Genomic DNA, 121896 nt, shown 5'->3' on the forward strand with positions numbered 1-121896 from the left:
CACGTGTAGAAGTTAATGGAGGGACATCAATCAGTGTATATAGTTACACAAGTTTAAGATGTAATATGTTGGCACAATGTTCTCCTAATTAGAGACTAAACATGAAATTTTTAACACTCATATATAACTATGCCAAATCGGAGCAAGGGAGTAAAGTTTTTCTTTACCCTTAATTTTCTAGATTAGAGAGAAGTATGATAGTGAATCATGTAGGGCGTTTCCTTGCCTCATTTGTCTGACCTTGTATTTCTTCTTTCCTTATGGATGGTCTTAGATTGCATCCACTGACCCATTTCTAATTCTAATTTTTGGGCTCTTTCCAAAATTCTATTTATTCCTGAAAGCTAATTTTGGTGATCATGAGGTCATCCGAATGAAGAATTTTATTCGTGAGTCTTTCTGTAGTCGATGCATTCGACTGGTTTCGTATGTCAATTTGACAATAATGAAAAAGAGAGAGAATCCCTAATTGTTGAGAAAAAGAGTTTTGGTTATACTTTTTCTATTCAGCATTTAGTGCTTGTAGCCAGCTATCTTCCAATAAAAATCAGAACAAGTTGGAATATGATGTTATTTTTCCTCATCTTAGAATAGGATGCACTGTGTTCCACTTAATCTGAGCGTGAAACAATACTTCTTTTCCTGTGGCTTTGCTGCTTGCCTGTTCTTCTGTTTGCTTCATGTCTGTAAAAGAATATGTATTCTGATATTTGTACTTAGGATGGCACTTTTGTAATGTTTCTTCTGGATCCTGACAGCCAATGAGCATGGTGTTGCCTGGAGTTGTCGGGTTCAAGCTATCAGGGAATTTGCGAAATGGTGTAACTGCCACTGACTTGGTTCTGACTGTCACTCAAATGCTGAGGAAGCATGGTGTTGTTGGAAAGTTTGTTGAATTCTATGGTAGATATATAAACATCGACTACTTTTCCATGCAAATAGTTTAACCATTTTTAATAGGTCCACCAGACAAGGACTTGACTACTTGTCTGTTTTCATGTAGGTGAGGGAATGAGTGGTCTTTCATTGGCTGACAGGGCCACCATTGCAAACATGGCTCCTGAATATGGTGCAACAATGGGTTTCTTCCCTGTAGATCATGTTACTTTGCAATACCTCAAGTTAACAGGGAGAAGTGATGAAACAGTAAGTGTTCAGACATTTACTATTAACTAAGTGAAGATAGAGTGTGACAGTTCTTCTTTATATGTGGCTAATCCTCTGTGCAAAAATTAGGTTGGAATGGTAGAGTCATATCTCCGTGCAAATAATATGTTTGTCGATTATAAAGAGGTATTTCCTGTCCTACCTCATTGCTCTAGTTTCAGTTTTCCAATTGAATCACTGTTACTTTCCCTTACACTTTGTTAAAAAATTGTTTCAGCCTCAACAAGAAAAGGTGTACTCTTCTTATTTGAACTTAGACCTTGCCGATGTTGAACCATGTCTGTCAGGGCCAAAGAGGTATTTTCCCGGATTGGACAAATTCTGATATAAGATGCAAAATGTGCTTAAGGTTGGTCTATATAAATGGTTTTTAATCCTCTACAGACCTCATGACCGTGTGCCTTTGAAAGAAATGAAGTCTGACTGGCATGCTTGCCTAGATAACAAAGTTGGATTCAAGGTGAGCGAGCTATTCATTTTGATATTTACCATTAGTTCTCTTGGTTGATCAACTTGTAACATAAATTGTTGTGAGACTAAATTACCCAACCCCAGATTCTGACTTCTGGAAATGCTAATCCAACTTGCTTTACATCGATTTAGGGATTTGCTGTGCCAAAAGAGGTGCAAGATAAAGTGGCCAAGTTTTCCTTCCATGGGCAACCTGCAGAGCTCAAACATGGCAGTGTTGTGATTGCTGCTATCACAAGTTGCACAAATACATCCAATCCCAGTGTTATGCTAGGAGCAGCTCTGGTTGCCAAAAAGGCATCTGAGCTGGGTCTACATGTTAGTGCTACTCCATATACTTGCCTTATCATTTGATTGTAATTCAGGCATGCCATCTTAATCCTTGTTCCTGATTATTTTTCAGGTTAAGCCATGGGTTAAAACTAGCCTTGCCCCAGGCTCTGGTGTTGTTACAAAATATTTACTCAAGAGGTATTGATTGGAAGTTTGTTAAAGAGCAAAGTTCTACTAACCCAGACCATTGTTACTTGAAAACATTGTGATATGTCATTTTCTGCATGTAACAGTGGTCTACAGAAGTATTTAAATCAGCAAGGTTTCAACATTGTTGGCTATGGCTGCACCACTTGTATAGGGAACTCTGGGGACTTGGATGAATCTGTTGCTTCTGCCATATCAGAGAACGGTAAGTCCATACAATTGATTATAAATTAAAATATTACTGTCTGGACTCTATCTAGGTCATGATCATTTTGCTATATTGTTTGACTAATTCAAAATGTATGTATTTTGCAGACATTGTTGCTGCTGCTGTACTCTCCGGAAATCGGAACTTTGAGGGGCGTGTTCATGCCCTGACAAGAGCAAACTATCTTGCTTCACCTCCCTTGGTGGTTGCCTATGCTCTTGCTGGCACTGTAAGTGAATGCACTTAAGAGATTTATGATTAATTTATCTGGAGAATTACTTGTTCTGTAAGGAAAATGTTGACCATGGAAAATGTTTTCTTGAAAAGTAAGTGGTTTTCTTTCTTGTTTATCTTGTATATAATCTAGATAAGTACTATGGGAGGTAGTGGTGGTGTTGGTAATGGGGGCTACCTGGAGTGGGGGTGAAGATGAGGTGTTTGGAAGGTTGGGAGTATGCAATTAATGTGCAATGTTACTTGTAGAACTTGTTTTCCTCATTTCCAAGGAACTTATTTTCCTAGAGAAAATGTTTTCCAAAAGTTTTGACCAACCGAACATGGGATAATCAGAAAACATTTTCTGGAGAATGTTTTCCTCCATACCATCCACAGCCTTAATGTTGTCCTTTATAGTAAGTGAAAGGAGGAAAAACATATTACAAGTTAAAAAAAGGATTATGCTTTTAAGTAAGTGAAAGGCATCGTGCTTTAGGCAGGGTCATAAATGAGTTACATGGAATGCCTTTAGACATTACTCAGCCTGGTGCAAGCTGCATTGCTCTCAGGAGCACAAATACAATAACGGAAAACAGGGCTCCAATGCTAGATTCCCCCATTGATTTTTCATGCACGCTCTGATATAGGTCTTGGTCTTGAACTCTTGGTCTCTGATATTGTGGAAAAGATTCATGGATGTCTAACTTGTCAATATTAATTGTTCATATCATGTTTATTTATGTTGCTGATGAGAATTATCAATGCTTTGCAGGTTGATATAGACTTTGAGAAAGATCCAATTGGAGTGGGGAAGGATGGTAAGGATGTGTACTTCAGGGATATATGGCCATCAACTGAAGAAATTGCTGAGGTATGTATTCTATTATGTGCTTATGTACCCATGATCAATCATGCAAAAAGTAAATTTACCACGGATTTTCCATGTTAGGTTGTTCAATCAAGTGTATTGCCAGACATGTTCAAGAGTACATATGAAGCTATCACAAAGGGAAATACCATGTGGAATGAATTATCTGTGCCAACAACAAAGCTGTACCAATGGGATCCTAAATCTACATACATCCATGAGCCACCATATTTCAAGGGTATGACCATGGATCCTCCTGGACCTCATGGAGTGAAGGATGCTTACTGCTTGCTGAACTTTGGCGACAGTATTACTACTGATCACATTTCACCTGCTGGAAGCATTCATAAAGATAGCCCTGCTGCTAGGTACCTTATGGAGCGGGGTGTCGATCGCAGGGACTTCAACTCATATGGTAGCCGTCGTGGTAATGATGAGATTATGGCTAGGGGTACTTTCGCCAATATCCGCCTTGTAAACAAGCTGTTAAACGGGGAGGTTGGTCCAAAGACGGTCCACATTCCTTCTGGAGAAAAGCTATCTGTGTTTGATGCTGCTATGGTACTTTCCTTTCTCTGTTTCTTAATGGTTCAAATCCTGTTTTCATTAAAGATAAGAGTTTGCATTGCGCATTTCACTTTTGCTGTTTTATGTTGACACTTGTTAAACACGTGATGCCTTCAGAAATACAAATCCGCTGGACAAAGCACTATTATCTTGGCTGGAGCTGAATATGGAAGTGGAAGCTCCCGAGATTGGGCTGCCAAGGGACCAATGTTGTTGGTGGGTTTTCTTGTGCATTTATTCTTAATTTGGTTGATCCTGTCCTTTTCTTTTTTACCAGAGGATTCCCTAACTACTAAAGAACAATTTAACAGGGAGTTAAAGCTGTAATTGCTAAGAGCTTCGAGAGGATTCATCGCAGTAACTTGGTAGGAATGGGTATTGTGCCTCTATGTTTTAAGGCTGGGGAGGATGCAGATACACTTGGATTGACAGGTCAAGAGCGCTATACCATTGATCTTCCTGAAAATATTAGTGAGATCCGCCCTGGGCAAGACGTTACTGTACAAACAGATACTGGAAAATCCTTCACCTGCGTAGTGCGGTTCGACACTGAGGTACTCCTAGCTCTCTTCTGTTTTCAGTTACTGATCTTATTTCCTGGTGTTTTATTGTGTGAAAGATGTTGATATGACAATTGTTTTCCATGATAAAAATGCTGCCTCTCTTTGATTTTCTTTTACATTTATAAAGTATTTTGCCTATAGTGCTGAAGGAAATGAGAACAAACAAAAGGGAAAATAAAAGAAATTTATTCTTAAAGCCTTTTTTCTGTATTTATGCTGAAGGAAAGGAGAAGATCTAAAGGGAAAATAACAGAAATTTATTCTTAAAGCTATTTTTGTGTATTTAAATTAGGGCCCTTAATGAACTGGGGCACTTATTTTGTGGGTCTTTTACTGAACTTTCAACGAAGGATGTCAATAATTAATATATATATATATATATATATATATTTTTTTTTTTGTTATGACATTATTTAGTAGTAGTAGAATGCAATGTGCCCAACTGGGTATAGAGGTTACATGTAGCCACCCCTAACTAGTTTGAGATTGAAGCATCATCATAAAAATAACAGGATGTCAAGATCTAGAAATACTTGACTAAAAGGGAAGTGTTGGAAAAATCAGACTTCATCTGGGAGCAGTAAATTATGGTTACTGGGTTGTGACTTGTCGCACAGCGACATGACTAGTGAGGATTCATAGAGCTAACCTAACTAGTTTTGGGATTGGGGTGTAATAGTAGTGATTATTATTTCTTAAACAGTAAATCATGGTGCATCCTTGGTAGGAATCAATGTTTACATTTACGATGATTGGAAGATAACATATGTTGTGAAGGTACAAAATAAATAATAGTTTTCATCACCGTCAAAAAAGGAGAAAAATCCTTATCTCTTCTTAGAGTAGCTTCAATGCTCAAACAAGAAATAGAAGATCCTAACCTGTCACTTTTTCATATAACTTTTAAATCACATTATTTCGCATGCATTGTCCACGGTCCACCAATTCGTGTTGCATATTGTCACAACAGCAGTAAATATCCCACATAGTTTCACCTTCACCATTCATTAGTTCTTGGTAGGCATCAACATTTGAAAGCTTCTTTTTATCTTGTGCAGGTGGAGTTGGCTTATTTCAACCATGGAGGTATTCTTCAATATGTCATTCGTCAATTGACAAAGCAATGAGGATCGCTATGATTATTTGGCCACGTTTACAAAGCTGCCCGCTTAATTGTGGGAAGATGACAGAGCGTAAAGAGAGAGATCTTCTTCTCAATAGAGCAACTTGAGAAGGGAATAAATGATTTTAAAACTTTTTTATGTCCCTTTTGTTGGACAAAGTGTTGTTTATTTACTTCTAAAGGCACTGTCAAGCTAGTCTTTTTCCTGCGGATAGCATTATACCATTTTTTTTGGTAATAAAATTTAAATTGAGATTCTCTTCAGCAAGTTCTCGTTGAAGTGAAACTTGCAAGTTCTTTTTGTTAGTTTTCTTGTTGTCATCATACCAGCGTTATGAACTCTGAAGTTGATTGTGTTTAGTCGTAGTACTAGGATAGACGATACTTTGGAAGTCCTCATGTTTCATTTCTTTTTTTTATCGACTCTACTTGTAAAATTATATTGAATATCTTGTTGTTTATCCTATTGAAAGTCCTATAAGAAAAAGAAAATCTGTCGAGGGTCATCATAATAACACGACTTAATTAAATCGTATGCTTTTTGGATTTTGTTCAACAGTTGGGTACTCGTTGAGTCCAAGAAAACCAACGTACACACATGATAAAACGTTTAGTATATTTTTTAACAGCTTTTGTTATAAATAGGAGCCGTTGAGGCAGAACGTATGGGCAAGTGGAAAAAGATTAAAGTAAGTTAATTTAGTCTTTTGCCGGATTCTTCATCAGAGCTACGGTTTTGGTAGAGCGATAAGTATTTCTTCATCCTTAATTAGATGGGTTTAAGTTTTGAGTACGGAGTCATCTTTGTTAAGAAGCATTTTATCCTCAATGTGAGACATCTCGGCGCGAGTTTAAATTTAATTGCGCTCCAATGTGGACACCGAGAAAAAAGAAACATTTACTAATATTTTGTGTTTGACCAATATTTGGAATTTTGCTAATTTAATAATCTTTCCATTGTTTCTTCCGGAAAATACTCTAATAAATCGTAAATATACAAGTATTGCCATTCTGTAAAGTCACATATATAGAGTCACTTTTGTAGTTTTGTTTAGTTTCTTTTTCTTATCTGTTAGATTTAATAATTATTCCCTCCATGGAAAGAGCTTTCCAAGGTGCCACCAAGTAAGCACAAGGAAAACTATCTACTAAACACTAAATCAAAGTTTTTGTTTCAAAATATAAGGTCCATTTTATCAATGAATAAAATAATATTCACAAGAGAAGTTTGGATTTATAGTTATTAATTCAAAATGAATCTAATCAATATATATATACAGACTAAAAATACTGAGTTTAGTGCAAATCACTTTATATTCATAACATTCAAATAACATAACACCAAAAAAAAAAAAAAATTCTGACTAACTAGAGGTACATCAATAAATGTTAAAATGACTCTATTGTCTATTTTTCAATAATCGTGATTAACCCAATTCTTGATATATTGGAAAAACCCCTCCTAATCACACACACAAAAGAAAAACAAAAAAAAAAAAAACTAACCTTATACTACGGTATAACAACGTCTAAAAAGTGTTGCTCATGCAAAATAAAGAGAGAAAAAAAGGAAGAGAGAGTAGATATAATGTTCCTATAATTAATTCAAATTCGCGCATTGCAAGACTCATTTTTACGTGCGCTCTTCCAAAAAAATAGAAAAATTCAACCATTAATCGCGACCACGACTCATGTAGATAATGAACATTAATATTAATGTTCTTCTTGAATGCTCTCAAGAACAGGCCTCCAACTTGTGCTTCTACTACTACTATTACTACTAATTTTTCCATAAGAAAAATTAGATCCATCTTCATATAATCTCCTTTTGTTGTTGCTGCTACTATTTCTACTTGCTGATTTTATTTTCCTTAAAAATTCATCTTTTGATGAAAAATCCAATTTCCCATTCAAGATTTGCTTCAATTCTTCTTGTGTCACCACTACCCTAATCCTCACCACATGACCTTTCTTCATCATCATTTCTTTACCCTCTTCTTCCTTTTTCTCTTCATCATCTACAACTTTAAATCTAACACTCTTTCTTCTCTTATTAATAACATTGCTTTGTTCCTTTGCTTTTAGTGCTAACTCTTCAACTCTTTTCTCTTCATCATCATGAACTACAACATGTGCTCTACTAATTCTCATGCAATTTCCCATTTGTGTATTTAGAGATTATTTTCAAAGAGAATAGAAAAGAAAAAAAAGATTGACAAAATATGATGATTGGAGTTTTTGGTGAATAAGGAGTAGTGGGAGGTTAGAATCTTGAAATATAAAGAGGAGAAGTGCACATGGAGTTGCCACTTTTTTCGCCTTCTTTTTTTGAATTAAACTATGTATGTTTGTTAAAAAGTACACACTTATTTTTGCACTCTCCCGGATTCAAAATTTGAAATTTATGAGTTTCTCTCGAATGTAAAATAATAACCAGATTCATAGTTAAATATTTTATTCTCTTCATTCCTTTTTAGTTATCAAGTTACATTTTTCGAAAGTCAATTTGACTAATTTTCAAAATTAAATTAGATTAGATTCATTCGTTATATTAAAATATTTTAAATATATAAAAAATTTACGAAAAAAATCTTATAAAAATTATAATTTTTTTCATTCAATACAATAAAAAATACGTCTTAAAATATTAATCAAAATTACCGTAAAAAAGTACACTATATATGGCAATTAAAAAGAAATGTAGTGCGCAAAAGCTAGATGAAGTTTCTATAACCTCCACATGCACATTACACTCTAGATCTACAAAATAGCAAATGAAGTAATTTAATTATAACGGTTAAAAATTATCCTGAGAATATATAAATCAATTTAACCATTGTTATTAAATAACAAATAACTTTACGAAAGACATATTATATATTTATTTAATGATTTGATATATACACTCAGACGTTACAATATGTTCTTAGAAACCACCAAATAATACTCTTAGGATTAAATAATTGTATATATAAATATATATTAAGTGAGCGAATATTCAGTTGATTTGGAGAAAGAAATAATGTTTTGTTAGGCATCATATAACAAACACATGTTAAAAGGTTGGTCACAAAAATCAATAAATAATATTATATATATATATATATATATATATATATATATATATATATATATATATGGTCCTGTGGATGGATGTTGCAGTTGATCAAAATCACCACCTGTGTAAAGATCTCTTTATTATATTTAATTATAATTTCTAAAATTGGATTATTAATTTTTTATGTCTGTCCAAGGTACAATATATATTTTTTTCATCTTCCAATTTCTATTTGGCTGCTTTAATTTGACAATCTTTAATTTTATGTATGAACCATAGCTAGGTTTTGTTAGAAACAAAAGGAGTTGTTCTCCAAAACATTCTAATTGAGTTGGCCACATTTTCCATTCAAGCCTTTGGTTTTAATTACTTCCACATGGCAACGTGATATTTTGTTGTGTTAGGTTTGAATAAAGTTGCGTGAAAACATAAAATTAAATGAAAAGTCGAGCTAGAATTAGAATTTGAAATTTATGAATTGTGAATTTGAGGTGGAGTTAGCGTGTATATTATGGTTGGATTTAGTTGAACTTAGTAACTTTGGTTGAGGCATTATATTTGTCATACAAAAGAAATTTATTAAATATGTACAAATTATTAATTAGTTTAGAACTTAAAAATAAAACTTAAATTTCTAATTCATAAATTTAAAATTCTAACTTTGACGGCGATATAAACGTTACCTGTTACTCATGAATCGATAGCTTATTTTAGTTATTATGTTCACAATTGTGTGTGTGTATATATATATATATATATATATATATATATATCTTTATTCATATATTATATAAATATAAGTTACAAAATGTATCGTGATTATAATTGAAAAAATAACGTAAATTAATACATTTTAAAAAATAATTACTGATTTTAGCGATACTTTTTGTTTATTACCATTTGTAGTAATACTGTGATAAATCTGTAATATATATTAAAAGTGAATTATGTATACCATATATTTGAATTATAATTGTTTTTGAAATATCTTATGTTTGTTTGATAAACAATTGTCACATTGTATTATAAGTGTATTAAAATGTGTGATAAATGCATTATCCATCATTAAAACTTGTATTATATGTGAATAATAAATTGTTCTTTATAATATGTATTAAACTTGTATTATAAATAAATTGAAAGTAATCAAGTGAAAAAAATATTATTGCTATAAATAGTAAATATTTTTTTATTATAATATATTTATGTAATTTTCCCATTATAATTTCTCAAAAACTAAGGGAAGCTACAAGATTATATTGATCTCAAAATTAAGTCATCTCATTTAGTGGTCCCAAATTCCATTTAATCAGGTTTAGGGTACCAATAACCACCCACACAATTTCTTCCTTTTTTGTTTTCTGTCTTTAATTAATTTAACTTAAGTTAGATTATAGTTTGCCTTAATATGCCACCATAGAGGAAAAAGACAAAAAGGGCATCTAACCAACCTCTTCATTATGGTCTTCCAATTATTAATTACCATTAAAATCTCAATCAATCTGCGCATATATAGCATTTAAAATTGAAAGACTCAAATCTTCGAACATATATATTATAAATCTTGGGAGAAATAATTAATTAATACACTGTTCGGATTTTATATTTATTGTTTTAATGAATGTAATGTTGAGATATATTGTATCGTTCATCGTCGTTACCTAATGTCACATGCACGTTCATAATGAAACCTACAAGAAAAATAGGGTACAATGTAAATCTATTATGAAAAAGTAGAGTAAATGGTAAAATATAATTATCAAATAACAAGTAAGACAAACTAAAATTTTCTAATGACGCGATCAACTGTTACACAAAATGAGTCTTTCTGTCTTTACCTAACAATAGATTTAGACTATGTTGTAACAACACAGCCCGCAATGATATTGTCCTTTCTGGGCCTATTAAGGACATTTAAGTAAATTTATAAATTATCATACAGTACGATACAATCAAATCAAACAATTAAAATGTTACTAAACAACAACAAACAATACAATTTAACCAAACATTGTATATAAAATAATGAATAACAATGATCTAAACAAAGTGTAAAATGTCACTAATAGATAAGACATGCTAATCTAAATTAACAACTAAATAAACATTATATCTAAATTAAACTAACAATACAATATAAAACAACGCTAACATATAACAACAAAATCCAAAGATAATTAGGCTAGATCTGGGCTCATGAGTCATGACATTATATTCAAAATAGGGGCATTACATTACATGTGAGTGAAGTAAATTTAACGAGAAATTAATTAAAAAGGGATTCCCGTGACTGTAGGGCTGTTGAATATATTTGAGATGAAGTTCATTAAAAGCTAACTTCACATGGGGATTAGGTATATTACTATTATTTCTCTTTTCCAATTATGAATTTAATTACTCACTATAATGCTTTCTTGCAAAATCAATCTTGGAAGCTTCTTCTTGCATGTGAATTTAGTCATAATAATACTCCCCCGTCTCATATTACTCGTCAATTTATAAAATCAAAAATTAAATAATATTTTCGTATCCAAAAAAAAAAAATATTACTAATAAAGTAAAAGTTCAGATGATCAAATCAACTAAGCTACAGAATTTTCTAATTAATAATTACGATGATAATAATAAGGGAAAATGCACAAGTATCCCCTCAACCTAAACCCAAAATCTCAGAAACACACTTATACTATACTAAGGTCCTTTTACCCCCTGAACTTATTTTATAAGTAATTTTCTACCCCTTTTCGACCTGTGTGACTAGCTTGGAAAAAAAATCAACCAGCGTTGACCCACAAAATAGTGTCACATAAGCCAAAAAGGAGTAGAAAATTATTAATAAATAAGTTGAGGAAGGTAATAGGACCTTAGTATTGTCTCTCTGATATTTCGAACATAGGTTAAGGAGATACTTGTGCATTATCCCTAATGATAATAATAATTAATGTTGGTGGCACCATAAGCTTTTTCTAGATGCATGACGTTTATATACGTTTAGTTTTATAAATTTATTAAGCTTTAGAACTTCATGTATAACCAGCAATTACGTATATTCTATATTAATTTCTAGCTTTATGCTTCAAGTGTTAACAGACAAATCAAGTTAATTTCCTTTTCAGCCAGCCGTCCATGACAATATATATATTATTGTACAATAATTCGTACCAATACAGAGTATTAATTATTATTGTGTGTATTGCTTTATTTTTAAACACGTTAATTAACGGATAAATCCTTTTCATTTGTTATAACATATGGTTCTGGATAGTTAAATTTCGTGCATGCTTGTTATCTTCTTTGAGAAAAAAAAAATCATGATATGCATGCCTAGCAATTTTTATAGTTCCACCGAGGTGTGTATATGGATTCAATTGGTTTGAATATTCAAAATATCAAATCAAACTATTTGTATCAATTTTTAAATCTACAAATCAATCGAACCAATAAAATTCAAGTTTTTACCTTCAAAGGGTATTTTTTTAAAGTTCAATGCAAATCATCTTTAAGCGCCTGCAGTATGATCAAATTCAATTATCTCAAGACTTGTTTAAGTTTTTAACAACCAAATAATAACGACATGTCTCACAAAACGAAAAAAAATAAATATCAATAATACTATTATCAAAATTCAGACCACTTCAATCACTACAAATAAATCATCAAACATTTACACTATTATAGAATGAAAAGAGAAAATCCAACTTATACTATTCTTATCACTAGACATAAATGCAACAAATGAGATCAAGTTGATATATTTCTACTTGCCATCAATTTAATTTGGCTTACATCTTTTCTTTTACTATTTAGAAGTGAAAGAAACATTGATATTAGGGACTTATGGTGTAAATTAGTATGACTTGGGCTTTATCTATCTTCATATATATGGTTGGTGGGCTTAAATGGTAAGCCCAAATCTGATGTTAAAAATAAATAAATAAATTAAAGATCAAATATATAAACAGATTCTAAACTTATTGAGTTTTTTCCCTCTAGTACTTTAACTGTGTTATTTTTCCTATTAAATCATTGATCCATCCATAATTTGTTTCTTTTAAACACCGTTGGCTGGTGTGAAATAAGATTTTGTGAGGGGTATTGATAGAGAATACATATGTTGTTCCAGAACTCATTAATCCAATTGATGGTGAAACTGTTCGAGAATAATTGTGTTTTACTTCAAGTTATTTGAACACATCAGAAAACAAATGAGACTAACACACTATTTATCTTCATTCCTTCAATCAAAATCATTATAATACAAATACAGTTGAAAGCATTTACAATAAAATAACCGATCAAAATTAGCCATCAGTGTTTAAAAGGAACAAATTCTGACTGGTTCAATGATTCAATAGAAAAATAACATAGACAAGGTACCTGGAGGAAAAAAACCAACAAGTTTAGAAATCTGTTTATGAGTTCATCCATAAATAAATAAAGTTTTAAAAAATACATAAAATTACCCGTACAAGTAAACATATACTAGTTATTTAGTTAACAAACTATAGTTTGCTTTAATCACAACTTGCGATATATTTTTAGCTATAATTACGCTGGTCAACTTTTTTGTTTCGTACAATTCACAAGTTTTTATAGTTCGAAATAGTATAACTTTTGTATAATTTGAAATTTGTATAATTATTTATATTTCTGATGTTTGTGATGGTATAATTTCATTATTTCAATTTTATAAAAAATCATTAAATTATATTAAATGTATCGGCGAATTATATAAATGAGGTAGTTTAAACTACAGTTACAACCCATAAATATAATTAAATTTATTTTAGTGCCTATTAGCGAAAGTTCCCCTAAGAGAGTATCATTATATATATATATATATGTAAATGTTGGATCATTTGATCATGAGTTGATTTGTTTTAATTGATACCAAATCAATTCATTTATAATCGAGTAATATTTTTGTTTTTAATAAAATAAAAGTGATATTTGAAAACAATTTATTCAGTAACATTCAGGAAATTAACTTCAATAATTAGAACAGTTTGTTTACAATGTGTATTTTTATCCAATTTTTAATCAAGTATATTCTTAGATCAAACACCAAGTGCATACTCTTTTCCTCTTTCCATTTCAATATTTTATATAAAGTGTTTTGATTGAATATGAAATTTAAAAAAAAAAAGATGAGAATATTTATGAAAATCGGATTTCATTTGAATAAAATAATATCAATTGTATCACATAAATTAAAACGAAGAATATTGATTTGTCCGGGATATTTGGGTGAAAACAAAAGAGATTAAAATATTGATTTATAGGATAGTTTGCGTCTCCTCTCCCGCGCGCAGGAGACGGAATCAAAATTCCAATGGAGGAAACACCGCTTCTTTTCTTCAAGCAATCGAATCAATTTAAGCTAAAGCTATGGCACGTGAGGATTCTTCATTCGAAAGCGAGAGCACGGCCTCTTCTTCTCCACACTTTTACTTATAGCTGTATGCAGGAATTACGATGTTTGACAAACACCTTATGCTTAATCAATTTACACACAAAATATATCTTTCGGTTATACACGTAAACAAAATTTGAAGAAATGAGTCTCATGATTCAAGTCTCAATAGTGTTGCTTCTCTGTACGTGATTTTCAATTTCAATTGATTCGTAATTGTCTTGATGAAATGCACTCATAGCCTTTTTCCAGTTTCAGGAATTCATAAATCTCAAGAGAGTGATTTATTAAGTACAACTCATAATCATGCCTCTCCAGACATCACTCCTAGCAAAGCTATGCTGCCTTTGCAAGCACCTTCACCATTCATGCCATTTACGTACACTAAGATGCCTAAATTATCAGGTAATCACATTACCAACATTTTGAAGAAAAATAATTTAGGCCTTTTCTCACTTGTTCACCTTTAGGCTTATAGTCAGAATGAGATCATAGGGGTTGATCTATTAAGTATGAATAAATTTAAACGAGTTGATATAATCAGGTTACTGATGAATCCTTGATAACTTTTCAGGACATTGTGCATTCAACTTTTCAGCTGCAGATAGTATTTTGAGAACAACAGCAACAGATTGCTGGTCTACGCTTGCTCCATATCTTGCTAATGTAGTGTGTTGTCCTCAATTTGATGCCAGCCTAGTGGTTCTTGTAGGGCAGGCCAGTAGTCAGTCACAAAGTCTTGCACTCAATGTCACTCATGCTAGGCACTGCCTTTCGGATGTCAAACAGATTCTAGAAAGTCAAGGTGCCAGTGAGGAACTTCTTGAGATTTGTTCTGTGGATCCCTCCAATCTTACAGAATCATCTTGTCCTGTTATAGAGGTTAATGAAATCGAAAACAGTTTAGATACATCGTCTTTGCTGGCTTCTTGTGGAAAAATAGATCCTACTATTGAGTGCTGCAACCAAGTTTGCCAGAATGCTATATCTGCTGCAGCTGAAGTTTTAGCTTTCAGGCATAAAAATGTGACAACCTCCAATGGTGCCCCTAACTTGTCGGAAAAATCTATAAATGACTGTAAAAGCATTATATTACGATGGATGGCCAGCAAGTTCGATCCTTCTTCAGCTAATAGAATCATCAGAGTACTTTCAAGCTGTGATATAAACAAATGTAAGTGCTGGAAGTTTGGAAGGAAAAACATTTATAATCTAACTTTGAAGCCAGATGGTACTAAATTCGATGAAGCTGTTTTAAAGCTAGGGCTCTTTCGGAAACTAAAAGCTACAAGTTGAATCTTACAAGTCTGCATATTGTTTTCGGCCTCTGACATGAGAAAATGTGATATTTAAACAATTTAACTTTGCCCTCTAACAGTTGTGACTGATGCCAAGCATAATGTGTCGTGTTTAATTTGGAATATGATATTTTGAGATGATTAATTTAGGTTCATTCTTCTTTCTGAACTATTAGCATGTCCATTGGTGTTTCCGGACATAAAGAACATTTCCAAAGAATGTGGAGAGGAAACAAGTAATCAGACATCCTGCTGCAACACACTGAATAGTTACTTGTCGCGCTTGCAACAGCAAAGCTTCATCACTAATCTCCAAGCTTTAAATTGTGCTACATTGCTTGGCAAGAAGTTGCAAGAAGCAAATATCACCAGTAATATTTTTGACATTTGCCATGTAAACCTCAAGGATTTTTCTCTTCAGGGTCAGTTCCTTTGCAGCATATTTTCATTCTGCAATTATTTTCTTTTGTACTTGTTGGTTATTGACATTGTTTGGGTGTTCAATTTGTTCTTACTGCGGGAACCCTGGATTCATTTGCGACATACTGATGCATCAGTGGATGAAAAAGGTAATCAATAACTCTAAATTATAGGAAAATCTTTATAATCATATGTTGCCACATAAAGTAGAAGACAGATGAAAGTAAATTGAGTCGGAAATATCTGATTCCATTTAGTTTACTTGTTGAATCTTGATCTTTCAGAAGTACGGTACTATAACTTCACCAGTTTGGAGTTGGTTTATCGACATGTAGACCTTTATCACGGAAATTTGTTTTTTTTTTTCCCTTTCTGGTATATAACATATCATTTGTTGCTTATATACACATCCTTCCCGAGGCATATAATATAGTCTTGCTTTATTAGGTACAACATTGTTTGACATATTGAATGCATGACATGACACTCTTAGCTAGGAAAACGACACAAATGAATGATACTTCACTAATTTCTGTAGTATTTCTTTCTGCTCAACAATTGAATGATATTTATCTCTTTAGAGAATTGCAATCGTCATATGGAAACTTTTCACCTCACTGTCGTTTGTTCTCATGTTCGACTGATTCTTTTTTAATCTTCTGTAGAATCGGGATGCCTCTTTCCCAGCTTACCAACGGATTTAACATATGACCAGACTTCAGGAATTGGCTTCATTTGTGATCTTAATGACAATGTGGCCGCTCCTTGGTCCTCATCATATTCTAATTCTGCTTCTACCTGCAACAAGAGTATGTTTCCTTTACAATCACACACATCTTACAACTTTCATTTTCCTCTCCTTCTGATTATCCCTTCGTTAAACGATTGTCATTTACTTTGATAACAACAAATTGCTTCTACCTGCAACAAGAGTATGTTTCCTTTACAATCACAAACATCTTACAACTTTCATTTTCCTCTCCTTCTGATTATCCCTTCGTTAAACGATTGTCATTTATTTTGATAACAACAAATGACTTTGCAGCAGCTGCACTTCCAGAACTTCCCAAAGCAACATCCTCTCAGCTCAGCAAAGGTATGGGCACAATAGCTACAGCCTTGTTTCTCTGGCTAAAAACTCGACTCCAGTGATTCACTTTATTTAGAACGCGTTTCTGATTGTTTGATAAGTTGTTGGATTACTCGTTTAATCTTGTAATCACAATTCACATACATCAGCTTAATATGTTGGTACTACTACAAAAAATTGGCCTCCCTACACAATAATGAATATGATTAATGAAAGCTGATTTAACAGTAAAAACTGATTAAGTTAGGCGGTTTCCTTTATGGAATTTCGACATATCACAACTAGAGACTAGAGGTTACCTTTTTTCCCCACTATTTGGGTAAATGTATCCAATACTAAAACTGACTCAACTAATTTGAATTCGTGCCGGAGTAAATTAGATGGTACAATTCTATTCCAGTTTTTCTGGTGTCATAGATTTTCTTATGAAGAAAGTTACTTTTTCTCCAAATTTGTACCTGACTATTATAGAATGGCAATAATTTGAGGGCCAATAATCTGTTTACGACACATAATTTAAACTAATTATGTAAAATTTTCTTGCATTTCAGGAATCTACATGAAAGATTTAGTGTATGTCCTGCTTTTTGCTTCATCAATGACCATCCAGTTGCTAATTTAAGTCTTCTGGATCACTTGAATTTTCATCAAAGAAATATGATATATTGTAAGTAACATTTATATATAGTCAATAGACAACTTTTTTATTTTGTTTTGAGGAGTTGGGAAATACAGTGAGATTCGAACCCTCACTCGAGTGAAGTTGTGGACAGCTCTCCAACTGAGTTGTAGTTATTGACGACTCTATATGTATGTCCCAAAAGAAAAATGTTAGCAAAGTAGCTTAAATTTGTGTCATTCTCTCTTCTTTTGTTGCAATAAAATTATTGGCAGTTATTGTATATACGTGGTTTATTCAAAGTTTAATCCATTAATTTTGATGATTAGTACGTAAAACTCTTCTTTTGGGAACTATTTTATGATTCATATATGTGTGTGAATCATAGTCCTGTGTTGGGCTACAAATCATTGATTCACACTTTCTGATCAAGATGAATAGTCATACTTTTGATATAATCAGAGGTGAATTTACAATTTTTCTTTCGTGAATTCAATTTTAAAATTTTTTTAGCATTAAATATATTATATTCTTAACGTAATAATGAGTCCATGTCTATTAATCTAGTAATTAATTACAATTTTTGTGATTTTTTACATGTAAAAATTGTTATGACTCTATAACAAAATAACTTTAGCGGCTATAAATATGCACGTTGACAGAGTGATAGAACCTTTATCAATAGTATTAGTTAACTGTCATTGAATTCAATTTCAGTATGCGCTTTAGGAATATTTGCAAAAACTGTTCTAAATAAACGAATTTAATGACAATTTAAGTTATTGACGTTAACTAATTACCATTAAAAATTATTTTTGGATAATATTATATTATGCTGAAAAATTCTAGTAAGGAACTTGGAAAAACTCCATTGAAGCTCCTAAGATAAAGCTGAATTGAAGAAGAAGAAAAAGGAAGTTCTTATTTCTTATTACTCACAGACCTTGCACCTGTTCCTTTTATATACAAAATACAGATTCTGTTTTCAATATAGAATTCCTAACTAACTCTAATCTTCCACTCACAATTACAGCTCATTTACTAACAGAATTTATTCCTAACTAACCATGTGCAAAGTAACAGAATTAACAGAAAATGTGACACTTAGCAGAATAACAGAAAACGTGAAGGTTAACACTCCCCCTCAAGCTGAAGGGTGCAATATGTTAAGCACTCCTAGCTTGCCTAACAGATGAAGATGTTGAGCTTGACTCAATCCCTTGGTTAATAGATCAGCAACTTGTTGATGAGTGTGTACATACTCTGTTTGAATTAGTCCAGCCTTAACTTTATCTCTAATAAAATGACAATCTATCTCGATATGCTTGGTTCTTTCATGAAACACAGGATTTGCAGCTAATTGAATAGCAAATTTGCTATCACTCCAAATTTTGATTGGCCTTTGAATGAACACATTGAGCTCATTGAACAACCCTGTCAACCATGTCACTTCTGCTACTGCTGAAGCCATACTTCTGTATTCAGCTTCAGCTGAACTTCTAGACACTGTCTGTTGTTTCTTGGACTTCCAAGACACTAAGGAATCTCCAAATTTTACTATATAGCCTGTTACTGACCTCCTAGTATTAGGACAAGCAGCCCAGTCTGAATCACACCAACATGTTAATGTTGTGGCTGGCTGAGCCTTTAGCCATATGCCCTGACCAACTGTTCCTTTCAAGTATCTTACCACTTTGATAGCTGCTTCCCAATGAGACCTTTTTGGATGTTGCATAAATTGACTTAATGTTTGCACTGCATAGCTAATGTCAGGTCTTGTAATGGTAGCATACATTAATTTTCCCACTAATCTTTGATAAACTGAATTATCTGTTAGTACCTCATCTCCTTGTAGTCCAGTAATCTGATCCAATTCTATTGATGTCAACCTCAAGTTGGTTTCTAATGGTGTGTTTACAGGTTTTGCACCACTCAATCCTGTGTCAGAAATAAGCTCTAATATGTATTTCCTTTGATTCAAGATAACACCTGTTTTTGACCTTAACACCTCAATTCCCAAGAAATATTTGAGTTCTCCTAAATCTTTGAGCTTAAACTTCTGATGCAATACTTCTTTTGCTTCTCTGATTAACAACTCATTATCACCAGTAATGAGTAAATCATCAACATAAATCAAGACAACAACCATCCCCTTTGGCTTCTTCAAGGTGAACAATGAATAATCATGGGAACTTTGGATGAAGCCTGCAGATACTAAGGTGTTTGTCAACTTGATATTCCATTGTCTAGAAGCTTGCTTGAGTCCATACAAGGATTTCAGCAATTTACAAACTTTGGTTGACCCCTGAGATCTGAAACCTTCAGGCATTACCATATACACTTCCTCATCTAAATCTCCTTGTAAAAATGCATTGTACACATCCATTTGGTAAAGAAACCATCCTTTAGAAACAGCTACTGCAATAACACTTCTAACAGTTACCATTTTTGCAACTGGTGAGAATGTATCATGATAATCCAAACCTTCTTGTTGACTATAACCTTTGGCTACAAGTCTAGCTTTGAACCTCTCTATGTTTCCATCAGCCTTGTATTTGATTTTGTAAATCCATTTAGAACCAACAACATGTTTACCTAGAGGTAAGTCAACCACTAACCATGTCTTGTTATCTTCAAGAGCTTTAATTTCTAATTTCATGGCCTCAATCCATCTTGAATCTTTGCTAGCTTGACCAAATGTTTGAGGTTCCACTGATTTTGAAAATTTTGCCAAGTAGCTATGATATTTTGATGACACATGATCATAGCTAAGATGGTTTGCCAGAGGGTACTTACTGTTATGTCCAACATCAAGAGCCATATAATCTTTCATCCATATGGGAGGTTTGGTATGTCTGGATGATTTTCTAGTAGAAACTAGAGGTAGTGGTTCTACTGTATCAATAGCTGAGTCTTGACTTAACATCTCTTCATTGTAAACATGCAACATTTCACTAGAAACATCATTCAAGCTAGTGGAACTCTGTGTGTCTGTATGTACATAATCCTCAGTGGCTGTACTTTCTGAATCATTCGCTTCTTCAAAGCTGTTAGGTAATAAGTCACTAACAGGTGCCTGTGAAAGTTTTGTAGTGGCAAAGGGAAAGATGTGTTCTTGAAAGACAACATCTCTATTGATTTGAAACTTCTTAGTCTGTAAATCCAGCAACAAATAACCCTTCTGAGTTTCTGAATATCCCATCATGATCACAGGTTTTGCTCTTTCTAAGAACTTGTCATTTCTAGGAATAACAGAAGCATACCCAAGACAGCCTATGACTCTCAAATGGCTGATATTAGGAGGCTTAGAGAATAATATTTCATATGGACTTTTGTTATGAAGAACTGATGATGGCAGTCTGTTAATCAAATAAACAGCTGCTTGAACACAAATTCCCCAAAATTTAAGTGGCATACTAGATTGAAATCTGATGGATCTAGCTACATTCAATATGTGTCTATGCTTCCTCTCCACTATACCATTTTGCTGTGGTGTGTGAGGACAGCTGCTTTGATGTATAATGCCAAGGCTTATAAACAACTCTTTGCACTGAGAGTTGAAAAACTCTGTTCCATTGTCTGACCTTATTGTCTTGATGATGTGCCCAAACTGATTCTTTATCAATACAAAGAAATTCTTTATAGCTACTATGGTTTCAGATTTAAGCTGTAACAAATGAACCCAAGTATATCTGCTGTAATCATCAACAATAGTAAGGAAATAGTATTTCTTATCAAATGTGGGAACTTTGTATGGTCCCCAAAGATCCATGTGTACAAGTTCAAAACACTTAGAGGTCTTTGATGCACTGATTGGAAATGACAATCTAGTTTGCTTAGCTAGTGGACAGACTGAGCAGCTAGTAAGTGAATCAGTGTCTTTATTGTTATGCAATAGTTCTAGGCTATGCAATACTTGATTTGAAGGATGACCAAGCCTTCTATGCCACAATTCACAATCTTGTAATGATACCTCTGCAACAATTCTCTGAGGCTTTTGAGTTTCATATTTGTCTTTCATGCCAGAACCATTCCTGAATATGTACAGGCTTCCTTCTTCCCTACCAATCCCCTTCACCCTGCCACTGTAAAGATCCTGAAATATACAGAATTCAGGGTAAAAGGAAACAAAACAAGATAGTTCCCTGGTTAACTGTGATACAGATAATAGGTTGAACTTAAAGTCAGGTACACACAACACATTTTTGATCACTTCATTGTTAAACAAACATGTTTCTCCTATGTGTGTTATAGAGGCCTTATCACCTGTAGGTAAGTTCACCTTGTCTTGATGAGCACCAGCTGTACATTTACTGTTTCTTAGCAAATGTTCATTTGTTGTAATATGATGAGAGGCACCAGAGTCTACTATCCAACAATGAGAGGCAACATTAGTTGAAAAACAATTTGCCATACCTGTCATGTTGGCATGCTTTATTTCCTTCTTATCTTTCCCTAACATGTCCATTATTTGTTTATATTCCCCATCAGTAAATGCATGTCCTCTGGCAACAAAAGCATTGTTTACTTCATGATGATTAGAAGAAGTTTCTCCAGAATTCTCTTTGGATATGTTGTTAGCCTCTCCAGCATAATTGTAGCTATTTCCTCCAGATGAAGATTGCATTTGACCTGACCTTGAATTACTGAAACCAAATTTCTTTCTATGTTTCCAATCAGCTGGATAGCCAATTAATCTGTAACAATTCTCCTTAGTGTGCCCAGTGTACTGACAATGTTCACATCTTCTTCCCTTATGATTCTGGTTCCCTTGATTGTAATTGTTTCCTCTATTAACATTCATAGCTAATACATCAGGTACCTTATTAGCAATAGCTACACAAGCAGTTTGTTGTTGTAGCTCATCCTCTATAATCATGGCATATGCTTGATTAATAGTAGGAGTGACACCTTTTAATAGAATCTGTCTCTTAGCCTGTTCATATGACTCATTCAAACCACCAAGAAACTGAATTAGTCTAAGCTGATACAAATGATCTGCATATTCTTTGGACTTTGGACATGCACAGCTAGGAGATGGTACAAGTGCATCAAATTCCCCCCACAAGTTCTTCAACTTAGTATAATAAGATGAAACAGAATCACTACCTTGTGAGATTGTGTTGATTTCTCTGTGTAGCTGATAGATTCTCATTCGATTGACTTTGTCGAACCTCTCTTTCAAGTCTTGCCAAACTGTATAAGCACTGGTAGCATACACTATTCCACTTAGAAGGTCTTCACTAACTGAATTCATCAACCATGACAATACAATCGCATTGCATGTTTCTCATTGCTCATGTAACTCATCTCGATACAAAGATCTACTGCAAGCTCCTGTAACAAATCCAATTTTCCTCTTCCCTGTCAAAGCAATTCTCATTGATCTGCTCCATATTCCATAGTTTTCAGGTCCTGTGAGTTTGACAGGAATCAGAACTGCATTTGAAGCATCCGATGGACCTATATAAAGAGGATCATTTGGATCAATTCTTCCTACCACCATTGCTATCTTCTTCACAACTTTACACTATTCTGATCTACTTCTTCTTTGTCTAACTAGATTACTAGTATAACCTGCTCTGATACCATGAAAAATTCTAGTAAGGAACTTGGAAAAACTCCATTGAAGCTCCTAAGATAAAGCTGAATTGAGGAAGAAGAAAAAGGAAGTTCTTATTTCTTATTACTCACAGATCTTGCACCTGTTCCTTTTATATACAAAATACAGATTCTGTTTTCAATATAGAATTCCTAACTAACTCTAATCTTCCACTCACAATTACAGCTCATTTACTAACAGATTTATTCCTAACTAACCATGTGCAAAGTAACAGAATTAACAGAAAATGTGACACTTAGCAGAATAACAGAAAACGTGAAGGTTAACATATGCAACATATATTCAATGAGAAATATGAATAAACATGATAATCAACGAACACTATAAAAATAAAAATAAAAATAAAAAGCAATATCAATTTTTTTCATATCATTGTAATTTTTTTTATTTTTTTTTGTTATTTACGATATTATGCTTATGTTATTTTGATTATCTTATGAGACAAGTTTGTACCTACCGTCAGGACTAATTTTACCCTTTAGTATAAATTCAATCCACTTCAAAAGAAAATTATATCGTTGAAACTTGCAACTTACAAGCTGCAACTTCTTTAAAAGTCTTTTTAAATTTTTAAATAGATAAATAAAATTGAACTAAAAGAAAAGCCACCAGCAAGAAAATGTTATATTTAAAATTTCAAAATGAACAAAAATAATAATTTACTCTTTTATGTGTTCAAATTCCTCTGATATCATTTGATAATGCAAAGCACCCAAAAACGAATTTTTGTTAAAATCATTAGTAAAAATAATCAAATAATTTTATTGATACATTCGATCCGATTAATAAAATTCGTTGGCTATGTGAGGATTTATAATTATTAAGGGTCTAAAGTCTAGACGAGTCAATAAAAGATTTGAGGGTATACGTCACAATAAATTTAAATATAGGAGTTTTAGTCAACGTGTTGTATGATATAAAATATTTTTGCATGAGCAAATTATTCTTTTAAATTAGATGCAATCATTTTCATAATTTAGTTACATAGACTATCTATGTAATATTTGCACTTGTATTAAACTAGTTGAATATGGCTTGTTTACCATGAAGTTTCTTTTGGTATAATGTAGTGTACGTAACAGTTCTTGAAAACATCATATTTGCTAATTAAATTGAAGTATCTTTCAACCACATATTATTAGTCTCACTTAGACACATTTTAAAAATAAAATTTACCTCCTTGGAAGTCATTTCGTTTAGCACAAAAAAGGGGAAAAATGCATCAATTTCACCGTAAAAAGTGATTCGTTCTACATAATAATAAAATTAATAAAAAGAAGATCTTTGAAGGTTGATTTTTTATATCGACCTGTATAATTTATTTTGAGATTGATCGATATTGCTTTAAGTCGATCTTGGGAGTCGATTTTAACCTTTTGATTAAATAGTAATATCCCTATAACCAATATCATAGGATAAATGAGTATATATATATATATATATATATATATATATATATATATATATATATATATATAGCACTTGTTGTAACTCATTCCATTTAGATGGCTTATAGCAAGGTGGCTATTTAATTGTCCAACGTCTTATTTTAGTCAAACCTGGACACTAGATTTGATGACCAATAACTTTACTCCTCTATATAACGAAGTAATAATAACCATCTCCATATTGAAAATCACATCAAGTTGAATTAATTTCCATTAAGATGGATTTTCAACACTTGGTTTCCTTCTTTTTATTCATATCCTTCCTATTTCTTCTCATTCAAAAATGGAGGAAGCCGAAAAATCGGCTTCCTCCAGGCCCATGGAGGCTACCTATTATTGGAAGTGTTCATCACTTGACAAGTGGATTACCACATCAAGTTCTCAAAAAGTTGTCCTTTAAATATGGTCCTATCATGTACTTACAGCTCGGAGAAGTTCCTACTGTAGTTGTATCCTCCTCACACATGGCCAAACAAATCCTAAAAACACATGACCTCGCCTTTGCATCTAGGCCAGAAACCATGATGGGAAAGATTATTTGTTACAACTGTAAAGACATTGCCTTTTCACCATATGGTGATTATTGGAGACATATGCGTAAATTGACTGTCCTTGAGCTACTTAGTGCCAAGATGGTCAAGTCATTCAGCCCTATTCGACAAGATGAGCTTTCAAATCTTCTATCATCCATTAGATCAATGAACTTAGATTCGCCAATCAACTTAGTTGAAAAGCTTCTATGGTTTATGAATGCCGCGACATGTAGGTCAGCATTTGGGAACGTGTGTAAAGATCAACGTGAGTTGATAACATTGATTCATCAAGCACAATCATTATCTGGTGGATTTGAGCTTGCTGATTTGTTTCCTTCGAAAAAATATCTACATGGGATTAGTGGCATGGAATCTAAACTAATGAATGCTCGTTATAAGATTGATCAAGTCTTGGACAACATTATCAATGTTCATAGAGAGAATCGTGCTAATGGAAAAAGTTGCAATGGTGAGTCTGGAGCTGAAGATTTGATCGATGTTTTCTTAAGAGTCATGGAGAGCGGTCAATTTCCAGTTCCCCTAACAAATGACAACATAAAAGCAGTCATTCTTGTAAGTGTGTATCCCTTTTCCTCATGGTCGATCTTTCTAATATCTTATTTTTACTAAGGAAAAAAATCTGAAATATATCTTAACACTGACTTGTAACAATCCCATATTTTGGAAGTGACCTTTTGCCTCTTGCACTGTTTAATAGATCTTGTCCATGTGAACATATATATACCTTTAACTTACACTATTAAATAGTGATGAGAAAGTTTGAAATTGCTACAGCAACTTCGGTCAAAGTTCAGATATATCTCAAACCTTTTTTCCTGAAAGTTGATTGTTTTATAGTTACTTACTCATTTGACCATACTTCTTGTAGGATATGTTCGTAGCAGGATCTGACACATCATCTTCAACGGTTATTTGGGCATTATCAGAATTGATGAGAAATCCAAATATCATGGCAAAAGCACAAGCTGAAGTGAGAGAAGTCATGGGAAAGAAAACATGTGATGACGATATCGATACTGACCTTGAAAATGTTAGTTACCTAATGTTAGTGATCAAAGAGACGCTCAGGTTACATCCTCCAACTCCTTTGTTGGTCCCGCGAGAATGCAGGGAGGAAACTAAGATAGATGAATTTACTATACCGTTGAAAAGCAAAGTCATGGTTAACGTATGGGCAATTGGAAGAGATCCCGAGAATTGGGAAAATCCTGAATGTTTCGTACCAGAGAGATTTGAGAATAGTTCTATTGAGTTTACTGGAAATCACTTTGAGTTTCTCCCGTTTGGTGCTGGAAGACGGATTTGTCCAGGAATACAATTTGGTTTAGCTCTTGTTACTCTTCCATTAGCCCATTTGCTTTACAATTTTGATTGGAAACTTCCACAAGGAATTAGTGCAAGTGATTTGGACATGACTGAGGCAAATGGAATATCTGCTAGAAGAGAGAAAGATCTTTATTTAATTGCTACACCCTATGTATCTCCTCTCCATTAAATATGAAATTTTGTTTTAATACATGTTTGTAATAGTTTCTTTTGTTGTAATGTTGATCAAATAACCAAAGGTCCAATGTATTTCTTGTCTCTTAGAATTTGTCATTTAGACACTTGAATTATAATTTTTTTTTAATCAAATACGGTGATTAAGTGCTTTTCATATATTTGGTTCTAAAATTTTGAAAAAGCTTTTGTGTCTTTGTATTTTCAAGCGTCTTTTACGTGAATAATATAAGTTAATCAATTAAAATATATTAGTTTATTTAATTCTCACGCAAACTTTAAAAAGTTATAAGACTTTAATTTTTTATTTTCCAAATAAAACATGTCATAATTCAGAGTATTGAAATGAAATATATTGACAAATTAAAGAAAGTGATAAATTTCATCATCCTTAAAAAAAGATATTTGCATGTTGATCAGCAGCTCGAATTTTATGTTTAATGTCTTAATTAATTTCGTTATTAGCTTTATAGTCATGTGTGACTAGCGTGTGTATTTGAAATTGTGATGCATTAATTAGGACTATGAATGAGTTTTGTCGATGAATGAGTTTACATTTTAGGTGACTGATTATTTAATTATAATAGACAAGTTCTCAGTATTAGAATATCAATTTTTTTTATATTATATTATATATTTTATAACATTATCTCATTGTAACATTTAAAAAATATTCATTATTTAAAAAAAAAAATTGATGTGAGTGTTGGCATTTCAAGTGATGATTTGAAAATGGACTTAGTTGAAAAAAGCTACGCACCTTGGTAAGCTACCTATTTACATTGTTTATTTTCTTTACTTATATTTACAATGACGATATTTTAAAATTCAAAACTTTATTATAATAGCTACTTTCCAATTATAAAAATTCAGATTAAGTTATTTATTAATTTTAGCTAGTTTTTTTACCTAATACTTACTAGGATATGGCTAATTAAACCCTAACATTTTCACCATATGTATCAGGATAATTAACGGGCCAACTCATAGATTGAAATAATTAGCGGGTTAACTCACACTTATATTCACTCTATTATAACCATATATATCGGGATAATTAACGGGTCAATTCATAGATTGGAATAATTAGCGGGTTAACTCACACTTATATTGACTATATATATATATATATATATATATATATATATATAACTCATAGATTGGAATAATTAGCGGGTCAACTCACACTTATATTGACTATATATATATATATATATATATTTATTATAGGCTGAAATTTGTTGCAAATCAACAAATTGACAAGTAAAAAAATGATTAAAAGAAAAAAGAGAGCAACTGAGCAAGTTGCCTCGTTTTTTTTTTTTTTTTTTTTTTTTTGAAAAAAAAAGAAGTGTTGTCTGCGGGACAAACACAGATTTCTTTTTTTATTTATTATTATTTTACAAACACAGAGAAAACCTATTATTTTATGCTTATTATGTTAGATAAGATGACAAGTTCAATTAAATTTTATGCCTACATATGTTTTTAGTTCATTGTTAATGTTTGGTTCATTTGGTACTTTAGGGTTTGTTTGATTAATTTATCTTTTAAAGTGTCCATCCTTAATGAATAAAATTATATATAGTTAGTTTTGAATCTTAAATTGATTACATTTGTCAATTTTTAAGCTTGAACTGGAACTTACGGAAATCTCAGTTAATTATTTTCAAAACGTTATATGCCTAGATATGTCTAGATACATGTATGTTGAGATACATAGGGTCGAAATTAGATGTAATTTGTTTTAGATCATTTTATACAAGTGAATTTGCATGTATCTGGGATACATGAACAAAACTCGCTCGCCTACCTCCCATCTTGCTCACCACTTTCCTACGTATCATGTATCCCATACGCATGTGAATCATACCATATACATATATATACATGTATCAAGGATAAACGACCATCTCGTGTGCCTCTCTCCCTATTTTAGTATATCTTGTATCTACATGTATAATCTTCTTGAATATATGATAAAAAAATTGTGCGATATAGTTTTTTTTTTATATATATATATACGCACACATCAGAAGGTTATTAAGCTTCATCTGTTTTAAAAAGAGTTTAACAAATTATGATGTGTGGAGTTCATGGAGAAAATGATAGCAATGTTGATATATTTCAGAACTTTGTTGTTGGTAAAAGTAGCAACCAATTTTAGAAAGCATAATATGATATGGAGATTCAAAATTTATACTTTTGGGATGCATTCCCATTTTGAATGTGAAGTAAATGTTAGGACCGAAAATAAGCAGGTGTAAACGCGGAAGCTAGCAAAGCAAACCTCGAAAGACCACGAGTAAGAAGACAACGAGAAATATACCAAAAGACACAAAGATTTAACGTGGTTCGGTCAATCGACCTACGTCCACAAAGGAGATGAGCAATCCACTATAAATATGAGAGTACAAAATACAGAGGGAAACAACCTCAACCAATTCACTCGGAATACATGAGAGGTTCACAAATTCTCCCTCTAACCAAAACTCTCAAAACCCTTAAAACTACATTGTGAATGCTAATTAAGTCAGAAGGAACATGTCTCTATTTATAGAGTCCTAAACCTTTTCCTACCAAAAAAAGAATAGTCAATTCAAAACCTTTTCCTAAAAGGAAAACCTATTTATGGTAAGAAATCAGGGCAAATAAAATCCAACAAATCTCCCCCTTGGCCTGAATTTCTGACAAAATAAATTTGTCCACCTTCTTTACTTAATCTTCAACAACTTGCTTCTCCTCTCCATAATCTCCTTTACAAAATTTATGTCTCAACACAGAGAACCTCTCTGAAACAATTTCTCCAACAAAATCTTCATTACTGTCAAAAAGGTTGCGGCTAGAACTACACCCGCCAAGATGAACACCTCTTTCTAACTTGGTTCAATCATCGATTATCGAACCATTGAACCTGACTCCATCGTTGAATCTGGCTCTGATACCAATTGTGAGGGGAGTCACAAAACAACACAAGTAGGATACAACACCTACAAGGATCGACTTCAAGACAATCAACCAAATAAACTTCACCAATTTACCAAAAGAAATTCACCACTATATTAACCAAGCTCAAATCAGCAACACATCAATTGAATCACAAGCAAATATGAATTATAAATACGCAAGTGACACACAAGATTTATACGTGGAAAACCCCTTCGGTATGAAGGATAAAAACCACAGGACTTGAAGGAGTCCACCCTTCTTCTTCTCTTATAATGCAAATTGAGGGTAAAAACACCCAAATCAGTCTACAAGGATGTCACAGTCCACCAACAACAACATACATAAGAGCCAACACAAAAGAGAAGAGAAATTGAGAAATATCACCAAAAAAAAATGCAGGTTACGCCAGATCCGATAACAGACGATCAAGAACTCCGATTGACGATCTGAACGATCAAGATGTAGTGCTATGTGTTGTGAACCAGATGTAAAAATTTTAGAACGATCCAACGGTCGGATCTCTTGCAATCTGAAATTTTGTCTCGCTGTCCAGAAAAACCAGCAACCCTTTTCTCTCTCAAACCCTCTCTCTATTTCTTTTTTTCTCTTCCAAAACCAAAAAACCCCAGCCCCAACATCAGCTGCCCAAGACTTCTAGAAGAAGTCAACAAAGCCCAAAATATATGGTCCACCCATCAATGGGCTGGACCCTTAACAATCTCCCCCTCCAGCCCAGTTCGGGGAGACCAAACATAAAAGGTCATCAAGAAGACATACCTGCAAGCTTGGAACAAAATTCAAGCTTGCTTCGAGGGACCACCTTTGTCAACATATCAGCACCATTCTTGTTAGTGTGAATCTTCTTTAACTTCATTAGTTGCTCTTCAATGACAACACGCAACCAATGATATCTCACATCAATATGCTTTGTGCGAGCATGGTACATGCTGTTTTTGCTCAAGTCCATAGCACTTTGACTATCACAAAACACAACATACTCGCTTTGCTTCAAACCTAACTCTTGAAGGAAACGCTTTAACCAAAGCATTTCTTTGCTTGCTTCCACTGCTGCTATATATTCTGCCTCGGTTGTAGACAACGCTACACACTTCTGTAGCTTGGATTGCCATGAAATGGCTCCCCCTGCAAATTTGAACAAGTAACCCGAGGTAGACTTCCGGTTATCAAGATCTCCAACCATGTCAGCATCCATAAATCCCTCAAGAATAGGCTCACCACCTCCAAAACACAAACTCAGATTTGATGTGCCTCGCAAATATCTTAAGATCCACTTTACAGCTTCCCAATGAACCTTGCTCGGATTTGCCAAGTATCTGCTAACCAATCCAACAGCATGTGCTATATCCGGTCTTGTACACACCATGGCATACATCAATGAACCAACAGCAGAGGAGTAAGGAATATGAGACATACTTTCCTTTTCTTTCTCGGTTGTAGGACAACAACGCTTGCTCAACTTGAAATGGGCTGCAAGTGGTGTATTAACTGGCTTGGCATTCTTCATATTGAACCTTTCAAGCACCCGTTCAATATACTTTTCTTGTGACAACCAAAGCTTACCAGCTTTTCTATCACGAGCAATTTCCATACCAAGAATTTGTTTCGCAGGACCCAAATCTTTCATATCAAAGGACTTTGACAAATCCTCTTTTAACCTGCAAATCATCTCAACATCTTGTCCCACAATCAACATATCATCAACATACAAGCAAAGGATAATGAAGTTACCTTCAGAGAATTTTCTAAAATACACACAAGGATCTGCAGTAGTCCGCTTGTACTCATTACTACTCATGAAGGAATCAAACTTGTGATACCATTGCCTTGGTGCTTGCTTGAGTCCATAGAGACTCTTTTTCAACTTGCAAACAAAATTCTCTTTTCCCTTAACTTCAAATCCTTCCGGCTGCTCTATGTAAATCTCCTCATGCAAATCACCATGTAAGAAAGCAGTTTTAACATCAAGTTGTTCAAGTTCAAGATTCAAACAGGCAGCTAGTCCCAAAATCATACGAATGGAAGTCATCTTCACCACCGGTGCAAAAATCTCATCGAAGTCGATGCCTTTTTTCTGATGGCATCCCTTCACCACTAATCTTGCCTTCCGCTTCACTAGCTTGTTGTCAAATTTCTTGTTCTTAAACAACCACCTGTTCAAGACTTTCTTCCCTTTTGGAGGCTTCACCAAGTCATAGGTTTCATTCTTCTTCAAAGAATCCATCTCCTCTTGCATAGCCTTGAGCCAATGGTCTTTGTCTGAGTGTGACAAGACCTCTTGAAGGCTTTCAGGCTCCCCCTCATCAGTGATTAGGATGTATTCTGAACTTGGATAAAGTCTTGAAGGTTGACGAACTCTGCTCGATTTTCTAAGTGTTGGCTCTTCTACCTGTGGGCTGGATTTCTCCCCCTGATTGGAAGACTCTCCATGTTGAACATCTACAGCTTCATCATCAGGTTGTGGTACAACAACATCAGGCTGTACCTCTTCAATATGGTCATGTTCATGAGCAATTTCATGACCATCCTCTGGAGCATCACCTGTTAATTGATCATCTGAAGCAGAAACATGAGGCATGGGCATATCAATAACATCATGAGAGAAATTAGAATAATAAGTCTTATCAGCACCCAAGAGATGATAACCCATCTCGTGCTCATAAAAGACAACATCTCTACTTCTCACAACTTTTTGCTTTGCTGGATCATAAAGTCTGTAACCAAACTCTTCATCACCATATCCAACAAACACACAAGGAGAAGTCTTGAAATCAAGCTTCAATCTATGTTCCTTCGGCACATGCATAAAAGCCTTGCATCCAAACACCCTCAAGTGAGAATAAGAGGGGTCTTTCCCAAACCAAACTCTCTCGGGAATATCAAACTCCAAAGGAACTGATGGTGCTATATTTATCAAATACACAGCAGTTCCAACTGTTTCACCCCAAAATGACTTAGGAAGATTGGACATTCTAAGCATGCATCTCACTTTCTCAATAATGGTTCTGTTCATCCTCTCGGCAACCCCATTGTGTTGTGGGGTACTCGATTCTGTTCTCTCATGTCGAATGCCATATCTTGAGCAATATGCTTTAAACTCATTTGAAGTGTATTCACCTCCATTATCAGTTCGAAGACGCTTCAGTTTGCAATCTGTCTCCCTTTCAACCATTGCATGAAACTTCTTGAAGATACCGAACACCTCACTTTTGTGCTTCATCATATAAACCCAAGTTCTCCGAGTAGCATCATCAATAAAAGTAACAAAGTATTTGTTACCACCAAGTGATTCCACCTCTATGGGACCACACACATCAGAGTAAACCAACTCTAACTTCACTTTCTTTCTTGTAGATGTCCTCGGAAAAGAAACTCTGTGTTGCTTTCCTGCTAAACAATGATCACAAGGGTCAAGTGAAATAGTAACATCAGCAGGAATAAGAGACTTACCGGCCAACAACTTTATACCCTTCTCACTAACATGCCCCAATCTTCGGTGCCATAAGTTAGGAGATGTTTTCTCCTCAATAGCATTCAACTCACCACTACACACTTTCAAATGTGTCTTATACAAGGTGCAACAAAGCTTGCCACGAGCAACAGTCAAGGAACCCTTAGACAATTTCCATTTACCCTCACCAAAAGTGTGCTTGTAACCCTCTTCATCAAGTACGTTAGCAGACAATAAATTGAGGCGTAAATCTGGAATGTGGCGAACATCTCTCAACGTCAAATAGCACCCTACATTGGTTTGGACTCGAATATCTCTAATGCCAACAATACTTGCTGAGCTCTGGTTCCCCATCTTCACACTACCAAAATCTCCAGCTCGGTAGTCAATAAAGTACTCCTTATTAGGAACACAATGATAGGAAGCTCCTGTATCAATAAGCCATTCAGTTTCAGAACTATCAACATGACAACATTCTCCAGTAGCACATATCAAAGAAACACGATCATCAGAACTAGAAGTTGTAGCAGCTGTATTCTTGTCATCACCCTCTTTATGATGGTCATTTTTCTTATTTTGCTGGTCTCTTTTCAACTTGTAGCAAAACTTTTGAATGTGGCCAGGCTTGCTACAATAGTGGCATATCGTAGGTTCTCTCCCATCGTTGGACTTTGACCTATACTTTGACTTGCCACGCCCTTTGGGACCTCTACTCTTGCTTCTTCCTCTATTCTCTACCACAAGTGCCTGCGAAATATCAACACCCATCTCCTTTCTTCTAAGCTCTTCATTGAACATGCTCTCTTTGATGACATCCAATGAAAGCGTACCATCTGGAGCTGAGTTGCTGATGGACACTACCAAAGTTTCCCAACTGTCTGGCAAAGAACTCAATAGGAATAAAGCCTGCAACTCATCATCAAGGACAATTTTCATAACAGTCAACTTGTTAATAATATCTTGAAAGTCGCTAAGATGCTCAGAAACAGACTTCCCTGGCTTCAACTTGAGATTAACAAGCCTCTTAATCAACGAGGCCTTGTTATGAGCGGTCTTCCTCTCATAAAGACCCTCCAATTTTCTCCATAGCTCAAGCGGCTCAGTCTCCTGGGATACATGATTGAATATGCTAATATCAATCCACTGTCTGATTGTCCCCAAGGTCTTTCTCTTCAGCTTTTCCCATTCTTTTTCTGTCATCTTCTCTGGCTTAGTGGGCTGGTCATCTTTCTTTGTTTTATCCACATCAATTGGATCAAACAAATCCTTGCAATATAGCAAATCTTCCATCATCGGACGCCAAATGGAATAATTGGTTGATGTCAGTTTAACCATAGAGTTATTTCCATGCTCCATGTCTATGGTTTAACACTCAGCTCTGATACCACTTGTTAGGATCGAAAATAAGCAGGTGTAAACGCGGAAGCTAGCAAAGCAAACCTCGAAAGACCACGAGTAAGAAGACAACGAGAAATATACCAAAAGACACAAAGATTTAACGTGGTTCGGTCAATCGACCTACGTCCACAAAGGAGATGAGCAATCCACTATAAATATGAGAGTACAAAATACAGAGGGAAACAACCTCAACCAATTCACTCGGAATACATGAGAGGTTCACAAATTCTCCCTCTAACCAAAACTCTCAAAGCCCTTAAAACTACATTGTGAATGCTAATTAAGTTAGAAGGAACATGTCTCTATTTATAGAGTCCTAAACCTTTTCCTACCAAAAAAGAATAGTCAATTCAAAACCTTTTCCTAAAAGGAAAACCTATTTATGGTAAGAAATCAGGGCAAATAAAACCCAACAGTAAATACTGAAGAAGTTTACAATGTAGAAGCAAAATATTTTTATGAACAATTACATATTTTATAAATAAAATATAAAATATTCACATTATACAACTAAATTTTTATTTCTTAATAATAAAAATGTTTATAGTACAGAAAAATCTTGTATGACCAATTTGTTCGTTTTCTTTTTCTTTTTTTTTTGTTTATAATACAACAAATTCTCTCTATTTTGCACTGATCCAAGGTTTTCATTGGTTTCTAAAAAAAAAAGAAAAATAATGGTGATTGGTGTGTCACCTACGAAAACAACATGAAAAAATGGTGCATAAGATTTTGTGTGAAAAATGAGAGTTGTCCCATATGCTTGTTACAAAAACATTATGAAGAATCTTCATGGAGTATTTTTGAAAAGATATAATTTGAGACGGCTGGTAAGGTGTATAAGAATAATATTCAATAGTTTAGATTAGTTATGTAGATCAGAGTCTATTTTTCATGTTGTGTATAGTTTATTGTATATTAAAAATAAAATACATTGCATCACTTCTATAAGAAAAATTATTTACAAAAATACTCTCCACAAATATGATGAAAATGAGATAGAAAAAGTTTTGAGGGGCAATTGTGTCCTTAATTAACCATGTTATGATGCTAATACATGCATTATAACTATTTGCATTACTAATATCACATATTTCCATGTATATAGTAATATACACCTCAACATATCTATATGTTAAAAAATATACTAAACAAAATATTTTTAATATATATATATTATATTTTTAATACAATCTACCAAATGATTCGAAAATAATTAATAAATAGAACCAACAAATGCGTATGATCCAAGGTTTTCAGAAAAACAATAAAAGAATAGTGATTAGTGTGTCACCTATGGAAAAAAAAACAAGAAAAATGGTGCAGAATGCATGAGTTTTTGTGTGAAAAATGAGAGTCTTTTCTTTTCCCAAATTTGTTTTCTACTAAAAGTTAAAATCTATGATAATAATCACTATTTTGAAAGCACGAGGAAAGACATACGTTTTTAATTGAGTTTTGACTATGAAAATTAATATTATTTTATTGGGAAAAGGGTCAAATATGCCCCTAAATTATTTGAAAAGGTTTAGGTATATCCTCCGTTTAAAGTTTGGTCCATTTATACCTTCGCCGTCCAACTTTTGGTCTACATATGCCCTTTTGGACGTTAGTTGGCCAACTCGGAATATCCAACTCATTTTACTTTTATTTAAATGTCAAATGGATATTCCACGTCATTTTTATGTATCATCCCTTGACATTTATATTCAAGGGAAAAGTGTCAAATATGACCCTAAACTATTCGAAAGGTCTAGATATACCCCCGTTTAAAGTTTTGTCCATTTATACCCTCGCGTCCAACTTTTGGTCTACATATGCCCTTATGGGTGTTTAGTTGGTCAACTCAAAATATCCAACTCAATTTACTTTTCTTTAAATGCCAAATGGGATTTCACATCATTTATATATATTATTACTTGACATTTATATTAAAAGAGAAAGGGGTCACTTATGCCCTAACTATCCGACCCAATTTTAAAACACATATACGATCGTCTTTTAAATGGTTCAATTATGCCCCTAATCCGACTCATATATGTGTGAATTATTTTTTTATTTACATCATCATCGCCTGCTGCAGCTTGCAGTTGTGTTTGTAACGTTGTTGCGGTGAATTCCTCTGCTCTAGCCCTTGCCTTCCAGATTTGCGCCTCCAGCTCTGCGTTGCGCCTAAACGCTTTTCAAACCTCGACTTCCTTTTCCTTTAGTTGTCGTGCCATTGATTCCTCGGCAGTTCTAATCAGAGCACGATAGTGTTCGCCATTTAAATGGTTCAATTATGCCCTAATCCGGCCCATATAGGGTATTTAAAAAAAAGGGTCAGGTTGTATAGATTACTTAAAAGACGGGTCATATATGTGTTTTAAAATTAGGTCGGATAGTTAGGGGCATAATAGGCCCCTTTCTCTTTTAATATAAATGTCAAGTAATAATATATAAAAATGATGTGGAAAATCCATTTGACATTTAAAGAAAAGTAAAATGAGTTGGATATCTCGAATTGACCAACTAACATCCATAAGGGCATATGTAGACCAAAAGTTTGGACGCGAGGGTATAAATTGACCAAACTTTAAACGGGGTATATCTAGACCTTTTGAATAGTTTAGGGGCATATTTGACCCTTTTCCCTTGAATATAAATGTCAAGTGATAATAATAAAAATGACGTGGAAAATCCATTTGGCATTTAAATAAAAGTAAAATGAGTGGATATTCCGAGTTGGCCAACTAACGCTCAAAAGGGCATATCTAAACCTTTTCAAATAGTTTAGGGGCATATTTGTCCCTTCTCCCTATTTTATTTTATTTATAATATATTAATATTAAACTTAGAAAACGCTTTAAAATTTAAGAAAAATCATTTTTAAAAATAGCATATTTTTAAAGTACAAATAATTTAATACTGTTAAAGTTATTCATAAGATACAAATGAATTATATTTTTTTAACTTCCACACAATTGAAAATTTCACAATTTCTTAAACTATATTATTAAACTATTCATATTACCTTTCTAAAACCAAAACAACAAATATCATCAGTACTACGTATAATTTAAAATATTCATCTTTTATGAAAAATACAAAATTGTTTTCAAACTCATATAAGTATATGATAATTTTGAGTGATAAACCAAGACAATAGAAATAAATGAATATATAAATTTCAATTGTTTTGGTATTTTCAGACTAATGTTCAATCCATCCTCAATTGGTTATTATGCAATAATTGGCTTAATATCATGGCTAGTTATTTTAGATACACTCAGTGATCTTATTTATTATAGGTAATTGAAAGTTTACGTTGATTTGTTAAAAGAATTTGAAGGTCACACTGATTAGGGAAGAAATAATTGAACGAACCCTAATTTTTTAGCGTTACGCATATTTAGAGCGCGTACAATCAAAATGTTTAAAATATAAATTTTGCTTAAATTTTATGCGCGCGTCTTAAAATATTTTACAAATGTTCCGCCCTAGACAAGTCCCAATGACTTTTTAGACATGGATAATAACATTAGCTAAGTCTTTCTAGACTAATAATTAAAATATCACTAATATAATACAAATTTATTTACTTAAATTTAATTAACAGAGAGAGAGATTTTTCGTGTGTGAATTTTCCCTTTTCTTTTTGAAAATGAAATAAAATCTGTATCCCAAAATATGTCCTTTTATTTTTAATTTTTCAATCAAAATCTATCAAAAATATCAAAGATTAACCTTTTAAAAAACATTTAACCTAAACAAAGTAAGCTCAAAGAGGATCAATGATCAAATATCTATAATAAGCAATCTTAATAGCTAAGTTATAAGTTTGATTGTTTTAATTTTACTTTTATTGATGAGAGCTTATTACCTCGTAATCACCTCCCCGAAAAATATGGCTTTTAGTAAAAAAAAATAAATAAATATCTATCCTTATTATATATAGACATTTATATTAATAAGCCTAGATTTTCTATTCATGTTTTTTCATATATATACAAACCATACATTCACCATTCTATAACCAAATTCCCATAACTTCACTTTTTTTTTTTTTGCACTCTCAAATTCTCCATCGTCAACCATGGCATCCTCTGAAAATGATGTTAACCAGCCATTTATAGAAAAAAGCAGAGCTTCAGATTCTGAATCCAGCATTGAATTGGAGAGTGTTCTATTGGATCATTCGTTACCTCGATGGAATCGTCTGCGTCAGGCGACGTGGATCGAAATGAAACTCCTTTTCTCCCTTGCTGCTCCTGCCGTTATGGTTTACATGATCAATTATCTCATGTCGATGTCTACACAGATCTTCTCTGGACACATTGGTAACCTTGAGCTTGCTGCTGCTTCACTTGGAAATACTGGAATTCAAATTTTTGTGTATGGACTTATGGTATGCTAATGTATATATAAAAACACCTTGATTTCTCCGATGATTATAACAATTGATTGATTATGTGAAAAATTATACATAATTTTAAATTTTTTTTTAATAGTTGGGCATGGGAAGTGCAGTGGAGACACTTTGTGGTCAGGCATATGGAGCGAGGAAATACGATATGTTAGGAGTTTATCTTCAGAGATCGACGATTCTTCTCGTTCTAACAGGGGTATTGCTCACATTTGTTTATGTTTTCAGTAAGCCAATTTTGCTATTTCTAGGGCAATCACCGGAAATTGCATCAGCAGCTGCGATATTTGTGTATGGTCTGATACCACAAATTTTCGCGTATGCTGTGAATTTTCCGATCCAGAAATTCCTTCAAGCGCAGAGCATTGTGGCACCGAGTGCTTACATTTCTGCAGCGACATTGGTGTTGCATCTAGTGATGAGTTGGGTGGCTACTTATAAACTTGGGCTGGGTTTGCTAGGGGTGTCACTCGTATTGAGTTTGTCGTGGTGGATGATAGTGATAGGTCAATTTGTCTATATTTTGAAGAGTGAGAACTGTAATACAACATGGAATGGGTTTAGTTGGAAGGCGTTTTCGGGTTTGCCAGAGTTCTTTAAGTTATCAGCAGCATCAGCTGTGATGCTATGCTTGGAGTCATGGTATTTTCAGATAATCGTTCTGCTTGCTGGCTTGCTTGAAAATCCAGAATTGACTTTGGATTCGCTTTCTATTTGGTAAGAGACTAATCCTTCAGTAAAGTTTCACAAATGATCACATCATTATAGTTTATTTCGTGTATCAAAGTTTCACGACTCTATTTTGTAACATAAAAGCCTAAAATGTGCCTTCTTAAAGACCTTTTAGAACATAGTACAGTTGTTAGTAGTAGTAAAAAGCAGCCTCATGTAACGGCTATCTTTGCGTCTTGTTAAAGAAGTCCACAAACCTTTTTAGCTTTGTTTTAATGGTCTTCAATCGAAATAATTTGATCATCATAAATCATAATAATAGAATATGCTTTGTGATGGTTAAAAGAAGTAACTAACTAATTTCCAACTTGTTTCATCATTACATTAAGCACATTGAGTATCTTTATATCTGTTTTTGTTGCTGCTTTGGATAAAGTCAGTTGATTATTTTCAATAACCTAACCTTATTGTTTATCCCCTTTTTATTCTGTCATGTCAAAACGACAAATTAAAAGCATGACGATTTGTGGTTTGGTGTTCATGATATCAGTTGGATTCAATGCAGCCGCAAGGTCAGGCTTCCTTTCTCCACATTATCGATGTAAAAAGCATAGTACATTTATCGACTTACATTTAATGTTAAATCATTGATAATTTAACAGTGTACGAGTTAGCAATGAATTGGGAGCAGGGCATCCAAAATCAGCATCATTTTCAGTGAGAGTTGTCACAACATGCTCTTTCATCACCTCAGTGATTGCTGCAATCCTTGTTCTCACATTTCGTGACGTCCTTAGCTATGCCTTCACTGGAGGAGAAGTTGTGGCTGAAGCTGTCTCTGATCTCTGTCCGTTGCTCGCGCTTACCCTTGCACTTAATGGAATTCAGCCTGTCTTATCTGGTAATTACATATTAGGCATCTTAATTACTCTCTAGTTTCTGCATATTCAATCAAATTAGTATAACATGATTGAGATTATTTGTTTTGGCAGAACATCTAAAGTTCTTCCTAAACTTGGCGCGTTTTATTCACTTAGGTGGGATCTGAATAAAACGCGTCTAGTTCTGGTGCCACACATTGAATAAGGATTTATAAATTTGAATCTTATATAGGTGTGGCTGTTGGCTGTGGATGGCAAACTTTTGTGGCTTATGTCAATGTAGGCTGCTATTACATTGTGGGAGTCCCATTGGGTGCTCTTCTTGGGTTCTACTTCAAACTTGGTGCTAAGGTATGATTTCACTATATAATACAAAGTAGAGTTAATAGTAAGAAAACATACCTAAAGGTGTCAAGCGGGTCCAACCCAACCCAACCCTAACGGGTAGAGAGTTAAATGGGTTGGGGCGGGTTGACCCTTTTAATTAAAGGGTCAATAAAATAGCGGCCCAACCCAGCCCTAAGCGAGCTACGGGTTGGGACAGGGTTACCCTTCAACCAAAAACCGAACAATATTATTCTCTTAGAAAGAGTATCGAATGTTGATGGCTATGAACACGATATCAATTCATACAAAAGTTCATTTATAAATCCACCATCGATCACATTTGAATCAACATGTCCTTAAGAAGTTCATCTTTATCTACAATTCACAATGCAATATGATACTGCAAAATACTTGATTTTTTATTTTTCAAAATGTTTATTCATAAAATTTTTACAAATAAAACACTATTAAAAATATATATAAAAATATTTTAAAAAATTAATAGCCTACGAGCTCGCCTCAGAGGCTTCAACGGGCCAAATGGAACGGGCTTAAAAGTCTCGTTCATAAATGGGACAAAAATATTAAGCCCAACTCCACTTATTTCAAGAATTGAGTTGGGCCGGCCTTGCGGCCAATCACGAGTTTCATCCCTTAACTATCTATTATTTTCGTAGCATAACACTATCACTCTCTTTATATTAAAACTCGTCTCAAATGTACTAATTTTTTTGGTTGGGTGCATATGTACAGGGTATATGGTTAGGAATGATGGGTGGTACAGTTATGCAAACAGTAATTTTAATATGGATCACAATTCGAACTGATTGGAACAAAGAGGTAAAATATATTAAACTTCTTTTACCCATCTTTTTTTATGGGAACTTGAGTACTTGACCATAAGAATTATTTTCACAGAGCTAAATGCAATTATTTCAAAAAAAATTTATGACTTTGCAGGTTGAAGCAGCTCAAGGCAGGTTAAATAAATGGGGAGACAAGAAAGAGCCAGAGCTGAAGGAGTAGCACAATTTTCTTATTTGCTCACAAATTAGTATGTCTTGCTAGATATGTTGGCAAGACTAACTGGTCTAAGAAATGAAATAATATGAAAAAACTTAGAAACTTGAACATCTCTTATCAATATCGTCGCGAACGTGTTTCTGTTTAAGAATATAATTAACTATTAAAAGTGTTTTTTCTCTAATAGTTTAAGCTTTTTGACGAGATAGTCACACACTTCAATATGATATCAGAGCAAACATACGTCTCGTAATTGAATCATTGTCACCAAAATTAAAAAGAATTTTCACGTGTTTGACCCATGAAAAATAATCAGGCCTGTATGTGAGGGGGCTTAACTATAAAAGTGGGTGACATCTTATCAAAAATTTTAAAAAGTATATTTTCTCTAACAACTTAACCTTTTAAATGAGATGGTCACCGACTACGAATAGTTATAGTTGAATTTGTACACATGGTTTAAAGTGTGGTCTGAATTGACCAAATAATAAGATTATAATGAACTAACTTGTAATAAATTGTAAGCAGTAAGCAAATAACAATTGTAAAATGTGAAATGAAATATTATAACATAGAATCGCCTTAAATTCTGAGGAAGTTTGGTTGGCAACGCCACCAAAGAACGTAATGAACGATGTTGAACTTACAGGCTTACAAGACCCATAATTTAACATTTTTTCTACAAAAGACTCATGTTCAACGTGAAGAGACGCCACCAAAGAACGTAATGAACGATGTTGAACTTACAGGCTTACAAGACCCATAATTTAACATTTTTTCTACAAAAGACTCATGTTCAACGTGAAGAGATTGTTCGTACAATATGAAAGGATTTTATCTAAGAATAGCTAATTATCATTATCGTTGATTTATTGAACCACCAAATCTTTGTAATTATATGTATTTGAAAGTTAATAATTGCAAATAGTATCTATAAAACGAACATAGAGGGAGATACGTATTTGGTGCCTGAGAATATTCTAATATCTTGTTTTGAAACTATAATTTGCTCATTTGTTAAAAATTGTATAAGAATTGGAGAAGTTTTAATAATCGTCACAAATGATCAGATTTTTATGTTTATGAAATAGAAATACAACTATAAAAATCTAAATTATATCCAAATAAAACTCCAACTTTAATTCAACCTAATTAAAGTTCTTCTTTTACAAGATTTCTTTTTGAAGGTATCCTTCAAAAAAAAAAAAGGACCAAGTTGTTGCATGGGAACATATAACAAATAAAATAAATGTATAAACTTAAAAGAGTCCTTTGAAGTATTTGGACTTGGAAGTGTTGTGGGTTTATAATATAGTTGTCTAGATTCCTTAAGCACAATCAAGACTAGAAGAAACTTTTTCTTTTTAATTAATTTAAACTTTTCTTCTTCATCTTTGGGAAACGAAAGTAGAAAATAGATGCTCAATAATAATCAACTTTAATTAAATTAAAGATTATATTCTTCCACTTGTTTATATTACTTTTAAGCATATGTGATATAAAAACCATCCATGTGAGAACAGTTACCTAATATATATGGATTTAAACACTAAAATATTCCAAAAAAATAAGGAAATAAGTTAAAAGATAATGTAAAAAGGTGAGATCGAATATACTTTTAAAAGTACAATCTTAAACTTCTAACGAATCGATAACATATAAATATATTTCCTTCGTTCACAATTATTTATCAGAGTAAAATGATTGTTTTTTTGATTTTATAATATATTTATAAATCTTAAAATATTCTTGTAACTTTAAAATAGTTATTTTTTTAAACTAATTGTTAAGATAGAATTGAATAAAAGTGATTAATTATTTTTTAATTAACTATTAGTTTTCAATAACTATTTTTACTATACTGAGAGTTGAGACGGGTTGTAGATCTGTGATTAACTGTTTGAGACAGCATCCTCTTTATTAGCAAATGGGTACATTTGAAATGAAAATGTCAAAAGAATAAAAAATCTAAATAAAATTGCAACTGGATCATTATTAGAGTACATGTTTGTCAGTTCATACAATTAATTAATATCTTTACTCTTCCAATAGAGCATTAGATTCTCTCTTAAATCTTTTTTCTTCTCCTAAAACCTTTTCCATCGTGGGAACATGATCCTTATTTTACACACAATTGTCAAAAATTTACCTAGTTTTCTGTTTTAATTAGTTTATTATCTTTGTGTTAATTTGATATGAAATTTTAAAAAGTAAAAGAGTTTTTGGTAAAGGTATAGTTTTAAACTAAAGAAACTAAAACATGGAGTACTTTTTTTTTAATAATAATAACCCTTCGGTCCTTTCTACTTATCTTATTTTAAATTTTACTTGTCCCTTTTTATTAGTTATTTTTGATAAATTAAGAAAAAAATATTTTTTACGATACCGATTATATCTTCAAGAGAATAGATATTTTTGAAAAAGTTTAAGTCCTTCGACATGACTTAGCTAGTATGGTGGATGGTTATCCCCGTGCAGGATTTGGTATTAATCTCTCCTCAATATCTTTTGAATCGAGCTTATCACGTAGGACGCTTTATATTTCTGTTACATAATGAGAAATTTACGGAGTGTGTGAGTGCTCATTAAATATGAACAAAGGGAGTAATAGTAAAAAAGGACAGGAAGAAAAGTCGTGGTTTTTGAACCGACAAAGAAAATAAGATAAATAAATTAAAACGGAGAATTACCAATCTCATAAATCATTGTGGGACCTTCGTGTTCTCTCAATTTCTAGCTTCAGACTCATTTATAATAAAGCACCAATCTCTTTCCAAATTACTCAAAGGCTGCTTCACTAGTTTGATGTTTCAAGTATTTATTACTCCATAATATCATCATGTTTTTCTCAATTTCAGACTGTTCAGAGAAATGGGCTCCTCCAATTTACCACATGGAACTTAATTTTGTATCTGCAATTACTTCTTTGACGAACTCTCTTCTTTTTTTCACCATCATTTCTTCTGCCATTTAAAGGGTCTGGTTTTCTTGATTTGATTGACTTGAAATTAGTCAACCCCATATGGTTTCTTGAGTAAAGTTTCAAACTTTATTCATTTTCTGAGTTTTTTTTTGAAGTGGTGGGATGCGGATGAGGTTTCTTTGGGGAGTGTTGCCACTGTTTGTTTTCATTTGGCTGTTGCAGAATAAACATGGGAACTGTGAAAAACCCGATGTTGTGAATGTTGGTGCAGTTTTTGCTTTTGATTCAGTCATGGGTAGGGCAGTTAAGAAAGCTATGGAGTTAGCAGTTTCTGATATCAATGGGGATCCTAGCATACTGAATGGGACTAGTCTTAATTTGATTATGGAGGATTCTGAATGCAGTGTGTTTAAGGGGTCTATTGGAGGTAAATATTTTAACTCTTCCCACTTTGGTTATTTTAAAGTTGTCACTTGTTCTGATGTTAGTGGAAAATTCTTGTTGTAATTACTTTACTACTTATGAAACTTGACTGAGACTCTATCGGAAACAGGTAGGGTATGCATACACTTCATCATCTCTAGACCCTACTTGTAGGATTACATTGGTTTTGGTGCTTGTTGTTGTTTTTATTAAGCTTGAATTAGAGTAGTGTTCATACCTGTTTGTGCCCACCTCCGCTAATTCCACAAGAAGCTTGTAGTAGTACTTAGGTCACCAAAATCTCTTGACTAGCCTATGGTGGACATCTTTGAGACATTCCACTAGTGATACTTCATTAGCTATTTTCATAATGGAGTACTAGTTTAAAACGACTAATTCTTAATGGTCATTGTTGTTGTTTTTGGTTATTTTGAGTTGTTTATTTCTCTAATTTGTTTATGAAGGAGGTGAAAATCAACTTTATGCACTTTCAGTTTCCATACCCCGGTGACCAGTCATTATTAAGATTTTTTTGCCCTTTTTAATCCTTAAGAGAACAAGAGGGGGCACTTACTGTAGGAGTATTATGAATCATTTCTTGGGTCTAGTGGTGATGTTGTCTCTTGGATGAAAAGAAACTTGCTAAGCTACTTCAGTGCAAACATAATGTATCATCTTTTTTGGTAGATGTAAGGCAGAAGTATTACATTTCTTCAATAAAATTATACTCTGAATATATACTATATAAGCATAAGAAAGCTCATATTAAAGGATGAGGGTGTAGGCATCATAAGCATCTGTAATTTTCTTTCCAATCAGCAACTAGAAAAAAAGATAAAGGAATGTTTTCTAGGTATAGACGATATATCATCTGGAGGCACAGAGATTATGTTCTTAAGTTGATAGTCATGTTCAAGATTCCATCCAGCTTAGTTTATGATTAGAGTTATTTTTGTCAGCTTTACAGGTAACTGAGAAGCAAGTGGTAGCAATAATTGGTCCACAGTCTTCTGCAATAGCTCATATGATTTCTTTCATTTCAAATGGTCTTCATGTTCCTCTTATCTCGTATGCTGCCACTGATCCAACACTGTCTTCCCTCCAGTTTCCATTTTTCCTTCGAACAACACAGAGTGATCAATCCCAAATGGAAGCAGTTGCTGACATTGTCTACTTTTATGAATGGAAAGAAGTCATTGCTATATTTCTGGATGACGACTATGGGAGAAATGGCATAGCTGCTTTAAATGATGCACTTACTAATAAAATGTTAAAGATCTCATATAAGCTTCCCTTACCTATCAATTATGACATCACTGACATTATGTATGTGCTAAATCAATCGAAATCATTAGGACCTCGTGTTTTTGTTGTGCATATCAATCCTGACTCCCAGTTGAGATTCTTCAATGCGGTCCATAAGCTGAAAATGAATGGGAGCAATTATGTGTGGCTTATGACTGATTGGTTTTCTACTACTTTAGATTCTTTCTCCCCGAAAAACAGATCTCTTCTAAGCACTCTTGAAGGTGTAGTCAGTCTTCGTCCCTATATTCCACAAAGTGCCCAGAAAAGAGCTTTTTTGTCTCGCTGGAGAAAGTTGCTGCAGAATGAGCTGGTTCACTCAGGATTGACTGCATATGGTCTTTATGCTTATGATACTGTGTGGGTAGTAGCACGTTCAATTGATAACCTACTTCAACAGGGAGGGAACATAAGTTTTTCTCTCAGCAATATGTTAAATGGTACAACAAGTGATAAATTACAGCTTGGGAAACTTAAAGAATTTGATGGTGGAGGACTTCTAATGAATATCTTATCACTAACAAACTTCACTGGCTTGACAGGAAAGATTCATTTCAGTCAAGATAGAAATCTTATTGGTAGTGGTTATGAAGTCATTAACATTGTCAAACAGGAGATTCACATAGTTGGCTACTGGTCAAATTTTTCTGGTCTCTCGGTTTTACCTCCAAAACCACTACAAAACAAAGAAACAGCTGTTACCAACTTAAATCAGAATCTCAAGAGTGTAAGTTGGCCTGGTGGGAAGAGCGAAACACCACGTGGTTGGGTTATTGCTAATGATGAAAGACCTTTGAGAATTGGATTTCCAAGAAGAGCTAGTTTTACTGAGTTTGTGACACTGAATGCCAGCCACAATGTACAAGGTTATTGCATAGATCTCTTTTATGAAGCACGAAAGCTTGTACCTTATGATATTCCTTTCACATTTGTGCCATTTGGTTCTGGTCTTGCCAATCCAGATTATAATGCATTTGTGAATATGGTCGCAACTGATGTGAGTATATTTTGTTAATCGCTCTTTACGAGTACCAAATGCCATCTAAAATTGACTCTTGTTTCTTACTATTCTTCCCTTCCATATAAAAAATACTTAGCACTGCCATTTCACTTATACAGCCTAGCTGATGTAATTTACAAGAATAAGTTTCCACACTACTGCCTATATCTTTTTTAAGCCATGGAAGTGCTGCTCATTCTTTTGAAGATTGTTTATAGGTCTTTGATGCAGCCATTGGAGACATTGCTATTGTCACAAATAGGACAAGGATGGTTGATTTCACTCAGCCTTATGTTTCTACAGGCCTTGTCATAGTAGCCCCCATTGATACTTCAGAATCAAGTGCTTGGGTTTTCCTTAAACCTTTTACACTGGAAATGTGGGGTGTTACAGCTCTTTCATTTCTTATAATAGCAGTGGTCATTTGGATACTTGAGCATCGCGTCAATGAGGACTTTCGTGGTCCTCCTAAGAGACAGATAACAACAATGTTCCTGTGAGTCCCTATGTTCAGTATTACTACTTGTATGTATTTTATCCTTCTATATTCACTTGTAACAGGTATACTAATAAGACTGCACACACCCCTTCCAACCATCTCTAATTAACTCTTTCCAAATATTATGCAGGTTCAGCTTCTCAACACTATTCAAAACAAACCGTAAGCATTTATTTGGGTTTTCATTTCTAGTTTTTATGGCTTGATCTTAGTATATGAAAAGAATCAAGCTCAAATTTATGCTGTCTGTGATTGGCCATCCTTCTAGCAGGCTAGTAACTTTACTTTGTAATTTCCAGAAGAGAATACCGTAAGCACTCTTGGTCGAATGGTAATGGTGGTTTGGCTATTCTTACTCCTGGTGATCACATCAAGCTATACAGCAAGTTTGACATCCATCCTTACAGTACAGCAACTTTCATCACCGATCACAGGAATTGATAGTTTGATTGCAAGCAACTCATTGATTGGATATCAAGTTGGGTCATTTGCCTATAGCTATTTGAAAGACATTCTTAACATAGCTCCATCAAGATTAAAATCTCTGCGATCTCCAGAAGAATTTGAAGCTGCACTGCGGCAAGGTTTAGGAAATGGAGGAGTGATGGCAATTGTTGATGAACTTCCGTACATGGAGTTGTTCCTTCAAAACCGTACTGATTTTGGGATCATTGGTCGACCATTTACTAAGAGCGGATGGGGTTTTGTAAGTGGTCTATACATATGCACCTTTTGTTCAGTTTAAAACTTTCTGCTGATTAACACACCTCCAATAATAATCATAACTTGAACTAGTGCAAATGAGTGAAGTCACCTCGTATAGATAACTTTGGACTTGGTCATGACTAATTCCACTAGTAGTAGGATGTTCGAGAAAGTCATTCAATTTAGAGACCCCTTAGCTTCAAAATAACTTGGCCTAAATGTCTTAAATTCATAGATGATAATGTGAATCACTACTCATTGCATGGTTATGCTCAATTTACACTTCTAAGTGAATGTTTCTTTGCATGTAGGCTTTCAAAAAGGATTCTCCTCTGGCTAACGATATGTCAACAGCAATCCTGAAACTGGCGGAGAGTGGGAAACTTCAAGAGATACACGAAAAGTGGTTTTGCCAATTAGGTTGTCCAACAGATAGGAGAAAAGACTCGGTGCCTGACCAGCTCCACTTGAGCAGCTTTTGGGCACTCTACCTTTTATCTGGTGCTGTCACTGTCCTTGCTCTGTTAATCTTTCTACTCAAAAGTATTCGCCAATATATACGATACAAAAGGAATCATACGGACCTTTCTTCTCCCTCGAACACCAGATGTTCACATGTGATCTACAGTTTCTTTGACTTCATTGATGAGAAGGAAGAAGCTATCAAAAGAATTTTTGCTCAACAAGATAATGCTCAACCTCAAACAAATGGATCCTAATCTTTGCTCATCTAGTTTCTTATTCAATTAGAGTATACATGTTACTGAGATTTAGGGATACTTACTAGATAGAGATGCTTATATATTACTCACCAACTGTATATGTCTTGTACAAATGGCTATACCAAATGCAGGATTTAGTGTAAAAAAACTCTCAATTCCCCCAGAGTTCCTTACATATTCTCTCTGTTTCGATTTTTGTAGAATAGTTTGACGGAATATAAATACTTTTTTTAAAACTTGTGGTATAAAACATGCCACGAGATTTATGTGGCTATAAAAGTACGTCATTAGGAGTACAATAGAAATAATTACTTGAATCATTTTCAAATGGAGCTAATGCCATGATGGAAGATCATGACATTTAATGTCCACCACTTTGGTTCAATAGGCATCACTGATTTGTCTTTTGAGATAAAGCCTAAAAGCACGCACACCATGTGAGCTTGTATTATGCCTTGTAATTAAAACTTTCCACTTTCCTCTCGTTCGTTCCAATATGGATTCAGTTAAGGGATCATGTGCTTCTTAATTAGAAGCTTGCCAGTCCTATTTGTGATTCGTCCTCATCGGTCTGCCCTTCGCCATGGATGTCACATATACGCCCAAGGAACTCAACATCCTCGTGGTTTGTTCATCGTTTTGAGGAAGTATCTAGCTTTGATATCATAATTGTCACAACCCAAGCTCATATTGTAACACGTATTGTCCATTTTGGCTCGACATGCCTCACTAATTTGTCACTTCATGTGCTATGCTATTTGAGGCCAAAAGTTGGTACATGTGAATTTGTGATGTTTTATAAAGTTCTTTCCTCTCTCGTTTCAATATAGAATTCACATATGGTATCATTTGCACCCTTTCTTCAAAAGTTAGTTAGCCTAGAAACCTATTTGTCCATCTTTATGTCCGTCCTCGTTAGCCCTCCCTTAATCATGGGCACTACACTCCATACACACCATTCCTTAGGGACTTGGTGTCCTCGTTTAGTAGAGAGTGTCAAGTTTGATACCATATTTGTCACAACCTAAGCTCATGGTACGTATTGTCTGATTCTGCCCAATAAGCTTAAAAAATTTGTTCTTATGCTATCAAACACTTCTAAAAGTGTTGGTATAATGTGAACTTGTATCGTGTCTTCATTTTTACCAGTGAGATTCACCTAATGCATTATTTGTACTTCTGTCAACCTAAAGTCTGCCCCTCCTTCCTCGCGTCATAGCTAATACATAGTATTTTAATATTTAAAAACATTCACTTTTCCTTGTATGATTGATCCTAATTATTTGTCTATTTTGTGAAATTAGGTCTTAGGTCTATCTCACACCTCAAAAGCTAACTCAAAGAGAGGAGGATTGTCCAAGCCTTATAAGGAGTCCACCCATCTCATTAACCACCGATGTGGGACTTTTGTCATTCTTTAACACCCCATCTCACGCCCAGTGCTTAGCATTTGATGCGTGGGGAGGAGAATTGTCCAAACCTTACAAGGAATCCACTCATCTCATTAACCATTGATGTGGAACTTTTGTTATTCTTTAACATATTTTGACAAATCAAGAAATGACAATTTTTTTCTCTATTAGACCCTCAATTAATTACTTTGAATACGATAGAACTTTTTGGAAATATTAAATTTTTAATTCATCGACTTCATAATTAATAGAAATAAAATGATCAACTCACTATGTCAATAATTGTTTCTTAGTAGGTAACTCAATTAAAAGTGAACAAGTAATTACAATCAGAGAATAATTAATTATCTTGAATTAGCTTAATTAAAGTTTGTTAGACTATTATCACTATAGCATATAAGATTTTTAATATGTATCATGTGTATAAAATAAATGATCAATTAATATGAAACGGGGAGAGTACCTAGGCATGTGTAATTTTAAATGTCTTACTTTTGGTCAACTCGTTTACATACGATTGTAGTAATTAATGCATTCACAACTGATCCCAACAAGCTAGTAGGCACATTCTAATCTATTTCACCTACCAATATTTATATCATATGCATTTCCAATAATTCATCAAAAGGGCTGTTAGGTGAAACAAATTATCACTCTGATCAATTTACTTTTACTTATTTATTATATTTTAAAAAAAAGATATTTATTCAATATAAAATTAAAGACAATATATAGATGATTTATTGCGTATAAATATATATTTACTTTTATTTATTAAATAATAAGTACTATTCATCCCAATGGATGAAATGACTTAGATATAATAATTAAGGGAGTTATAATACACTCATCATTTTATTGTTCTTTTGTTTTTTAATTAACTAGTGCGTCAAGTTATATATAGACAAATAGATATGGATAAAGACAGATTCTCGAAGATACTTGCTCCATTTATTTTTTATTTGTTTAGTAGTATATATTTGATTTAACACACTCCAAACCTTTAAAAGAGTCATAAATAGATTACAATTCCTTTTGAATATAATTAATTCAGTGTTTTGAAAAGTAACTATAATTAATAATAAAAATAAATTGAGAAGTAAGTGATAAATTATCTTTAAATATCTTGAACAAAACAAGTAATATAACAGTACTTATCTTTAGTATAGTTAAGGAGAAAAAGTAGAGTGAGGGAGTACTAAATACTCCTAATTAAATAAATACATTTAGAAAAAACTAAAAGTTCACCAGGACAAATAAGTAATCCAACTACTAATATTTCGTTGTCATCATAATAATGTAGTAGGAGAGAATAAAACTCAACTTGGCTGCTAATAATCATAATCATAATAATAATTATTATTATTATAATAATAATGATAATAATAAATTTTATATATATATATATATATATCCAAATATGATGATGTTACTGCGTTATCTTGTGTGACTTTTAGTACCTAGCTTATTATAAGAACGTTATATTCCTTTTTTTTCTTCTCTATTTATTGATAAACAGCAAGAGAAAAATATTTTTTAAAAATTTGTTCAAGGAGCATAAAGAAAAAAAAAAGAGAGAGATTAACCAAAAAAAAAAAACTATTAATCTTCATTTATTAGTGTTAGCTAAAATCAAGAGACTAATTATATGTATATACCGACATTCTTGAGAAAACATATTGCTCTCGAGTTTATGAATTGGAAAAATATTGAAATACCGTCTTACGTTTCTCATATTTTTAATATCTATCTCTTTTTATTTTTAAAAACGTTCGAGATCTCTTTTTTCTTTAATGCATTCGAGTCATTTAATGTATCTGAACTACATATTATGTATTTAATTTATTTTATAATGTATTCAAGCTACATATTATGGGTCCGAGCTAATTTTTAATGTATTTGAGTTACATATTGTATAACCAGTTAATGTTATAATGTATTCGAGATACTCTTTAATATATTCAATCTTCAATTAATGTATCCACTTTGTGTTACTTTTTAAGGAATTAATGTACTTAGGAGCGGTTTGGTTAAGGTATAAAAGGGTGTTTTATTCATGTATAAACATTGTATTAGTTTTACAATGTTTGGTAAAAGTTTTTTATCAGGTTGAAAAGTCAACATGACTTATACTATGTTTGGTTGCATTTTTGTAATCCTACATAATTAATACCAACATAACTTATGAGGCAATTTATGTATAAAGTTATGCAGGGTAGAAGGTGAAATAAGTTATGTGAGTATTAGTTATACATGTATGAAAGTGATAAATTACATATTTACCCTATTAATTTATTTTATTGTTTTTAATTGGAAACTTTATTTTTAACCTATATATAGGTTTGTTGTTTTTGTTTTTATTTTTTTTTTATATTTAGACCATTTTTATTTCTTTTAATTTTTATTTTTTAATTGGAAACTTTATTGTTTCCTATCAACATGTGTTGTTTTTATTTCTTATTATATATAGATTATTTTCATTTCTTTTTATATACTTATCACTTTGATTGATTAGCAAAGATAAATATTTTTTTAATATTAAAAATTGATTGTACATTTTTTAACAGTACATATGCTAATCAAATATTAACATTATATATTACTCAATATATTTCACATTTTATTAGCATGCATTATCATTTTGTAAATAATATATATTAATAATTTACAACAAGTTTATATTCAATAGTTAATAATTCATGTATTGTAATCTCTACGTAACTAAATAATATCTACATAACTAATATCCAGACAACTTATACCCGCATAATTAAACCCAACATAACTTAATTTGCATAACTAATACCTGCATAACTAATATTTGCAAAGCTAATATCTGCATAACTAAACCCTCCATAGCTAATACCTGCATAACTAATACCTATATAACTAAATTTGCATAGCTAATACCTACATAACTCTAACCAGTAACCAAATTGCCCCTTAATAACTAAAGAGTGATAGATTGTAATTTCATATTGAAACCATGTGAGTCTTAAAAATGTACTTTATTAACCAGGGAAAACGGTTCATTGACATGAAACTTAAAATATGTGGGTTAAATTCTAATTTTCATAATGTTATTTGATTTAAATTAATAATTTATACATTTTCAAATACTCAATAAATTGCTTAAAGACTAATACAAGATTTGAACCAAAATATTCGATTCATTTGAATCCGCATACTTTACTCGAATTTCACCCTTGATTGTTAGCCTCTATTTATAGAGATTGTGGTTACTCCCTCAGTCCAACTATACTTGTGACGCTGTTATCCACTATATTAAAATAGATGTTCAACAATATTTGTTTACTTCATGAAATTTATTGATAATTTTATACTTAATTTTTAATTTTCTCTTATCATTAATTATAGTCAATTTCTTATTACAGTTTTCAAAACATTGCATTTTATTTCAAAATATTTCATATAAATTTTTATTGCAAATTGCATATTTTATCCCCTTTGAATCTATGTAATTTACTAAAAAAAATCATCATTTTCAGATAGGAACTACATATATCTTTCTAAGAAAAGAATATATATTTGATTACTAAATTGATTAAAAGTGAATAAAATAAAAATAAATAACTATTGCACAAATTCAATATTCAAATGAGGATACTAAAATACCACATGCTAGGCTAATGTATATATAGCAACAAATCATGGTAAATTCTCAATAATAATAACAACACAACATTATAAAAATTTTACAATAACAACAAACAGAAAACATAAATAATAAACTAAACAAATAAAAAGAGGCGAGAGAAGAGATAAGAGAGTATAAATATTTTTCTTTTTTTCTTTTATTGCAATTGATTTAGGTGTGTACATTATTGTGTCAAATGTCACTATTGATATGATAGTATTGAGAAACACAAAGAGTTGTCATGAATATGAAATTAATCCATTTGAGATTATGGTGAGAGATAGGAGTAAAAACCATAACAAATATAATCAGGGAGTTACATATATTTACAATGAAAAATTATTGATAATAAAATTTATGTGTATTAATATGATGATTTTTTATTTACTATTTATTATTTAATTAATTAAATAATTTATACATTTAAATGTAGTGTATGAGTAAAAATCTAAGGATAAAATATGTAAAAAAATGTATATATTAAATGTGTAATGAAAACTCATTATGACTAGTTATTAAGAATTTTGTAGCAACTATCAATACGAAAAATTATCTCTAGTAGTACGTGAAAGTTGTAAAGATTGTGATTTTTTTTTGTTTTCTTGTTAATAATAACTTTCAATTTGATAATGAGTACTGGATTGTAAGTCTAGTTAGACATAGTGGTGTTATTATCATAATACGAAGAGTCAAAATTCATGAATTCCAAAATAAATATTAATAAAAAAATTATTTTAAATAATTTCAAGATAATAAATTAATAGTCAAGAGATATTTTTGTAATTCAACTTCTGACTTAGATTCTTCTCAATTTTTGTATAATTAATTTCTGGACACGTGTTTCATCCTAATATTTTAATATAGACTTCCTAAAATGAAGTATGTAATACTCTATTTAGCAATTGAACAATCTTTTAGTTGAAAAAAGTAGATTCGATGTAACATATATTTGTAATGTAATATTATTTATCTGTCATGTAACAAAATGAGATACATGCTTGGGAGTTATTCTATTTCTTCACGAAGATAGCAACTTTTAAAAATAAATATACATACTAAATAAGAATTGAGTGGCCACAAAAGCATACAAAAATGACACTAAATGAAACCAATAAAGTTAGATTTAAAATCAAACTCATGAAATATATACTCCATACTTATGAATTTGGTTCAATAGCTACTCCCAAAGTGATACTTTTTGGAGCAAACTAAAAATACGGAGTGTGTGAAATAAATAAAATAAAAAATATTATCTATACACATTATTTCATAAACCCAAGCCAAATTTAAGTAGTAAACAGAAATTGAACTTGTTCAAAGGAAAAAAAAATAGTATTACCTTATGCTAGGGTAAACTCAACAAACAAGAGGGCGATAATAATAGTTTTTTTTGTGTAGCCTAACAGAATAGGAGTTAGAATAAAATGATAAAGAAATTTGACAGGATGGTAACTTTATAAAGTGCAAAGAATATGAAAAGAGTATAGATTATATAACTGGTTGAAGTTTAAAAGACAAAAGATATAAATGTTGTAATAGGAAAAGTTTGATATGTTAGTTAAATGATCAGGACAAAGTGGTTATTTTAAACATGATTAGGGATATTTTTGTAATTCAACTTTCAACTATGGAGCTTCCCATTTTTAGTAAAATATGATATAATATGATTTCAAGGGTGATACAATAAAATTACCTTTTTATTTATAGTTCTTAAAAGGTGTCACAAGTCAATAGTAGACAACTATTATTGGACAGAGAGAGTGTGTTATAAAAAAAAAAATTAGCAAAGTTTTTATTTATTTCATATAAATAATAAAATAATTCAAATCAAGATTCGTAGTCAAAAAGTCATCCTTATTAAAATTTTAATAATAGAATGAATTGTGTATTTTTAAAATCAATCTACCTAGCTAATAAATAATTTTTCTTGTTTATTTTGTTTCTTCTTCAATGGGTAGGAGTAATAATTCTTCAGAGTTATTTAAACGTGGAAATTGGCTGATACATGAATTATTATAATATAGTACAATCTGGCAGGTACAAAATTTTAAATTATACATAGAACATTAAATCGACTGCAATCTAATTATGTCTACCAAGTACGTACCAACCAATGGTCATAAATAAATATCTAAAATATTTTTTTTAAAGAATAAATATCTTAGTTTCTAGTCAAGGTTCTAAAATAATGTAATATACTCGTTCAGATAAGTATCTTCTAAAATTATCTAGAGATTCTAAAATAAAAGATAATGTTACTAAAAAATTTCTTGTAGATATTTCAGAAAATTAGATATTTCATTATTTATAGTGAATGATGAAATAATCTACATTTTGTAGTATCTAGAATCATGTCATTTAGCAATTCAAAAGTGTTCTTCGGTAACGAAATTTTAATATCCAAAAATTTTCTTTTCTTTTCTAATTGAATTTTTCGATTTTAGTTAACGATTTTGAGCAAACAAAAGATTTTCTAATTATACTTTTCTTTTGCTATTTTCTGCCATAAACAAATCATAAAGAGTAAATAAAGTATTTTGTCATTCAAATTTAATATATAAGTAAAATGAATTTATTTACCCCTAAAAAAATATTTTCATATATATAAATTTAAATTAGGTGAAGTACATTATTGATTATTTAGCGTCTTAACGTGAGAGACAGGTCTAGTGAACGAACAAAATCGTGCCTACGTGCTTCCTAGAATACTTAATTTGTCCATGCATCTTGGCAAACTCTTATTAAATGTGTTGATGTTGTTATTCACATTGAAAAAATATAATCAATCTTATATTATATAATATATCCAAATAAAATATAATAGTCTTCGTGTAAACATATTTTAAAATTCTTAAATGTCAACTCAAAGTAGTTGAGTGCCAAATTTTTTTTAATAGAAAGTGTTATATCTCCCGCCAAAAATAGAGTTTGCTTATGTGGAAAATAATTGAGACACCAAATATTACTAGAAAGTCTAATCCTTGTTATGAAAATAGTGCTTTGGAGAATTAAAATTGTTGCAAAAAAATACTTGATTGCAAAAATGATTGCTTAAGATTTAACAAGTACTTCTAATAAAAATTAGAAACACATAATTTGACACTTGTATATTTTAATAGAAAATCTAGCGGATGTAAGAATTAGTAAGGAGGATAATTGCCCTATTTAATCACTCGAAAGTAGAAATATATTTAAGTATATACGGGAAAAGAAACTTATCTCTTATTTTTATCATTTTTTTAGTGAAGGATAAAAGTAAATAAATAAATATAAAATACGTATGTGCGTTCGATCATATAATACATTATAAAATAAATCGAAAAAAAGTAAATAAATCTAGAAAGTAAATTTCTGAAAAGGAAAATTTTCCTAATCAATAATGAACATTTACTCGAGAGTTTCTCAATATATAAACTATTTTTGAAAACTTCAGAAATTGAATGTCGATTATGCATTGCCAAAAACATAAAATATTAAATTTCAAAATTAAAATTATATTAAAAAATTGAAAGTACTATTATTACTCCCAACTTTTAATAATGATGAATAATAATATTCAAAATTTTAAAGTCATTTTTTCTTATATTTTAATAATGGGAGACCATTTATAGTGGCCAACCAATTAAATTCACTTATTTTCCACCATCAAGTTCCTCCCGGACAAAACCCAATTTAAGCTTGTACGGCGTTTTAAACTTATACTCCCTTCTTTCGTTTTTTTTTTTTTTTATGATTTTAATTTTTAGAATTAAATTATAAAAATTTTAGCTAATATTTTAAGATGTATTTTTTATCATATTAATATGTAAAAAATTGTAATTTATATTACTTTTTATATAGTTTTAAAATATCTAATTTTTTTGTTTAAAATATTAAATTAATGTATTTATCTTTAAAAATTAATTAAATTGACTTTCGATAAGCGCAATATGACAGACAATTCGGAACAGAGGAAGTATATAATATCTTTTGGTATATTTGGTTAATAAATTTTTAAATATTTTTTTATAAATAGATTTGGATAAAGTTTGAATTGCAGGTTTAACATGTATATATCAGTCTTTAAGAGTACATTCACTTTTTTATAATTAAAAAACATAAAACATAATTTATATTTATAACTTTTAAAGACCATTTCATAAGTTTAATATAAAATTATTATTTTCATAATGAACTAGCTATAGATAATATATTATACAAAAATCATAATATGACATTAAGATAAAAACTATGAATAACACAATTATCAACTACTACAATTCATCAGATTACAATTAGCTACAAAAATCGATGGATATAAAAAATAAATAACAACAACAATGATTAGCTATTCTTCAATGTATTTTTTATTTTTACATTCTATGAACAATTATTTTATGGTGATTATACATTTTTAAATCAAGAGTATATGTGTCTAAATGAGAGGAAAGAGTAGATAGAATTAGTGTTTTATTGTCATTTTTGCAAATAATACTTAATTGTTTGAACACATTTTTCTTTTAAAAAAATATGAAGCATTTTTTAAACGAAATACTTTTATAAAAATAAAATAAAATCAGGGGTTAAATTTAAAAAGAAAAATGTAGCAAAAGTGAATATAAGATTTAATGTTTTAAAATTGTACTTGAAATTTAAAAGTCAAACACGAATTTCTAAATAAAATAAAAGAAATCCAAAAAAAAAGTAAATAATTTTAATGGCCAAACAAAGGCGGCAGACTTATTTATTATTATATTATTAAACGAGTTAATACGCAGTTGACTTTTATATCTTAATCAGAAAAAGACTACACTAATTTAGGCCAAACTCATATACGACAACGATAGATAAATACATTTGATTGAACATTAATATAAAAATAATTATTCTTAATATAATAATTCGATATTTTTAGGATACGGTCCATATAGGTCACCACACCCCTCCTTTCAAAAATTCTTATTCTTTCTTCACTTTACATAACGTTTATTTAAAAATAAATTCCTTATTTTTTAGTCGTTTATAATTACTATTTTGTCATAATTCATTCTTATTGTTATATTATTAGAGTATAATGACATATTCATATTTTTTTATTCATTATATTGGAGCACTGCAAAATTCATTTAAAGATATTGTTTCCAATATAATATTTTTCATATCTAAAACTTAAACTCGAACTCAAAATCTCTAATTGAAGGTACAAATAGTACTACCATTGTACCACAATTCATGTCGGTAATGGCAAAGTCTGCAAGCACGTACTATCTAGCTAGATTCCCTAAAGATTTTTCCATCTATAGCCTTTTCTAAGCTAGCAAGGTTAATTAATCTTAAATGACATGTTTAATACATAAAAAAAAAATCAACGTGTTTCATAAAATTCTGACTAGTAGGTCCCACCTGATGTCTGATACAGGTTGCTCTTATCCTACTCATCTGATGACGTGGAAACACTTGTACCATCCGGAGGCGGGGCTGGTTTTCATGGATTCGAACAAATCCAATGGCTTTTTCGTAGATTTTGTATCTGTACTAGAGAATTAATTAAAATACATATGTATATTAACTAGTAAACCTCTAACATAATTAATTAATGATTTTAAAGAAAATTTAAAAGCCTAAACTCTTAATTTTGACTCCGCCTCTGATGCCGTACATTTGGATGCACACTCAACTCAATTCTTAGACAAAGTAATCAGAAGAATCAGTTGCTGTAAAGTTAATATGAAAATTTATACAACTAGGAAAAGTATCATTCTTTCCTCACCTTTCAAGACTGTTCTCATTAGGATCTCTTTTTCTAATAATAATATGCTCTTTCACTTTCATATCATACATGCACACCAATAAAATATACCTCCGATCTCAATTTACGTGATACAGTTTCAATTTACATGACGTAATCTAAAGTACATCGTTATATAAATTGAGACCGAAAGAATAGATTAAAATTTAACTATGATTACTCTATTGTCAAATATTCGATAATTTATTGCTAAATAAACTTAACAAAAAGTATTTTTGTTTAGCTACAGAATTTGTCCTGTTACTTCTGTGATTGTTACTTTGTCCACACACAAACAAAGAGTCATGTGTGTTATTTAAATTGAGTGGTCATGCTACTTATTTATTTGAGTTTGTACTGTGAAGTGTAAGTAATGCAGTCAAATTTAATTTTTTGTGTATTTTCATATTGTTTATATTGAGTTATGATTTTGAATTTAACACATACTTATTGTAGCTATGTAAAATTTAAGTTTGTTAATATCACCAGCCACTAACAACCAAGATTCTCTATCATCTCTGTACCACTCTTAATCAAGAAAAAATGGGCATATTTTATCCAACTTGTTCTTCTTTAATTATATATAATTAGTTTATTAATACATGTGGCAATCATGTATCCATCTACAAAAGATTCTATTTTTTTAGTGGGATTGTACAAGATACTCAAAAAAATCTTGTCCTATTTTTTGCAAGTTGGGTATTTTTGAGGTACAAAATTCATTTTTTTTTCCTTCTATGTAGTTTTTCAGTAAGGAAGTTTCCTATTTTGACTCTTTCTTGGGTCATCTCTGATTTCTTCTTGTTTGGTTTGTTTTTAAATGTTTATGAATTGTCATCATGGGTCTTCTGTATAATTTGATGTGGGGCACACATTCCATTTTCTTGATAAAAACTAAAAAGATGGTATTTTTAGAACCCCTTATTGAAAACCTTGAAATGTTGGGCTCTGACTTGTATGTCTTGTGTTTTGGTGATTACCAGAAGTTTCTGGAAGAAATATTGGTGATGTAAATTGATGTTTTGAAGAGATGGAGGCGGAGCTAGAGTTTTAGCTACGGTTTTGTGGTAAGAAAGAAATTTGTTGAATGTCTGTAAATTATTTATTTATATAGAATTCAAAACTCGTAAACTCAAAATTTTGGATCCGTCTTTGTGTGAAGTAGGCAGTTTTTGGGATGGAGGCTTATTTGAGGAAGAGAGTGTTTCTGTTGTTGGTTTCATGGATATGGGTGCCTTTGGCTGTACTTGGAGGGACTGGGAATAACACAACAAATGCAACTGCTCCTTTATCTTCCTTTTCTAGGCCTAAGGTGGTGAATGTTGGAGCTTTGTTTACTGCTAATTCTGTTATTGGAAGGTCAGCTGAGCCAGCTCTTGTAGCTGCTATAAATGATGTTAACTCAGATTATAGCATTCTCAGAGGAACCAAGTTGAACCTCATTTTTCAGGATACAAATTGCAGTGGATTTGTCGGCACTGTTGATGGTAAACACTTTTCTCCTCTACTATAAGAAAATTATCAAGTGTAAGTACTATACTTCATTCTCAGTAGTTTGGGCACTGTTAAGTGTGCGCTAGAGTCGGTTGGGGAATGAATTGATGGTCTGCTTTTATGAAACTTTTGATATGCTTATATGGACTAGAGCAATCCTTAAGTCCAGGTGTCATATCTTTACGTCATCTTATACCCTGTTCTCGCTGTCTATAATTTGGTGTCCTATACATTCAATTAAGTTGTACTGGAAGAATGAATGTGAATGCAGTGGAATGGCTACAAAGTAGTTATATAGTCTACCGAAATTAAATTGTGATTGAGGTGTAGTTGATTGATTTGATATGCATTCATTAAGTTTAGATGAAGACATGCTCATTTAATCAGAATTTCTGTATGCAACAACAGCAACATATCTAGTGTAATCCCACAAGTGAGGTCTGAATTTCTGTGTGCTGTAGCTTAATATGAAAACTCAATGGGACGTGCTAGAGTTTAGACTGGTAGCGAAAGAAATAAAGAAGCAAATTTTAGTTCATGGCCTGTTTTTGAATTCACAAATAGTTCAATGTCTTGTAGCACTAGTGTTTCACAGACAAGAGATCTTGTTTAAAAGCTCAACTAAGGCGAACCTTCCTGTCACATTTAAATTAGTACTACTATTTACTAGTAGCAATGCCTATTTCTTTCTTTTTTTCTTTGCCCTTGCTTGTATTTTACAGGCATCCTTGCCTTGTAGCTTTGCAGCTGATGGAGAAAGAAGTAATTGCTGCAATCGGTCCACAATCCTCGGGAATAGCACATGTGATTTCCCATGTTATGAATGAACTTCAGGTCCCTCTTCTGTCTTTTGCCACGGACCCTACTCTATCCTCTCTGCAGTACTCGTATTTTCTTAGAACTGTTCCAAATGATCACTTCCAAATGCATGCTATAGCTGATGTGGTTGATTATTTTGGATGGAAAGAGGTTATAGCCATATTTGTTGATGATGATAATGGTAGAAATGGGATATCTGTGTTGGGTGATGCTCTCGCAAAGAAGCGTGCTAAGCTCACTTACAAAGCAGCCTTTTCTCCTGAAGCAAATAGTAGTGAGATTGATGATTTGTTAGTCAGTGTGAACCTTATGGAGGCACGAGTATTTGTTGTTCATGTAAATCCTGATACTGGGCTATCAATCTTTTCAAAGGCAAAGAATTTGGGAATGATGGTTGGTGGCTATGTTTGGATCACTACTGATTGGCTTCCATCGTTTTTGGATTCTTCTGATTCAGTTAATCCAGAAACTATGGATCTTATTCAGGGTGTTGTAGCACTTCGACATCACACCGCTGATTCTGATCAGAAAAAGAAGTTTGCATCGCGATGGAAAAACTTTAAGAATGTTGAAACTTCAAGTTTTAATTCTTACGCACTCTATGCTTATGATACCATTTGGCTACTTGCCCGAGCTCTCGACCTTTACTTCAAAAATGGTGGAAAGATTACCTTCTCTGATGACCCCAGGCTACGTGATACAAATGGGAGTGCTCTGCATTTGTCATCCATGCAAGTTTTTGACCAAGGACAGAAATTATTCCAGACACTCATTGGCATGAACTTCACAGGTCTAAGTGGCCAGATTCAGTTTGATTCTGAGAAAAATTTGGGTCGTCCAGCATATGATGTTCTTAACATTGGTGGAACAGGATCACGCACCGTAGGTTATTGGTCAAACTATTCTAGTCTATCAGTTGTACCTCCAGAGATTTTATACTCAAAACCTCCAAACACTTCAACCAGTACCCAACATCTATACAATGTCATATGGCCGGGAGAAATGGTAACTCAACCTCGAGGATGGGTGTTCCCACATAATGGAAAGCCTCTAAGAATTGTCGTGCCTTACCGTGTTACTTTTAAAGAGTTTGTGCATAAAGATAAAGGACCTTCTGGGGTAAAAGGATATTGCATTGATGTTTTTGAGGCTGCCATAGATTTGTTGCCTTACGCCGTTCCTCATGTCTATATTCTGTATGGAGATGGCCAGAGAAACCCCTCTTTCAAAAATTTGGTGAATGACGTCGTCGCAAATGTGAGTTCTTGATTGTGTTATCCACTTTTCTGCATTGACTAATTATGATGATATAATTTGATCAGACTAACTTAATATTTCTTTAATTTACGTTTGTTTACTAGTTACCACAATAGGAATACTAATAAATTTTGAATGTGATGCTGAAACATTTTTTATGATTACTTATATAAGGATACATTTTGCATCTTAGAAATATGATGCAGCTGTTGGAGATGTCACGATTACTACAAACCGCACAAGGATTGTGGACTTCACACAACCTTACATGGAGTCTGGACTCGTCGTAGTTGCTCCTATCAAAGAGCTGAAATCCAGTGCATGGGCTTTCCTTCAGCCATTTACTCTCCAAATGTGGTGCGTAACTGGGGTATTCTTTCTCTTCGTTGGAACTGTCGTTTGGATTCTTGAGCATCGACATAATCCTGAATTCCGTGGTTCGCCAAGGCAACAACTTGTTACAGTTTTTTGGTTAGTAACTCAATCTTATAACCTCTTGTTGTAGAATCAAATGCATACTTTATGTGAAATTTTGCTTCACTGAATGTTCTCGAAGGAAGTGCCTTCATGTGGAACAACTTCTTGTTGCATCGTGAATTCATGTATTTGAATTATAAGTCTAAAGAAACAGCTTTGGAGATAAATAGAGATATTTATTATTAAGAACATTTGCATTCAATCACAACACAGTTGACACTGGTGCTAAGATTCGGTTTTCTCTTTCAGGTTTAGTTTCTCAACAATGTTTTTCGCACACAGTGAGTACATCCTCTTCGATTTGTTTTTTTGAGATCTTCCATATTGTGACTGAAAGCTTGTCCTAACATAGCTGACACTGTTCCTTGTGTGATCTAATAGGAGAAAACACAATGAGCACCTTGGGACGCTTAGTGCTGATCTTTTGGCTCTTTGTGGTTCTAATCATCAATTCGAGCTATACAGCTAGCTTGACATCTATCCTGACAGTGAGGCAGCTGTCATCAGGAATTCAAGGAATCGACAGTTTAATTGCTAGTTCTGATCCAATTGGAGTTCAGGATGGCTCATTTGCCTATAGCTACCTCATTGAAGAGCTAGGTGTTTTAGAATCACGACTCCGTATATTGAAAACAGAAGATGAATATACCAGTGCCCTGGAGAAAGGTCCACAAGGTGGTGGCGTTGCTGGCATTGTGGACGAGCTTCCTTATGTTGAGCTCTTCTTATCCAACAGCAATTGCGTATTCAGGACAGTAGGACAGGAGTTCACGAAAGGCGGATGGGGCTTTGTAAGTTAATCTTTTCCTTAGCATCACTCAACAGACATCAAGTTGCCTATCGAAAACAGCCTCTCTGCCTTCCAAGGTAGGGGTAAGGTCTGTGTACACTCTACCCTCCCCAGACCCCACTTGTGGGATTACACTAGGCTTGTTGATATCGTTGTAGTTGTATATGCACAAACAATCTATTTCGAGCTGATCTTCACTATCCATGATCAGGCATTTCAAAGGGACTCTCCTCTGGCTGTTGATTTATCAACTGCAATCCTTCAACTGTCAGAAAACGGCGAACTCCAAAGGATCCATGACAAATGGCTATCTAAAAAAGTTTGCTCTTCACAAAGCAACCAAGCTGATGATTCTCAACTTTCACTCAAAAGCTTCTGGGGCCTATTTCTCATATGTGCTGTTGCTTGTTTTCTTGCTCTTGTCGCGTTTTTCTACAGGGTATACTGTCAATTCCGGAGGTATGACCCCGAGCCAGAAGACCAGGAGATCAGTGAACCTGAATCTGTACGTCCTAGTAGGCGTACACTACGCTCTGTGAGCTTTAGGGACTTGATGACCTTTGTTGACAGAAGAGAAAGTGAAATTAAGGATATACTCAAGAGGAAGAGTATTGACAGCAAGAAACATCAAGGTCAGAGCTCAGATGCACAACCAAGCTCGCCTGTTTGAATCAACGATTCATTCGTTGGCTTGCTTGTTTCTTGCTCAGTGCAATGTACCTATGGTTAATATGTAAATGATGCATACGTAATTCCTCATCGAATAACCTTCATTTTCAATTTTTCACACACAGAAGGCTAGGTACGTTAGAAGGGGAAAAAATGTATTTGTATACTAGTAGGAGAGAAGATAGATGGAAAAAAAATGGTTAACATTTGTACTTAATTGTCATATAATGATAGTAATTGTTAAAATTTAGATCAACTTTGCTTGTTTTTCCAGTAAGTTTGTCTCATGTTCAGTTAATACTATTAGATATGATACCCAATTTGTTCAGTTATTTGATTTAAGTTCTAACATAATATTGGTGAAGTACGTGTGTTTGAACCATTAATTAGATCAAGTTAATCATGAACCTCTATATGTTATAAGAGCTCCCAAAACAAAGGCGGCTCGAGGACTCAAGCCTCAGACCTCTAGTAATACAGACTTTCATGACTAGAAATCAACGATCTTAAGGTTAGAGGTGGAGGATACTTATCATATGAGCAACTCATCTTATCTATCTTTTTTTAAGTTTAAACGAGGCAAAAGAAGAGTTTCTAGATTTTTTTTGGGAGAAATGTCAAAAATCCACTTTTTAAGCCTAAACTAATACTCTCTTCGTCCCAAAATTTTAATGTCATCTTAATTTTTTTAAAAATTGTATAAAAATAAATATGTCTTTTCAATTTTACCCTTATAGCACTCCATCTTTGTAGTAGACAAATAATATTTTGATTTTCAAAAGACATACTAATAAATAGAAGTAGGTCAATATAATAAACTAGAAAATTTTATTTATTAGTTTCTTTTCAACGTTCAATCAATTTTATTTAGTATAAGTATAAAATCAAATAAAAATACCTCAAACTAAAATATAAAAGACCTTGCATTATTTTTCAATTTTATAATTAAATACTATATATTAAAAAGTAGAGCTTCCCACGAAACATAAACATGTGTGCACGCACATGGTACATCATTAGAATCATAATAATAAAATTCCTCATTAGTGAATTATGGGCATAAAGAATAAAGAGAAATGACAAGCACTAAACAAAATATGTATACAAAAAAAAGGGAGATGAATATATATATATAAAGATGTTTTAACGAATCAATTCCACTCACATGCAATTTTTAAAATTAATTTTTTCTTTTCTTATCTAAACCTGTTAGATTATGTAATGTCAAATTGCCAGACAATTTCAAACCCAACTAATTTATCTTCAATAGATTAATTAATATAAAATTAGTTTAATGTCTCTTCGTTAGGTTTCGTAAGTGGACACAAGGAGAATCAAATTATATTATATGCAGACATGTATTTAATTAGAATTTTTAAAACCTTATGTTTAACTATATTTTGAATATTTTTTTCAAAAAAAATATATAGATCTTACACAGAATCATATTTTATCATCCTCTCAAACCTAAGGAGTAGGTGAAATATGTGTACACATGAGAAAGATTTCTTGGTTACCAAGTTCGAGGTCGAACTTGGAGAGAGGTCTCTAGATTATCTATCTTATTTTTATGCAATTATATTATGTATGCATATCAAATAATACCATGAATATGTATTTTTTATAAATAAAAAATTAAAAGGGTTATAAATTTTAGAGATCTTCCTTCAAGTTTAAGTACATACGATTATCGTTACTTTATAAAAGATAATAAATAATTCGTTGTTAAACTACATCAATGATACTTTGTTCGATCATTTTTATTTGTCACATTTCACTTTGGAAGAATCAGACTATATGGATTTCAACCGATATATTAAGATATGTTCGTTCATCGTATGATTTTCAAACATATAAATTTTAAATATTTTAATTTGTTTCACTTAAAACTCTAAAAATGAATCAAAGTAATTTTTGTAATATGAAACAAATATATCCCCATAATTCATAGAAAATGCAGGTAATTTTTTTTTTTTTTTTGCAGTGACCAAGTAGATCCACAAACGATGGGGAAAAAGAAAAAAAAACGTAGATCCACAAACATTTCCCTCATTCCAATAAGTACTAATTTACCATTTCATCGATCCAAAAAGAAGATATAGACCAGGACATAATCTGACCTTCTGTTCGTACACACACAAAAAAAAGGAAAAATACATCAAAAATAAATATATTTTTTAAGCTAATATTTATGACCTTCGGAACGCGCATATATTCTGCGTGACATAATATACGTAAGAGGTTACATCGGACAAAAATTATCAATGTCATGTAGGACTAATTTGACTATTTGTTTAATTTTATACAAATTTAAGTGTGTATAAGTATATCATATGAGACTAATTAAAAGACACGTTTATATATAATATGTCAAAATATAAAAAACAGTCAACTCTTCTATGTAACGCTGGTAACCGTTATCCAATTTTCCCTTAACCCCATAAAAATAATTAATTAAATAACTTATAGACAAAAAAGAAAATATGTGAGTGTGTGAAAAGTCTCTTTATTTCACTATTTTCATGGTGTCCTTAAACTTAGTGTAAGCTCCTTTTGAGGGTATTTCTCAAAATTCAATTCAAAAACCATAAACAAACACAAATCATGAGGAAGTGTATACTGCTTTGCTACAGAAGAATGTTCAAGCTGAACAAAAAGAGGAAAATAATTTGCAGAGTAGCATCACTTCAAAAGTACGTAAAGTCATTTTGGAACAAAATTGTTGGTTGTTGTATTGGTTATAAGTCCATTAAGTATAGAAAATTGTCACACCGCCACCATTCCTCTTCCATCAACACCACCACCACCGCGACCCCCTCGCCATCTGGCAGGGCGGTTTCCGCCACATTGGAGGATTTGGTTGCCTTGAAGATATGTTTATTGGGTGATAACCAAATTGGCAAGACAAGTTTCTTGGTTAGTCTTTTTTTTTTCTTTTTTAGTCTGTCTGTCAGTTTCAAAAGTCTTTCTTTTTTTGTTCGTGTTACTAATGTATGTTGATTAAAGACAAAGTATGTAGGAAAGGAGAGTACTTCAACAACAGGGTTAAATCAAATGGATAAAATTTTGTGTGTTAAAGGGGCAAGAATCTCATATACATTATGGGAAGTTCAAGGTATATTATATGTGTTAAAAGTTTGATAAATTTTGAATTCTGAATCAATAATTACGTGCAATTTCACTTAAGTGTTCTGGATTGGTATGATAACAATGCAGGTGATGTTTCCGCATCTACTCAGATTTCAACAGCTTGTAAAGACTCTGTAGCAATTTTATTCATGTTTGATCTCACAAGTCGACGTACACTGAAGAGGTATACATTTATTCGAATGAAAAATCTATAATAATTCTTCATCACAGGAAGTGCTAAAAATTGTTTTGATGATAAACTGACAGTGTAATTAGTTGGTATCAACAAGCACGACAATGGAATCAGGTAAAAATCATGTTTTCTTCTCTGTTTCTTTCTTCATTATGAAATGTTTCAATGGTATAGTAATTAATTTGAGTTGAATTTGTTGGTTTTCAGACGGCAATTCCAGTATTGATTGGGACAAAGTTTGATGATTTTGTGCAGTTACCATTAGATGTGCAATGGACCATTGCAAATCAGGTATCATCCTCATCTTCTTAGTTTCGCTTCATTTATAAGTCATGAGTTTAAGCCGTACGTACGTACTAGAAACATGATACTCCTATATAACAATTTTCGTTAATCAGAAGAACACTTTTGATCCAGAAACATGAAATATAACAACTTTCATTAATAAGAAGTCATTTTTGATCTAATAGTTTGATGGAAGCGGTAGTTTTGAGCTGAAATATAATTTAATGGTAAATATGAGTCATTACGGATAGTTTAAGGGTATTTTTGACACTTTTCCTTTTAGTCTATGTGACAGAAACCTTATTGTTGTGCAATATGGCATCCACATGACATTCAACAACTTCCGTTAATAAAGACACTTTTGACCTAATAGTTTAACGGGAATGATATTTTTTAACTGAAAAGGATAAATATAAACTATTTCGAATAGATTAAGGATATTTTTGACCCTTTTCTATTTTATTTTTATTTTTTTCATTCAAAACTCATAAGCTCAAAATTTTAATTAGAGTAAGGTTCAATTATATGGAAAAGGAATCAAAATTAATAGTCTGAGCAAATTAAATCCACCATGTATTTATTGGGTACATAAATAGAGATACTTTTACTACTGTATTGTCTTTAATTGTTCTGAAGTTGGACCAACCATAATTGGTTGGGTCATGAAAGGAAAACTGATATTTACAGTGTTTCCAATATGATTTTGAGCAGGCAAGAGCATATGCAAAAGCACTGAATGCAACCCTATTTTTCTCAAGTGCAACATACAACATAAATGTGAACAAGATATTCAAGTTCATTACAGCCAAGTTATTCAATTTACCATGGACAATGGAACGTAATCTCACCATTGGAGAACCCATCATTGACTTCTAGTAAACCTGTAACTTGGACTTTGCGAAGTATTCGGGTTGTAGAAGAGAAGATGCACAAATACCCCCGTGACTAGGTGTGAGATTGACTATGATGGGTCGTGGGTATAAGGAGAGATAAAAGGTAAGCTGAAGAAGTATCAAGAGAGATGACTAAACAAGACATGGCAAATCTACGACATATCGAGAATATGACCTTCAATAAAAAGATACGGAGGTTGAGGATTAAGTTGACATGTGTAGCTTATCGAGAACATGACTCTGAATAAAAAGATATGAAGATTGAAGATTAAGTTGAGGACAAAACCCTAGAAATGAAGATTGGGTTAATAGGTAGTCGAGCACTATCTTGTTCCCTTATTTGTATTGTTATTTTTTTTTATTATTATTATTCTCTTGGTATCTTATTTTTTGATTTGTGTTACTTATTCTGTCTTTGACTTCAATTATCATATTATTTGTTGCTACAATTCTCTTCTCCACTGTTTTCAGCATGACTTCTTTATTATTGTATTTGCTTTACACACTTGATTTTTTACATGTTTTCCTTGAGCGGAGATGGACTATCAAAAACACTGTTTCTGTATTCTCGAGGTATGGGGTTAAAGCTGCATACACACAATTCTCTCCAAACCCCACCTGTCGAATTAATATGTATCTTATTGATCAATTCAAAATGCAGACGTGACTTAAAATGTAATAAAAACAGGAGTAGAACAAAATATTATGAACTTCAGGCATGTAGTCATTGAATATATAACGAGCAGGAACAAAGCATTGGTCAAAATGAACGCAACAAGAAGAGGGAAAAAAAGGACAGAGGCAGTGCACAAAATCAGAATTCTACTTTTACCACATTTGTGGCCAACACTTGCGCAATTGTACCATTGCTTCGACATGAACAGAACAGTATAGTATCTCAAAATTCTATCTGTATCAACATCATTTCATATTAGATATTCGTGCTTATTCAGAAACAGGAAATAAAATAACATGAACTTCCAATCTTCATTGAGGGAAATTTGCGCCATGAACCACCTTCTGAAGTGCAGATTGTTGTCACCAAGTAACACAACCTAGAGTGATAAGATTCATAAACAACCTCATTACAGGTTTAGAAATTAACAAAAACGAAGCTCTACTCAAGGTTCACTTCTCTCTTGGGAGGTTCCAATTGCAAGTAGTAGAATGGCTCAGTAGGCTCTTCCCTGCACAAACATGTTGCATAAATAGTTAGAAAAGCCTTCTCTTTATCACTTAGGAACAGAAACTTGTACAGACTGAAAGCAATAAAGAGAGCTTTCAAATATGGCACCTATTCCAAACAGTTTTCTTCATTTAGTTTTTGTTTTTTTTAGGATTCCCGCTTGTTTATTTGTTTCATTCACGAAATATTTAATATTCAGGCTATAAGGATTGAAAACTATTTTACATACCCTTAAAGTATTCTTCAATGTTTACTGTAATTTTCCCCCAGGGCTCACCTTCTTACAATTTCTCTCTTCAAGTTTATCCCTTTCAAATTTTCAACCCCCAAAATACATCTTCCTTCCACACAATTCATCTCCCATTAATTTCAAAGCTGTCAAAACTGAAGTTCATTGCTGTTTGAGTTGTTCAATCTTTCACATCTAAGCTCAGAACGAACAACCGAGTTCATCATTTTCAAAACTTGATACTCGGGTTGGCTCCAAATTTTGAAACCTATTTGTATTATGTACGAGTAGTCTTCAGGAGTATGTATTTTTAGATAAAAATAACAAATTATTGGTATTCTATAAAGACTAATTGTTTAAGATGTTCAACTTTACTACAATACCTCTTATAGATAAATCAATAGAAAATGTAAGCGAATACCTCTTATAGATAAATCAAAAGAAAACGTAAGCCAACACATAACTTAGAGTAACAAGAGATGTTTTCATCAATCATTTTATTTAAACTGTAATATCTATTAGAAGATGGTTTGCTGTAAGGCTGTGTTTGATGACATATAATGAGATAAGACTAATTATTTCAATGTCAATTATTTCACAGCTGATCTACGGAATAATAATTGAAGTCTTGAAGCTTACCCAGGCTTAGAACGCATGCACCGCCAGAATAGCTTGAAAGGCCCCGGTATCGTTTTAAATGGATTGCCTTCAAAACATGCCTGCATAGAATTACAAATTAGTCAGCTGAAAAAAGAAACGACAAACAAGCATAAAATGCGTATGTTGAACATTATGCTGGGTTATACTAAAAGATGTAAAATGGTCAGTGATGAACTCAGACATTCAAAAGGGTTGAGTATCTGATTCTGAAACCAGGGGCACAATGTAACCAATGAATGGATGGACTGGTCAGGTAACAGGTAAAGATCAAAGGATATTATCATCCTTGACGAGGGATATGCAAACATCTCTTCTTCCTACGAACACTAGATAGAGGGAAAAATGGACAAATAGCCACTTTGCAGACCACTACAGAACAGTAGCTACATTTTAATGCTCGATATTTGAACTACTGCAAATTTGCCTTAGCATAAATTGAATGAGATCATCTTTTTGATAAAGGAGGTAAATATACTAAGCTTCTAGATCTATATACTACATACCACCTACTACACCAATGTAATTTGAAGACATATAAGTGAAAACATGGAACTTATTTTACGGACCAATATGAATCAGAATCAATATGCCAGCAGCGTGTTCGAAAAGAACTATTTAACTAAACAAGAAGCAATTTATTTGAGTATAAGCATCATTATATCAGTATAGGCAGGTACACCACAACTAAATTTCTAATACATAGTCCAACATCACAATGGAATTTCTCTTGATTTTCATTTCTTATATTGTTTGATGAAACTGAAAGAATTGTGTCAGAAGAAACAGGATAAGTTGAAACCATAGGATGAAGGCGGCGGCAACACCAAAGTCAGTTTAAATGGCAAAACTCCAGTTTCTCTTGTAAAAGATTGGACTCCATGATATTGTAGGGAGTTTCACATACAGGTAGCTTACGAATTTGGTATAGAAGTTTGAAACTCCATATCAGTATCCTGGTGTTTCACATGAAGGAAGTTCTGAATCCTAGCACACAAGTTGAGGAGAGCAAGACTGAGATGGCTCGGGCATGTGAAGAGGAGGTAGGTGAATGGGCGAGTAAGGAGGTGTGAGAGGTTGGTTGTAACAGGAGTTGAAAGAGGTAGAACTGTAGAAGTAGGCTGAAGAAGAACTGGGGGAAGCTGATTAGACATGACCTGACAAAACTTCAACTTTCTGAGGACTAAAGCTGAGATAGGAAGGGGTGGAGGCCAAGGCCTAAGAATTAGGCTAGAAGGTTAGTAGGTAACCGAGTTTGGTCACACTTTGGGTGGGAGAAGCAGGGGGTCAGCCTCCTCTACGCTTATTATTAGTAGTAGTATTTAATAATTGTGATGTTCCTCCTCTATGTTTATCATTAGCTAGAAGACTTTTGAATCTTGTAGTCTTAACTAAAGATATGTTTAATGTATCATAATGTCTTTTAATCTTGTGGCCTTAATATGCCGAGCAGAGTGTTGGAACAAAGAGTCGTCAAATTAGAAAACATACACTCTTTAAACTCACTAAAAAGGGAAACAACTCAAACAACTTGAAATCAAAGGAGTAAGAAAAATTTCTGGCCTCAAGAAGATGCAGAATAACACAAAAAGTTCTGAAACCCTCTGAATCATCATATTCCCATAGAGGTGGCTGAAGCCCAGAAACACTCTCCTTTAAAAACCACAAAAATATCCAGTGTCCCAACCAAAACATTGTTACTCTTCATTTACCTGCTTGTAGACTAGTAGTGAAGCTAAATGGTCCTTAATTGGCCCCATCTTTTAGCACATCATGTCGAGTACTGTTTAGAATCCCAAAATTGGGAAGTGTATGGATTGTAGTCTTCCCATATGATACTTGAGCTATATATTAAGGTTCAAAGTTCATTTTCTCGACATGATTAGAACTAGGTCCACCCTAAAGCTGGAATACCCAAGTAATGTTACTCCTCCACCTTCGAAATCCCACATCAACTTTTTCTCTCATTTTTAGTAAATGATAATATAGGCCGAAACAAATTTCAGAGTTTGATCTCCAGGCTTACCACAAATCCAAGTTAATAATATGAGTGCTTTTAGAATCTAAAAAAGGCAAACAAATTACTCCCTCCGTCCCAATTTAAGTGTCTTAGTTTAACTAGAAACAGAATTTAAGAAAAATGTGTGCATTCAAATTTAAAGTTAAATTGGGATGGATGAAGTACTCAATTAGACTGAAATACTAATATCCACCAGAATGGCTACAAAATTTCACTAATCAATATTGATCTGACTATCTAAGAAATGGAAAAGGAACTCAGACCAATAATTTTAAATAAAAGTGCAGATAAAATTCTGACCTGAATAACATCCTCAACACGGTCGTTGCATCTATGAGCCTTAGGTTGTCTGTTATCACCTTCTGGCAAACCCCATGGACTCTCTCTTCTGGGTACTGGAGAACTCATCTTCCTTCTCTACTGTCTGATGTCCTTTCGCCCAACCTTGACAATACAACACTTGTGTTTTCTCCTCCCTCTTAAATCGGGTCGAAATCGGGTCTATCAAATAGAAGGAAAATATTTTCTAATTTTTGTTCTAAAGTAGGGATTCAGATAAAACCGACAAACTGCATCAAATCAATAATTTAAATCAAATTGAGAAGAGAAAACATTAGTGATTTGAGTTAGGCCCGTTTGGCCATGTGATATAGTATCATGATATGGAATCGAGATGAAATTGAAGCTTTGTTTGGACATGCAATATGAAATTTTGGTGTTGTATGTTTTCTCATAAACATAAAAATCCTATAAGTTCTAAAACTATTAAAAAAGCCCCAATTATTTTTTCAATATTACTAAAATAAATAAAAAAAATCATAAAATAAATTATTACAAAGTTATTTGTTATTCACTTAAGTAATTGTTTCATCAATATATTTGAGTAAAAAATGAAACACCTTTCACGTGCTCTTAAAGATTTTATTACTCAAACAATCGTGAAGTGTGAGTTAAAGTGACTATATGTTAGTGAGAATAGTAAATTTTATGTCGGTGAGAATAAAATTTTTTAAAAAGTAATGATATGATTATAAATTTTATTTATATGTGAAATAAATGGTTAGTGATATACATGTGGGGTTGTTTTGACAAATATAAACTCGTGAATCAATTTTTGTATTAAAATAACTCAAATCATGATATGGTATTCTCATATGATTCCATATCATGATTTTTGGAAAATATGGAATCACATCATGATATGGAACCAGCGTTGTCCAAATATTGATTCCACCTCATGATACCATATCGTTATATGATATCGCATGGCAAACGCCTACTTAGTTTTAGTTTGATGTCAAATTGTTTTAATCATCATTGATTTGGTTCGATGTTAACCTAGAAGAATCAAATCAAACTGACAATACATTTATACAAATTTTATAAATACTTCTTACTTTCACATGTTTATTATATTTGTAAGTATTTTCTAAAAAGTTTCATAATTCATGTTTCTTAACATATTTACTTCAATTTTCTAAAATTCCATATGCTTACATTCTTCATTTAGCTGCCACACAGCATTAAGAAAATAAAGTATCTATTCAAAAAACTACTCTAGTTGTGGGATAAATAAAATACACTCTTTTCAACATACTGGCTTGGAACTTAAACTAAGAGCATGCTTGGAAGAATTTGCTTAAAAGCCCTATCCTATCTTACAAATACACTACAAAAGTGATTTAAAACTATTTTAGGCTTAAAAGCACTTTAAAAATGTCGATCCCAAACATGCTCCAAGTCCAAAAGTTCACCAATTATATAACTAATCAACAACCCTAAGTCTTCTTCTATTCTTTAGCTGGATTTTGGTATGTCTAAAAGAGATTTGTACAGACGTATTACTGGAAAACAACATTAAGAACAGTTTTCATATTAGCATAATATTGTTCTTAAAAAATTGTAGTCTTAATACAAGGTTCCAGTTTGATCTAGATATTTTTAACTATGTTTGGTTATATATTATAAGCATCAGTTCCTCTCTATACTTCCATCTTTTAGTCCATCAAGTGTTCAATATTCTCCTTAAATAATTGCACATCAATATGTATCTTGATACATACAGACACGGAAACAAAAACCACGAAACTAAGCATATATTTCAACCCCTAAGATGGTTCAGAATTGCTGTATATTCACATACCAAAAGGAAATACTTATCAGCTAAAAGAAATAATCAACTAAACTTGCAATTTCACATGTATACTAGGGAGAAAAATGTGAAGTGCATGAAGGAATTTAAACATACATCTTCCAAAACATGTTGAGACTTGAGACATTGTAGTTTCCCCTTTTTTCATCTCCCCGTTTCTAACTTTGTCATTTTCAGTCCAAGATAGTTCTCGTAATACCATCAAGAAGTAAAAGACTATACCAATCCAAAGAATTCAATAGAAGCATAGTCAGGTTGAAGGTTTTTGGTGATGTGACTCTAGACATCTGATACTGATAGATGTTATAAATGAGATAGTATTAATTGATTTTAGGAGGTTTTGATATTAATATCCACAAATTCACAAATCAGTAGCATTATATTGGAGAGTGACCTTTTGTACATTGGTTTTACAGAACTCAAATCATAGTCATGCTCAAAGGTCTGCGAATTGGCTAGAGTCTTTTGCATAAGGAAAGATACAAGTGTAATCGTCCTACTTAAATAAAGATAACAAAGTGTAATCCTCCAAAGCAGAACTCAGTTAACCTATTTCAATTTATCGAATTTGTATAAATTTCAGTAACTATATAATCAATCTAACAGAAAATATTAAAAATTAATTCAGCACTCTACATACATGAAGAAGCTGAGGAGATGCGGAACATGAAAACAAGTATATCACAATACTGACGACGACGACAACAACATCAATAGCAACCGAGAAAAGCTTCATCAAGCAAAAAAATCAATTTAGGTTTAAAGTCGAGAAGAAGATTAGAGCAAAAAGTATACCTTAAATTGTAAGCAAATCTTCAGAGTCCAAGGAGGATTGAAATATTACACTTCTCGAATATGTGCGTTTAAATGGAAGAGATTTGGGGTTAAGCACTTCAATAAATTATCAAAAGACTATTTTGCCCTTAGTCCTTCCTTCCTTCATTACTGTGGGATAAATGTGTTCTATTCGGGGCCGAACATAAACACCGAAACATCAAACCGAATTGAAATTTTTTAGAATTTCGATTTTAATATTTCGGTTTTTGATTCGATATTCGATTTATTTTTTTGTATTTTTTGATATTTCAATTCGATTTTTGATACGGATTATTTTGACTTTCAACATTTCGATTTAAATCAAAATATTATACTATAATTTATATTATATTAATTAATAATTATTAATATTAAATAATTTTTTTAAAAAAAGAAACCATATGGCCTATTGCCTTATTCTTCTCTTTCATCTTTCTCATGACTTTTTCTTGGTCTTTCATCTTCCTCTTGGCTCTTTCATCTTCCTCTTCCTCTTCTCCTCTTCCGCCAGCCAGAAGCAGCAGTCACAGCCACGCCGTCCGCCAGAAGCAGCAGCAGCAGCCGCGCCGTCAAGCAGTCAGCAGCAGCCGCGTCTCTGCCATCAAGCAATCAGCAGTCGCGTCGTCCGCCATCAAGCAGCCAGCAGCCGCGCCGTCTCAGGCCCATTAAAAAATCGAACCGAATTAATAAAATTGAACCGAATTAATAAAATTGAACCAAATTATCAAAAACTAAACCGAATCGAAATATTTCGGTTCGGTATTTGGTATACAATTTACAAAAACTGAAAATTGAAAAAACAAAAAAAAATTTGAACCCGAACTGAAATACCGAATGCCCACCTCTAGTTCTATTGGTTTGATTTGAAGTTTATACGATTGTATTGATGTTAAATCGTTATAGAATTATTGAGATATTAGCTTATCGGTTATTGGTTTTTCGATTTTGATCGTTGTCGATTTAGCGGTTAAGATTTGATCGAAAAAAATATTGAAAAAAACTTAGAAATAAGGTGACAAACTAAATAAAGCATGCATCTTGCTCAAACTCAAATACTTTTACATTATAGAATAATAAGTGTTTGAGACAATCCTAAATAAAAATGGGAAACCAAACTCTATGTCAAGAATTTTATATACAAAATGATATAAATATAATTATGTAATTTACTATCGAATTATCAGTCAACCCGTTAACAAAAAACTTCAAACCGTTAAAAATCGATCTGGTAACAAAAAAATTTAAAATTGCTAAACCAATAACTCGATAATGATAAATCAATAATTTTTCTTCGATCGAATCATCAATTTTGAACAGCCCTACTAAAACTCTATCTAGGACAAGTCAACCTCTAAAACAATAATAATAATGTATTTTTCAGGTCCATCTGCAAGGAATTTTATACAAGGATAACACAAGAAAAAATGTGCATTTCTAGACACAAAAAATGACGACTTCAGACAATATATTTGCATTTATATGGTAATCAGCACAACATTATGAGAGTAATTTTTAATGATCAATAATTATCAATCAACTTATTCTTAGCATGTTTTAACTTTATTCATTTCAACTCAATATTATATTAATTCAATCTATTTTAAATTATTCAATTTCAATTTAACTCATTCATTTTGACATAAAACCTAATAAGATTTGATACTTTCGTCTCATCAAAGTATAACTTTTTGTGGGGGCAGCTTAATTTGAATGGATGTTACGTATTGTATTGTCTATACGATGTAGAATGAATGAGGAGGACAAAAGGCAATATTCGAATTGAATGAATTGTATTCGTCTTTTCTGAACAGTATCGAAGAAGTATACCATATTGCTTTGCTGTGATAGTGTATCCATTAGATAACAATTAAAGATTTATATATATAAATATCCAGAAAAATCATATAATCTATTATACAATATATAACAGAATATAATATAATATAGGGATAATGCACAAGTATCCCTCAATCTATGTCCGAAATTTTAGAGACACACTTATAGTATACTAAGATCATATTATCCTGAACTTATTTTATTAACAATTTTCTATCATTTTCGATATACGTGATACTATCTTGTGGGCCTAATGCGGATTAACTTTTTTTTTTAAAACTAGTGCCACTTAGACTGAAAAGAAACGAGGTAGATAATTAATTATAAAATAAGTTCAAAAACAATAAAAATTAATATAATATAAATATGTCTTTATAATTTCGGATATAAATTAAGGGATAGTCGCGCATTTTCTCTGTAATATATAATTAACCATGTGCAAACAAAGAAGCATGTTCAAACAAAGTGGTAGGCGTTAACAGGAAAACTGAGACATTATTAGATAAAAGAAATGTTTGTGGATCTTCATTCATTCAGATCCCCTTTTCATGGTAGTGAACTAGTGGGCGACATCTCTAACAAAAAAAACACACATAATTTTCAAAATTCGGTGAACTGTTAGGTGCCTGCCTCTGTTGATTCAAAGAGACGAAGACCAAAATGGGTGCTTTTGTTAAGCTATTGGACTTGCTTCTTTTCGTTTACTTCTTGTTAATCGCCATTGTTGCACCACTCTTTGATGGCCAAGTTGCCCTTCCTAAACATATATTTCCTCCTGTATTGGTTAACCTAAAGAGCTGGTACACTCGACAATATGGTGATTATTTGGTATCTGAGAAACCCCATTTCTTTGTTGGCTTAATCTGGTTAGAGCTCCTCTTTGCTTGGCCCCTTTCCATCCTTAGTCTTTATGCCATTGCAGCTGGAAAATCTTGGATTAAAACTACCTCCTTGATGTATGGTGTTTCCACTCTCACTGCAATGGTAATTTAATTTGCTTATTGTTTATTTTTTGGGGCTAAATGCTATTTTGTCTTGCATGTTTGTGCTAGCTTCAAATTGTCTTGTTTTGGGGTTGATGTTGCATAAATCAGTCGAATTGGATTTAATTACATGGAATTTAGTAACATTATGAGATGAAAGTTGAAACAGATGGATTCTGGGTGGTAGGCTTGATTCATTGGAAAGCTTTAGTTTATCTGAATAAGTTAAGTTGTATTGATATCACCCCTAGGATGAAAGATTGTAACTTTTGGAACTTTTATGGTTGTTGGAAATGATTTGAGAAATTAATGTGAAGGAAGTAGGCGGAGCTTGAGGTTGGTGGAATTAGAGTAGGCCGGAGAAGAACTGAGACAAGACATGATACTATTTCAGCTTAGTGAGGATATGAACCTGATAGCAAAGTGTAGAGGTTGAAAATGAGGGTAAAAGATTAGGAGGTAGCGGAGTGTGGTCCCACTTTATGTGAGAGTGGTTGGGGGCTAGCCTCCTATCCTTATTAGCAGTGTTAAATTTTCTTTTTGCTGTGGCATTAATACACGTGGCTTCATTTGCATTGCATCTTGATAGCTTGCTGTCATATTTACTTACAACCTCGCTTTGATATCTTTTCTTTTGAGACGAAAGCCTATCAGAAATAACCTCTCTACCCCAGAAAGGTAGGGGTAAGGTTTGCGTTCTCCACCCTCCCCAGATCTTACTTGTGGGATGGATATGTTGTTGTTGATGTATGCTTGGAAGTTGGAACTCTATGTTCAGCTTCTCAAGAAAAGTTGGAACTCTAATTTACCACTACAGATCTGCAATGTTGAAGTTCGTTATCTGTTTTCTTTTCTCCAGCTCGGTATCATGGGTACCTTGTTTCTCTTACTTCTGTATCGTAACGTTTACATTTTTACTGTCGATTCTTTTCTTTTCATATATTTTTTTTACTCTTTACATTTCTTTCAAATTTGTTCTGAAAAATGATTTTCTTGAGCCAAGGTTGTACCGGAAACAACCTCTCTACCTCACAAAGGTAGGAGTAAGGTTTGTATATATCAAACCCTTCCAAACACCACTTGTGGGACCATACTGGGTATGTTGTTTCTATCACGGCCATCTTGGCTCCAATCAAGTTAGTCTCTCTGAAAGAGGAAAATTATAGAAAATATATGCAGACATCTTAGCTAGTTTTCTACTGTTTGGTATTGGACATATCCAAACCAATTAACCATCAATCTTACTCGAGCCTCATATTGTTCCTTTTTTCCATTTCTTTCCTCCCCTTTTTGGAGGTGGGTGGGTGTGACGATTAGCAATTAATGGAAACTCAAGAGCTAAAGAAGGTAACATAATGAACATTGGAATAATTCAAGAGCAACAACCAACATGAACATAGGGCAATAGAGAAGAGTCCCAGAAACATAAGACAACAACTTGTCTAGCTAGCGCTTCTGGTTGTCGAGGAATCATTTGTGTTACAATCTTCTTTTCCAGAAATCATCATTATACCTCCCTGCCATCTTGCTGCAGATTGTATCGTCATTTTTGAGTACTAAACTGTTTCCTGATCCTCTGAACTGACACTTAGAGAGGCCGGGCCAGTGCATAGCTCCTTACTGCCTGCCCGCCCACCCACCCACCCAAATTCCTTTGTTAATGTCCAATTCAAATTCAAGAAATTATCCTTTATAATTGTTTGTTATTTGACAATTGAAATATTTATGTTGAAATTGTTCACCGGAACACATTATCTAGCTTAGAAGCACATGATAGATGCTCATTTATTTTTTCCAATATAAATGAGTTTCCAGTTGGAGGATTTGACATGTTCTGTTGCCATCGTTTTAGTTTCAGAATCATGGTTTCATTTATTTGTACATCTTCTCAAATTAAAAATATTTGATCCTCAATGAAAGTAAAATGTCATATTAGAAATGCAGCAGTTCCCAAATTGAGATAGCAGTCAAGTGGAATTGCATCTGCTTATGCCTTGCTTTTCTAATCAATATTGCAAATTTCAGGTGGCGATACTAAGTGAAATGAAGAATTCTGAGAGAGCATCAGACAAGTTGCTGATGATATACTATCCGTTTCTAGGATTTGCTATTTTAGCAATTTTACGTGGTCTAATACCTCATTCTGGCAAGAGTCTGAGCATTGGAAAAAGATCCGTCATAGGCAGGAAGAAGAGGGCTTAATCTTTCAACTCGGAAGCTAGAATTGAAGAGTTTGTATTTCTTTAGGCAGTGATACCTAGAAACCATATCAAGTTCCGTTATTGGTTCCTTTGAGTTGACATTAAGTTTTGATGGCTTGTGCATGAGTTTTCTCGTAAACAATCACAAAGAGTTGTAGTTTCACAAATGCTGACATTGTTAGTTTTAAATCTTGATATAATTTCCTTCTCGTTCTCAACGTTTTGCTGCTATTTTCTTGCTAGAAAGTCTAGCAAAGCACTATATACCAGAAATAGGGACTCCATTTAAGTTTTCTACAACACTAATACAATCTATTTCAATTGGATTAATTGGTTTCTCAACAGATGATTTTGACAGCATTACTTGACGGAAAATTTTAATTAATGGAAAGTATTGAGGAAAATATATGGGATAGACCCTTCTGGGTGGCCCAGTGATTTGAGCTTTGAACTTTCTTGCCAGCGAAAGCAAGGGGTTTGCATTCTGGGTCGAGCTCATTAAACCAAACTTGCTTAGTTTGCGAGCTATTACATAGAAGCGGTTTTAGGGTTTTACCTTGTGCGCACGCAAAGGATGGATTTTCTTGTCATTAAAAAAAAAAAAAGCAACTACGACACAATATTTTATTGTAGAAAACTTAAAAAAGTTCCTCCAATTAAACTACAAAGAGAGAAATAAAAAAGAAATGCTTCTGGATCTACTCATTATTGACTAGTGAGCGAGATTTCAAAGGTAAACATTATTTGCAGAATTAGCATTACTGTTGAGGGCTGCTGCAAAGAGACGAAGACAAAAAATGGGTGGTTTTGTTAAGCTATTGGACTTGCTTCTTTTCATCTACTTCTTCTTCATGGCCATTGTTGCACCACTTTTTGATGGTCAAACTGCCCTTCCTAAACACATTTTTCACCCTGTATTAGTTGACCTAAAGAGCTGGTATACTGAAGAATGTGGTGATTATTTGGTTTCTGAGAAACCCCATTTCTTTGTTGGGTTAATCTGGTTGGAGCTTCTCTTTGCTTGGCCCATCTGCCTCCTTAGTCTTTATGCCATTGCAGCTGGAAAATCTTGGATTAAAACTACCTCCTTGCTATATGGTGTTTCCACTCTCACTTCAATGGTAAGAAATTTGTTTTTTGTTTATATTTGGGGCTAATTGCAATTTGTCTTGTATGTCTCTTGACTCTGTTAATTGAAGATTATTAGATTGTTGTTCTATCTTCAAATTGTCTTGTTTTTGTGTTTGATGTTTCATAAAATCAGTGGAATTTGATAACAGTATCGGATGAAGCAGATGTATTCTGGGTGATATGAGCTTTTTCTTTTTGGGGGTGGGGAGAAGAAATTGCTTACAATCTTGCTTCGAAAACATGTATAAATAACAACCTCTCTGCCTCACAACGGTAGGGATAAGATCTACGTACACCCCACCCTCACCAGACCCCACTTTTGGAACTGTACTACTACGTATATTCTTGTTGGTATCATGGTCACATAATCAATGTTGCTAATTTCAGGTGGCAATACTAAGTGAAATGAAGAATTCCGCAAAAGCATCAGACAAGTTGTTGATGGTGTACTATCCATTTCTAGGATTTGCTGTTTTAGCGATTTTACGTGGTCTTCTACCTCACTCTAGCAAGAGTGTTAGCATTGGAAAAATATCCGCGATAAGCAGGAAGAAGAGGGCTTAATCTTTCAACTCGGAAGCTAGAATTGAAGAGTTTATATTTCTTTTCGCATTGATCTTTCAATTTCAACTCTAGAAACCATATCAGTTCTTTTTTCTGTTTCCCTAGCTAATATAAAGTTCTGATGCTATCTTGTGTATGAGTTTTAAGGTCTCGAGTCCTGCACCAAACAAATTAAATTCAGTATTTAAGTGGACAAGAATAAAAGGGGCCGGACCCATCACCCTTAAGTTTCATAGGCTAACTTAGAATTGGGATTTTTGTATGTATAATCCTTGTTAATTGCATGTCTAAGAACTTGAGATGTAATGGTTTCTAACAATTCCAAATTATAAGTCAATATAGGAAACCACTATGTAATTGTTGACAAGTAGTCTCTAAGCTGGTCAATACAGTATAACAAATATGTCTATCAAGCACTTAGGTACAAATGGACATATGTGACGCACAAAACTTGAGAGAAAATTAATGAAATGTTGAAAAGGACATGAACTCCCAAGGCTTCTATAAGTACAATTATTTAAAAAGTATGCTGGAGTTTTAAATCTCATGGATTGTTCTTGATTTAAAAGCAAGGAACAATTTATAGGATTTAAACTTTTATATAAACTCTTCAATTTTAACGCTGAGAGTAAGGGACAAGAAGACATGGGTCCAATAACATGCTAAATCCATCACCCTGTGGGTGTCTTACAAAAAATGAACCATTAATTTCACATTTTATTTAATTCTTAGAGACTGCATGTGGATAGTGAGGGTCCAGTATCTGAAACTTCATTCATTAAATGACTATTAATACATTATACATATCTTTAGATACAATAATTAAAAAATTATGAAAAAAAACTTTTTTAAAAATAAAACAGATAAATTGAAACAAATTATTACGTTATCATTGTCTCCACCATACTACTAGAATGATGATTCTTCTTCGTCTTCTTCTTTTTACTTTTAATTGAGAACAAGTTATATCAATCGAAATTAATTATTTTGAGATTAGTTATTTCATCCTCAATGTGAGATAAAAATATCATTATTTCCAAAATAAATTATATTCCAACTAAATATTAAATAAACTCATCCGAAATATAGTTATTCCTTATCTCTCCTACCAAACATGTTCTTACATGCATCTACAATTCAACAAAAGATGCAAGAAGAAAAATATGTTAGTAGTACAAAACTATAATTGGACTGTAACACATGACAAATCAACAACCTCAAACATTTACATGAGTTATGGTGCAGTAATTGAATTATTTTATCCTTAATCAGATATCTCGAGTTCAAGTTCTGAATATGGAGAAAATCTTATTGAAAACACTGCATCCAGAAAAAATTCTATATTAAGCAATCTAAATTTAATTGTAACTCCAACGACTCCAAAACAAATATGAAGTATCTTTAAATACATGTAAAAAGGACACTTCAAATATAACAAGAAACTGCTAAGAAATACCAAAGGAAGCTAATCAAAATTCAATATGTACAGAGTAATATTCAAAGAAACTCTGCAATTTGTAAGTTGTAACCATTAGATTTCAAATGCTACTATAAATTCAAACCCCCAATACATACAACATTTCTCTCCATATAACTATTTTACCTTCTATTACTAAAATATTCTTGAAAATAAAAACACAAATGGCCTTCTCTACAGCAAAATCTTTTGTACTTTCCACAACTTCACATAAAACCCTTTTTAGTACAAAACCTCATAATTCATCATATTTCTCCAAGAAAATTGCCCTGTCAAAATTTTACAATACCAAAAGGCCTCTATATATTTCAGCAGTGAGTGGAATTGGGCATGTTAATGAACGAAATGAATCAAAATCTTGCGAACCTTTAGTCAAAAAATACATTGTATATATAAGGTATTTTTAAGAATTTTTATATTCTATATATTGATTTTGAACGTTCTGAACATAAGATTAGAGGTTGACTTAGTGATCAAGGGGTTCAAACCTCACCTTGAGGTTCCAAGTTCAAATTGTTGACATGCTACTTTTTTTTCAAATCCTCTGAATGGAAATTCTGGATTCGCCACTGTTCGTTGTCATCAAAATTTTAGACTAATTATATGAGATTTATTTATTTTGCTAATGCTTCATAACATGCAGGGTTCATGGGAGCTATGATATCAAATTTGGCATTTGTATTCAGAAACATATTTTCAAAGAAAGGGATGAAAGGGAAATATGTTGGAGCAATGAATTACTATGCTTGTCTTTCCATGATGTCCCTTTTGATTCTTGCACCCTTTAGCCATTGCTGTTGAGGGTCCAAAAGTATGGGCACTTGGATGGCAAAATGCAGTCTCCCAAATTGGACCTAATTTTATTTGGTAAGCACACTATCTTACAAACTTATAGTAAAAAACATTATATAATCTCATTCCGTTTGGTCCTACGTTATTCAAACTTTTCAAAAATGTCATCAGATGCAATGTCAAATCCTTTGAAAGTAGTGCATTTATTGAGGATTTCAGACGGGTGTAGTAACATTTTTGAAGAGTCTGAACAACTTAAGTTTGGTCAATATTTTTATGCAAATTTTTTTGTTCTTGTTTTAGGTGGGTGGTGGCACAAAGTGTGTTCTATCACTTGTACAACCAAGTGTCCTACATGTCCCTAAATGAGATTTCTCCATTGACATTTAGCATTGGTAACACTATGAAAAGAATTGTTGTGATAGTTTCCTCCATCATTATTTTTCAAAATCCAATTCAACCAGTCAATGCCCTTGGTGGCTACCATAGCTATTTTTGGAACTTTCCTCTACTCACAGGTATTTCAGAATACATTTTTACCAAGTATATGTAATTGGCTCCTTATGTTACTACTTGGACTAATAAAAATATATCCAAATGAATCCAACACATGTACAAGGTAGTTGTTTGTTTTCATCATATGATTGGACGTGTTGAAGATATAGATAAAAATGTGTTTTCTCTAACAGCTGGCAACATCGATTTTAATACTTGGTCCTTTTTTTTTGTTTTAATTTTATTGCTATGATTTTTATGCAGGCAAAACAATTAGAGAAGTTTGGAAAAAAAGATGAATGAAGAGAAGGGGAGACTATGACTTAAGAGAGTTAATATATGGACAAACAAAATGGACTAATATTTTGTAATGGCCTAAGTCATCTCCAGCCACTCGAAGTTGTCCGCATAATTCATTTAGACACCTCAACTAATCCTTGTGCCAATTGAACACTTTATTTGTTCAAAAGTCATTCCTATTAGACACAAAATGCTGACATGGCAAAAACGTGTAATTCACTTTCCTTGAGCGCGTGAATTTATTAAAAATAATATTTTTCTTTTTTTTTTCTTAATTTATACCCTTTATACCCCTAAGTTAATTTTTTAAAAAAAAAAATTAACAAAAAAGAAGAAGAACAGTTCTTCTTCTTCCCTATTCCTATCAACCCCAACCCAACCCCCATACCCATACACCAATGGTTATCTTCTTCCCCCACCATTCTAATGATTTCAAAATTCTTAGTCTTAGTGTTTATCTTCTTCCCCCACAATTCTAATGGTTTTAAAATTCTTAACATTTTGTTTCATTTATAAATTTTTTCGGAGAGATTTTTTTGCCCATCTTTCTCTACCTAAAAAACGAGATGAAGTAAAAAGTTATAATTAATAAAAAAGCTGATGAAAAAAAAAATTGTTGGGTTAAAGATGGAACTGTACAAGGAGGGGAGGGGAGGGTCACCATTAATGGAGTTAGAGGAAATGTATTTTTTGTTCCGGTTGAAGGGGCAGGGAAGTGGTGTTTAAGTTTTGTTTTTTTTTTTTCATTTTTTTTACTTTAAAATAATTTCTTAAATTTTTTTACTTTATAATATAATGTTTAAATAATTTTTTGGATTAAAAAATAACACATGTCATTATTTAATTGGTCAAATTGACATGTCAGCGCGAGTGTATTTCACACACCCTCTTTTTTTGTTTATTCTCGAAAAAATGTTCAAATGGTTCAAATTCAGAATGGTTGAAGTGTTCAATAGGTAATACGTCTAGTTGAGATGTCTAAATGAATAATCGGGACAAGTTTGAGTGGCTGCATATGACTTTGGCCTTTTGTAATTGAAGATTGATATGATCATATATGATATCCACGTGACATAGAAAGCAGGGTAAAATATTGTCTAATGAGAATTAAAATTTATAGTCTAAGAATGCATACATAGAGAATAATAAACTTCGTTGCATAATATCTTTTAGAAAATTGAGAAAATTCAGGAAAGTTAATTGGAAATGGTTCGACATTCGATGAATACATGATGTGTTGTTTCTACTAAACGAAAGTGTTGGATGTATGATTATTGAAAATCATTTATCTTTAACACGTTCCATTAAACATTCTTAAATTAGTCAGAAACTTAAATAACTCTCTTTGTTACTCTTTTTCTTAATCGTAATTTCTATTTTCAAATAAGTTCTCTCTCATGGCTTCCACAACTTTTTCTCTCCTTGTATGGTATATATCATAATAAATATGTACATCATATGTATATCAATGTATATACTTGACATATACACTGGCATACACAAAATATACAAGATATGCATATGATATACACATGATAACATATGGTTGGTTATACACACTTGTATATCTTTGTATGTACTTGTATGTTATGTGCATGTCACAGTATATAGTACAGTGTTATACATACCATATACACTAGATATACACCATAATTATCTTTAGCCCAGGTCAAAAGTACCCTTTCTTAGGCCCCGCATATTGCGGGAACTTTAAGAAAGAAAATTCGTTTTATCTTTCACAAAATGTGAATAATTTAATTATTATTTTGGACATTTATGGAAAGAAAGATTTGTGTAAAATGAACTTATTATTCATGATCACCATTTAACTATAAAATCCCTAACTACTCTATAGTAATTAATAGGATGGCAAAGAAGATAGTACTACAATTCATTTGACCATTCGATTTTTCATTTCAGTTGATCGAAAAATTTAGAAAATATTTTCTCCAAGAAAATAAGTTATTTGTCGTAAATAAGTATATTTGTAATGAAGATGCATGTTTAATTGCAAAAACTAACTTCAATTCATCTCCTAGAGAGAGAATGAACTAATTAATTTACTAATCAAATTTTCGGACATTTTTTTTTATGACAAGAGTACTCTTCTTTGAATTCGCCTAGGGTAAATATAACAGCTCGCAAATCATACTTAAGAATTAGACTGCGCTATAGACAAGTCCCATGCGATTAAATTGAACAAAGTACGCCCTTGATTATCAAATTTTAATTAGTAATTAAGTTTCAAATTATATTTAAATTACACAACAGGATTCCAGTCATCATCTTGCAGATTGAATCAGAATTGAGGGCACTCACTGAATTTAATTGAATTTATTCCTTTTAATTAAATTAAAATTATACTATATTTAACGGGGATTTAGATGACTCTTTCGAGTATCCAGGGGTTAACAGAAGTTAAACATATAATTTTGTACATTTCTATAAATGATAAAACAAAAAAAAAAAAAACACACAATTATTTGATCGTCTAATATTTAATCAATAGGAATAGTACAAGTCAATTTTTTTGACAATAACCAAACTCATAACATGAAATATTGTTTGTCATTTCAACATATATAATAACTAATGTTTCTCAATAAAATTAAGTCCCTTCTTATTTGGTCATCATAATAATTAATATATTTTGATTAAAGTAAACTCACGTTTCTAATCTAATCTACCCTCCAAATTAAACTAACAGACATTCCCCTTGGCTAAGTTAAATTATACTAAACCAATTAAGAAAACACACATGGTTGATCATCATGACATGGCGCACCTATATCGTTATTATTACGAGCCTGATACATAAAATATTTCACAGTTACGTAGTATTCGAAAAGGGGCATACCAAAAGTGTGTGATGTAAATAATTTATCTTAATCGCTTTCATTGCTCAAATTCAAATGGGACTTATAACTCAAAAAAAAAACATTATATTTATATTTTAATATTCAAATGAATATTCGAAGGCTTAATACTCCCTTTACTAGTTCATGCACCTGTTCACAAGTAAATAATTTAATTAATTAATGTGTTCACCAACAACTAAAAGTTCGAGAAGTACGAAAAAATATAATATTAATGGAAGAAACAAAAAAGTCTAAATGGCATTAACACCTTTTTCTGTTGAGACAAAAAGTGGGTGACCAAAAGAAAATAAAAGGGCCTATAATTTATTTTATTAAATTTAGTAGAATAGCAAATACAAAAACTAACAAGTCAACTATGATCTTCTATCTTCCTTGAATTTTATTTTCCTTTATGCACGTTCTTTTCTTTTTTTTTTTCTTTTTTTTTAGCTTAATTTCTATGCACTTTACAAAAATAATTATAGGATCATGTTACAAATAAGCACCTCTATTTATTACATTTTTTATTTCAATATCAAACATAATATGTTTAAGATCACATAGTTGACGAATATATTAAATATATATTATATACACTTTTAATTTTTTAAGATCATAAAATTTAAAAAAAATATAATTTTGAATTTCTTGCTCAAATAATCTAAGATGACTCATGAAATGAAATGGATAGAGTAATTAGTTTGGTGTATTTGTAATGATAATTTTAAATTTGTAATATGATAAAAAAATATAGTTACTAACTTTGTTTCTCACTGTGTGGTTGAAATTGAATGAGCGATTGAGTTTAAAAAAAATAACTTTTAAAATTTAGGTATAATATAAATATATGTCTTTGGATTTGGTATTTGATATTTATCTTCTTTAACTATAGGCATGCATATATAGATTTTTAAATTTGTATAAAATTAAATAAATGGATGATATTTTACGTGACAATTTGTACTTTGTGTGACGTCTTACATGTATATCTCGTAGGACATGTGTGTCTATTTATTTAAGTATTTACTTGTACATATTCAAAACGAGAAAATATAATGTATTTTCAAACCTCATCCCTAATTTGAGTTGTTTTTGAAAGACTTCCGACCAAAATAAAATAATTGCATGTTTACTTTTTCTTTTAATAAATAAAAATGGTTCATTTTAACTTCCTTAACTACCCCACTTGGCCCCACCATCAAGATTCCACGTCACGAGCCCCCACCTTTTTTTGGCTGAACATGTTTTCTATTCTTTATAAATTATAAACCCCTCTTAGCTTCCCTTAGCCTTATACAAGTCATCAAATTCCCTCAATAATCAAACAAATTATATTTCCCCAAATTAAAGCAAAAAATTGAATTTGGTCTTATAAGAAAATGGATTCATATAAGAATGAAGAAGAAACAAGTGATGATCATAATAATGATGAACAAGAAGAAAGTGGATGGACAACTTATTTGGAGGATTTTTCAATGGAACAACATAACAATAACAGCATTAATAATAATAATAGTGAAATTAGCACATATTGTGATAGTTTTGGAAGTCCATCTTTGTTGTCTGATGCTGCTTCTCATGTTGTTTGGAACAATAATCATCAAGTCATGATTAATACAAGTAATTATGGCTCACCATTTCTTAAGAGATTAAATTTGAAGAAACCAAGGAACAACAAAATCTCTGATCCTGATTTACAAGACACTGCTAGCTCACCTGTCAATAGTCCAAAGGTATCATTATATCCTCTCTTTTTTTTTCCACCTTTTTATTTTATAACAGTAGCAAAGGGAGCTCGCAGCAACGATAAAGTTATTTCTGTGTGATTTATAAATTGAAATCACAGAAGCAGACATGAAATGTTTGTGTATTAGGATAGGAGGTTTACATCACATGCATCATCCCTTAAGGTGTGGATCGTTTTCTGAATCCTTCGTGTAGATGAAATGTTTTGTGCATCAAGATGGTTTTTTCCCTTTTTTTAATAGTGGTGGTCATGTCTTAAGAGTGTTTATAAATAATTTTTGAAATTTATTTTAATGAATTTATGTGCATCTCAATTATTGATATTTATTATCTTTCGCCAGCACAAGTATTAATAATCTTGCCTATGTATGATTGATTCATTAATTTTCTTTCTTTTATATTGAGATATCTTGCTTGGTTTTTATAGGTAAGTAGTTTTAATAAGCAGATGGACATCAATTACCGAAGAGGAGACAACAATAATAATGGAAATTTTCAGGTAATACTTCTCTCTAAATTCTTAGATATATTAATATCAATCTTCTAAAAAGATAAAATAAAATAGAAACTAATATTTTATTTTATTTTTTTGGTATTTGTTTATTTATTGTTTAGGGATTTGAAGGTAGCTCTAGACAACATCAAGAAATGGAAACAATAGAAAAAAATAGTAGTATGTGTTTTGATGAAAGGAACAAAAGTTATATGGACCTCAAGAAGAAGGGACTTTGTTTGGTTCCTTTGTCCATGTTGGTCAACTATAGAGGTTGATGTTCATTTGAGCTGCGCGTTTTCGTTTTAGATACATAAAGTATGATTTCGAAAGTGATTTTGATTTGTCATATTAAGCTCAACTAGTATATAAAAAGTCTACTTAATTCCTTTCTCACTATGTAAAAATATTTTTCAGTTTATTTGTAAGGGAAAGAAATGTATTAGTTAGTATGAAATAGTTTCTTTTTTCATCATTACTCTTGTCAAAGAACCAAAATAAGAAAGATGGAAATAAATGAAAGAGGGATTTGTATATAAATTTGTATGTATGACTTTTCTCCCTTTCACTATCTAAATATAAATTGCATGTTCATGACTATCAACTACTTATTAGTTGAAATTGAAACCATTTAGATTGTCACAGTAACAATAATACTAAATAAATAAAATTATTGTTAATTAGGAAACCTAAATTTGGAAAACAAATCACAAATACTCATTATAGTACAAATGGAGCAAAAAATGGTAGTTGACTTGCGAGCGTGCAAATGGAACAACATTGGAGGACAAATTAAGCGTTTGATCGTGAAAATTTCACTATGAAAATCAAACACCGAATGAATTTCTTTTTTTTTTTTAAAAAAAAAAACAAAATTAAAAACCCCACTTATAAAAAAAAATCTAAAATACTTATTACAAATGTGCATATATCCATACTCAAATCATTATATAATGTGATGATGATGGGGTGCTATGCCAGAAAAAAAATTTAAATGTTATATCTATATCTGGTTTTTTTCGTTCTAAAATTAGATAACACCTCTTGCAGATATAATAATTATTTTTGGACCTATAATTTTAAATGTTTAATGAATTCAAATGATAGAACACAAATGTCTTATTCTCTCGAAATTCCGAGTACGCGTATAATCATACATATTTAGCCACCATAATGTCTATCTTATTATATACCGCTTCCTTTTTTCTTCCATCTTCCTGGAGATCGAAAACAAAAATAATAGTAATACCTAACACAAAGAGGAAAAGCACAATAATAACATGTATTTTTTTTTTATCAAGTGTGTGTGAATTGTGATCATATATATAATATAATATATCAAATAGGTAGCTAAACATATATAGAGGCCATCCTATACTAGGCTTATGACATAGGCTTGCTTACATCCCTTTTTAGTCCATACCAAATTCCTGACTTTACTAACCTTATTAATTAATACATGGAACCACTAATACCTAATTATTCTCATGGTGTACTAACAACAAAATTATTGTACTAGTACTTTGTCAAAAGTAAATATGAAGTATTAAATTAAAGGATATAAACTAGAAAATTTATGTGGCTTAGTGGATTCAGTCCTCTAATTATTCTTTATAGGGTTTACATAATATGGTATTAGTAATAATTTAGTTTTTTTAGCAGTAAATATACTTATTATTCGCGCAAATACAATTAGACAAAAATATTATATCCATACGGATACAGTGCAAGTATATTCCAATATTCATTCTTGTCCCTACGACTTTGGCCTTATTTTAAAGGTGAATATTGCATTTAATTGGTAAAAAAAAAATAATAAGTAATCCGTCAAACTTATATTCCACAAATACAATGGCCTTTTTCATTTATGAATATAATTTACGCATTTATTTATAATATATCATTTTATTAAACAAACTCTCAATCTTATTCACTTTGAAAAGACTATTAGTCCTTAATTAAAAAATGAAAAGACTATATATATATAAAAGACAAAAAATAATATCACTAGCTAGAGTTAATTTAAAATCTAGTTGCATTTAATTAAGAGGAAATGTTTAATATTGTGACTAGGTATTTATCATTTTAAATTAAAACTTATATATATTAAATATAAAGATGACCCCTCCATGTGCATATGTACTCATTAAGTAGATGAAGCCAAGGACTGCATACACACCATAATTTAGTTTGTTAATTTAATTATCAAGTATAATTAGGTTTTGTTAACTTAACTTGAGTTTGATAGTCATCCAGTCTATGATGTGGACGTAATAACAATCAATATAATAGATTTTAAAATATATGACATTGTAAATTTTCTCAATTGAAATTCGACTAATTTGGATTTACACTGAGCAGTATTCATTTTGGGGTAATACTTCCTATCAAGATTCTTTTTTCATACTCAGACTCAACCATCTGATTAAGAAAAGAGCAACCTCATCCACAACATCTCATTTTTGGTAGTCGATCAATGTTTACTCTATCCCTTCTCCATTTTATTTGCTAGTTCAATTTATATTTTGCACTCTCCTAAAAAAAGACATTCATTAGGTGTTTATTTTATCAAGTTGTCCTTATTTAATGTGCTTAAGAAAATTAAATTTGATTATTACTCTAATACATCTGAAAATAGTTACTTAACGAAAAAGGTCAAAAAAAATTTCTTAAATGTAATCCTCTCTTGATAAAATGGACAAAGAAATGTTGAATTATCCCGCGATAAGGATGAATTTGTCTTTGATTAAGTTAGGCTCAAAATTCATTTCTTATCTGAAGAATAAATGGAGGATTCATTTCTTATCTTGGAAATATTCAAACCAGAAATAAGTTGGGGAAAAAATCATTTATTGTAAATTGTGATTTAAGACTGGCAATGGCTTAATTCTAATTATAGAAATGTTTGTTTAACTTTGTGTAAAAGTCATTCATGAAATTGATGATTAAATCAAATGGTGTAATCATTGATTAACATTGTCAAATGAATTAGGTTAATTAGGATGGAGTGGAAATAGAATGGTCATAAATCATAACTCATAATTATCTTATTTTTGATGGAACATTAACAGACTAAATGCATAATTAATCAAGATTAAGCACATGCATTCCTAATTAACCTTGTCAGTTCAAATTTAGGCAATTTTAATGTCTGACATATGGAGTGTCAATATCCACCTCAGCGTCTTGAATTATTTGAGGTTTTTTTGGGGGAAATTTAAGTTTTTTCGCGGAGTAATAAAATTTATTTTTCAGAAGCTAAGTTTTTTAATAATATTTTTCCTCAAAAAGGTACTTTTGAGAAAATAAATTTAGAAGTATTTTTTAAAAGGTTTAGTTAAATATTAGTTATTATTTTAAAATCATTTTAAAAATTAATTGATCAACCATAAATTAATTTACACCAACTTTTTTTTTTAAAAAAGTTTATTAAAAAAACATTTTCCGAAATAATAAGTTTACATATACATGTAGTCGGTCGGATGCGCAGCAATTATCACATAATTTTGATCTTATCTTTAGGATTATGACTTTTAGTATGATTAGATAGTGGATTAAGCTCCCTAATGACCAATTTCTCTGTATAATCTTGTGCAGTGTCGGATATTATCACATCAACACACAATTAATCAATCAAATTCAATTATTTCAAAGCATTTATTATTAGCTTTATCCATTTGTCGTTCATCGTCTTTTCACAATATTTAGAAATCTGTTTGAATTAGCTGATCAAAAATTAATATTAAATATTGGTGTTTATTCTAAAATAAAAGATAATATTTTAAAACAAAAATATTAAAATTAATAAATAAGTCAAGTTTGGTAAAAAGATACTAATAAACAATTTTCTAATTAATGAGACAAATATCCTCAAATTATTTTTCGAATATATAAATTTGAAAGAAATATAAAAAGTGACGAATCACAAAAATAAATAAATAAATAGATAGATAATTAAGAGTTATACTTTAGAAAGGAAATTTTGGAAATTATAAAAGATGTTAGGGATGATCAAATAATAAATCCATGATCTAATCTTTTATGAGTTGTGGGTGACAATTTATAATTGATTTTAATTTATAAAGCATTTGATTTTAAAATAGAGAAAATAATAACAATCCAAAGAAAAATAATACAAGTAATAATAAAGACAATTAAAAAAATAAGTAATATATTATCACTTATTTTTAAAAAAAATTAAACAGTTGAAAATAAACATTTATTTTTAATATAATATAAACATGCGAAAGTGGTTTCTTTGATCCATTTTAATTCACATGCTTATTTGAAAACTATAGGTTCAAATTAGTTTTTATTTAAAAACTAAAAAATAATAAATTATTGATTTTCAAAGGCATAAAAATTAGATGTGATTTACCAAGCAGAATAGTACTAAAGTCAACAATAATAATAATGCATAGCCACAATTGTTGTATTTAGAGAGTGAAGGTTTTTGTGGTACGTTGTACATCCCGTGATTAGTGCAATTGTCATTAAATTACTGACTTTCAATCATTTATTTTGATATTTTATTCGTTTCAAATTTTTTTTATAATTTTTTAAATTTTAAAATAAAATAACTCTTTTTTATTTTATTCTTTGAAATAATGAGCACCTTGTGAAAGATTGAAAGTTTTTCGCATAGATAATCAAGGGTATCAATTTATATGAATTTGAACAATTCTTTTTTAATGAGTAAGGTTTAAGATTGAATTTTACAAAGTTCGGATAATTTTTCTCTCTTTGAACTATCTTTTGATAGATAAGTTTGGCTAAAAACTTAATTTTACAATTTCAAGCAGACATTATTTAATCTAGAATGATTTATATTATAAAACCAAAACCTAAATAAGAATTCATATGTTTCAATTTGTTTGATTAAATTTAAAGTATAAAGATCGAACTAACTACTGATATTTCGTGTGAAATCAAATATAGAATTATCAACTTCGTTTGATATATAATTTATATATTTAAAAATTATATATAAAATGTAATTACACAATAGTCAACAGTTCAAAATTATTAAAAATATAATTAAGAGAAAACAAAGCTAAAACAAGAAATGAAACCATCATTATTGAGTAATGTAATAATGCTCGTCTCGACTTGTCTGCTATTCATTAAATATATGGTTCACTGAATTTAGTCTAAACATGTTCACTTAACTAAAACATGTTTCTAAATAGTACGTAGATACTTTTTAATTTGTTATATTTTTGGAATATTAATACTTTTGTTATTTAAAAACTGTAATATATATATTTTTTATGAGTCCAGAGTCGAAATGGGATAAAATATTAACAAAAATTTCAAAATAATATATAAAATTTTATATTAACCAAATTGGTAAAATCGCTGCAACAACAGCGATTTCCTCCCCGGAAAAAGCAAAATCTCTGCAGTAGCAGCAATTTTGCAAAATGTGATTTTTTACAAAAAAAAAGATAATCCAAATCGCTACCTAGACCGTGATTTTCATTTTTTTTTTTAAAAAAAAGGACAATCTCTCATTTGCATATAGAAAATAAAAATATTTTTTAAAAATCTATAATAAAATAAAGAATATAAAGAAGATAGTAAACTCACCAATGAAGCTAATGATCGGTGATGAAAAAATATGAAGATTAATATTATATGACATTGTGAAAATATAAATAAAAGAGGTTAAAAAGTTAGAATTCTATTTGAACTCAAACATCATTTAAATTTAAATTTAATATAATATCTTTTTTTAAAAAGAAAATATTTTTATTACCTTACTTATTCCTAATTTTTTTTTAAAATAATGCATATTTTCTTATAAGCTATATATTTGAATTTCAAAAAAATATTTGAAAATCAATAAAATTTATTTTTTCTATGATTTTCTTAAAGAAAAAAAAATTTAGAACATTTCTTTAAAAAAAATAAAAATTTTGGAAGGCAGCGATTTCCATTTTTAAGAAAAATTAAAGAAAATCGCTGCCTAGGTAGCGATTTGATTTTTTTTAAAAAAAAAACAATTTGCAAAATCGCAGTAGTAGCAGCTATTTTACTTTTTCTAATGGAGGAAATCGCTGTTGTTCCAGCGATTTTGTCGTTTTGGTTAATATAAAATTTTATATACCGTTTTGAAATTTTTATTAATATTTTATACCTTTAGGCTCCGGACTCTACTTTTTATACTAACAGATATACACGTGTCATAATCTTATCCACCGATCGACATTTATTAAGTATTGAATGGATAAATAAGATTGTATCACGTGCCCCTGTTTAGTCTTTCGTTAAAGTGGAGGATATATATGTTCTAGGTTTTGAATGACAGAGACATCAATGTTTAAAAAATATAACGAAGAATATGTCATATGATTTACAATAGTTCAGGGCTATATTTATCTTCTTTTTTTTTCATTTTAAGTATGTATTGTACCTATTCCAGCAACTATTGCTTCTTAATTTAATACCCGTTAGGTCGTGACTGAATCTTGATAGTATATATTAACGAATATGGTCTCAATTATATTTGCTCACTATATTTTTTTCAAAACACAGTTTTAATAAATAAAAAATAATATTATTCCACCTTGATTTATCAAAAATGACAAATAAAAGGAGAATCAAATTAGAATTATTTGAAAAGTAAATAAGAACTAAAGGAGTGTTATTTTTCAACCAAAATTAACCAATTTTATTTTTTTTCCTCTTTCTAAATAAGAGTAGATAATAATAATAAAGACAATTATTAAAGTGTCTTACGGTTGGACTTTTCATTTTCTAACTAACTATTGAATAAGTTATATAGTTTATTAGAGAAGAACAAAATCTTGATCAGATATGGTATCTATGATATAATATGTGATTAAAAAAATAGTTTTGTTTTAGTTTGAATGAAGGGAATTAAGCAAAGAAATTAAATGGCTTAGATTTAATCATCGGCCGTCCGCCGGCTCTAATGATTGGATTATTGAAATCATATTATATAGTGTATACAATAATAATATTTTATTCGGTACTCCTCTTTATCCACTTTTATTTGTCATGTTGCGTTTTTCGAATGTTAATTTGATTAAATTTCAAAGTTAAATTTGATTAAATTAATTTGATATTTAAACAGATAATGTAGATATTCAAAAATATAAAAAGTATTATAAATTTCAATGTTTTGCATATAAATATGATGAAAAAATATATTTTAAAATGTTAGTCAATATTATTAAAATTTGATTCTAAAAACATAAATCATGACAAATAATAATGGACGGATAGAATATAATATGAATCAATATATCTAAAGAGAATAAAATAGATACAAACCTCACTCTTATCTTTATAAGATAAAAGAGATTGTTTCCTATAAATCTTCTGCTAAAATATAGTAATAAGAGTATAAATATAAAAAAAAATATCAATCACAAAATTGTGAAATAACACTATAGTATATTTATCATAATTTTAGGAAACAAATCTTCTGCTAAAATATAGTAATAAGAGTATAAATATAAAAAAAAATATCAATCACAAAATTGTGAAATAACACTATAGTATATTTATCATAATTTTATTAATAAAGTCTTAACACACATTTATATTTTAGAAGTCAAGATATCATTCTTACGGTTAGTTTACTCCTCCTGCTTAATTTCTAGAAGTGGAAAGTGAAAACTAGAAATTATTTATCACGTTTTTCCAATATATTTGCATTTTTTTTCATTATTGAATCTACCTCAAGATGTTACCAAACAAAACCAACAAGTGAGTCATTTTACAAGTGGAGGAAAATAACAATTATTACACACACATCAGAGAATATTCATAGTAATTACCTATAGATCAAATACCTCGGACTTTTTTAAAATATTATTATATTTATGTATAATTTTTCGAATGTGATATGTATTGTCTATATTTTTAAAGAGTCTGAGTAATATAAATTATAACCTGACTTTCGAATGACAACTTAATTGAATAGCAAGATGAGAATGAACCAAAATTGAAATGTCACAATAGCTATTAACAGTTGCATGAATCTTGAAAATTTTGAGCATCTTCACTTTACCATGCAAAGTTAAATTGGATGTAAAATTCAAATTTCCAGCCTCAATATCCTTAGTAAAATAAGGACTTTTTACCAATTTGTCCCCAGTAATATTAGCATAACTTCTTGTATTTAACTCTCCCTTAGATGGAACAATTCCATGTTCAATTACTATTTCACCCACTGAATTGTTACCATGGTAAATAAGCGAAGCTATCGAGTCCTCGAATTTGAAGCTACCATAATTCGGATTCTTAATCGTGATTATCAACCTTAATGACACGTTTAGGCTTAATCGCGACAAGATTTCGGATTCAATCTCATCTAGAGATATAGGGTGGAGAATGATTTGAGGTTTTTTGGGCTTGAGAATAGTATGGAACAAAGTGATCGAGACAATTATAAGAATAATTGATAAAAATAGACTAACACCACAACAAATCTTGAAATTTTTTCTTGAATTTTTGTGTCCCGCTCCTTCCATTTTTTTTAAGCTGAGAGTCTGTTAGAAACAACCTTTCCACCTTCTTAAGGTGGGATAAACTTTACGTACATTCTTTAAAGGGACATTAGAGACATTTAGGTGTCAAACAATATTTTGTGATGAACTTACTTGGGAGAAAAATGGTATTAATACAAGGGGGTTTTGATCTTTATTTTGATTTTCTCTTTGAAAAGTTGTTAAATTAAACCATCTAATGTGCAATTTCGAACATAGACTTATCTTTTGTTAATTAGTGTGTGATTAGTTACTAAAATCAAAATTAAGTTCATATTGTTAGACCTCTTTTATGTGGCATTCTGCTGGTTAATGTTGACCAAATTGTTGTATTGATTTAATTAGAACATTTAACAACTTCAGGGATTTCTGGGCCTAATTTCAGGTTCATTAGCCCACAAGTAGTCCAGTCCATATCACAAAAAATGACATGATTTGGGATGAATATTTGTAAAAGGGGAAGATTGAATATAATAGCGAATTATTAATTTAAATTAAATGCTATAAAAATAGTTTGATTTAATTGTACCACATATCAAACTGTTGCTATTTCTTTACTCTCCAGATGAATTTCACTCGTCACTCTCGTTCTCCCTCTCGCATCTCTCTCGCTTTTTATACAAATACAAATGTATAAAATGCATTGTGTTTGTATAAAACGATAGAAAATTATATATACATATGTTTTTGTTTTCTTCTCTCTCCTCTTTTAGATCTCGCTTCTCAGTTTCTTTCTTGCCTCTCTCATTTATACAAACATAAATTTATAATTGTGTTTCTATTTGTGTAAAGCGAGAGAATATTGTATATACACATGCAAATACATATATCTTTCGTCCTATGCACTTATAATTTTATACAATACAAATATTCATCTGCTTAGTTTCTTTTGCCTTCGTTTTTCCTTACTTTATACAAACACAAATTATACAATTAATCTTATCAATTCTTTTTCTTTTTGTCATTTCACTTCTCCTTCTTGGCTTTTTTTTAAACTCTTCTTATTATAAAAAAAATTAGATTATGGTGAAAATAAATAATTATATTTAAGCACTTAAATTGGTTAAATTCATTCTATGAATGAAACAATGAAAGTATTTATTTTATATATCTATTGGAACTTTATCAATGTAAAATATTTTTTAATAGCACAAAGAAAATCATAATTTTCTGGAAAAAAAATCATAATTTATTTGCTTTAATGTCAAATTCTCTATGTATATATAATTAATACATTAATTATTTTTTTGTAATATGACACAGTTTTAAATACACTCTCTATATTTCAAATTTAAACATTTACACTTTATGTACTATAAGAAATATACACTTACACCTCCAACTAAGTTTATCTATAACTAATTATAAAATATAATTATTAAATAGTAAACTAAAAATATGCAAAAAAATATTTTTGTGACGTTACTCTTACAAAATTAATTAGGTCGATATTTATAAGTAATAAAAAATTTATGATTTCTGTATGTTTTGATGTTTATCATATATAAAGTGTTTTGAGTTTTGCCTAACTTTTATTGAAATATTTTCAAATTATACTTATAAAATTATTTAAATATGTATTTTTAAATTTATTTGAGCACAACTTGATAAACTTATTTAGTTAGAACTCATATTAATAATAATAAATAAGTAATAGTTCACATATTATCTAGTCAACATAATATAATGGTGCAAAACTATCACATATTCAATATGATTGTTGTTAAATAGGACCGACACTGATGTAATATATAATTTTTGTAATATGTGATATTTATGTTTGCTATGAACCGCAATTATGCAAAATATAATTATAACATACAAATATAATTTTTGTATTTGCTATATATAAAAGTTGCTCTTTAAAATTTATGTTCTTAAATTAGAATAAGTTTAATATACAATAATATTTTTTTACTTTTATATAACAAAATTGTTATGTGAGATATGAAATTAGAAAAGATACAATTTTTCTGAATAAAACAAAAAGCAAATAAGACAAACAAATTAAAATCGAAAATACAAAAATCTAAATGGGGCAAATATTTGGAAGGCCAAAAAAAAAAAGAAAAAAAAATTGCCCCCATGCAGGATCGAACTACAGACCTTCAGTTTACAAGACTGACGCTCTACCACTGAGCTATAGGGGCTTGTTTAGTTTTCTGCGACACTAGTAAATATAAATAATTATGATTATATAGAAATATATTAATTAAAAAAAGTAATAGTTTTTCTGGTAATTTCTTTTGCAAATCACTTTTTGGGAAAATACACTTAAAACACCTTTTTAAAAATTTGATCAAATTACTACTCAAAAGTCTTTTCAAAATTTATATCACACAAAATCACCTTTTACAAAAATATATTTTTTCAAAAAAAAAAAATCTTAAACGTAAAGCTGATTTTAGAGTTTGTATTTTGTTCCACTATATATTTAGCTGGTAAATTAAGGAATTTTTATCTTAGATACATACAAAAATAATAAAAATCTATTTCAAAACTTTGTCATACTGATTATTTAATTTCCTTTTGATCATTACCCAATTTTGTTGATCGTAACGCTTTTCATTACAAGTCCTTTATAGTTATATAAAGCCGCATATAGATATATATATACTATTTACTTTATATTATAATAAATATTATTTTTAAATAAAAAATAATATCGCATAAATTAAGACGACCACTTATTAATTTGTTTCTATTTTTTTCTCGTCATTCTCGTCTTCCCATTGTCACGCCGGTCACCCGGCCCATACAAAGACAAAATTTACACACACAAAGAAAAATCCCACAAACAAAAAAGATACTCCTAAAATATTGCCACCCTGTTGTTTTAACTTTCTTGTTTTTTCTTTTTTTGTCTTTCGATCATCATCAGCAAGCACTAATTCTTCTTAGACGGCCATAAAGACTTCCTTTCACTAATTTTTGGAAAATATGAATGATCTTCTAGCGGTTAGTTTATTTTCTTGACCTTTCTATTTATTTTTTTGATTACAGGGAAATAAAAGAATGAATTTTTTTGTTGTTTTTGCTTGCAAGATTTCAGTTTTTCTATCATATGTGTCTTGCTTTTGTTTAATTTTGCTGTTAATTGAATTTTGTATGTTAAATTTAGGTTATACTAGTGTGGTGTAAGTTTGTAAAGATTGGATTTATGTAAGTTCTTGTTTAATTGAATATGTGTTAACTGGGAGTTCGGGTTTCCATTAAGGGGTTTAAAATGTGAGCAAGTAAATGCACGAAGAAGCGAAGGGGTTCAACATCTATTATGTATATAATTTTAGTCGTGTATAAATAATGGTTGGTTAAGTTTAACTATGTATAATTTCAGTTTTTGTATCACACGAGTCTTGTGTTCTTTTGATTTTGTCTTAAGTTTTGCTTATACGAGTCTTTGTGAAGTTTGAAAAGATTGGAATTTTTATGTTAAGTTCTTGTGGTGTATCATTTGTATAAACTGGAGCGAGGATTTTCATTAAGGGTTTTAAAATGTCAGCAAGTAAATACATGAAGAAGGTAAAGGGGTTTTACGAATACTAGGTATAAATAAAAATAATAATTTTAATCACGTGTAAACAACGGTTAAGTTTAGCCATGTATAATTTCAGTTTTTGTATTACACGAGTCTTGTTTTTGTTTAATTTTGTATATTAAGTTTTGCTTATACTAGTCTTGTGAAGTTTGAATAGATTGGATTCTTATGTAAGTTCTTGTGGTGTATCATATGTATCAGTGAGAGTCTGGATTTTTATTAAGGGGTTCAAAATGTGAGGAAGTAAACACACAAAGAAGCAAAGGGGTTTAATCATGCAAAATAAGTGTAATTTTCTCTTAACATGAACCTCTCGGCACTACTTGGCTCCGCCCGTTAACTGAATACTTGGTTACTTAAAAAGTAAATATCAATCTCTTTGTAGGTGGTAGAGTTTGGAGTCTAGAATTAAGGTCACTCCTTTATATCCTATTCATTTACTTGCTTTTTGTTGTGTTTTCTGCTAGCTGTTCTTAACTTTTTTGTAATTTAACAAAGCTTAGTTTTTTTTTCTTTGATAATTGTGTTGTTCGGGTCAACTTGAATGCATCTCGGGGTTCTTGTTACACCCACCAACATCATACCGCTAACTCTGTCCATCTATCTATCAAGGTTTGGACTGTTAGAAGAAATTGCGTATTTATACCTTTGATTGAGATTTGAAACTGAGACCTCATGATTCTGAACATATTTCATTGACCACTAGGCGACAACCTTGGATGCAATTTAACAAATCTAACTGGAGATTCATTAATAAGATTGAATTTTGTTCCTTTGTTTTCACGATAATTTTTATCTATATCACATTATCTTGTACTGCAAGCACTTGTAATGAAGGTTGTACATTGATCACTATTTGATTTCAAGCAAGGGGGATGATGTGATCTTGAAGTTTATTGTCATGTAATTTCTGTTCTTGTTTCAGGATTCAAGTTTTATTGCTGGCAAAGATAATGCTTCCAAAGAATCCGATATCGAGATGGGAAACCGATTTACGAGGAGCCAGTCAGATTCTGGAATCGACAGCTTTAACAAGCAGGTACTGCTTCACTGACCCCTGAGTTAGTTTTTGAGATTATCATAGTGCAGTTGTCATCTAAAGATAAAACTATTAGTACCAATTTTTCAAAAGGCTTATCCTCCCATCTCCTTGCTCCTGACATAATCTTGCAGATACAAGAAATCGAGAAACAAGTTGATAGACTTTCTGGTTTACTGAAGACTCTTAAGGTATCATTCATACAAATTCTTTGCCTTTTCTTTTAGTTTTAATTGCTGTTCAGAAGCCATTTAGATCTATCGTACTTTCTTCTTTTAAGAAACTGCATATGCAACTAGTATGTCTTGGCCTCATTCCTGCTTTTACATGCTTTAAATTTAAAGTAAAATCAATCCTGAAAATTGAGCACTACATCTCCCCAGTGTACTATATATGTCTCTTGGTTAAAAAGAAATTGATAACAGTGTAGTTGGTTTCATATCAGGGTTTAAATTCCAATAGCGACAAAAATGATAGGTGATTTCTCCTCTGCCTTGGAGGTGGTAGGTACTTGCCGAAACAGTTGAGGTAGTTGCTTGTTCTTTTGGACCCAAAAGACAATCTTGGTTGCCCATGTGAGAAAAGAGCTGGTTGATAATAGCTAAATAGGCAATATTTCATAAGAAAATCAAGATAATAATTGTAGTGTTGAAGGCCAAAGAGTCTTAGTTAAATCAGTGGTTTCATTCTGCAAAAGACGGAACTTTTAGTAGAGAACTTTAGAACAATTGGGTTGCTTGCTTTAACCTTGTGATTCTATTGGATTGTATGTTGAGGAATATGACATTCAAGGAACGGAATAGGATAATAAACAGTTTGGAATGGGTTCAGTTATAGGAGACCAGATGGAAAAAAAACCCGAATCAAGTCACTCCTCCCAGATGGAAAAATATAATCTTGGTTGCCAATCTGAGAATGATCAGTTTATAGATTGTTGAATTTGTTGTCACAAGTACTGGAGAAAAATCAGTTTTCACTTTTGCCTTTATTACAGACTTTGCATTTTGAAATAAAATGATTTAGTTTAGCGATAAGTTGCACATGTCACTTTAATCATTTCTATCTGATCGACATTTTTTTTACCCTTTCTCTGGTCAGTGATTATTTGCTAATTGGAACTATCTTTCAGGATGCTAATGAGGAAACAAAGTCCGTAACTAAAGCATCAGCAATGAAAGGTCAGATAAGTGCTATTTCATTATGTCTTGTATAGCTAACAGATACACTAAAACTTTTATTGTTCTCATCTCTTTTACCTATAAGTTGTTATTATATTGTGAAATATAACTCTGAAGATTGTTAAGTTTCTCAGTCAAAACTCAAAAGCAGGCGCTACTATTTTTTCAATCCATTTACTATAATGCACTCGTGAAATATTAACATAGATAAGTTCATCTATAACTGAAGAGAAATTGGCCTTTGATCCTTTACTACTAAAGAACACTGATAAGTTCGTCTATCTCTGTATAGTGTTTGTTTTTTCGTGATTTGTAGCCTGCTTACCAAAGTTCTCAAGAAAGCATTTTTTACTTGTTTCTAGCTATAAGGAAGCGGATGGAGAAAGATATAGATGAAGTTGGGAAGATTGCAAGAAATGTCAAAGCAAAAATAGAAGCAACTAATAAAGAGGTAATTTGTCTTTTCTTTTCTATTTGGATCAGTAAAGCTGTTTTTGAGTTCAATGTTCATCACTTAATAGCACTCTAATCATTATCTTTTCTTTAGAACTTGGCTAATCTACAAAAGCCTGGATGCGGAAAGGGTACAAGTGTTGACAGATCAAGGACAAATATGACCAAGTACATTCATAAACACAGTTTTCCAATATTGCTTGACGTTATTTTCCACTTCTCGTGCTTGAGCAGTCGTAATTGCGCGAGTGTATGTGTGTGTTTTTAAATTTGGTTTTTTAATCGTTGATCTGCAGTTCCTTGACAAAGAAGTTCAGAGATGTTATGACAGAATTTCAGGTACAGACAAGTCTTCTTGTTTGCTTTGTGATGTCTTCTTTTCAATTTAATTTGGTTATAAGTTATGTTCTTCCAGACATTAAGGCAGAGGATAGACAATGAATATCGCGAGGTTGTAGAGCGAAGGGTGATCACAGGTTTGGGTCTCAAACTTTTTCCAACAGAAATATAACTCGAGATATGTGCTTATCAATATTTGAATATTCATATGTTGATCTAATATAGTAATATGTGGTTTTATCATGTTTTTATCTCACAACTGAGCAGTAACTGGAACCAGACCAGATGAGGAGGTAAGTGCTAAGTCTTGCAACTGATAATCCCGATCAGTAAGTTTGTTTTTTTGCTGATCTTTATTCTAATGATCATGATAGACAATCAACAACCTGATCGAAACTGGAAACAGTGAACAAATCTTCCAGAACGCTATCCAAGGAATGGGACGAGGACAGGTACCTGTTACTACTTCATTCTACTGTATTTTTTCTCTTTCGACTGTTTCTGAATTTGGGACTTAATTTTGGTGGCATCCACTTCTGGTGTCTTTTCTCGTTGTTTCTTGTCAACATATTATTTCACTAGGTATATATAAAATGTAGGGAAAACATGGTTTCCACGTTTATTAATTTTTGTCTTCATGTTGAACTAACAGAAAAACAGTACTAGCTGGTCTCATTTGAATTCCTTTGACGTACAAACTTGTCCCATACACCACAGATCTTTATTAATTAGTATGGAAGCATGAGTGTTATATATGAGCGCACATCCCAGTCTTATGTTAAATATCTCGTCAGCACGATAAAGCAGGACTACAATCCTAGTAGATTTTCTATACTTTTGAGTGTTTTCTAATAAATTGCGTGTTTCACCTTTTCTCTCTAGAAATTTAAGCTACATTTGTCTGTTATTATCATCTTCCCTTCCTATTTCATCTGTAAATATGCTAAAACTGTAGGTCTTAAGCACCGTAGAGGAAATTCAGGAAAGACACGATGCAGTGAAGGAAATTGAGAGAAAACTTCTTGATCTGCATCAGATATATCTTGATATGGCTGTTCTGGTTGAAGCTCAAGGAGACTTGTTAGATAATATCGAAACACAGGTTTGTTTTCAACCCTCCCGTTATTTCCTCAGCATATTTAAAAACGAAAGGGTCTCCACTTCTCTGTGTCGAATTTCTCAATGGAAATTTTGTTCAGGTGACAAATACAATTGATTATGTCCAATCAGGGGCTATTGCTCTTCAGACCGCAAAGAAATTACAGAAGAGGTCTCGAAAATGCATGTTTATTAGCATTATAGTTTTCTTAATTATAGTAGGCATAATAGTTCTCCCCTTCATCATCAAATCTCAACCTTGGAAGAGTAACAAGGGAGCTTAACTGTTTTGTCTTCGAGTTATGAATGCAACGCCTGTGTTTGCCTTTGTTTTACTGAAAGTTAAGATTCACACGAGTCGTGTTAGCCTGTGTATAGTTTCCTTGTCAATTATATATTCCTTTTCATCTAGCCACACTTCGTAAACTAGCTTTTGGTGTTAATGGTCTGCTAATTGTTCAAGATTTTGTGGATTAGTATATTTATCATAGTCACTTAAGAGGCTTTATAATTCATAAAAGAACAGCTTAAAGAGGAACTTGATATGAAATTTTCCCCCTTTTTTTGACACTTGTTGAAAATTACCCCATCTTTTTGTCTATTGTCCTTAGTTATTCGCATTGTTGATCAAATTAGTGAATTTTAATGAAGTTCTCTTATATATTGTTTTTTTTTTAAAAAAAAAAATTTAAAGAAAATATTATTATTGTTTTTTAATTAGCTGTCCCAAGTTACGTGCAAGTCTTTTATCACCATCTTCTTCCCTTCAAATAAATAAATTATTACTATTCTATGAAACATAATGTTAATGATTCTGTTCAACAAAATAAGTGGATGTTTGACTATGTATCATTATGAAATTTGAAAAAAGTCAAAAGTGAAAAAGGATTTTTGACAATCCTGTTGTGTTATGCCAAAAATAGAAATTGAAGTTTTTTTTTTTTAACTTTTTGTGAGTACCAAATGGTTAGGGGTCTAGCTAACCAAGCAAAGTTTATGAATCAATTTATGGGTCTACTCGATTGGCAAAATAACAAGTATTATATCAAACAATATTTTAGATGTAGTTTCTTTAATGACCCTAATATATAAGTTTTAGATATTAAACAGGTTGTTGTAGCTACTAGCTTTACCATGAAGCAAAAAAATTCCTCACATATGTATACTCTATTATTTAACGTCTACTCATTTCAGAACAACTTTACTTTGCATGTGTGGTGTTTCACAATTATAGTTTAAGCACATGTGTTTGAAGTAGTACAGTCATGTAGGGGAAAATGTTTGAAGTACACCAAGTACGTGTGCTTAAATTTCAGTGGTGAAATATCACACGACACGTGTGAAATTGTTTGGAAGTGGATAATTTACAAGTTTTAGTAAGATTTAGGTAGACTAAATATGAAATATATTTAGTTAATCTTTTTATACTTCTTTGGTGACTCGAATGATGCAACCTAAGCATAGAAAAATGCTTGCCATCGAAGCAACTCTCTCATGTCTAACAACCGAAAAATGGTTACTCTTTCTCGATGGCCCAATTGGACACAACCTAAATGTAACATTTTGAATATCATAGCTTCGTAAATATGGTTATTGGATTAAATAAGACTGTTTTTCAGTTGCAAGTGGCTATATTTATATCTTCTAATTGAACACAAATGAAATGTTTTCTCACCTAAGATTACTACCGCCCAAAATACCTTTGAGTGAAATACATATTGAACATGATATACTATATACTCCCTCCATTCATTTCTAGTTTTCATGTTACACTCTTCAAAAGTTAATTTCACTACTTTTTAAAGTTAAATTAGATTATACTAATTTGATATTTTAAACAAAAAATTTAGATATTCATAAACTATGGAAAAAATATTATAAATTGTAATTTTTTGCATATCAATAAAATGAAAAAAGTAAATCCTAAAAAATGTTAATTAAAATTTTTATAGTTTCTAAAAAAAGATCATGATAACTAAAAGTGTACTACCCAATAGTGCTTCCTTATTAATAGGTAGTATTTTATTGAGAGAATTCAGAGATTTAACTAATTTTTGGGAAAAACCATCTAATTATACAGACAAATTATATTCTCTAATTTTTCTTATATTTTGAATAATCACATATTGTCTCATTAATTAATAATTACATAGTAGGTTTCAAGTCAGATATACCTAGATAGATGCATTTTTACTTCCAGATGCACTAAAATTGGGAGAGAGGTGAGCAGGATAGTCTATATATCGCAGGTACATGTCAATCACACTATATATATGTATCTGGAATACAAAACAAAAAAGGAAGAGAGGCGAGCGAGAGAAGAAAGTGGCGAGCGTAATTGGAGAGAGGCGAGCTAGGGAGTCAGATATGCGCGAATATAGTGTATCTAGAACAAATAACACCTAATTTTGGCCTTAAATATCTGAGATACATGTACCTAGACGCGCTATATACATGTATTTCTGTAAATTCTGATAAGTTATGTAATAATGAAAAGTGAAGGTATATAAGATAGGTAATTAGATACTAAATTAATGGATTTCCGTAAGTTAACATAATTTTATGAAGAAGAAATTAAATGAAAGAAAATACAAATTATGTCTAATAAAGTATTTGTAGCCTCTGATGATAATATTTCCTAATTAGATAGTACCAGAATGAAAATTTTGTGGTAACTAATTAATTATATTAAATATTGTTCATATTTAGTCGACTTAAATCTTAATTGAAGGAAGAAATATATAATCTAATCAGATTTAGTCTCCTTATTTATAAAAAAGTTCCTACCTATGGATTTCTCATTTACTCATTCATAAGTTTTATGTAATTTTAATTAATAATTACAGGTTGTAGAATATTTTACTCATTTGTTAGTACTTATGTAACTTCCCCTACTATCCATTATGATTTTGTTTCAAGTTACCTACATCTATATTATACATGATTTTATTTATTATTAATGTAATTTAATCAGTTGATTGACGGTCTTAACTTTTAGGCGATTAATTTGACTTTTTATGAGCATGGTTGATGTGTAAAATAGTGTCTCCTTCGTAAAATAGTCACACAACTATACATTCTTTTGCATTTTCCGGTTATTATGAATATGATAGCGTTGTGACTCTTCAGAAAAACTTTTAGTTGTGTGACAATTTATGAAATTTGTTCCTTTGGATTTTCAGGTGAGATATGCAGTGGATCATGTTAATATGGGTACAGATGCACTTCAAACTGCAAAGAGCTTGCAGAAAAAATCAAGAAAATGTATGATGATCGCCATTATTTTGCTTCTGATTATCGCCGCGATTATCGTTCTATCTGTGATCAAACCTTGGAAGAAGTAAATTAGTTAACTCAGAATACACATTACTTGCTGTTAATCCTTCAAACTTTCTTCTACGTATCTTCATTTTTCTTGTGAAATTGTATCTTAATAATGTATTTAGTTGCCAGAATTTTATAATTTGAATAATAAGTTGTGAAAAAGCATCAAAAAATATTCCATTAATAAGCAACTGAAAACTTTAGCACAACTTGGAAGTCCAAATATAGATAAAGATACAAATGATCACACTAGTAGGCAATTTGAAGGTCAAAATAATGCCCAAAATGATTCAAATCCCTGAAGAATTATTTAAAATGCTTAAAAAACATCTTTTATTGTACTTGAAGTTCACAACCTAAAAATTGAGATAGTTCCAAAGCTCCACAAATCTTCACACTCCAAAAGAAATCACTTTTTTTTTTGTTTGTTGTTGTTGATTTTCTTACATCCTTGCCTTTGCAATCACCACACTTCCATCACCTAAGTTTGTTGCCCCAGTCCTTGTCCATTTTTCCTCAAATTGCTCCTCAGTTACACCTGTAATCACACCATATTTTGAATACAAACGTTACTAATAATTCGTGTTTGAAGTTTAAGTTTTATACACTGACATGTAAAAAACGCGTAAAACTTAAATACCTTTTCCCATAGCAGCAGTTGAAGTGATGCCTCCCTGGACAGTCCTTAGAACTCTATCATAGTAATTAGCCCCAGACCATTTCTGATGAGCCAATGTATCAACACCATTGCTCCTCTCCTCTCTTTGTATTTTCTCCACATAGGCCAACATTCCCCTCCTGGCGAAATCCTTGGCAAACGTGTCGACGATGAGTGCATCAGCATGGAAACCAGCTAAAGTAATGAACTGCCAGCAATAGCCTAATTTGGCTATTCTTGGAATGAAATCCATCATTTGGTTATCATTCATCCCTGATGCATCCCAATTGAATGAGGGAGACAGATTGTAAGCCAGCATCAGCTCAGGCCTTAGAGTCTTAACTCCTTGAGAAAATTTTGTGCATTCCACCATATCAGGACTTGATGTCTCCATCCAGACTAGATCACAGTACTCGGCAAAAGCCCATCCGCGAACAATTGCAGCCTCTACTGAGCCCTGAAACCTGTAGAACCCTTCTCTGGTTCTAGGCAAGTCCCAGTCCCAAAAGAGATTAGGAAGGCCAAGTCTTTCAGCTACCTCCCTAGCTTGTTCGTGCGAAAGACATTTCTCATAGCTCGAATGATTCATCCATTCGTTCAACTTCCTCTGCTTCTCATACTCCGCGAGGTTCATTTTCTTGATTGCATCAGTGACACATTGAGAAAATGTCTTGAGTTCAGCCATTCCAAGCCAGTTATCCTCAATGGCTTGAAGTTCCGGCCCTGTTTTGCCTGCAGCCATAGCTTCAGACAAAAGAGTAGCCAAACCCTTGCCCTTGAGATTCGGGTTGGAAGCACCCAAAATGAACTGATGATCCCTTGTATCCACATTGGTTTGGATCAATGTGGCTGCAACCGCATCAGTACGAGCCACGAGGACTGTCTCAGTCCCCATGACATCAAACTGCAACCTTGCAGCCACAAGCCTGTTAATATGTTCACTTACAGCAACAAGAACTTTACCAGCCATATGACCACATTTCTTAGTAACAGAGGACTGATCCTCAATGTGGACACCAGCAGCACCGCGCTCCACGAAAAGCTTACACAGCTTAACAGTAGCAGTTGCACCACCAAATCCAGTGTCACCATCAGCAATGATAGGTTTCAAGTAATCAATGAAAGGGGTTCTTGCCCTCTCCTCTCTGCTCATGCTCATTCTTGCTTCTCTCTGCTTCCTATCATGATACTGCTGAGCAAAAAACAAATGTTCCACTTTGTTCGGAACAGTATCATAAGGGTAATCAGCAAGATCAGGCCCTGGTTCATTAGTACTTGTGTGAGTTGAAGAACACTGCCAGCCAGATACATAAATAGTATCCAAATGCTTAGCCATCATAGTAACTTGAACAGGGTCAAGTGCACCAAAAGTCCTTGAAGCTGTCCCATTAGCTTGATGAGTCTTGAGTGTCCTCCATAGCTTCTGAGCCAACTCATTGGATGCATAACTTTGCCTCATAGTTCCTCTTAGTGCCACCACATCCCTAGCTGAATATGCCCTCTTTGTTAGCCTGAACCTCTCTGTGTTCCACCATGCTTGCACCTCTGCTACCTCTGCTTCAAATCTCCTCTCTTCTTCCATAATCTGACACGGATCGAATTTCAAGAATCTAATAAATATACTTGAAAAGTATATACTATAATTCAAAATAACTAACGATATCAAATGTACATAAAGAAAATAAAAAATGTTTCAATTAATAAGCGGTCCATTAAAATCCATCTATATATATATATCAAAAAAATCTCAAGATAGTGAGATAAGAGATGATCTTACCATTGAAGGAACTGAGTAAGATGCAGCCATGGCTAGAACTTTTAATCTTTTTTTATTTTGTGTAGTACCTATACAATTGCAAATGATGAATTGTGTATGCAAATGGTCGAGGCAAAGAGGCTCAATTTATACTAGTAAAGTTGTTAAAACTAATACCAAATGACAAGTGAAGGATAAGGAAAAAAAATATTAAAAAAAAAAAATATTTTCCACATCATTTTGCTGAATAATTTAGACCTTATCTACAGTATTTACTTATCCTGATTGATGAAGATAAAATTGAAGCAATTGCCCAAAAGGTGTTGATATCGAGGCAACGGAGGTTTCCAGCTTTGACAAATATTGCAACTATGTTTGTCCTTTTCTTTATTTAGATGATCTCATTTCTTTCTAATTGTAACAACTTCTAATTTCCTTTTTTAAATTATAGTTCTTTGTATAATGTCACTTTACTTCTTTTTTTTTCCTCTTTAGTAAGCTTAGTAGATCCAGGATTAGTTTGATGGTTTCTAATCCTAGCAGCTTAGTAGATCATCAGTTAAGATTTTGTGTTAATATGCATTGGTTGAATATGTATAATCATTTATTGAGAACTTATTGGCTATTTGGATTGATTTCTTACCGTAATTGAATATTCGCCTAATGTTTCCCATTCTATAAATAGAGTTTTTTTTAACATGACAGCATTTACCATGTATAGTCCTTGGAGCTTTGTGTAAGATGAGAATAAGTGTGAGTTTATCTTTTTTGATGTTGTAAATTTTCTTTTATACGATGGATTGATTTGACCATGTAAAATATTTGTATATGTTCTGATAAAACTTTTTATTTATTTCTTACTCACAGTCTTTTTTAAGGTTTATTTTGTTAACTTTCATGTCATATTTGATTATTGTGGTCCTAATATAACTCATTAGATAAGTTAATTTTTTCTTGGAATTTGATTTCTGAGATAATTATTTGACTAATAGTTTTTTATTTCAAAAGTTCACATTTCTTTGTGATTTTGATTTTCTTCAAAAAAAAAAAAAAGAATGTAATTTTATGAAATGATTATTATCTTTTCAATTTATATGGCAGGTCGAAATTTGAAGATTCAAAAATTTTAAATTATGATCATGAAATTTAGACATGTTGGCTTTTAATTACTATATGAAATCTGTATATTTCAAAACGTGTGTAAGACCTAAGAAGTACTACAAATCGCACTAGCAATTACAAATATTCAAAAGTTGGAAAAGAATATCGCACTAGCAATTACAAATATTTAGAAGACGGAAAAGAATTTAATTAAAGAAAAATGGTTGGCTTTCAAAATTTCAATTTGCCACATAAATTTAAACAAGAAAAATATTAATTAAGTGATCATAAAAGAAATCAACTCACTATAAAATGTTGAGCTACGTATCGGTTGGTTCAGTTTAGTTTTGAAGTTTATTAATTTGACTTATTGGTTATTGATTTGTAGAGATGTTAAATCGTTATAGAGCATTAAGATATTGACTTATCTGTTATTGTTCGTTATCGTTTTTACCGGTAAGATTTAACACAAAAAATAATTGAAAAATCACTTAGAAACAAGGTGACAAACCAAATAAATCACGCATACGAGTTCACTAATTGCATCTTGCTCAAAAGCAAACATTCTTACATTGTAGAATAACCAAGGGTTTGAGACCGCTCGAAATAAAAGTAAAAAAATAAACTCGAAGTCGAGAAAATAGTATAAATATAGTTATTTAATTTGCTATCAGATTATTGGTTAACCCGTTAAAAGATTCTTAGACCATTATGAACCGATTATCCAATAACAAAAATGAATCAAAATTATTATGAAAACCTCTAAACCAATAACTCATAAATCAATAACTTTTTTTTTAATTAAAGTTATCAAAAACTATTCAATTTTGAGTAGCCCTAATAAAATATGTAAATTCAAAATTTTGAATCTAACTATATCATAGTATTAAGTATATTCGTTTTCAATGATTAATGCATTAATTTCATTCTTTATACACAGAAATTAAAGCTAAGTGAAGTCCTAAACACGACAATTTACTCCCTTTCTTCCAATGCGCACTATTTATTCGAAAAAACAACTTACATTTTTTACCTGTGCTTTTTTCTGGTAAAATTTTATATTTTGTATAATGTTCCTTCATATATATGTCTATGATGCACAAGTAGGTAGGGTATTTTGAAAATCTCTTTCACATAAATATCAATAAGTAGGGATCGCAACGGGACACAACATAAGCAGAGAGGGGCAGTTTAGGAGTTCAATAAGGTGGGGGCAAGACAGAACAAAACAAGTTAATATATATATTTTTCAAAGAGAAAATACGTAAAATTCTCTTGAATTTGATCCGAAAACTCACTTTAGCACTTAAACTATACGTGCATAGTCTTAAAAACCCCCTAAATAATTCTGGATTGATATTATTACATCATTTTTTGTCCACCTGACATAAAGAGTGTATGCACTCTCTTAAAGAGCGTGAACAAACTTAAAAAACGAATATAATTTTATTTTTTCAAGTATTATCCTATAAAATACATTTTCTTGTTTTTTATTATTTAAACTTTTTCTCATTATTTTTTTTCTTTTTCTTTCTTCCTTCTTCTTAGAAAATTTATTTTCTTCTTCGTTGAAACTTATCACTTTAAATGTCACTTTTTACTACAACTACATATCTCCTTTTTACTACCATTAGTTTAACTCTCTTCAATTTTAAAACTATATCTAAATAGTTTATTATATTTTAATAATATGATAGATCCATTAGATTTCAAGATGATTAGTAGGTATTATTTAATTTTTTTAAGGAAAAATACACAAGTACCCTTTCAACCTATGTCCGAAATCTCAGAGACACACTTATATTATATTAAGGTCCTATTACCCCTTGGACTTATTTTATTAATAATTTTCTACCACTTTTCAGCCTACGTGGCACTAGCACTTACACTGTACTAAGGTCTTATTACCCCCCCTCCCCCTCCCCCAACTTATTTTATTAATAATTTTCTAGCCCTTTTCGACCTACATGACACTATCTTGTGGGCCCAACGCTGGTTGACTTTTTTTTCTCAAGCTAATACCACGTAGGCCCAAAAGGGGTAGAAAATTACTTATAAAATAAGTTCAGGGGGTAATAAGACCTTAGTAAAATATAAGTGTGTCTTTGGGATTTCGGGCATAGGTTGAAGGGGTACTTGTGCATATTCCCAAAAAAAATTATAACAAAAATTTGAAAGTTTAGTTTTATTAAATTGCATTAGTCGGGTTGAATATTTTTTGACTCATATACGTAAAATTAAAATATGTAACTGACAAATTAAAAGATCAAACAAAATTAATAATATTTGTGTTATAATTTTAGAGGGACAAGAGTATTATTTATTTTTGGGCAACTTTGACATATAGCAAACATAAAATTCATATTTGTATGCTATTACGCTCCATTGCAAACTTATATATGTATAGTTCGCTATACATATACAATTGAAGCGAATTGTATAAAACGACAAAGAGAGAAATTATATACAATTTCAATTGTATAAAACGAGAAAGCGAGAAAGGCAAAATTGAATTGTATAAACGAGAAAGAGAGAAATTATATACAATTTGAATTTGTATAAAACGAGAAAGAGAGAAAGGGCAAAAGAGACTTATACTGAGAATACACAATTGAATCGAATTATATAAAACGAGAAAGAAAGAAATTATATACAATTTGAATTTGTATAAAAGAGAAAGGCAAAAGAGACTTGGGCAGGGAAATATTTGTACTGTATAATTATAAGTGTATTAAACGAATATATATGTATTTGCATGCTTTTATACGATTTTATCTCGCTTTATACAATTAGAAACACAATTTATATAATTCTATTGTAAAAAGCGAGAGAGGCGAGCAACAAGAATAAGTGAGCGAGAGAGGGAGAGTGGCGAGCGAGAATATGAGGGAGAGAGGGATTGTAAAACAGTTTGCTATGGAACACAAATAAATCAAAGGGGTAGCAACTATATTTATTTTATATTATTAGTTTGTCATTTTATACAATTATCCCTTTATTTTTCATTACTTGCCATATATATAACTTTAGGCTCATTGATACGCTCAAATTTACTTCTCAAATAAGAAGTAAAGCGGTCGTATCAAGTAAAGAACCCAACTAATGAGGTTGGGATCGTTTCCACGAGGAAAATAGTTCAGACTTAACTTCAATATATTATTACTACTATTTAGTCAATTATTTCTTTGGAAAGCAAAGACAATAAAAGGAGACAACTTTTTACTTCTAGATGAATGAAAATAACTATCTAAATTAAAGGAGACAACTTTTAGTTTCAAATGTTGGAGTTTAATCAATTAATAAAAGTAACTAGGGTTTACGTGTTCCCCACAAGTTTCTAAATTGATAATTCTAACTATAACAATTCTTTCCTAGTATCTTGCATGCAAAGTGATAAGTTATGTATTTCTAAATCCTTGGTTCGGCATCTAGAAAATTTCACTCCGCACCTTGGTCCGGCTACATATGTTGCTATACTAACCGTTACCTTTACCTCATATTAAGCATCATATTCGATATTTGACTAAGTTATTACCTCGTACTAACCAATACTAGCCTATTAAATAGTATACACTAAATCTATGTTAATAATTTTTTTCCTATTATCTACCTCCTTAGTCCGGCAAGTAGCTTTAAGGCGAGTTCTAACGTTGGCCATCCGTTAAAAAGACTTCTAAGCGAAAGAATTACCAATACATGCAAGACACTATTCTAGAATTGTTATTTTAGTTAGGTTTTACCTCATTATTCGCATATGGTTCCCACAATCCTAGTTATGGAGTTTAGTTATCCATAGTCATAATCGCAATATTCAAATATGTAATATAAGAATTCATGCACTTATTTCAATGAGAAAGAATAAAATCCAGAAGTTCACTTGATTAATCAACAAAAATCACCAACAATCAATAACTGAAATTAATTAAAGACTAAAGATTCTCCAAAAGTGTAATAATAATCACAAAGTCTAATCCACAAAAGAAGCTCAAATAATCAAGAGTCTATCTATATGAAAATCTAACTACCAAAGAGTCTAACCCAAAAAACGAGATTTTTTGAACTATTTATAAAAAATAAAAATCTAATTAAATAAGGACTCTATTTGCTGGAAATCTCTCAAAACGCGGCTAGGTCGACGGACCTCGCGACGGATTGTCGTGATCACGACAGGCCGTCATGGACTCCGTTGTTTCATATTTGTGCAATTTCTTCTGCTGCTCTCTTCATTACCCTCGACGGCAGGTATGACGGATCGTCACAGGCACAACGGTCCGTCGAGGGTCTCCGTTCCAAAACACTTGAACTCTTGGAATTTAGGTACTGGGACTACTTCTCTGATCTTCATGACGAACCAGCAGGACGGACCGTCATGGCTACGACGGTCCGTTACGCACTCCGTAACCCCACACTTGGTCAGACTTCCCCATCTTTTTCCAGCAGCTGTACTACGATACAACCTACGGACCGTCACAAGCTCCGTAGGTTGTACTTTTTTGCATTTCTTGCTCAAAAATCTCCGCATTTATCTTTTAGACAGATTTCCTGCAAATAAAGAGAAACTTACATAAAAATTAATACAAAAAGTCTTTTAGACACACTAAACTTAAGGAAAAAGCATTAAAAATACCATGAAACCACGGTATATCACTCATCAATACTCTACTCTGTGGAGTCGTGGGGGGCAGTTTTACCAGTTTAAATTGTTGCTTGCACTAGATTGAAAAATTCTAAGGCCGAATTTATCAGTGTCCTTTTTAGTTGGTATTAAGTTTCACTTAGACATCTTAATTAGGGTATGCAAAAATCGAATCAATCAATATATTGAACCAATAAAAGTGTTATAGGTTTGTTGTTATTGGGGTATTGGGTTCACAGGTTTTTAATGTTTTTTTATAAAATATTATTGGATTATCGATTCGGTATTAATTTCTAATATTGGGTTATTGAATAAATCGATAACCTATTAAAGCTAGTAATTTACTATCCTTACTTGTACATAAATATTATATATTAATTCAATATATTACTAGTTATTATATTTGTCTTTACCCTTCAATTTATACTTCATAATAACTTTACACAATTTCACATTATATAAAAAGTTAAAATCTAAAGTAAGAACCTTATTATTCTTACTTTCTTTTTGTGTTACACTTGTATAGTTATTTTCATGTTTGTTATTATTGTTACTAATTTATGAGCATTAGTAAAGTTATATTATTGTGTTTTCACATCAAACTTATTAGAAAAGTCTTATATTTATTTTACAAATATTTTCTTATTGGTTAAATCGAAAATCGAATCGTTAAGGACCAAAATCGATAAAAATAACTTATTGATTTGGTTATCGGTTCAACATATTTAAAAACCGACAAATCGAACCAATAATACATAAAAATCGAACCGATTGATGCACACCCCCTAACCTTAACTGGGTAATGATTATTTTAGACATTTCGTGTAGGATCCCGTTGTGTCATTTGAATTTTGACACTTTTAGTTGATATGTCAAAGTGAGTGTGATACACTCAACAATAGAGCGTGAAAGACCAATTTAGCTATTTTTATTTTATTTTCTCTTCTTCTGCATTTATCAAGCTACCACTTCTCATCATTTTTGGAAGCTTAAACTCCTTCAATGGAGGTAGGAGTTTCTAATTAAATCCGTTTTCAAGTCATTTTTCTTCTTCATTGTATTACTTTTTCTAGATCTACAATCACCTCCCTCCACCTTATTTTACCGGGAAAATAGATACCAACACTCACATTTCATATGTATTGTCTCTTTCTTTCTTCCTCTCCCTCGTTTCTTCCACAAAATAATACTAAAAAAAAAGAGATCCGAAATAATTTAAAAAGTTGATAAAAAAAATAAAAATTGTTGGGTGTAGTAGGCAAGACAACTACCATCGGAGGAGGGGGGTAAATTATTTTTTTTAAAATAATATTTTTATTTTCTTTACTAAACAAATTGCGAAATAATTTTTTACTTAAATTTAAATATGTAATCATTTAAATGGTTGTTTGTCACGTCATCAACGAGCGTATTACACTCTCCTTTAACTTTTTGCTTAAAGTGTCAAAATGATATAGCAAAATCCTACATAGAATGTCTAAAATAAACATTATACAGTTAAAATATCTAAATAAAATTTGATGTCAACTTTAAAGAATCAGCGATGAATTTAGATGCCAAATTTGGAGCATGATGGGTTGAATTTTGTACTTGGACAGCCTAACCTGCCTGTCCTATTAATATCCGATCCCATCGATGAATGATTAATTTTGTGATACTTAAATGACTATGACATTTATTAAATGTGTATGATACTGATTTCTTGCAGTGGTATAACAATTTATGTGAACTCTAAAAGGGGATTAGGATTTATGCATACAAAAATATTATTATCTCTTATCCTATAAATTCACATTTCAATTGACAGTGATAGACAAATTGAGTGTCACGGTGAAGTAGCATTAGAAACGATGGATTTAATAATGATAAATAAATTCGTTTTATGAGTAGTTCCAAATTATATCACACTTTTAGCTACTCAATATTCAAACTATATGTAATATTTGATCTGAGAAAAACTGCATAACTATATGTATATTATTATTTTTTAAAGTTAAAACTGATTAAATCCAATTTAATTTAAGAAACTAGTAAAATTGACTTTAACAATAATAGAAATGACATTTATTAGGAAACTAAATTCATTTTCTA

The 121896-nt window shown here is 31.7% G+C and overlaps 14 protein-coding genes, 1 non-coding gene and 1 pseudogene across 32 annotated transcripts in view; 11 read left to right on the top strand and 5 right to left on the bottom strand.

Moving 5' to 3' along the window:
* The window catches only part of LOC101254008 (aconitate hydratase, cytoplasmic), an 8545-nt gene extending 2618 nt beyond the window's left edge, over positions 1-5927 (top strand). The window contains exons 7-20 of the mRNA XM_004243424.5: positions 759-903; positions 1004-1146; positions 1237-1293; positions 1385-1464; positions 1552-1627; positions 1771-1956; positions 2042-2109; positions 2205-2323; positions 2434-2555; positions 3315-3413; positions 3492-3971; positions 4095-4193; positions 4289-4531; positions 5599-5927. Of these exons, the coding sequence (XP_004243472.1) occupies positions 759-903; positions 1004-1146; positions 1237-1293; positions 1385-1464; positions 1552-1627; positions 1771-1956; positions 2042-2109; positions 2205-2323; positions 2434-2555; positions 3315-3413; positions 3492-3971; positions 4095-4193; positions 4289-4531; positions 5599-5667 (1986 nt within the window). The 3' untranslated portion in view covers positions 5668-5927. The remainder of the gene's footprint in view (positions 1-758; positions 904-1003; positions 1147-1236; positions 1294-1384; positions 1465-1551; positions 1628-1770; positions 1957-2041; positions 2110-2204; positions 2324-2433; positions 2556-3314; positions 3414-3491; positions 3972-4094; positions 4194-4288; positions 4532-5598) is intronic.
* A 1449-nt stretch (positions 5928-7376) lies between these two features.
* Positions 7377-7826, bottom strand: LOC104648480 (uncharacterized). The gene has a single exon (XM_010325792.1). It carries the CDS (start codon positions 7824-7826, stop codon positions 7377-7379), a length of 450 nt encoding a protein of 149 aa, XP_010324094.1.
* A 6157-nt stretch (positions 7827-13983) lies between these two features.
* On the top strand, positions 13984-17844 carry LOC101249282 (uncharacterized GPI-anchored protein At1g61900-like). Of its 3 annotated transcripts, none has more exons than XM_069287036.1 (7): positions 13984-14318; positions 14387-14539; positions 14709-15308; positions 15609-16001; positions 16518-16661; positions 16901-16948; positions 17494-17844. In XM_069287036.1, the coding sequence occupies exons 1-7, from the start codon at positions 14279-14281 to the stop codon at positions 17562-17564; spliced, it is 1449 nt and encodes a 482-aa protein (XP_069143137.1). In that variant the 5' UTR covers positions 13984-14278; the 3' UTR covers positions 17565-17844. The 3 variants fall into 3 exon arrangements, with proteins under 3 accessions (XP_069143137.1, XP_069143138.1, XP_069143136.1); XM_069287037.1 differs by having other exon boundaries at positions 13986-14318; positions 14393-14539; positions 16898-16948; XM_069287035.1 differs by having other exon boundaries at positions 13987-14318; positions 16898-16948.
* A 6901-nt stretch (positions 17845-24745) lies between these two features.
* Positions 24746-26821, top strand: LOC101253701 (premnaspirodiene oxygenase-like). Its single transcript, XM_004243423.4, has 2 exons — positions 24746-25738; positions 26055-26821. The coding sequence occupies exons 1-2, from the start codon at positions 24851-24853 to the stop codon at positions 26679-26681; spliced, it is 1515 nt and encodes a 504-aa protein (XP_004243471.1). The 5' UTR covers positions 24746-24850; the 3' UTR covers positions 26682-26821.
* An 11670-nt stretch (positions 26822-38491) lies between these two features.
* Positions 38492-41994, top strand: LOC101253395 (protein DETOXIFICATION 40). The gene is made up of 7 exons (XM_004243422.5): positions 38492-38889; positions 38993-39624; positions 40095-40151; positions 40242-40480; positions 40693-40811; positions 41541-41627; positions 41748-41994. The coding sequence occupies exons 1-7, from the start codon at positions 38578-38580 to the stop codon at positions 41811-41813; spliced, it is 1512 nt and encodes a 503-aa protein (XP_004243470.1). The 5' UTR covers positions 38492-38577; the 3' UTR covers positions 41814-41994.
* Positions 41995-44507: 2513 nt separating this feature from the next.
* On the top strand, positions 44508-49623 carry LOC101253101 (glutamate receptor 3.1). Of its 2 annotated transcripts, none has more exons than XM_004243421.5 (6): positions 44508-45160; positions 46116-47458; positions 47680-47957; positions 48091-48122; positions 48260-48666; positions 48977-49623. In XM_004243421.5, exons 1-6 carry the CDS (start codon positions 44896-44898, stop codon positions 49382-49384), a joined length of 2733 nt encoding a protein of 910 aa, XP_004243469.1. In that variant the 5' UTR covers positions 44508-44895; the 3' UTR covers positions 49385-49623. The 2 variants fall into 2 exon arrangements, with proteins under 2 accessions (XP_004243469.1, XP_010323823.1); XM_010325521.4 differs by having other exon boundaries at positions 44572-45160; positions 46124-47458.
* Positions 49624-60393: 10770 nt separating this feature from the next.
* LOC101252791 (glutamate receptor 3.2) lies at positions 60394-65986 on the top strand. Of its 11 annotated transcripts, none has more exons than XM_010325519.3 (8): positions 60394-60590; positions 61208-61291; positions 61390-61711; positions 62458-63794; positions 63988-64265; positions 64521-64552; positions 64653-65062; positions 65273-65986. In XM_010325519.3, exons 3-8 carry the CDS (start codon positions 61402-61404, stop codon positions 65729-65731), a joined length of 2826 nt encoding a protein of 941 aa, XP_010323821.1. In that variant the 5' UTR covers positions 60394-60590; positions 61208-61291; positions 61390-61401; the 3' UTR covers positions 65732-65986. The 11 variants fall into 11 exon arrangements, with proteins under 11 accessions (XP_010323821.1, XP_069143609.1, XP_010323819.1 ...); XM_069287508.1 differs by having other exon boundaries at positions 60573-60590; positions 61387-61711; XM_010325517.4 differs by lacking the exon at positions 60394-60590 and adding an exon at positions 60606-60934 and having other exon boundaries at positions 61387-61711.
* Positions 65987-68231: 2245 nt separating this feature from the next.
* On the top strand, positions 68232-70679 carry LOC101248991 (septum-promoting GTP-binding protein 1). Its single transcript, XM_004243789.5, has 6 exons — positions 68232-68646; positions 68737-68845; positions 68947-69043; positions 69127-69166; positions 69260-69343; positions 70049-70679. The coding sequence occupies exons 1-6, from the start codon at positions 68335-68337 to the stop codon at positions 70211-70213; spliced, it is 807 nt and encodes a 268-aa protein (XP_004243837.1). The 5' UTR covers positions 68232-68334; the 3' UTR covers positions 70214-70679.
* Positions 70680-70933: 254 nt separating this feature from the next.
* Positions 70934-78732, bottom strand: LOC101252302 (uncharacterized). 4 transcript variants are annotated; one of them, XM_069287513.1, is made up of 5 exons: positions 77270-77326; positions 77115-77204; positions 74623-74823; positions 72285-72364; positions 70934-71417 (listed from the first exon to the last, which is right to left on the bottom strand). In XM_069287513.1, exons 3-5 carry the CDS (start codon positions 74728-74730, stop codon positions 71348-71350), a joined length of 258 nt encoding a protein of 85 aa, XP_069143614.1. In that variant the 5' UTR covers positions 74731-74823; positions 77115-77204; positions 77270-77326; the 3' UTR covers positions 70934-71347. The 4 variants fall into 4 exon arrangements, with proteins under 4 accessions (XP_069143614.1, XP_069143615.1, XP_010323815.1 ...); XM_069287514.1 differs by having other exon boundaries at positions 74623-74891; positions 77270-77308; XM_010325513.4 differs by lacking the exon at positions 77115-77204 and having other exon boundaries at positions 74623-74891; positions 77270-78732.
* On the bottom strand, positions 72568-72632 carry LOC112941907 (U6atac minor spliceosomal RNA; annotated as a pseudogene).
* An 814-nt stretch (positions 78733-79546) lies between the features above and the next one.
* On the top strand, positions 79547-82528 carry LOC101251697 (uncharacterized). Its single transcript, XM_004243416.5, has 2 exons — positions 79547-80110; positions 82135-82528. Exons 1-2 carry the CDS (start codon positions 79787-79789, stop codon positions 82309-82311), a joined length of 501 nt encoding a protein of 166 aa, XP_004243464.1. The 5' UTR covers positions 79547-79786; the 3' UTR covers positions 82312-82528.
* A 152-nt stretch (positions 82529-82680) lies between these two features.
* On the top strand, positions 82681-84132 carry LOC101252004 (uncharacterized). The gene is made up of 2 exons (XM_004243417.5): positions 82681-83431; positions 83829-84132. The coding sequence occupies exons 1-2, from the start codon at positions 83108-83110 to the stop codon at positions 84003-84005; spliced, it is 501 nt and encodes a 166-aa protein (XP_004243465.1). The 5' UTR covers positions 82681-83107; the 3' UTR covers positions 84006-84132.
* A 7075-nt stretch (positions 84133-91207) lies between these two features.
* Positions 91208-92706, top strand: LOC101251397 (vascular-related unknown protein 1-like). The gene is made up of 3 exons (XM_004243415.5): positions 91208-91660; positions 92101-92172; positions 92289-92706. Exons 1-3 carry the CDS (start codon positions 91307-91309, stop codon positions 92442-92444), a joined length of 582 nt encoding a protein of 193 aa, XP_004243463.1. The 5' UTR covers positions 91208-91306; the 3' UTR covers positions 92445-92706.
* A 10057-nt stretch (positions 92707-102763) lies between these two features.
* On the bottom strand, positions 102764-102835 carry TRNAT-UGU (transfer RNA threonine (anticodon UGU)). Its single transcript has one exon. It is a non-coding gene; the product is annotated as a tRNA-Thr (tRNA).
* A 531-nt stretch (positions 102836-103366) lies between these two features.
* On the top strand, positions 103367-111899 carry LOC101251106 (syntaxin-132). 2 transcript variants are annotated; one of them, XM_010325512.4, is made up of 12 exons: positions 103367-103643; positions 105149-105262; positions 105397-105453; positions 106392-106440; positions 106803-106891; positions 106988-107061; positions 107190-107232; positions 107309-107369; positions 107500-107525; positions 107607-107684; positions 108188-108334; positions 111513-111899. In XM_010325512.4, the coding sequence occupies exons 1-12, from the start codon at positions 103626-103628 to the stop codon at positions 111672-111674; spliced, it is 918 nt and encodes a 305-aa protein (XP_010323814.1). In that variant the 5' UTR covers positions 103367-103625; the 3' UTR covers positions 111675-111899. The 2 variants fall into 2 exon arrangements, with proteins under 2 accessions (XP_010323814.1, XP_010323813.1); XM_010325511.4 differs by lacking the exon at positions 111513-111899 and adding an exon at positions 108432-108898 and having other exon boundaries at positions 103390-103643.
* Positions 111807-114189, bottom strand: LOC544276 (isocitrate lyase). Its single transcript, NM_001246949.2, has 3 exons — positions 114090-114189; positions 112295-113897; positions 111807-112192 (listed from the first exon to the last, which is right to left on the bottom strand). Exons 1-3 carry the CDS (start codon positions 114117-114119, stop codon positions 112098-112100), a joined length of 1728 nt encoding a protein of 575 aa, NP_001233878.2. The 5' UTR covers positions 114120-114189; the 3' UTR covers positions 111807-112097.
* Positions 114190-121896: the final 7707 nt, after the last annotated feature.

This window comes from Solanum lycopersicum, chromosome 7, assembly GCF_036512215.1.
Source record: "Solanum lycopersicum chromosome 7, SLM_r2.1".
Taxonomy (NCBI): domain Eukaryota; kingdom Viridiplantae; phylum Streptophyta; class Magnoliopsida; order Solanales; family Solanaceae; genus Solanum; species Solanum lycopersicum.

What these genes read in the sequence shown, in the direction of transcription:
- LOC101248991 (XM_004243789.5), top strand. Translation starts at nt 68,335, where the DNA reads ATGAGGAAGTGTATACTGCTTTGCTACAGAAGAATGTTCAAGCTGAAC. An exon ending in TTGGCAAGACAAGTTTCTTG is followed by an intron (nt 68,647 to 68,736) that starts GTTAGTCTTTTT and finishes TGTTGATTAAAG; the next exon opens with ACAAAGTATGTAGGAAAGGA. An exon ending in AGTCGACGTACACTGAAGAG is followed by an intron (nt 69,044 to 69,126) that starts GTATACATTTAT and finishes ATAAACTGACAG; the next exon opens with TGTAATTAGTTGGTATCAAC.
- LOC101253101 (XM_004243421.5), top strand. Translation starts at nt 44,896, where the DNA reads ATGCGGATGAGGTTTCTTTGGGGAGTGTTGCCACTGTTTGTTTTCATT. An exon ending in AACACTATTCAAAACAAACC is followed by an intron (nt 48,123 to 48,259) that starts GTAAGCATTTAT and finishes TGTAATTTCCAG; the next exon opens with AAGAGAATACCGTAAGCACT. An exon ending in CTAAGAGCGGATGGGGTTTT is followed by an intron (nt 48,667 to 48,976) that starts GTAAGTGGTCTA and finishes CTTTGCATGTAG; the next exon opens with GCTTTCAAAAAGGATTCTCC.
- LOC101252004 (XM_004243417.5), top strand. Translation starts at nt 83,108, where the DNA reads ATGGGTGGTTTTGTTAAGCTATTGGACTTGCTTCTTTTCATCTACTTC. An exon ending in TTTCCACTCTCACTTCAATG is followed by an intron (nt 83,432 to 83,828) that starts GTAAGAAATTTG and finishes TGCTAATTTCAG; the next exon opens with GTGGCAATACTAAGTGAAAT.
- LOC544276 (NM_001246949.2), bottom strand. Translation starts at nt 114,119, where the DNA reads ATGGCTGCATCTTACTCAGTTCCTTCAATG. An exon ending in CTTACTCAGTTCCTTCAATG is followed by an intron (nt 113,898 to 114,089) that starts GTAAGATCATCT and finishes GATCCGTGTCAG; the next exon opens with ATTATGGAAGAAGAGAGGAG. An exon ending in AACTGCTGCTATGGGAAAAG is followed by an intron (nt 112,193 to 112,294) that starts GTATTTAAGTTT and finishes GTGTGATTACAG; the next exon opens with GTGTAACTGAGGAGCAATTT.
- LOC104648480 (XM_010325792.1), bottom strand. Translation starts at nt 7,826, where the DNA reads ATGGGAAATTGCATGAGAATTAGTAGAGCACATGTTGTAGTTCATGAT.
- LOC101251397 (XM_004243415.5), top strand. Translation starts at nt 91,307, where the DNA reads ATGGATTCATATAAGAATGAAGAAGAAACAAGTGATGATCATAATAAT. An exon ending in CACCTGTCAATAGTCCAAAG is followed by an intron (nt 91,661 to 92,100) that starts GTATCATTATAT and finishes TGGTTTTTATAG; the next exon opens with GTAAGTAGTTTTAATAAGCA. An exon ending in ATAATAATGGAAATTTTCAG is followed by an intron (nt 92,173 to 92,288) that starts GTAATACTTCTC and finishes TTTATTGTTTAG; the next exon opens with GGATTTGAAGGTAGCTCTAG.
- LOC101252791 (XM_010325519.3), top strand. Translation starts at nt 61,402, where the DNA reads ATGGAGGCTTATTTGAGGAAGAGAGTGTTTCTGTTGTTGGTTTCATGG. An exon ending in CAACTTGTTACAGTTTTTTG is followed by an intron (nt 64,266 to 64,520) that starts GTTAGTAACTCA and finishes TTTCTCTTTCAG; the next exon opens with GTTTAGTTTCTCAACAATGT. An exon ending in CGAAAGGCGGATGGGGCTTT is followed by an intron (nt 65,063 to 65,272) that starts GTAAGTTAATCT and finishes ATCCATGATCAG; the next exon opens with GCATTTCAAAGGGACTCTCC.
- LOC101252302 (XM_010325513.4), bottom strand. Translation starts at nt 74,730, where the DNA reads ATGAGTTCTCCAGTACCCAGAAGAGAGAGTCCATGGGGTTTGCCAGAA. An exon ending in GTGTTGAGGATGTTATTCAG is followed by an intron (nt 72,365 to 74,622) that starts GTCAGAATTTTA and finishes AATTCTATGCAG; the next exon opens with GCATGTTTTGAAGGCAATCC. An exon ending in TGCATGCGTTCTAAGCCTGG is followed by an intron (nt 71,418 to 72,284) that starts GTAAGCTTCAAG and finishes ATGTTTGTGCAG; the next exon opens with GGAAGAGCCTACTGAGCCAT.
- LOC101251106 (XM_010325511.4), top strand. An exon ending in TAAAGCATCAGCAATGAAAG is followed by an intron (nt 106,441 to 106,802) that starts GTCAGATAAGTG and finishes ACTTGTTTCTAG; the next exon opens with CTATAAGGAAGCGGATGGAG. An exon ending in TAGAAGCAACTAATAAAGAG is followed by an intron (nt 106,892 to 106,987) that starts GTAATTTGTCTT and finishes TCTTTTCTTTAG; the next exon opens with AACTTGGCTAATCTACAAAA.
- LOC101253701 (XM_004243423.4), top strand. Translation starts at nt 24,851, where the DNA reads ATGGATTTTCAACACTTGGTTTCCTTCTTTTTATTCATATCCTTCCTA. An exon ending in ACATAAAAGCAGTCATTCTT is followed by an intron (nt 25,739 to 26,054) that starts GTAAGTGTGTAT and finishes TACTTCTTGTAG; the next exon opens with GATATGTTCGTAGCAGGATC.
- LOC101251697 (XM_004243416.5), top strand. Translation starts at nt 79,787, where the DNA reads ATGGGTGCTTTTGTTAAGCTATTGGACTTGCTTCTTTTCGTTTACTTC. An exon ending in TTTCCACTCTCACTGCAATG is followed by an intron (nt 80,111 to 82,134) that starts GTAATTTAATTT and finishes TGCAAATTTCAG; the next exon opens with GTGGCGATACTAAGTGAAAT.
- LOC101249282 (XM_069287035.1), top strand. Translation starts at nt 14,279, where the DNA reads ATGAGTCTCATGATTCAAGTCTCAATAGTGTTGCTTCTCT. An exon ending in TAAGATGCCTAAATTATCAG is followed by an intron (nt 14,540 to 14,708) that starts GTAATCACATTA and finishes ATAACTTTTCAG; the next exon opens with GACATTGTGCATTCAACTTT. An exon ending in ATCCTCTCAGCTCAGCAAAG is followed by an intron (nt 16,949 to 17,493) that starts GTATGGGCACAA and finishes CTTGCATTTCAG; the next exon opens with GAATCTACATGAAAGATTTA.
- LOC101253395 (XM_004243422.5), top strand. Translation starts at nt 38,578, where the DNA reads ATGGCATCCTCTGAAAATGATGTTAACCAGCCATTTATAGAAAAAAGC. An exon ending in AATTCAGCCTGTCTTATCTG is followed by an intron (nt 40,481 to 40,692) that starts GTAATTACATAT and finishes AATCTTATATAG; the next exon opens with GTGTGGCTGTTGGCTGTGGA. An exon ending in GAACTGATTGGAACAAAGAG is followed by an intron (nt 41,628 to 41,747) that starts GTAAAATATATT and finishes ATGACTTTGCAG; the next exon opens with GTTGAAGCAGCTCAAGGCAG.